The 144,179-nt window shown below is 42.1% G+C and overlaps 9 protein-coding genes across 9 annotated transcripts in view; 1 reads left to right on the forward strand and 8 right to left on the reverse strand.

Moving 5' to 3' along the window:
• Positions 1-6,528: 6,528 nt before the first annotated feature.
• LOC306743164 (acylamino-acid-releasing enzyme) lies at positions 6,529-17,864 on the reverse strand (the record flags this gene model as incomplete). Its single annotated transcript, XM_079225655.1, has 21 exons — positions 6,529-6,827; positions 7,011-7,117; positions 8,697-8,799; positions 8,928-9,121; positions 9,357-9,445; positions 9,700-9,780; positions 9,866-9,949; positions 10,091-10,223; positions 10,516-10,616; positions 11,566-11,617; positions 11,934-12,028; positions 12,479-12,539; positions 12,626-12,747; positions 12,841-12,878; positions 13,137-13,228; positions 13,327-13,461; positions 13,678-13,787; positions 13,990-14,065; positions 14,155-14,230; positions 16,640-16,775; positions 17,744-17,864. The coding sequence occupies 21 exons, from the start codon at positions 17,862-17,864 to the stop codon at positions 6,728-6,730; spliced, it is 2,106 nt and encodes a 701-aa protein (XP_079081781.1). The 3' UTR covers positions 6,529-6,727.
• Positions 17,865-18,763: 899 nt separating this feature from the next.
• On the reverse strand, positions 18,764-28,670 carry ifrd2 (interferon-related developmental regulator 2; the record flags this gene model as incomplete). Its single annotated transcript, XM_079225573.1, has 12 exons — positions 18,764-20,426; positions 20,604-20,696; positions 22,028-22,156; positions 22,310-22,444; positions 22,574-22,682; positions 22,825-23,003; positions 23,323-23,376; positions 24,022-24,179; positions 24,296-24,420; positions 24,583-24,667; positions 24,836-24,952; positions 28,628-28,670. 12 exons carry the CDS (start codon positions 28,668-28,670, stop codon positions 20,346-20,348), a joined length of 1,308 nt encoding a protein of 435 aa, XP_079081699.1. The 3' UTR covers positions 18,764-20,345.
• A 3,422-nt stretch (positions 28,671-32,092) lies between these two features.
• amt (aminomethyltransferase) lies at positions 32,093-37,358 on the reverse strand (the record flags this gene model as incomplete). Its single annotated transcript, XM_079226763.1, has 9 exons — positions 32,093-32,365; positions 33,145-33,300; positions 33,492-33,672; positions 34,302-34,447; positions 34,765-34,843; positions 34,997-35,128; positions 35,645-35,725; positions 35,932-36,099; positions 37,236-37,358. The coding sequence occupies 9 exons, from the start codon at positions 37,356-37,358 to the stop codon at positions 32,190-32,192; spliced, it is 1,242 nt and encodes a 413-aa protein (XP_079082889.1). The 3' UTR covers positions 32,093-32,189.
• A 2,506-nt stretch (positions 37,359-39,864) lies between these two features.
• On the forward strand, positions 39,865-41,138 carry LOC306743344 (uncharacterized protein; the record flags this gene model as incomplete). Its single annotated transcript, XM_079225848.1, has 3 exons — positions 39,865-40,000; positions 40,461-40,679; positions 40,769-41,138. 3 exons carry the CDS (start codon positions 39,865-39,867, stop codon positions 40,903-40,905), a joined length of 492 nt encoding a protein of 163 aa, XP_079081974.1. The 3' UTR covers positions 40,906-41,138.
• Positions 41,139-41,326: 188 nt separating this feature from the next.
• Positions 41,327-43,730, reverse strand: hyal3 (hyaluronidase 3; the record flags this gene model as incomplete). Its single annotated transcript, XM_079225849.1, has 6 exons — positions 41,327-41,629; positions 41,717-41,806; positions 41,931-42,057; positions 42,212-42,359; positions 42,540-42,975; positions 43,485-43,730. The coding sequence occupies 6 exons, from the start codon at positions 43,728-43,730 to the stop codon at positions 41,327-41,329; spliced, it is 1,350 nt and encodes a 449-aa protein (XP_079081975.1).
• Positions 43,731-43,957: 227 nt separating this feature from the next.
• On the reverse strand, positions 43,958-45,604 carry naa80 (N-alpha-acetyltransferase 80, NatH catalytic subunit; the record flags this gene model as incomplete). The annotated part of the gene is made up of 1 exon (XM_079225850.1): positions 43,958-45,604. One exon carries the CDS (start codon positions 45,602-45,604, stop codon positions 44,789-44,791), a length of 816 nt encoding a protein of 271 aa, XP_079081976.1. The 3' UTR covers positions 43,958-44,788.
• A 4,098-nt stretch (positions 45,605-49,702) lies between these two features.
• prkar2aa (protein kinase, cAMP-dependent, regulatory, type II, alpha A) lies at positions 49,703-89,217 on the reverse strand. Its single transcript, XM_079226308.1, has 11 exons — positions 89,090-89,217; positions 87,911-88,191; positions 61,412-61,447; positions 57,951-58,087; positions 56,509-56,615; positions 54,111-54,252; positions 53,485-53,586; positions 52,916-52,990; positions 52,727-52,792; positions 52,172-52,310; positions 49,703-51,031 (listed from the first exon to the last, which is right to left on the reverse strand). The coding sequence occupies exons 2-11, from the start codon at positions 88,152-88,154 to the stop codon at positions 50,907-50,909; spliced, it is 1,173 nt and encodes a 390-aa protein (XP_079082434.1). The 5' UTR covers positions 88,155-88,191; positions 89,090-89,217; the 3' UTR covers positions 49,703-50,906.
• A 9,244-nt stretch (positions 89,218-98,461) lies between these two features.
• mgll (monoglyceride lipase) lies at positions 98,462-126,439 on the reverse strand (the record flags this gene model as incomplete). The annotated part of the gene is made up of 7 exons (XM_079225777.1): positions 126,297-126,439; positions 113,596-113,702; positions 109,153-109,289; positions 101,658-101,768; positions 101,150-101,239; positions 99,386-99,601; positions 98,462-98,593 (listed from the first exon to the last, which is right to left on the reverse strand). The coding sequence occupies exons 1-7, from the start codon at positions 126,422-126,424 to the stop codon at positions 98,462-98,464; spliced, it is 921 nt and encodes a 306-aa protein (XP_079081903.1). The 5' UTR covers positions 126,425-126,439.
• Positions 126,440-130,715: 4,276 nt separating this feature from the next.
• slc26a6.2 (solute carrier family 26 member 6, tandem duplicate 2) overlaps positions 130,716-144,179 on the reverse strand; it is a gene marked incomplete at its 5' end in the record, with an annotated part of 16,161 nt that continues 2,697 nt past the window's right edge. The window contains 15 exons of the mRNA XM_079225767.1: positions 130,716-130,778; positions 134,230-134,357; positions 135,075-135,129; positions 135,532-135,678; positions 135,897-136,010; positions 139,236-139,328; positions 139,808-139,877; positions 140,055-140,161; positions 140,936-141,031; positions 141,471-141,548; positions 142,908-143,021; positions 143,110-143,257; positions 143,352-143,434; positions 143,546-143,698; positions 144,067-144,179. The exon at positions 144,067-144,179 is cut by the window's right edge and continues 52 nt beyond it. Of these exons, the coding sequence (XP_079081893.1) occupies positions 130,755-130,778; positions 134,230-134,357; positions 135,075-135,129; positions 135,532-135,678; positions 135,897-136,010; positions 139,236-139,328; positions 139,808-139,877; positions 140,055-140,161; positions 140,936-141,031; positions 141,471-141,548; positions 142,908-143,021; positions 143,110-143,257; positions 143,352-143,434; positions 143,546-143,698; positions 144,067-144,179 (1,523 nt within the window). The 3' untranslated portion in view covers positions 130,716-130,754. The remainder of the gene's footprint in view (positions 130,779-134,229; positions 134,358-135,074; positions 135,130-135,531; positions 135,679-135,896; positions 136,011-139,235; positions 139,329-139,807; positions 139,878-140,054; positions 140,162-140,935; positions 141,032-141,470; positions 141,549-142,907; positions 143,022-143,109; positions 143,258-143,351; positions 143,435-143,545; positions 143,699-144,066) is intronic.

Here is a 144,179-nt window from a genome sequence, read left to right on the forward strand (position 1 = left end):
AATGAAATGTGTATTTAGCCCTTGAAACTTTTATTAATGTGTAGATTTAGTTATTACATCACAAATATCATATACACCAAACCTAACATCAATGAAGTTGGCTTAAATTTGACTGATTCTGATTCCCGTTTTGCTCATTGACTCCTTTAATTATCGTCTCCTGTTTACAATTCTTGGCCTATTATTTGCTTTTTAAGATTATGTGGTTCCTTTACTTACTCAAAGATTGTCCTTCATGAGTTTCACACAAAGTGTCCAAAAAAACAACTAAAGACAAAATAAATGGAGCCAGAGGCCAAACAAGGTTGGCGTTTAGTGTTAATCCTTTAAACTACAAAAACATTAGATTATGTGATTCCCATCATGCAATAGCGAGCCTCTCCCTGGTATACGCCCATGTTTAAAAAAAACTCAGTTTGTAAAATAAGCTTCCCGTTATTAATGTGATGCCCAAGATGATTATTGTAGACATAATAGTTTTCTCAGACTTTAGTCGGCTCCCTCCAGAGCCATAAGCAAGTAAACAGATCCATTTGTGTACATTCAGGGGCAACTACTGATAACTCACTGAACTATTATGAACCTCTCACATCATCTATGAACTCACCCAGCAAATATCAGCAAATGCAGGTGAAACAAACACGGCTCTACATCTGATTCTCAACAAACAGGTAATTTACACATCGAGTAACCACAACAAATAACAGCAGCACCAACGATCAGTTCAAGAGATTTAACTGATATCAACTGGACGAGGGCTTTGCAGCTGTCCCGTCCTTCTTTGGGTGTATGTTGTTCAAAAGAGCGCCACGCTAAAAGCCTAATCTACAACCGGGAGCCAAGAAATCTCCTCCTCATATTGTCCTGCATGGCACTTGTACAAAAGTAGCTTAGGACGCAGCATGGGAATATGGAGATAGATAAACATGACAAAAGGGATGATGGAGGTGAGCCAAACGTGTGTGTGTCTTTCCATGGTCTGCATGGAGTGCTGTTCACTGAGATTGTACAGCAATAGGAGCCTATGGTGATTAATACATTAGCTGCTCAACATGGTTGAAGAAGGTTTCATTTTAAGGTTACGATTAAGGACTCATCACTGCAAAAACGCTGCAATCTCCTCAGTTTCTTTTGTCTATTATGAGCAAGGTTTCAATTTAATGTCAAGCATATCAGCAAAGGAAAAGGAGAATGAATGTTGTATTGTGCGAAGTTGACTTCATGTTTAGAAATCGTGATGGAAATACGGCATTGATGTTTGTTTTACGCATTCATTTGAGAAACATCACTGTCTCCTTCTTGCCCGATTACATATATGTGATGTTTTTGTCTGCAACTATTTTTCATCTCAAATTATGTATTTGCCAACATCTGTTTCCATTTCATTTTGTCCCATTTTGCTTTTATTGATAAAACAACTTTTCCACATCAGGCAAACATAAAACCGTTTTGTTCATTTGTTTTTAAGTGAAAATATGCGTAAAATAAAATAAAAATCTGAAAACAATGGACTAATTCTGGCACTGCAGTCTTTATCCCATCCTGTTTCTAATAGAAACACATTTGTTTAAAGAAAAGATCACATTTAAAATGTATGGAATAAGTTGATTTATTTCTCTTGGAAATGGGTAAAACTGGTGACCCCAACAACAACAACAACAACAACAACGGGCTGAAAAGGTGTCTCTCCAGAACCTGAAAGCAAACACAAATCAGACCCCAAAACTTTTAGAGCACCCTCATAACCACCAGCGCACCCGCCTCCCAATAGCTCAACCTGTTATACAACAAACCCAAAGCCATCTTTGTCCCAACCAGCTGCTTGTAAAATCATTTGAATCCGAGAGACAACCCCGTGGTTCTCACTTATGATTCATCAGCATTTGACAAAGTAAACGGCAAAGGAAGATTTACCACAAGATAGCTGAAGTGAGAGAAAGAGACAGAAGTCCGAGAAGGAACGGGTGGGAGATAAATAATGAGAAGTTGAAAAAAGTGAAAGGTCGCAAACACACGAAGCGCTGACTTAACGGAGCCCCCCCCCCCCCTTAAGACCTGTGTTTACAGGCTTGTGAATGAACCCTGTGTACACACACACAAATGCTGCTTTGTGGTTAAAAAACAGGGACACAAAGAAAATAACGAGGATGGAGGGCATTCAGAGGAGGAGTGGAGAACGTAACTAACTAAGGGCCACCTTTTAAAAGAATCATAGGAAGTCAGACTGTAGGGAGTCATTTTGACTAGCGCCTCTTTTCAAAAACCCACACTCATGAACGCGTATTGTGTTGGCACACACCCTGTGTCCACAGGTGAAGGTCATGGCTCAGAGGAGTGGACGAGAAGAGGGGAAGATCCCATTTTACGAAGCAGATGTTGGAACTTCTAATTCTTCAGACTCAGATAAATCTATTCTGTTTACAGTTGCAAAAAAAAATCTATCTCTATCAAATCTATTGCTGTACGGTGTTTTAAAATTGACAAATCTAACAAATAAAAAGTACATGTTATCAACCTGCTGTGTTCAGTGCAGTCATTGTAAATGCTTTTAGCATATTTAAGAAATATGCTTATTTGCTTTCTTGATTAAATAAATTAAATAAGACCTTGTGATTGTACAACAAATATGCCAGTTAGCTTAGCACAAAGACTGGAAACAGGGGTAAACGGCTAGCCTGCCTCAGTTCAAAAGTAACAGAATCGGCCTCCCAGCTCCTCCAAAGCCTTTCTAGACCGATCAATACAGACACAGGTATCTTAAAAAAAGTCAGACCAGCGCATCCTACAAAGTAGTAGCTAATCAACATCAGGACAGTTTCCATTTGTATGGAGAAAAAAAATGTAAAGACCTAGTCCCTTCCCTCTGGCAGGCTGCGGTCCATCAGGACCAAGACCTCACGCCACACAAACAGTTTCTTCCCGTCGGCAGTCGGGCTCATCAACAGAGCCCGGGTCCCCCACTGACCCTGTCACCCCCAGGAGTATTTCCTACCGGCCACTCCCGTGCAAATCCCTTCATACTTCACATTTAAATACACATGTCACTTTAACATATACTTTCACATACACCTACAGTACTTGTTTATAGTACTGTTATCCGTTTGGCTGTGCACTTTATTTTTATATTGTAAATGCAATATGTTCCTATTTCTTGCGCTGTGTCGATTGTTGTGGTTTGTCTAATGTATGCACCACCCGCCAAGACAAATTCTTTGTACAGTGCCCTCCATAATTATTGCCACCCTTAGTAAATATGAGCAAACCAGGCTGTGGAAAAAAATCTTTGCTGTGTATCCTCTTGGTCTTTCACTCAAAATATTGACACAAATCGTACCTTTTCCTTGAAGTAAAAAAATTGTACAATACACAGTTATTGGCACCCCTTCATTTAATATTCTCTGCAGCCTCCCTTTGCCAAGATAACAGCTCTGAGTCTTCTGCTATATGCGTGATGAGGTTGGTGAACACATGGCACTGGATCTGAGACCATTCCTCCATGCAGAATCTCTCCAGATCCTTCAGATTCCGAGGTCGACGCTTGTTGACTCTTCTTTTCAGCTCATCCCACAGATGTTCTGGGGTTTAGTCCTTGGGACTGTGATGGCCATGGCAAAACCTTTATTCTGTGGTCAGTGAACCATTTCTGTGTAGATTTTGAGGTGTGCTTCGGATCATTGTCCTGCTGGAAGGTCCAACCACGGCCCATTTTAAACTTCCTGGCAGAGGCGGTTAGGTTTTCATTTAATATCTGCTGGTATTTGATGGAGTCCATGATACCATGTATCCTAACAAGATGTCCAGGGCCTTTGGAAGAAAAACAGCCCCACAACATCAAAGATCCACCAGCATACTTCACAGTGGGTATGAGGTACTGTTCTGTATGGCTATCTTTCTGTCTACGCCAAACCCACCCATTGAAAGTCCCAGTAACGTTTGGCAAACTGTAGGCGCTTTAATTTGTTGTTGATTGATTTTCCAACTTGTGGTGATGTAGGTGGCGTCTGATGGTCGTTTTAGAGACTTTCTTACCCCAAGACTCAACTAACCCTTTGCAATTCTCCAGCTGTGATCCTTGGAGATTCTTTTGCCAGTGGATCCATCCTCCTCACAGTGAGTGGGGTCAATGTACACACACGTCCTCTTCCAGGCTGTTTCTTAACATCTCTTGTCGCTTTAAACTTCTTAATTATTGCCTTGACAGTGGAAATGGGTATTTTCAACTGTTAAGAGATTTTCTTATATCCATTTTCTGATTTGTGCATCTCAACAACTTTTCTTCGCAGATACTCACTGTTTTCTTGGGTCTTTCCCATATTGATGAATGACAAAGGGGAATTTGGCCTGTGTCACCTCATATTTATACCCCAGTCGAACAGGAAGTCATGGTTGACCACGTAAGAGTTCCTAATCAAACCGGTGAACTTCAAAATGTAAAATAGGACTGGAAATATACTTCAGTTAGATTTTAATCATGAGATTTTATCGGGGTGCCAATATTTGTGGCACACATGTTTAAGAGAAAAATATGTATTTATTGTCCAATTGTTTCTTTCAAAGATTTTACTCGAATGAAAAGGTATGCTTTCTGTCAATATTTTGAGTGAAAGACCAAGAGGATAAACAGCAAAGAATTTGTTTCACAGCCTGTTTTGCTCATATTTACTAAGGGTGCCAATAATTCTGGAGGGCACTGTATGTGAAACATACCTGGCAAATATATGGTTCTGATTCTGACATTGCCATTAGATTTTCCAATCAAATTCATATTGCTCAAAGATTGAACACCTTCCAGTTGCATGTTCCATACGCTTCCCTCTCAAGCACCATCCTCAGGCCAAAAGCAAGCACCAGAACAATCCACGTCCAGAAGACTCTTGTCCCCCGGCGTCAGAAAACACACTTGCACTCTTTCCTCCCTTTGTCCGTCCGCCTCCTACATACACCCGGCATGAGCATGAGTCTTTCCCCTGTCTTCAGCCTGCAACAATGCTTCATCTCTGTGCCCCGGCCCACACACCAGAATACCACAGCATGGCGCCGTGAACTTCTCCCTCTCTCTGGCTCGCTCATTGTTTGGAACACCCAGTCGCCTCTGTCCCACTCCTCTTTTCTTTCTCTGTCGCTTCCTCATCAACGGTCTCTCTCTCTCTCTCTCTCTCTCAATCTCCATCCTTTTATCCCTCCATCTCCTAAATTGGTGACCTCACCCAACACCCACATTAGAGTGACTTCATCGGGCAGCAGCTGCAGTCAAGGCCGCAGAGCAAAGTGTTGGCGGATGGGGACAATTAATACCGCCGGTGTGTCTGGGACGCCGGGGTGAGACTGCTGAGGGGGAACTTCCGGAAAATGTCAACCACCTCAGGCTCTCATCTTGGGCACTCGGCATCTGTGAATTTCATTTGTCGCCAGCATCAACTGAAGAAATGCCCACTTGTATCGTCTGAGAAGTGAGACTGTTCGCGGCACTATCAAGTGTCAAGATGGCCGCCAAAGATAACATTTTGTCCGTATTCTTTTCACAAGAAAAGCGGGCCAAGGTTTGTTTGTGAAAATAAAGCTTTGAGATCTGGAGTTTGCATGGAGGTGATTGGAAGAGAATAAAAAGCAGTCAAAACAAAAAAAGTGCCAAATGGAGGAAAAAACAAGTGTGTGGCTCTTTTGCTCGACAGATATTTACATCAGTCTCAACAGTTGATCTCTGCAACAAGAAATCCAGAGAGACAGGAAGAGATTGCTCTGTCAAATCTTGTCTGTGTTTAACTTGTCTAAAGGGTTACAGTAGATTATTTGTTTAGGCAGTCCTGGGAGGAAGGTGGTAGGCTCCAGATGAGGTTTTGAGGGTTTGGGTGTTTTACAGCTCTGCAGTGGTTCTGTGTGGTTCTGCGGCTTCAGATGTCAAATTCTTAGATGTGACTGTGTGCGTTACAAGCAAGACTTTGAGCTTAGGTTTTTTTTCTTTACTTTTCTTGGACAACTCAAGAGCGAGTGATGATAGGGCCACCAGGCCAGTAACTGATTGGTCACCAAGAGGATCTCTCTTGAATGAAACAGAGATACACTCATTTTAATGTGTTTAAATGTATCTTATGCTGACTGATTCACCCATATGCATTACATTTTGTTAAAGAGATCCAAAACATCCTTATACAAATCACAAAGCTGTATGATAAAAGGAAAATTATGAATGGAAAGAAAAACTGCCAGATAGAGACTGCCATCTGCTGGACATTGTGCAGATCACATGTATCGTATAATATCTTTGCCAGCCTGCTTTGTTTATATATTTGCAGAAAGATATTGTAAGACTGCAGACTTGACTCAATCTCAACCGGTTTAAAATGTAAGTAGGAATCTTGGGATGTGAGGGAAGAGTAATATCAAATGTATTTTATCATTGTGGGGAAAAAATTAAATGAATGCATTTGACGGTGATACTTAACATGACTATGCATTGACACAGGTGTATAAGATATTTGTTTTATTAAATGCTTTGATTTGGAAACATTTTTACAAAATTGAGTACATTGTCACATATAAATAGATGGACAGTTTGTGGCTGTCAAAAAGGCAGAGGTGTGTTCAAGATTGACAACTGCTGTGATAGTGAACTAATTTATCCTCTTTCATGAGCAACAGAACTCCTTCAGCAAAGCTTCATCACAGTGTGTGCGTGTGTGTGCGTGTGTGTGCGTGTGTGTGCGTGCATGTGTGTGTGTCTGTGTGTTTAGAGATGCTGGTGCAGCCACAGCACTGTGTTGAGGAAGCAGTCGGCCTGTGTGTCCACTCTGGACAGAGAATGTCCGTCTTCTGGAAACCACAACAATCTGGATGGACAAACAGAAAAATGCTAAAATATTCAGTTGTAATCATCACAATCTTTGTCTTGGTGAGGTTGAGGGGGGGAGATGACAAGAGTGCCAGCCTTGGGCTGAGTTAAAATCTCAGTTACTTTGATCCGATTGTCCAGGTGTGTTTATTGGGTGCATTTCATGTATGCTCTGTTGTACCTGACAGGTGAAGCTCTGCTCTTCAGGGCTTTATAGAGCTCCAGGCCCTGGTGAGGAGACACTCGCCGGTCTCGGGCCCCCAGCATCAGTAACACTGGAGCCTTGATCTACAAACACACACACAGATGAAAACTCTTATGAAACCAAGTGTGTGTCGGCCCATGACGATGTCCTGTGTCTAGGAAAATAATGGCTGGATTTTCATGTCAATTTGCTATGAATTTACTTAGTCCTCTGAGTCAAAATATCCACTTCTATAAAATAAATATAGTAATCTAATGGACAGTTTGCCATGGAACGGAGAACACGTTTTCTATTTTATGACCTCTTCTTTATTCGGCAAAGCAAACTACATTTTTTTGAGCCACAACTGATAATGCTGTAAGAATACCAAAACTATGACATCCACTTGCAAAGTTTGGGGTCTAATGAGAATGTAATTGTCTCGCAGCGGCGAGTGAAGATGTATCTCTTATTATCGAGGCAGAATGGAAACTAGAAAAGATCTCCTCCAGGTTTTTGACTGAATGAATGCAAACTACAATCGTCTAAAACGTCTAAACCACAAGCGTATCGGATGTATTTTTAACTTGCATGTCTCACGCAACAGTTTTGATCTGTGCAGCTGTCTGCACCGGCTTCGTGTCTCAGCTGTGTTTCAAAGGCGTAACCGCGATCTGAAGCGTTTTAAGTTTCAATTTATTTTTCTAAAACGTGCACGCCAATACAATACCCATTAACAAGGCAATTAATAAATACATTCATCTACATTTTGCAACCAAGGGCAGAGCAATGTGTGCTGCGCTCCGTCCACAGACCAGTTTGTGACGCCAAAGACTCTTTGCAGCTGGGAAGCAAGACGCAGGAACTTCTTGGTATTGGAGTATTGTTGCTGTGTTTATTCATGGACAGACTGTAACCTACGCTGTATATTACCTGCCACTAAACAACTTCACTGCGAACCTTTCATTCTTCTCCAACTGCCAACAGCTGTCTGCCTTGAGTGAGCGCAGTCACCATCCCTCCCTCCCAGGGAGGCAATAACATTGTTGAAAACATTTCAAAAAGAATAACAAGAGGTTCCTTTAGCATACAGTCATAAATTAACGCAAAAAAATATTAGGCTGATGGGTCCAGATGATGCAACATTAGCTGTGGACAGATATACACAAGAAAATACAAAGGCACACATACGCTCGAACACATAATCACTCCGCTCGGCTTCTGCCAATCGGCTTGTAGCTCCGTCACTGCGAGCTAAACGCTCAACAAAGTCACGACTGTTTGCTTTCCTGGCTCCTCAATGGTGGAATGAGCTCCCCATTGACATCAGGACAGCAGAAAGTCTCTACATCTTCCGCTGCAAACTGAAAACACATCTTTTTCGACTATACCTTGAATAAAGAAAGTAGGACGGTAGTAGCAATTAAATGGCACTTACTGATAGCACTTTGTAGTTTTGCTTTCTTGAAGAAACTGTACTTCCTTGATTCTTGTTGTTCTGAGTTTGTACTCATGGTTGAATGCACTTATTGTAAGTCGCTTTGGATAAAAGCGTCACCTAAATGTAATGTAATCTCCTCCAAGGTGTACGACTGGTGAAAATAATAACCTTTATTTAAGAGTATGTCGGTTATCAGTACATTATGATTAAAATACTGTATTAAAAGTTGGTGCGTGTCTGACCTGTGCAGCATGTGTGATGGGTGACTTCTCCAACATGGCAGCCAGGGCTTCAGCAGTGGGTATCTGGTCATACGAGTACTGAAAGCCCACACTGGTGTAACGCCTGAAGACACAGAGAGAGGATGAGAACATTCAAGTGCTCTGGATGTGTTGCAGTGGAGCTACAGCTCACATGTGTGTGTGTGTGTGTGTGTGTGTGTGTGTGTGTGTGTGTGTGTGTGTGTGTCTCACCAGTCTACTATGTCACTGGTGCCCAATAAAGTAGCAGCATTAATGACAGGGTTCCTGGCCGCGCACACTCGGTAGAACTCCGGGTACTGACCAACCAGATGACAAGACAGGAAACCCCCGTGAGAACCACCAATCACAGCCAAGCGATGTGGGTCAAGGGCGATGTCTCTCTGCAGCGCAGTACGCACTGCGGTCTGGGTAAAGACAAATTAGTTTCAGTTCCAGGGTGAGAATGACCGTTTCATGGATATGGAAAAAAAAAAGGTTTGTCAGCCTTCTACCTGCCAGCAATCTGTCCTTTTACCACCAGGATCCTTCTCTCCAGTTCCAGTTCTCGATATTTAGAATTCTCAAATATTTCACAGTTTCTTCCTACTAACATGTTTGTTTTGCCTACCTCACTCTATCCATGAATGTGTTAGCCATTACCTGAACATCTTTTACGTCCTGGCTTCCAATATGACCGATCAAGGATAAAATGCTGTCCTGGCCGAACCCCGTGGATCCCCGGTAGTTCACTAAAGAGAGACGGAAAGAGGGAGAGAGAGGGAAGACATCTTTATCAAATAGACATGGAAGAGCCTTTGATCATGTGGATTGAGGAGAATTTCTATTTAAATTTTTAAGTAAAACTAGATTTTCTTTTTATCTTTGTAAAAACTGTTTTTACACTGATTTGGTATATGTCACACAAAGAAGATACAGGACACTTTTACAGTAAACTAAAGTCTCCATCTCCATTTCAAGTGTGCGTGCATGCGTGTGATCTCACCCATGAGCACAGCAAAGCCGAGTTTAGCCAGTCCAGCTGTGGTGCAGTTCCACTCTGCTGGGAACTGGGAATGAGGGCCACCTGGAGGCGCAAACATCAAAATAAAACCACAATATAAATCAAGCAATACATTTCAACACGTCAACACAGATAAGTAGACACAGACCATGGATGAAGACGACCAGAGGTGTCTTGGCTTCATTGGGGGAACGAGACGGTTTAACCAAGACAGCCCCGAAGTCCAAACCAGCTGAGGAGAGAGAGTCACCATAGTGGGTTTCATATTGACAGAATGATTGATCTTCATCATTTTGACCCCCTGTGTGTGTGTGTGTGTGTGTGTGTGTGTGTGTGTGTGTGTGTGTGTGTGTGTGTGTCTCATCATGCTCACAGTAGTGTGTGTTGTCCTCCTCTGGTGGAGGTGTAACATCTAGGACTGTCCAGTGGAAATTAAAGGTCATGACGGGCTGCTGCAGAGTTTGCCAAGCCACAGCCCCCCCTGCTGACGGCAGGAAACCCACCCTCTGCAAACACACAAACACACACACAAACACACACACACAAAATCACATGTGGTTCATTCAAAATAAAAATACAAACGAATACATTTTCATCTGAATGATCTTCTTTAACAATGCAGTAAACTGAATTTTAGCATAACGCTTGTTGCTGTGTCTCTCATTCCTCGGGGGTATGTATGTGTGTGTGTGTGTGTGTGTGTGTGTGTGTGTGTGTGTGTGTGTGTGTGTGTGTGTGTGTGTGTGTGTGTGTGTGTGTGTCTGTCTGTCTGTCTGTCTGACTGTCTGTTTGTCTGACCAGAGTGGGCGGTGTGTTGGGGCTGGAGCAGCAGACGACCATCAAGTCCTTCTGGACTGTCAGCAGCTTCCAGCTGCCATAAGATGGAAGATCAGAAAACCCTGCAGAGGAGAAAACAACAAAGACAGTAAAGACAGAAAAGAAGTGAGGAAGGAAAGCCAGAACATAGTCAAGGAACAATAGACGGAACACAACACAGAGATGAAGATCTGGTAAAAGGTTTTAAAAGGGATTTTGAAATGATGTACCCATATTAAATTGTACATGCATTTATTGATGATATTATGTCCAGCAGTATATCCAAGTCACACATGTAGACGGTATGCAGGAGATGCATTTGAACAGTTAAATTGTCTTAATTGTAAGTCTACTTTGCTAGTAACATTATGCTCAGGCTATAAAACCTACATCTGATTCCAGTAAAAGCAGTTTATCCTTACTACTGTGATGAAATGCAGTAATCTACAAATCAAACATGTCTTTCATTTTTTCGTCATCTTTGGCGCTCAGGAGCTCCTGTGGGGTTTCTGCAACTTTTGACTATTATTTTTGAAATTCCCCGATAGGATTGCAGTGGCAACATTAAACCTGTTGATTTTGTCGTACCTTCCTGTTTTCTCTTGTAATCCTGATGATGAGGATGAGAAGGTGGAGGAGGAGGGACAGGGGGATCAGGAAGTAGAGAAGGAGGAGGAGAAGGAGGAAGAGGAGGTGGAGGTGGAGGAGGAGGAGGAAAGTGAGAGTCAAAACATGGGGGAGGAGCTGGAAGTGAAGGAAAAAGAAAAGGGGAAGGTGGAGGTGGAAGAAGAGGGGAGATGGGAATATGAGGAAGACCAGATGAAAGAGTAGAGAGAGGAGCAGCAGGAGGAGGAAAAGGAAGAAAGGTGGGAAATAGCAGAGGAAGGGGAGGCCAACAGGGGGAAGGAGGAGGTGAAAGCAGAGGAGAGAGATAAGATAGAGGAAAAGGGGGAGGAGGAGGTGGGAAAAGAAGAGAGGGAGATGAGGACAGGAGAGAGGGAGGGGGAGGTGGAGGAGAGGATGGAGTCTTACTATCAGAGAGGGAGGTAACTTTCTTTGATCTTCTGTCGACCATAAAGAGATCCTAAGAGAGAGAGGGAGAGTAAAGGATTCATGTAAAGTGTGTACACAAGGTCATGATGAACACAATAATAAGAAAACATGTTCACAAAACAAGGAGACTGATAGCACTCTCATGTCTGAGTTGATGAGCTGAGCTCAGCATTAAGACTCAAGAGGAAAACAGAAGCCTCGCTCGCTCAAAGAACCTCTGAACCTCACTTATCTACACACCCTGGGATTTTAACATTTTTACTTGTGTACCGATGACACAAATGAGGCAAAGTGTGTTAATTAGCGATCAGAGACAAACTATCCCTTAGATACGTGTTTTTTTTTACCTTCCAGTTTCTCCGGGCGCTGCTGAACACCACTCTCTGACCGTCTGCAGACCAGCAATCGAGCGGCAGAGCTTCATACACTCCTGCAAACTCCCCTGAAACCAAGTGACGTGGATACAATTCATGTTTTACCTTCGATTTTATATACATCTTATATAAATGCTGCTCCTCCACCGAGCACTCTCACACGCCCCATATCAGCTCTTTGATCCTGCTTTGTTCAGGGCTTCATACATTTTACTGCATTTTCGTTGGACGTGCCAAATTTTGTTCATTCATGACCAACTTCATCGAGCAAACATAGACAGTAACTGCAAAACTGGACATTTAGCAGGTACTCATCAAATTGAACATCTACATTTAGCATGATACCATTTGCTGAGCACAGCTGAAGTTGATAATACATATCCAACAGTGACTGAGACATTTCACATTACACATACATGTCAATCTCACGGAGACACCAGAGGAAAAGTCAGAGGAAACAAAAAAAGAAACAAAACATAAAACACATTGCATCGCTAGTGTAACAGTACGTAACCCACCAGTCTGTGGTGTGTTGACAACATCCAACAGGGTGGACGTCCTCCTGCTCCTCAGGTCCAACTGTGAAGGATTAACAGTCACTGTTAACAAAACCAAAACTCTCTCTCACACACACACACACACACACACACACACACACAGTGTACCTGCTGCAGACTGAGGCACTGGTTGTGAGGTCCGAACACTCGACCCTGCAGGTAGATCAGCGTGGAGCCGTCTGGACTGAGTCTGGGACACGACACTGACAGGTTGTCCCCAGACAGACACTCTGGTTTGGAGGGAGGAGGAGTCAGTAATCAAAAGGAGCAGAGTGTGTGTGAGTGTGATGAATTAACAAAGACACAAAGACGAATGTGCTCACCACAGTTTCCATCCAGGTCGAGCTTGAATAATGCTGACCTGAAACAGAATATTAAGTCAGAGACAAAAATTGATACCGTAATGTACTGCTCTACAAAATCTTCAGTCCTACGACGACCAAATAAATTAAATGTCTGACATCGTTACTGCTTTTTACTGTTCAATCGCTGCTGTTCTCCATTCTCCTTTTCAGATTTGATTCAGCACATCTCACGCGCGAGAAAATGACACCAACATACTGTCATAATAACAACGATAATTAACTGATCTTTGTATGTTGCAAAGCATCAATCTGACCTGCGGTTTGAGCAGAACCGCAGTCCGAGTCTGAAAGGTTCGTGGTACCAACCGACAAGAAACACAGACTGACTGCTGGGAGCCCACAGAGCCTGGAGGACAACACACACACACACACACACACACACACACGCTTTAACATAAAGATCCTGTGGTGTCAGGAGAAGTAGCTGAACGCCTCTGTCCTCACCTGTCCAGGTGAGACGTTGCGCGGGACGCCCTGCAGGACGCTGACAGAGCCGCTCTGCAGATTCACCATGCAAATCACCGGGACGCTCTTATTGGTCAGAGACTCGCCCCAGTCTTCGCAGTACACACTCCTGTCCTGTTTGGGCACAATCACACACATAGACAAATAAGTGTCACGCACACACTACCTTGTTCCTGTGTAGTTAATGACATCAATGTCATTTTTGTTATTTTTTGGGCTGAATAATTTATTATATAAATGTTATATCCTTCTGATGTATTTAAAATGTGCATGTTATTAATTTTGATACACAAAAAGAGCACGTCTATCTGGTGCATGTGTGTGTAATACCTTCCTGCATGCAGATTCCCCATCATGCTTTTCTATTGATGTGTTCATCTTCTCAGCTACATACAGCAGCTTGTTCTCACACTCCGACCATGACAGACAGCCAAACTGGGCTGAAAGCACACACACACACACACACACAAATAGGTTTTAACATAAACACGTGATTACAAAATAATACAAGTGTACAAGTGCCCACTTGGTAAACAGAAGTGGAAAACAGTTTGACAGTTATGCTCAGCTATATTTTTGAGTGATGATGCATCAGATTTATTTCTCGTTGGGGAAACAAGAACCATGAAACGTCCGTCTCACCGTCATCGTACACTCTGCCGTGTTTGTTGAGAGCAGTCAGGTTGAGGCATTTCCTGAGGCCGTGGTGGTCCCATATCTGAACGGCAACAAGCAAAAAACCACAGCGGTCTGTCAGAATGCTGCAGCAGAGATCTCACAGAGGACACTGAGGTCTGCTTCTCTCACCTCGAGGAGCTGGTGGCCACTTGTTTCCCTGACAACGGCCCTCAGGCCTTGAATGGGCGAGAGTCCACTCAGCACCCTGACGAGCGGAGGAGAAATAAAAGCTTGAAGCCAAACTCAACACCAGGATGAGAAGAAATGTTTCATTGTACTCTCTGCTTAAATTCTTAAAAATAATAATAATAAAAAACCTTAGATTCTTAAAAAAATAATAATACGAATAAAAAACCTTTATTTAATTGTTTTATTAATGCCACAGTGGGGATATTATTATCTGCATTTTACCCATCCTTAGTAATTAAGGAGCAGTGTGCTGCTGTGAAGCACTGGGGCTTCAGTATCTTGCTCAAGGACGCTTCAACATGAAACTATGGGGAGAACAGGGATGAACCGCTACCTTGTGGTTTCAGGACGACCACTCTCCCCATGAACATGAGAACTTTACATAATTCCAAAGTACAAAGTACTAAGTACACGGGCATACAACCTCATTAATAAATACATGGCGAAATGCCTGTACTTTCATGGAAATGTTTATGTTACGCCGTTAACAGGTTACGCTTGCGTCTCAAAACAGAAAATAGATCTAAACTCAACATTAATTGAGAGCGGCCGTATCAAATCTACAATATAAATATGTGTAGAGCACACAGCGAACAGCGGACACACACAGAGAGAGAGAGAGAGAGAGAGAGAGAGAGAAAGAGAATAAGTTGCGTGCTTTTCACAATGGGATTTACTGCTTTAAGCTATCAGTATTTTAAGCAATCAGCGATCACTGCCTAACAGTTCATGTATTTGCAGGTCAAGACAAACAGCCTGCGCAGCTCCATAAATGACGTTTCTGACTTTGCATATCGAGGCTCTGGAAATATTCTTCCGAAAGCCTGAAAAACACTGCAGTGACAAAGCCTGCACACTTTGTGGTTGTCATTAAAACTAAATATTAGTTATTTTTTGAACGGATATAACTTTATTTTCATTTTTCTAACAAAGTGATAACACTTTTTGTTTTCCTACCATCATTGTCGTGGAAATTATTGTTAATAATTATTGTGAGGGATAATTAACATTGATATGTGATCACTTCACATATATTATTATTATTAAAAGGTGATCTGTGCAACTTTGTATCAAACAAGTAGCCCTTCGTATTATTTTGTACCCTTGAAGTAGCTCTTGGTTTAAAAAAGGTTGGTGACCCCTGCATTAAGGTCTCGGAAGGTATAAGACTGTTGGTAGTTGTAAAAATAATAATGAAGAATAATCAAGGAAACCTTGCAAATGAATGCAAAAACCACATGATGGAAATGCTACTTCTAGGGAGACAACATTGACGGTACGATAGTCTTTTTGTGTTCAGTTAGAGTTCTATTTAAAATTTAATGCAATTTGTGCATTCAGTTAATACAAAAATATTTACTGTAACATTTTGGTCTACGTGTCTTATTTTATCGTATTGTTATATAATAATAATTCATTCAACGGGACCGACCCGGCAACCAGACCCAGCAGAGTCGGCAGCCGAACCCGGGCCGACATATTTCTTCTGGTGTGCCGGCTTCGGGCCGATGCTGGCCTCGGTTAGTTTCGATTATGGCCCAATGCCGGAACCGTGCCAGTGTATTCGGCCCGATTCCATGCCGAGTCGCAGCCGATTCGGCAACCGGGCGCGGGCCGACAGTGTTTCTTCCAGCATTCCGAGCCCATGCCGGTTCTGGGCCAGGTCGTTTTGACTTCCTGGGTGAAATCCTTAAACTATGCATCTGGGCATCTCACCAGATGCCCAGATGAAAATAGTTTTTCTTTGTATTTGATTATTGTTTATTCAAGTGTAAAAATATTGTACATGGATTTATATAAATGTAAAAATAGATGTAAGCAAATTGTTCTGTTACTATGACATAAATCTATTTAATTTAGGGTTAAGAAACCCACATTACTTATAAAAGATTATAAAAGATCAAACTTAAAACAGAAGAAAATAACAAAGACAAAGATTACACGCACGTTATTATGGGGCAGTGGTTCTGAACTGCTTAAGCTAATATTAGATAAATAAAAAGGTCGGGAATGAAGCGAACTATCACAAATAGTAAACTCATGCAAGTAAAGTGTGTTGTGAAGCAGTATTGAGGAGTGTGAGTACTGCACTATGCTGCATAAAAAATTCCCTTCAAAATAAAAGACCCGTCACTCACTGAAAACGGGTCTGACACAATTGCTCTACGAGGTGCGCCACGATTTAAAAACTTGTTGTGGCAAGCTGCCACAAAAATTAGTTGAGTTATTGAGAGGTGCCACAGGAAGTGCCTATATGAGGTGCCGGTGCCACGATTTGAGCTTACTCCTACTGCAATAACAAGATCTTTGTGAAATCTCAATGGATTTTAGGGTTCAAATTTACAAAACATGAACTTTCTGTTGAACGTGAGGATTATTCAACTCTTTCACAGTATTTTGTGAGTGTGAGTGTGTGTGTACTTACTCTCCAGACACCGGTACACAGGGTCCTGGTGGGAGGACGGTCCTGATGCTCTTGTGGTCGTTGCCGTCTGTGATCAGAGTCCACTGCTGCAAGTAGCGAAGTCTGGAGCCTCGGACCAGGTCGCTCTGACTCCACTCTGAATGTGAACACGGTGACAAGTTCTCCAAGTTGGGTTATTGTTCAACTTAAAAATGTCTTCCCAGAGACACATCTTCATTGCATCTCTGTAATAACTAGAGGATGCTCGTAAAAAGTATTTTCAGGCCCATCTCCAGTCAACCCTTTCTGTTAAAAATGTTGGAACTTTCTGTTGCCTTATTGCCATTAGTAGTAGTAGCATTATATTAATGTAAATAGGATATTTAAACAGCCATACTTGTATAATTTTGCTTGAATTAGTGGAAATTGGTCATGTTGAACCCCCAATCTAATGTACTATGCAATATCCTATCAGGTACAACTGTCAGGTTGATGGGTGTTCAGCACAGGGAAAAAGATGGGTTTACTCTATAAACCTTTTTAAGCCCTTAAGACAGGATCAGCTTGATATCTATGGCTCATGGTCTATCTTCTCGACCTGACTGGTTAAGGCTCAAAGAAGTGTGGAATCATCACAAGGCCTCGTCTGCCAACCAGCAGGTTTGACAGGGTTGGATGAGTATTTAAAGTAAACAGTGAAATAGATTCTTTCAGCTATAGCCATAGCCTACTGCACATACACACATCTTTCTTTATATATATATATATATATATATATATATATATATATATATATATATATATCTATATATATATATATATAGATATATATATATATATCTATATATATAGATATATATATGTATATATTCTATTTTTATAAATATTTGAGTTGTATGTTTTTAGAGCTCACAGGAGAGCAAAATCAAAAATGTTCTGTTGATGAAAAAAATTGACTTATTTATATTCATACTTTTCATCATGATGTTGTAATGTTACACCCCTCTGTATGTTGTTTTTTGTCTTTCACACTTGTTTGGGCGCTATTGCCGTGTGGCACCATGCCAATAAAGCTCCTATATATTGAACGTAAAGAGAGGGGGCGGGACAGAGAGAGGCGGTCACCTGCAGTCACGCTGTACGTCCGGAGCTCTGGGAGCTGCCCCTCCTCTCTCAAGTGGGCGGAAACTGGCACAGGGAGGCCGCTGACCTCTCCGTACACCGCGGTGACTCGCCCGGGGTCCATCTGTGTCCGTGCCGTGCGCGCGCGCACAGAGCTCCCGTTAAAAGAACCAACCCACCACACTTGCACGCTCAACACGTGCGACTCGGACAGAAGCGTCAAACCGTTAGCAGCTGCTCAGAGGGTTCAGATAGTCGCGTGGCTCGGTTTACTGCAGTTGCAGTTATTAATGTATTATTATTATACAACACTATCGCCTCTCCTGGACCTGATTCAACGATGGTTCCGCTGTCAGAGCCTCCATGTTGAAATCCCGAATGGACGATACCACTTTGGCTCCGTTTGGAGGGGTGTAGTAGAGAAAGCTGACCGCAAGGGGGCAGCGCACCATCACACAGATGGTCATTCTCAATTATTGTTGTAAATATTTATCTGTTACTGATTCATAGTGGATGAAGTGGTTTACAACAATAAGTCTTTGTGCATGACTTAAATCATACTTCCTGATAAAATGTGCATGTTTAAAGTAAACCCTGAGTAGTAAGGAAGACTCGTCTGTATGCTGGTCTAACTTTTTTGATAATAAAACATCTGTAATGCATTATAGACATACTTGTGAGTTATACATCTGCATGAGTACAGTATTATGATGCGCAGTATCATATGCATTGCTGGTCCCTCACTGCCTTTATGTTCAAGCATCATTGTGTATTATATTGTATACATTGTATAATTATACATTACACTGTACATGTATTATCACTGGTATAAAGCTTTATAATGTGATTCTAAGTTAATGTAAGTGGTCATTGTTTGCTTTCAGTGAAGTGAAAAACTCAATCATTAAATCTAAGACCAACAAACTAAAAAATTAATGTTCGCTTTACTAATGACAACTTTGAGAAACTTGTAATCACATTACAATGGATTATTATGCAAAAAATTACAAAAGACACAAGAAACATGCTTAAATAGTCTTTATTTCGTTTGATCCATCTTCTGTCCATGTGCCATAACAGCAGAACCACTGATGAGTCAAGTTTGGTGAAGCTGTAACATGAGGGCCTGATCCTGGACTTCATCCAGGGGGGTCAGACCCGGTTCAACAATAGGAACTGTGAAAGCTTATGAGAGGTTTTCACCAAGCTGCTAAAAGTTCCCAGGCAACTGTTTTAATGTAATAAAATCAAAAACAGCTGACCACCATTACAAACAAAACCAGCTCTGGTTAGTGGCCTGTATGCATTTACTGCTCATCAGAGGAAAGTTCATCCAATGATTCAAGTACACATCTTACCATAAATCTCTATGCAGTCCTTCTGCAATACATGCACATGGCATGAGCCAAAAATATACATGATAAAAACATAATACATTCTCATCATTGGTATCCCATTATTGTCTGTAAACAGTTCTTAGCGGTTTTAAAGTTTCTTAAAATTCACACAGTACTGATTTTATAATAAATTACAATTATCCACCAGAAATTGTTAGAAACTTATTTTTCCTAATAAAAAAAAAAGCAATAGAAATATGACACCATAACTTTTTTTTAAGTTAGGCATCTTTTGTTTGTGTTTTTAGAAATAAAATTCAATTAAAACACATACACACACACACACACACACACACAACACACATTATTTTAGGTCGCGTTGTTTGGAAAGTCAGTTTCTGGTTGGGCAGACGGAAGTAGCCGCTCTGGGTGTAAAGAGAGAGGATGGCTAAGAGGACAATGAGGCATATTTCGCCGACAGGAAAAGAGGATTTCCAGAATATTCATTGTGGCGTTTTTTGTCTTTTTTTGGTCACAGAAGTTGATGCTTGAACATTAAACTTCAGGGATTACTCAGGACTGATTATGTCCACGAAGAGCAGCTTTATGTGGAAACTGAAGTCAAGAACAAAAATTTAAAAAAAGACTTGCGTGACCCGTCAAGCCACCAGGCAGCAGTTTAGGCTGAGTATCAGAAATGAGTGCATCAGCACCATGGAGGGTTTTCAGTGACCGTAACATGGACGCTTCCTCAGATCTCAAATGCACCATAAAGCCTCAAACTCTTTTGAGTCCTACATAATACTTCCCTTTCCATATCTATAGATAAAACTATTAAAAGAACCTTTTTGATACCTGGAGATAAAATGTATTTTACTCCTGTGTAATGAAGTTGTTTCAATCCCACGCATTAAAAAAAGAAAATATTTAGTATTAAATAACAGTTGATATCAACTTTGAACCACTAACTAGGATTTAAAAAAGGTAAATATGCCGATTGAAGAAAAAAAAAATGGATGGGGAAAAAACAAACGTCTGCGAGGAGGAACAGTGAAGTTGCCTTCGACAGTAGGAGCGAAGAAAATAAATGTCGGCCATTTTGAATCTGGAGAATTAGTTTACAAGTGAAGAGAACGAGTGAAAAGCCCTGTTAAGAGTTTGTTGAGTCTTTATGTTTGACAGCTGAAGTGTTGAAGGCATCATTTTGCGTCCATCTCACTAGAGCCCAAGGAGTTCCTTGCATACCATCCATTCACGCCATCGTCCTCTCACATGACGTCAGCCCGTTTGTCCCGGACTTTGTTCCTCTGTTTAGTCCTGGCCTTGAAGGCAGCCGAGTTGAAAAGATGCTGTCAAAGAAAAAGATTAGAAGATGAGTGCCACAACATTTTACTTATTAAACTGTAAACAGTTGCCTTTCTGAATTTTGCAGCACATGCAGCTGAATAAGGATCGCAATACTAAAGAGACACACACACACACACACACACACACACACGATTCAAGCGCAGAAGAGATGAGGTTACCTTCTCAAATCTAGAGATCTTGTTGCCTTTGGTCGTAGCATCCAGGATGAGGGGAGGGCCGAGGCCGAAGATGTCTCTCAGGAGTGGGTTGAACTGCACCAAAGCAAAAACACTCAAATTAAAGACATGGGTTTGGAGACAATAATGTCCATAATAAGAAACTATCGATTTTGCTCAGTTTGTGTTCATGTGATGGCGAGACCTTCAACAGTAAAAAAAAAAAAAAATACAAAAAATAAAACAATTGTTGGGAAAAGAATTAGTGGATCAACTTGACAGCTTTGAAAATCTACTATTCTACTTTAACAGCCACTAAAATATGGAGAACTTAATTGAAAAAAACTGAAAAAAAAAAAATGCTGGGCGTCTCGTTGAGTGTTTGTGCATTAATGTTTAACATTTTTATAATAATCGAATAACGAGGCAGTGGGATGCACCCACACATATGTGGTGCATGTATGGGTGTGTTCATCAGCATTTATATTCTTATTATAACGCTATACGGAGGTAATGCAGAGCAATCACATGACACGGTTTGCACAGTTGCAAGTGACAGAACATGAGCAGACAGTGAACGAGGCGGCAGCAATCAAAGTCATACTTATCCCTACTGGGGCACTAACACGGCATTACTCCTGTGAGAACACACCAAACTACAGGGCTCCAGACTGCGACCAACTGGTCGCATTTTGCGCCTAAAATTAGACACAGTGCGACTAAATTTTTCATCTACTCACGCCTGCGCGACCAGTAAATTTCCTTTTTTTTGTTGTTGTTGTTATTAAATATTGGGGGGGCGAATGACCACTGTGATAGGCTAATGTGTGAAAAGAGGCGGGTCTTGGGGGTTATCGCGTGAATCCAAAGATTTCACATAGCGGTGTCTCCTGTAAACAATGGCGAAGCGGACTATCACAATTCCTGGCCTGAACAAAGACATCTCCTGACAGATTATGGTGCAGAGGAGCTGGACCTCCTGCTGGACCACTTCTCCCCCATCCTAACAAGGTTGTGGCTCAATCAGGCTCAACGTACAAGGAGGCCTAATTACAAGGGCTGGCCAACACAGGCACCTTATCCCCCACCAAGGGGCGATCTTTTGTAGGAAGTGTTAATGCACAAGTTATGTCTACAACTTGTTCTGTTGTCAGTAGAGCATAAATATTCATTTTGTATTTTTAAGCTGTATAACTGGTGTATGTTATTAAAACTATTGCACAAGTTTATAAGATTGTAGTTTATGCATTTATTGTCAAAGTATTTATCAGTAATACAGTGAAAATGATAGAAAAACTTTGCAAGTCGATTTATAGTGTGCGCCCCTAAATTTTCTGCTTGCGCCACTGTGCTCTTAGTAAAAAAAGTTAGTCTGGAGCCCTGAACTATTTATTTTGGAGTACACTAAAGCCGCAGTGTTTCCTTACCTGTAGATGGTGTCTGACTCCGGACTCCAGGATCTCTTTGAAGGCATCGTAGATTCTCCTCCTCATCCAGCTGTCGATGTAAACGCTCTCGACTCCAAACTGGATCTTCTCCTCGGTGAAGTCATCGTTCTGCAGGAGAAGAAAGGAAAACATCCCAATGTCAAAGCGAGGGCGCAACGTGAAAATGTATTTAAAAAATAGATGCATGTTCAGGAACAAATTTATTGATACAGAAGTAAAATCATTCATTACAAATATCATCAATGCAGCTGTGACACTAACCTCGATGTAATGAAGCACATCTCTGAAGACGGAGCGCTGTTTCCGCCGGTCGTTCTTGGCTCGATGCTTGTTGCCGTCTGTGGCTAAACTCTTCAGACATTCACACATACTTTCACTGTCCTCCACCGCAAATTCCTACACACAAGTGACATAATTGTAGCAAACAAATATGACAATAAAACCCCCAAAAAATAAAAACAGAAATGGGTTTAATGGTAAAAGAAGTAAACAATGGTACTCAATTGTCTGTGTGTGTGTGTGTACCTCATCGACCTCTCGTCTGAGCTCCACCAATAGGGCGATTGTCTCTCCCACTGCTATCCTGTAGTCGACATCACTGCTCTCCAGACACGCCTGCAGTTTGGGGAGGTGACTGCAGGGAGGGCAAGAGAGGGAGAGAATCACTGCTGGATTCGTCAAAATGTCCCGAACGTGAAACGTAACAGAACTAAAGTGAAGGATGACTTTACTCTTTAGTCCACACGGATGCATTCATTTTAATTTGTTCCACTCACAGGTCCAGCAGCACGGTCAGCCTCGACGCAGGGCAGAGGGTGACCAGCAGCGACCAGGCCTGCAGGGCGGCGTTGTGCAGGGCTGGACTGCCGGGTTTGGGTGTTGGCAGCGTTCCCTCTCTGTTGGGGTAGGAAGACATGAACACACTCTCCAGTAGCGCCAGCGACTTGATCAAGTCCTGGAGAGGAGGGGGAGCAGAGAGGGAGAAAATATAATGAGGGATGAGAAGACTAACTGTTGACGTATAGCAACACTATTGATAAATATGACTATTGTCTTATCCCAGCTAATAGAGCCGACACAAATTTGATAAGATTTTATCTGGAATTTTTCAGAAGGCTTTTGTTGCCTGATATGTTATATTTTATACATTAAGTAGGCAACAGGTTAACAGAAACCCTGTGAACCACTAGCGGGTCAAACTATTTCCCTGTAGCCCCCCAGCAAGAATAATGAGATCATGATGGATTCAGACTTTGAGAGCAAGTTGTTCTCACCTCGCCTTCTTCAGAGGTGGAGACGTAACAGCACATCCCCAAAGATCTGGCACACTGATGGAGAAAAAATACAATTATAGTCATGTATTTAAACAAGGACAGAAAGTGAGAAGAGGGAATTCCCCTGATGCAAAGTTTGCGACATCAGAACATGTATGACCATTGCAATCGAGTTGCTACCACAATCCTAATGCAATTTGTTTCTTAAATAACCAAGTCAACCCTAAATTTGTTACGGTTTGTTGATGTTTTCTGTTTAGGGAAAACTCCAAAGTGGTAAATAACCTTGTTTAGACAACTATTGAGATTAAAAAAAGAAAAATCACTGTGAAATTGTGCATATCACTCAGTCCTGTTGGCCTATATGTGTTGCTCCAGAGTTCCCAACCCTGAGAGTCCAAAATGCCAGCTGTTAATGTCACAATGTGGGAGTGGTCCTCAAAGGCCCCATAAACACCATCTAGAACAGAGCCGTTGATAAGGGCGGTATCAACTGCAGTGTCGTGGACAGTCCACCTTACAACGGAATTTCTGAACTATGAATCACTTGACTTTTGTACAACAATGGAAGTGAGCATGAGGTCAGCTGGGTGGAAGAAATGCATTTCAGAAGTTGCACTAAATCAACCAGGAGCTCAACCAGATGTTTTTGATTTTCTTGTTGCCGTTATTGTCACAGTGCCTAATGTGATTACTCACACTCTGGCGGGCTACTACGCTGGCAGTGTTGTCAATTAGAATTGCGGTGAGGATGGGGCGAAGCATCGTGAAGCCCTCCTGCGCCTCGTCTCCGCCCCCCAGCTGGATGCAGAGCAGGGTGAAGACTGTGGCTGCCGCTGCCTGCTCCTCTGCGCTGCCTGGAGGCGAAAAGAAGGCTTTTTTCATTCCTTTAACTGCAGTTGTTTTTGACGGCGTTTCTGTGGATTTCAAGAGGATGAAATGATTCATGCACCAGCAGGTTACTCTGTCGTACCCTTTTTAAGGCTCCTTTCCAGGCAGTCGGTGATGGTGAGGCGTCTCTCTGTCAGGAAGTCGTACAGCACTCGGGAGGAGAAGGCCTGCCGTAACGACGTGAGACCTGCGAGACGCGTCTTGCTGCTGAGGGACACCGAACACGGAGAGGAGACCATGGTCTGTGTTAATATCTCACGATCTGGTGTTGCACATGACTTTGCATGTCTTTCTGTTCATTCCTGACTATTCCCATTGCATACCATTTATAATGACTGGGTGAAAGCAAAAAAACAAACATGAACTCACCTCTTATCCATCAGGTTGTCTATACACTGCTTTAGTTTGTCTTCTGTTTCGTCCTGGGCCGTCTGCTCATCTACTGGCTCCCCTCCTGTGTTGGGCAAGTCGACACACAGGAACTGTATTCAGTTTTAATGCATCAGTTTAGGGTCATGTGAGTTTTACACATACAAATGTCCTTTGGTGAATGTATGCAGTACCTTTGGCCATCATCCAAAATAAATAAGCATGTATGTATTATCTGCATTTATGTACAAACCTAAGCCCTCTTCCAGCACAGAAGTGCACTCGCTGGCACTGCTGCCATGGCTGAGAATATCAGACGTCAGTTCCTCGTCGCTGGCACCGGACTCTCCCTTCACCCCATTTCTAGTACCTAGGTACAGAACAAAAGACAGATGGGAAATAGTGAGGCGAGAGAATAATACGAGAGAAGGGGACACTCGGGAAAGGACAAAAAGGCAGAAACACCTGACACTGGAATGCCATCATTTAGGAGACAGTCTTCTTCTATGAAGCATGGAACCACCTACAGAGACACTAAAAGGTGTCGATACAAGACCGATTCTCACAACTTCAGAATCGACTCCACCAACTTACTGTATATAAATAACAACGATGCTATATTTAAACTGTAATAAGACTTGTATCTTGGGAAGCTACACCTCTGCAGTTTGCACGATAAGACAAAAAAAACACACCCTGTTACACAAGGATGATTTAAGTATATTTTATTTCTCGTGTCATTTTTTATATCTGCTCTCCAAAATGCCTCGTCATGATTTACTATCAATCTCATATCACACAGGGGCTGATTATCTCCATGTTAATAATCAGGGCATAATGACATAAGGCGGTAATTTGTGTTTTATTGTTCCCACACAGCTCGACCCTGTGTCTAAGTAGACGGGGTGTGTCAGTTCTTTACACTGAGTCCGAGCCAGGCAGGCTAGGCTAAGCTAACCCTGAGGTTACTGCTGGCGCAGGACTTTCTACTGTGGGTGGGATTACTGGAGACCAGAGTGACCATTCACTCATTCAGTGTGTACAATCCAGAATGGTCAGACTGCAACTGTGTGTCCATGTTCAGGTCAACCAGGACAGTCAAGTTCACTTTTAGTGTTGCAGCAATGCCGCATGGAAGTTGTAGTGACTTTATCTGTGAAAAACATAATCAGACTACCTACAATAGGAGCAGACTCAATGCCCAAATATAACATAAATGACAACTAGCAACATTTTGTGTGATTTCATTCAGCTAAGTCCACCTGTGCTCACCTGTCTACAGGGAAGAACTAAAAAGCAGCTAAATGAGTAAATGGAAGACAGACTATTTTTGAGCACATGTGTCAACTAAGAAAACCAAATTATAAAGCTGTTGTCCGACTTGCTATTCTGGTTTTTTCTTTTAATTGTCAAAGTGAAGCATCAAGGGTGGAAGCTATTTTCAGCCACATGCTAAATGCAGCTGAATGTGAGTATTTGACAACAATGGCAATCACACAATTATCATTTAAAAAAGGCACTTCTGCATTCTCCTGAAATTGCTATTACGAGGGAAACAGTGACAGAAGCAGTAAAATGTAGTACACCTGTTTGAACAACGTAGCTTTAACCCCTTCACATTTTGTTTGCTGCTATTTTTTTAATATTTTACAAATTGGATCATCAACATCAGTAGCTGGGTAATTAAATCGGGCCTGCCCACACACACGGCACAGCCATGGCACAGCCATGATAAGTGTGAGCTCCCTGCCACGACTCACGTGTCGTCTCCACTTTGAGTGATTGCTACGAAAGCAGGAAGTGGCAAACAGCTCCGGCTGTCAGTGCCAGAGGAAGAGGATCTGCTGACAGACAAATAAGAAGACCGAGCCAAAGGGGTGTGTTGGAGTGCCCTGATTATGGCCTTGTAGTACAAGCTGGAAGACTAAATTAACCCGTGAACTCTCCACAAGGTGTTGCTTAACTACAACTTCATAAATGTAACATCAGATTATGTCTTTAATGTCTCTTAATCAACGAAACATCACTTGTACACGTGTTGAAAACAAATAAACACATGCACACACAGGGCAGCTGTAAGGCAATGTGCGATGGGAAAGCCACAAAGAATAATGACGACACAATTACAAAAGAGACCCAACTCCTCAGTTTCTCGTGCAGTGAGGTCATTTGAAAACAGTGTCAAGAATGTTACACTGGCGTGATAGACACTTTATACACGAGAGAGAGAGAGAGAGAGAGAGAGAGAGAGAGAGAGAGAGAGAGAGAGAGAGAGAGAATAAAGGCACTCCAGGAAGCAATGACTGCATGACTCCAAACTTTTGGTGTCAGCCCATGTGAGAAAAAATGGTTTGGGTGATCAGAAAGATCTCAACCACAATGGCGCGATGCGTGCACACTCGGACTCAGGCAAAGTATACGGTGATGATGCAAGACTGGGGGAAAAGTCAGCCAGTAATAAGTGAACAGTTTGATGAGAAGATCGATGTAGGTAAATTTCCTTTACAGCCGTTTGTGTTTTAAACAGCCATCAAAAGCGTTATGGTGGGGGGCGTTAACTCGCCGTGTTTAGGCACGACGACTGAAGAAACTCAAACAATAAAGTGATTTTGCCAATATGCTGCAAAAAAAACAAAGAGGCTGTGGGAAAGTCAACCAGTCAGTTAATACAGCAAGCAACCTGGGCAGGTAATGTATGAGGGAGGAGTTTACACTTTTCAGGTGCAGCTGGAAAAATAGCACGGTGGGTTTAGCGTGAGAGAGGCTGCTGGGTTTCACTGCATGCACTGTGGTGAGGGTCAAGAGCTTTGGAGCAAGCCTTACGTCAGACACAAAGCCAGGGTCAGGGGGTCGAGCGTCAGGAGTTACCTTTCAGCGAGGCTTTAGTCGACAGCTGCAGCTGAAGAACCTCTTGACGAAGAGAGCCTGGAGATGACGTATGGACGGAGTGATGAATTGGCGGGTGGGTAAAGGGTGTACAGATTGGAGCAAGAACGGAGGACGGATGTATGAATGAATGAGTGAATTAATGAACGAATGAGTGAATGGAAAGATAGGTGAAATCCATGAATGACCATGATGGGAGTAGAAAAACATCAGAAGTGAGCACCGCTTTCCTAGAACTTTGTATTACAAAATACTGTTGCATAACAAACAATACTGTAAGCTCAGAAGCTTTGAATTAAAATTATAAAACATTGATGAGCAGTGTTTTTATTTTTCTGGGGCGTCTCTATTTTTAATCTGGAGCACTATTAGCCGAAATCTATATCTCTCAAAACCCCTGTATGTGCAGTGTGCGTGTATTTCGAGGCTGGCACGTGTGCGCCTGCCGGAGACGTCACTCCATACAACGTGAGGGGGCTGCAACCGTTCGCCTTATACATCCACAGCTGTAACGCCCTTACAGACACACGCGCGTGTCCGCAACACGACTGTACAACGCACGAAAAACCTGCAACTGGGACTTCCGAGCTGCACGTAAACGCATCATGTGTAAATTAATGCACTGAAAAACCCGTCGGTTGTTGTTGCACATGTTGCTCCTTCTCCAACACAAGTTTCTCCAAAGTTACGTTACTTCTTCCAAAGTGGCACATGGTTGCTAAAAATAAACGTATGGTCAATCTTAACCCTTCAAGTGTAGCTTTAGCCTTTAGTCGCGAGTAGAAATCACCGGTTGCCCGAAAACGAATCACCCTTTCAGCCATTCTTCTTCACTTAGGCTAGGTTATATAAACTCAGTAAAGTGAGTGGCCACAAACACAACAGCAGCGCTTTAGCGGCCTCAGTGTTAACCACATGGCTTTGTTGTAACATGGCAGTCTGAAAAACAGTGTACATCAAACAGCTGAAGTTATGAGGAGCCACACGCTGGGACGGTATCGCGGTTTTAATCCCGCCACGTGGGAAAGACAAGAGACCCCAAACTACTAACGTGCCGCTAACGTCCACAGTGTACATTCACCAACTGCCACGTTCAGCCGTTAGGTTAACTACATGGCTGCTGGTTTCTCGCCAGAGACCGGGTTACTGTTGCTCTTACCCGGCTTGCTGGAGCCACGCTTCCCTTTTTTCTTCCGTGGCATGTCGAGCAGCGCGTTGATCCACAGTTCACAACAAGGCTAGCCGACGGTTAGCTCGAGAAAGTTAGCCCGCTTCCAGTCAAGCCGTGGCGGCGGCGGAGGGGTCCGGGTCTGCTCTCCGTGGTTCGTCTGGCCAGCCGGGTAAAAGCTCACCAAGTTACCCTCTCTCACACGTTGTATTGACCCTCCGGCTAACGTCCTTCACGAGCTCCAAACACCGAGCACGTTTGGCAACTCCCCGTTTTTCCCGGACAAGAGACTTTTTGGCGGAAAAAAAGTAAACTCTATTCAACGGTTTCCCTACTGTATTACCTGTGATTGTCCCCCGGTAGTCTGTATCTAATACCCGATTGCGAGGGTGAGTAATTTCCAAAATGTTTGGAACGGGGTTTCGAGCGTGCTGTCGTCAAGCCCACCATCTTCCTCTCGGTAACTACTGGTCCAACCAGCAGCCGGGGTTGCCAGTTTGGGTTTGCTGGCATCCCCCGTTTCCGGTGTCGAAAACAACCCATAGACGTGATGCACGAAGCTCTGGTTTCTGTTCAGTGATTAATCTTAGTCGAAAGTTTGAGTGAATTAAATCGGAATTATAGGTAAAAAGTAAATATCCTACTGAGACCCAGCCCATTCATGTGTGTCCTCTGTGGTGGACACTTTGGGTTTGCATCTCTCCTTTTACTCATTTGAATTACCCTATTAACTCGTGCTGTACTCTAAAGAACACATCCTGGGATTTCCATTGATACCACATGGTAGGGGTGGGATGATGGGAACTTCCTCTTTCTTTCGACACAAGATCAGCCAGAACATTTTATGGAAAGTCAAAGGGAAAGTCACATATTGCTAAATTATTTTATTTTTTACTATGATATATATATATATATATATATATATATATTATTGTTTATTAACATGTCATGAATGATATATTTAGTTCTGAAGCATTTAAGTTATTCGTTTATTTAAATAAGTAATTTTATGAATGTCAATTATAGTGGACACCAGGACAAAATAAGACTCAGAGACAGACAGGGAAGAGCAGGAACAATGTTGTCCTCTGTGGGCTAGGAGTAGCACTTAGGCCGATGTTTTATTCCAATGATGCACTACGACCTGACTGCATTTAATCCAAATAGATTTGTCTAAGTTTAATTATTATTCCTGTTATTAGCTTTCATTTAATGGCGTTATTTTCCATCATAATAGTTTCACACCTGTGCTACCTGGGCTTCTATACTGTCAAGATGACTCTACAACCCGTGCAGACTGGAGTCCAATTCAGTACTTTTTCAAGTACATTGACAACAAAGTATTTGAAGAATAAACAGCATTCATTCAAAGATGAATACTTATTTTGTTTTATAATCAAGTTGAAGGTATAATTGGTTTAATATCACTCTATAGCCATAATTTGTTAGTTTTCTTATCTTCTATTTGTGGCTGTCTTTTCACACGGAAATTGTCCTGTGGTCCACTACAGTGGACATGCTGTAAAATTAAAATAATTTAAAAAGTCTAAATTGTAAGATGTTTTTTTTAAACTCTAGGTAGGAAATCACAAAAAAGCTGAATTTGGAAGACACTATTTTCCTTCAGTTCCCAGGAGGAAATCACACATAACTCTTGAAATGTTAAAGAACAATAATAATTAATTCACTGAAATGAAACAACACTTGAAGATAGATTTCGTAAATATAATTACATTCACTTTTTTGTAAAGCAGCTTTCATACAAGAAACGCAGTTTAAAGTGCATTTAAATAAAGGGAGATAGACGTAGAATTAATATAAACAAAAAAGTAAATCAATTTAGTGGCGGTCATTTGAGATTTATTGAACCTAAGCTCTACAATTTGGGAGCAAGACATCTGAGGCCAGAAGCAAACACAGACCAACCCAATGTCCCATTGCACATAAATTCACAACAGGTCTCAATTACACCAAAATAAGCAGGTTTTGATTTTTTGCCTTTGTCTGAACATCTTCCCTCGGGTGTAGCCTCACTACAGGTCTTATCAGAGTGTGGTACAGCTAGAAAACGGCTCTGGAAAAAAACAGTGTGGTGCAGTGGGGGCCCGCCACAGCCTTTCCTACCAAATCGACCCCCCACTGACAACAATAATACAAAATCAGAACACTGACATTAAGTCTGAATTCATAGTGTTTTGGGGGTTCATTGCTCTACCCAAACCCATATACGCCACAGTTTGATCTTTGGGAAAGTCACAATTGTGAGACAAATGAGACACTTGGTGCCCTAATCCTGTTCCATATCCCCGGGCCAATGTTGTGTTGGGCTGACTGACCACAGTAATATGAAGAAGTATCATACACACACACATTATATATATATATATATATATATATATATATATATATATATATATATATATATATATATATGCAAAATGTTTACATAAAAATTCAATTAAATATGAAAATTAACATTGACGGAAAAAGTGCACCTTAAAGACAGATGACAAAAACAAAGGTATTAATCAGTAGTAGTATTTTTATATTAAGTATGTTATAAGTTTTGACAAAACAAAACATTCAGAGTTCCACAGAAAGTCTAACGACAATGAAATTTCATTTCAATAAGTGCCAGACGGAACACACATAATCACAATTCACATTATTTTCAAGTTAGGATATCATTGTGCCACATGTGGCGTAAACTTCTATTTTAGGTTCATCACATTAGGAAAAAAGCAAAGGTTTTATTTGATAGAAAGGTTTATGACCAAATCAACAGACAGATTGGCAAATTTCAGATAAGAGTTTTGTGTTGGAAAGTTGGCTCTGTGGGATTTGAAGGCCTTTGCAAAATGCAGATATGCAGTGATTTGACATCAGAAGAACCATTTGGAATCTCTTAGTTTTGGTCCAGCGGTAACAAAGTAAACAACGTCATGGTTCATTAGCAAAACCTATTTACTACAACAGAAAGTTAATTAAATCATTATGTCCAATGGATCCACGCAGCCTCAGTGGTTCTGTTCTTACTTGAATCAGTCAACCTGCTGTCCGCTTATAAAACATTAAAAGAAAAAAAAAATGAAATTGGTCTACGAATCGTGTTAACAGAGCATCTAAGCCCATAACATCATACATACATTCTCAGACTCGACAATACTGCTTGTAATTAAAATGTGAAAGCACACAGGTAGCATACTAGCTGTTCATAGTGTCCTGCAGTCTTTTTATTACATATGAGGTCCTGTTGTCCTCAAACCACCATTCAGTTTACGCTTTGCTGCTTTAGTGCCTAAAAGGAAAACTACTATGCATTTAATGTGCCACACAATAAAGGTGTCTGATCACATCCGACCGGCACGCATACTGTATCGTACAATAGTTTAGCATTTTTGGATTATTTCCTCTCAGAGGACTTGTCAATGAAGACGTTCAGTCTTCACGCTGGTGTTGCTGGAGGTAAACGGAAGGGGGCAGCATGGGTAAATCTGGGACAGAGGTATGTAGTGTGTGGGTGCGTGTGCATGTGTGTGTGTGTGTGTCCCTCTTATCCAAAATAGTAGTTGGTGGGGACGAAGGGCATCTTGCTGACGGAGGCGGGCACTGCTTTTTTCCTGACCTCGACCTGGATGGCTGTTCCGTTTTTAGCGAATGCCGCATCCACGTAACCCATGGCAACATTCTTTTTCAGGCAGGGAGATGGGCAGCCGCTGGTCACTTCACCTGAATAAAACAGCAGAGAAAAGGTCATATGTTTGGAAAGGTTCTGTCTGAATCCCTTTCTGGCCCCATCCTAATATAATATAAAAGACAGCGAGCCAGAGTAGAAACTTTTGGTAGAAAGTTGGTCCTCCTCTCTGGTTCAGATTTACTTCCTGAGCAGCACGCGGACTTGTTACTCCGCTCAATCTTTGGCTGCTTACATACACATTACATTCTTTCACTCGTAATTCATTTCACCACTATATTTTTTCCTTTCTCTATATTAAAATATATATATATATATATATATATATATATATATATATATATATATATATATATATATATATATATATATATATATATATATATATATATATATATATATATATATCACAATTTTGCTTATGTATGCAAAATAAGGCAAAACTCAGGCAGCTTCGTCGGGCTAAAGAGGAGGCCTACAGAGGTGGGGAAAGGATTCTGTACAACCAGACCAGAAACACACTTGATAGTCAATACATTGACATAGCACGTTTTGTATGATGTCAAACTAAACTGAATATTTCCAATTCACTTTGAAATATTAAAGAGACTGTGTGGAGTTTAAAATTGCAAAATGTGGCTCTTTTTTTGTGTCAGTGATAACTTAAGGTTTTAACTAAACCTGTTCATTTTATTTCACGTCTACTACTAGCATTTACTTTAATCCACTGGTGTTGCACCACTCTTTAATTAATGAAATACAGGGATGGCCCAGCTCCGTCGTGTAAACCACTTCTCCGTGTTTGTGTTCTGACCTATGACCTTTCCATCCGGGCTGAGTATGGGTGTGTGTTGCCTGACGGGGGGGCCGGTAGACACCAGGCCGACTCTCTTCCTGGCCGTCTTGGCTTTGATCTGAGGTACAATGACGTCAGCGCCGGGGAAATCCTTGGTCTGACGCCGACGCTTTCCTGCGCGTAAGCAGACAAAGCAACAGAGTGAGTACACAGAAGGGACATCTCATCTAACTGTCTGCATGACAAAAGAGTCCAGATAAAGCTGAAAAGATTGACGTGTTTTAAAAATCACTGGTTCCACCACAGCCTTCTGAAAAAAAAGAAGAAAGAATGCAAATATTTTGTAATGAAATCAGAAGCCTTACCTATGGTCCAGACGAGGGTGCCCTCCACAGGTGTGGTGGTCTCATCAATGTCATTTCCATAGAGACAAAGCCCCGCCTCCAGCCGTAGACTGTCCCTGGCGCCCAAACCGGCCAGCTTCACCTCCCCGTTAGCCAGCAGCTTCTCTGTCAGCTCTACCACTCTGGACTGGGGGACGGAGATCTGGAACACAGAGACACAGACAGATTGGAGAGACAGGGAAGGCCTTTTATCATTAAAGATATATTTATATTAAACAGATGATAAGTACAAGTAATTACATCAAATACACAGAGTGAGTCAAATGAGTCTCAGCACTGAGGGAAAGATGAGTTATGTGAAAGGCAAAACATGTGACAAAGAGAAACAAACTCCCACATTCCCTCTGTTAGACATGGAGAGACCCACCCACATCCATCCTGATATCGACAGAGGCCCTGCAGAGTGGGCCAGTGGAGAGAGAGAGTGGAAAAAAAAAAGATGAATTCATGAAGTAAAGCATTAATCTGGAACCTGCTGCAGGTTCAAGGCTCTTCACTCGTCATAACCGGCCACAAGTTATCAACAACTGCTTTAATTTGGAATCGTGTTTCCTTTAGGGTTTAGGAATTGTTCTTGTCCAGATTTACCTGTGGTTTGCATTTATTCAATCAAACATTGTCACTCAGTGGTCGTTTGCACAGAAACAACTGGTGGAGACCTGCAATCACTGAGTGTACTTTTTATAGCTAAGGCCACTGTAAGACAAATATAGATTTTAAGAATAAGTATAGGAAGGAAGCAAAGAGAAAGAGAGAGTGGGAGATGCTGACCTCCACCCCGTCTTCTCCGGTATATCCACAGCGAGTGACCCTGCAGCCAGGAATACCAAACACAGTGGCCAAGGTGGAGGTCATGAAGGTCAGCTTGGTGAGGTCCTCCTTTAGCCCCTCCTGGAGCACCTGAGCCATGGATGGACCTACAACACACAACTAATAAGCTATCTACATATACTACGGCATGGAGAAAGTCCTAAACAGACAAGGTCAAATATCCAGAAAAATGTTATAGCAATTAATTAAAGATTCATTTGGGGCAAATACAGCAACTGAGATAATGAAACAAACATCATCGAGAAAGTTAGCTCTCCTGAATATGATAAAATAACACAACTGTTTGATGGCTGGTTAGTTATTGATAACAAAGATGAAGAATACTACCGGCTCGGCACCAATGTGGCCCTTCCTTGTTTTATAGGTTGGAGGAAAGGAATGAAGTAAGGAAGAATGGTTTTACCTTGTAAAGCGATCAGCGCCTCATCAAGGAACTCCAGATCCACATCCAAACCCGCAGCTTTGAACTCTGCCAGTCTGGCCTGTAGGCACAACGCGTACGCACGTTAAAGACACGTTCTATCAGTCTAGCGCGCACACACACACACACACACACACACACACACACACACACACACACACACACACACACACACACACACACACACACACACACACACACAGTCTGCTTTTACCTTCATATGCGCCGAGTCCTTGTCGGCGCAGCCAGCGTTGGAGACGACGTAGAGGTAGCCCTGGTCCGTCTTTGTCACAATGAGGTCATCAATAATCCCTCCTTTCTCTGTGGTGAAGAGGGACAGCGTACCCTGGGTGGGGAGTGGGAATGTGTTAGCTATGCAAGAAACAGCCACTGTACAGTGTCAGGGGGTCGGAAACCCTTTATAATGAGTCACCTCTGGCCAGATCCTCCATTAATTGATTCAACATCAACAATAGCCCTTTCACTGCTTTTGTTGTATAGTTAGTCACTGTATACTTATATACACTGCACATACTTTGCATGTGTGCACTTTATTTGTTTCATTTAATTGTTTAATGTCCTAAATTAATACGCTCTGCTGTATATATTGAGTATTTTCATTCCTGATATTTTGTGTTTTCTATGTAATTTGTTTGCTACTGTGACAAACTAGTTTCCCCTTGGGGATGATTAAAGTATACATCTATCCATATATCTATCCATATACCTATCTCCAAATGCATTGCTAGTGTATACGTACATACAGTTACCCATATAAGAACTTAAAAGGTTGTGTCTGTATCAGTGGACCAAAAAAATATCTGTTATTGTCGGTTGAACGTGAAACAATCCTTCATCTCACTTGGTTGTCCTTGAGTTCTGCAATATCTGCAACTACGAGAGACTCCATGAACTTCACCCTGTCTTTGCCGTGGACTTTGATCTAGCAGAGAAAAGAAGAAAAAAAGAGCAAATGTTTAAAACACAGCAATGGGATCTTTTCTTTTTCTGGTGGGTTGCTTCCTGGATCAAAAACAAATCTAATTGACAAAGTGCTGTATTTTACCATGACGATGTGTAATGACGTGTTTGTATTTGTATACATGTATGTATCCGTTAACCTGGGTTCGGGAGTGTTGCTGATCTCACCTGCAGCATGTGGCTGACGTCAAAAATGGAGCAGTGCTCTCTGGTGTGCATGTGCGAGGCGATGTGACTGTCTCTGTACTGGACCGGCATGCTCCAGCCGGCAAAGTCCACCATCTTCCCCCCCTGATCCCTGTGGAAGTCAAACAGCGGAGTCCTCTTCGAGGCGGCCTGGGGACAATTAAACGCTATTACCGAGTGAACCGAAAAAATAGAAGCGTGTGGAATGCAGTGCATACATTTTGATGTACTACTTATAATAAATACTAAATGCAATAAATAATGCAGTTAGTATTTAGTTGGCTGTGTTGTATTTTTCAATGTGATAACAATCCAACCACTGGAAGAGTGTGTCAATTGATATTTAACTAAACTGTTCAAGTCCAAAGTCAACTGTTAATTTGAATGAACAAATGAGAAGTGGTTGTTCTGGTTGGTTGTAATGCATGCTCACACACACACACACACACACACACACACACGCACACACGCACACACACACACACGCACACACACACACGCACACCTACCTACAATTAATGAACTATAGGTTACGGCTCGCCTCACGGTTAAGAGTAGGACTTTAGTCTTTTTACCCCCTTTTGCTTTGTGCAACACTCAAAGATAGAAATATGCTGACTGAGGATTTAGAAAAAAGATATACAATAAATAACTTTTATATTTCATTCATAACCTCCTCAGTGAGTGCAGTCTGAAGGAAATTCATTAGCATTACTGAATGAATGAGTGTGGGTCAGGTCACACATTTAGTAAGCAGAGACAGCGCGGTGCAGTCAGTCACTCGTGGTTTTAATAAAAGAAACCATGGTGTGCATCCCAGTGAAGTGGAGCAGACAGAGGGAGGGAGTCTGCTGGGACAGATGTACATTACATGCATGAACTGACTGCTGCTGTGACACACTGATGTCATGATAGTAATGCATTAACGAAAAAAGGAAGCCTTAAAATGTGACAGCTGTCCATCATCGCCTCCACAAACATCACTGTCATAAAAACAACTTTGATTTCACATCCTCCATTTCAAATATGATACATGGAATACATAAAAAGCATGCCATAAAGCATTCTCTTGATTCATATTCATAAACCTACTATTGCCCAACCTTTATAAGATCAGACTAAGCAGGCAGCAGCACCACAATGTCCAAAACGGGTCCTATTTGATTTCATCCTCGTCCAGTCAGAAAACAGGCGCTTAAAGCTGCTTTATCCAAAGAGATGCGCGAGCAACTTGTTCAAAGTTGGAGCGCGTGTTGCCGTGCAGCGACCCGTCGCGGTGCACTTACGTCTCCGCTTGAAGCCTGCCTCTTCCCCGCACATCCCGCACCGGCCGCCCGCAGCAAACCGTCCCTGGAAGCCCGCAGCCCGAGCCCCGATCCCCCGACGCCGAGCAGAAACCGAGCCCACATCGCGCCTCCTGAGTCCCCGCTGAAGTCTCACAGTCTGACGGGTCGCACTTTGCGCTTGTTGCACGGAACTCTTCGGACTCCACACTTTGGGATTCCTGCTGCTCGTGTTCTGGCAAAAACACGTGAAGCGGGGGGGGGGGCGACTGGAGGAAGGAGCAAAGACTTGTGGGATATGTAGTTGATTAGTCCCTGCAGGAGTTCAAAGTTGCCTCATCTTATCAAACAACTAAGATAATAAATAATTAATGATTGGTTTTAGGCATAATTCCCCTTTGTCATAACATAATGCATTTTGACCACGGATAACATTATATACAAGAGCCTTAGCAGTGGTTCTCAAATGGGGGTACTAGTGCCCCAAGGGATATTTGAGATTTTTTTAAATACATATTTAACATTATTATAAATTAAAAAAAACTTTAAAAATAGTTATTTAAACTGAATTGTATATATTCTATATTAAATCAGACACTGCTGGCACATTGCTGTGTATTACATCTGTTTTTTCAAGCAAAAATGCTTTTCACTGGTTAGGGGGTACTTGGCTGAAAAAAGCTTGAGAACCACTGAGCTATAGTACAGTAGCATAGTATCGTATTTTTTTATGAAACCTGGATTCTCTAAAAAAAGTGGATCCCATAATTGTGACACTTTTTATGGGTTGTTAATTGAAAACACTTTTCAAAGGTGTTGCTTTGTGTGTTAGTTTGTTAAAGCTATAGACAGCCACAACGATACTCATGTGGCTTGTGAGGGCCAAACGTGGTTGACCTCAGCCAAAACAATTGACTAGGTTTGCATATGGGGCCCAAAGATATAGTCTGGACCACATATGCAGATTCAGCAACAGGGTCCTCACACAAGCATGTTACTTTTGTATTGTTTTTTTTAGAGGCCTCTCCATGTTGTTCTGTGCATACTTTACACCCTTTAATGTACGTCAGCAGCATTCATGTTTAATATTAAAGCAGGTATATCATAATTCTCCATTCTGCTCATTCTACATATTTCAATTGCTATTTTCTTATTTAGATGCTATGGAAATCAAAATTGTATCTCATCTGTCATCATCTGTTGAGTTTTGGGTCTGATAAAGTGTGTGTGTGTGTGTGTGTGTGTGTGTGTGTTTGTTTATCTCTTTGTACCCCAGCATGCCCTCCATCCAGATCACTGACTCATCCTTTGGCCAGAGAAACTAAAATTACCCCCATTCCTGCTGCTATTTTAGGCCTGGAGGGCCAGCCGGGTTGGGCGTGTGTGTGAGCATGTTTGGAGGGCTGAGAAGACTCTCTCTCTCCACATGTCTCTAGCTCGCTCTACCTCTTTAGCAGGGCAGCTAAATCAGAACATGGACACAACCAAAGTACTTACGAGGAGGGGGTGGCACTCGGGCGTCCTACAGTTGCTCAGTGACGCGCACATACACACACACACACATACTCATGAGGTTCCCTTTTGCCTTCATACATCAAGGACTTTACTGGAAACGCTTCGTTTGAGTTCATTTGGATTAATTTTGTCACTGTGTGGCTCCTGGATAACCTGTGTGGATTTTCAATGTATCTTATTGCTGCTCCCGTGGGTGCAGACACATATTCTGGTCAACGAGTGTCTGAGTGTGAGGAGACTGGGTGAACAAGAAGACTGGCAGATTGACAGGAATAAAGAAGCAGAAATAATAAAACCCACAGCTCTTATTTTGTGGAGACAGACGGTAAGTGGGAGGAGTATACTCTAGACCTAATCCCCCAAAACGTATCTGGTTTGGCAGTGTCTTGAGCACAGTGAGGTGAAGCAGGTAGTCAGGCGGTTAATCATCCACTCATTTATTCATTCACACGTTGTCCTTTGGTCCTTGAGTCAAATTCCAGCAATATTGTGCCTTCATGGGTTTGATCACCAGCTCCATTAATAGGTCGGATAAATCAACTATTCAAATGTTTGTATTGTTTTGTCTTCAAATAGAAACCAAGTTAATCTGCTCCGTTTCCCTCTCACGTGATACGTCCGTCCATGCCGACCCACTGCTCTATTTTTATTTTAACAAGAGAATAACCTTTAATTCTCTCTGTCTTTTCTCTTCCACTTTCAGAACCAACCCATCATATTCTTATGAAGTAAATGCCAGCAAAGAGCATCTGTGAAGCTGCTGCATGTATTTAGTATTTAGACACAAAGGCAACAAATAGCACTAACATATAAATAATGTTATTTTGTATGGCTGACATTCCAATACCAAACTATTCCAACAAAGTCAAAAGCCAGTGAAGTTATTCAGAGCCCAATTCCCTCATGCACCATCTTAGTGGATGTTTTGCTTTCTTTTTTTAAGGTGTTGCCTCTCATGGCCTTTGGAAGCTAATACTGTGGAAAGCTGCATGGCACACTTTAGGGAGACTAAATAGCCCCCAGATATATTCCCTGGAAAGAAGTTGTTGACTAGCGGAGTGACATCTTGAACCTTCTGGCAGTCGAACCATCTGTGCATCCCTCAAGAGGAGGCGACATGTCCAGGCCTCCGTCCTCCCAGACTACCCCTCCGTTCTACCGGGTCAGTGACCGAGACCTCACCGAGATCGAGCTCCATTCTGTGGATTCTATCAACGATCTCCACCGAACACACCCCGAACTCAGCCACAAAGGTAAACACAACTATGGACACAGACACAAAAGGTTCAAATGCAGCCACAAAGGTACACACACACACACATTCTGAACTCAACCACAAAAGCTACACACAAGCCTCAAAGGCAGGTACACACACAAACTGAAGACACACTCCGAACGCAGCACCCTGAACACGGCCACAAAAGGTACACATACAAACTGAAAACAGCCATAAAGGTACCTTTACACACACACTCCAAACAAAGAACCCTGAACACGGCCACAAAAGGTACACACACAAACTGAAGACATCCACAAAGGTACACACACACACACACTCCAAACAAAGAACCCTGAACACGGCCACAAAAGGTTCACACACCAAACGCAGCCACACCGGTCCCTAAAAAGACCGCAGAGAAGGTCAACACACACTTCGAACCAGCTACAAAAGTACAAACCCACTGACATTGATCTATTTGTCGATGATTTCAGGGACGAGGCCTCCTCGGCCTGCTTACTCCCCCTCCTCCAATGGGAATCTCTACACAAGTGACATGACAACTGTCAATCAAAGAGGCCGTACGGTCGGCAGCCAATGGCAGAGTCGTCTACAGAATATGTTCACTCCCAGTTCATCACATGCCTATGCCATGGGCTGTGCTGTCATCACTCTGCTTCTGCTAACAGTGTTACTCATCTTCTACTTTTTGGGTGAGATACCGTATTCATGCATTTTCATTTTTTCCCCTTGATATTTCTTGAATATTTTGTATCGTGACAATTTGGCTTTTTGCCTCCAGTCCAGCAGGGCGGCGCAGTCCGGACGCTGACTGAGGCAGTGAAGGAGAAAGAGGCTGCAGCCACACAGCTGTCACTGCTGATCCAGGAACTGCAGGCACTGAGACACAACCTGACAGCCATGAGAGGAGGGACATAATATGATTGTCATGAATGATATCTGCGTTTCAAACTGGGAACTGATAAAACCATTTCAGGTTTCTGAAAAACATTTGCACTCTCTCCTGCTCCGGTAACGGTATGAAAAGGAGCATATCTCATAACAAGACATTAAATGATACACGTTTAAAGTATTTAGTTGATGATTCAGCATTGATGATTTGAAGTGTTGCCATTGTGTCACACAAAGCTGTTTCTAGTCTGTGCGCTCAGAAAGAAACATGTGTAATAACACAGTAAAAATAATTAAAATCCAATTCCCATGCATGATGATTTTTTTGTGTGATTTTTTTTTTTAAGTATGCAAATTAAACACCATTCACAAATTAAAAAAATGTTTAATTGATTTTTCCATTACAACTTTCCATTAGTGACCTCCCACCTTGATAGAAACATTGAGGTCATGTGCTCTCTTGTCTGTTTTCGTCCTCCTCTTGACATTCTTGCCCGGTCCAGCCCGGGTAGCACTGACACATGAAGTGGGTGTGAACATGTTTGCCGTTGAAGGAGCCAGCGATTTCATTGAAGTCAGAGGTCGTGGCTGGACTTGAGGCGACCATGTGACTAGAGCTGGGGCGTCGTCTGGCGCAGCGGCCATTGCCGTGGCAAAGGCGGAGGCTGCAGCGCTTCGTGTCGGACCTCAGTGATTGGATGAAGGGACCCAGGACAGTGTGTACGTAGTCCCTGAGGAGGCCACACTGATGCTGGGTGGTGGGAGAAGTCGAGAGGGTCACACACGCACACGCACACAAACACACACACACAAATAGCATTCTTCAAACAATACAGACCTTGGATTTGGCAAATTTCAGCTCTCCCCACAGTACCACGCCAGCGGCTCCAAGCGCCGCACTCTCCCCCAATGTGTGCACCAGGTCTGTCTATACACACACACACACACAACACACACACACACACACACACACACACACACACACACACACACACATTGGTATGTATGTGTGCATGAGTGTGCATGATTTTATGAGTTGCAACAAATCCAACCTTGTTAAGAAAAGTGAGAGAGTGTGTGAACGCTAGCCGGGCATAGGGAAGGACTGGCATGGCATGTCTGGTGTTGTTGCCATGGTGCCAAAGGGATGCCACCCTCAAAGCCTCCAGCAGTCTGTGTCTGAGTGAGGAATGAATGAAGAACGTCCATCAGTAACTCCTTGAACTCCCGCGCGCAGAGCTTTTGGTTAACGGACATTTTCATGGAGGCTGAGGCTGTTTCTAAGCGGTTTGATGCGGGCGAACATTTCTTCATGTTTTCCAGTTTCCTGTACCTGACCATCAGCGCAGCATCCGTGGATCCTGCCAGCCTTGGCGGTAGGTAGACGCTGGGAAAGAGAGCAGTGGACTGACGCCAGAGCCAGGACAGGCGGCCATTTTGGTCCTTGGTCCCCCGCTGGCAGCGTCCGGTGTAGCTTTTATCTGACCACACAAGTGACATAAGAGAAGACACAGATTCAGTTTTTATCAGCAGTTATAAAACACTTTCACTTTATGTTCAGGAATTGAAGAAGAAAAAAAGTATAATATGGAACACCTTTTGATCAAAACTTAAAAGAGATATACAGATGCAATGGAGGTGCTGCTCAGTGTTTGTCCTACCTGTCTTTCTCTTCTGCTTATTAAAGCATTCAGGAAAACCATAAAACCCCCAGAATCCCTTGGGGTGAACGCTGACCGCCAAATGCAGCGTCTCCTCCATGAACTTTCGAGCACTCTCCTCAAACTTTTGCCTCGCCATCGCCACCGTGGCCCTCTCTGACAAATCCGGCCTCTCCCGTCTCACCAGCAGCTTGGACTGCCTTCGGTACTCCATCTTGGTTCCAAAGTTTCTCTCCCACAATGGCCGCCACTCTTCCCAGTCGATAACGGCTACACCGGTGAAGTTTGGCTGCAGCAAACCGGACATCTGTGCCCTTGTGAGAGAGAGGTGGGCAGAGAGGTCGCTGAGCTGCGGTATCCCCCCGTTTACCTTCCTGCCGTCTCGTGAGAGGTAGGGATATTTCCCCAGGCGGTCCCGGTAGAAGATGGTCATTTTCTGTTTTAAAAGGGAACATATGCTAATTTTCCGGTTTGTACTTTCTACTAGAACATGTTTATATGCTATAGGTTTTGTTTGTTTTCCTTCAAACTGTCTGTCTGAATATACCTAATATCTCCCTGTCTGAAACGCTCCATTTTAGCGCCTGTTTCTTTAAAGCTCCCTGATTGGCTAGTGAGAAAAATATGGTGCACCTTTGCAAAGGTAGTTCTCAAGCCTTGGGTGGAGGTACTCAGATGGTCCGGTCTTATTTTATGAGTCTGTGTGTGCCGAGGGGAGCCAAATCCAAATAGCTTGTGGAATCACATGTTTTCTGACCTAAGCAGCCCACAAAAAACAGACTGGGTCGTGATATTTCACAGTTTGTATAAACTCCCAAAAAAAATGGATACCCAAATGTAGGTACGCAAGCACTGATAATTTGTTTTCATGATATGTCTCCTTTAATCATTTTTTTTTTAAATGACAAAACTCTGCAGCACTAGCTTGCTGTTGTTTTGGTTCACCTGCCCCTGGAAGAGCTGCTGTCGGTTCTCCACGATATCAAAGCGGCCCAGGTCCAGATGGACGTTGAAGCGCTTGTGGCACCGGGCCGTGGGCATGTTCCACACCACAACGAAGGGCCGGCCCCGCAGGATGGGAGGGGCGTGGGGGAGGACGACTCCATGGGTAGAGGGTGGCGACAGAGCGGTGCAGGAGAGGGGAGGGAGGAAGAGGAGGAGGAAGGGGAGAAAGAGGTGAGACAGAACCATGGCTGCTCACCCACTCACGTGTCCTGTCCCTCCTGACAGGGGAGAAAGGGGGAGGGAGATTCATTGATGAGGAACATCTTGGTCTAATGAACGCATGACTGTTTTCATGGAAAATCAAATACACCATTTTAAGAGTTTATTGTAATATTAAAATCCCGACAGGCAATAATATGGAAAAGCAAAGACAAATTAATATGTTTTCAAAAAAATCTCTTTATTTCACAGAATTTTTCATGATTTAAAAGCTTTTTAAGGTCAGTTTATGTCACATAAAACAGGTCTTTAGAACTGTCCCGGGCACTTAAACAAGGCACATTCAAAACAAACATTGCAGTGTCATAATGTATTAGCAGCAGATGTAGCAGAGCTGCTCAAAGGGCAAAACTAATGTTTGGTTGTTTAGATGAGCCAAAGTATGTTTGCTTTTTTCTTTCTAAATGACCTTTACTGAGCTTTCACAGTAACCCTGTACTGTCCCAATCCCAGCTCTTTCAAAAGATTTCCTCCAGACACAACAGTTCAATTCAGTAGTTATGAATTATTTAAACTACATCTACTCCTCTCCTCACCAATAAAATCCAGTATCTACCAATATGAAAATATTGTTCATATTCAAATTGTTACCGTTTCCTTCCTCACCCAAAAAATGTATTCTCAGTGCATGTGACCTTGAGGCTTTAGGTTTACTCGTCTCATCTCACGGTCTCAGTGCTGGCCCACATTTATATTTGACTCACTGCTGCATTGTGGGTACAGCGGCCCAGGACGAACACAGTCGCTCCACAGCAAGAACAATCATTTCAGTTTAACGTAAACTCGTTATTTGGAAGTGAAAACAAGGGTTGAGTGGATCCAAACTGCAACCAAGGTTCAGGTTGTTGTAGTTTTTGTGTTTCTTTGGTTTAATAAAACATTTCTGTATCGCACTCGTCTGTGTGTCTGAGAGACCATTGATGGTACATGTGCTGAATGTGTTTGTACGAGTGTTCCTGTCGGGATGAGCCACACACATGTAATGTGAGGGGATGAGTTCCCAACTGTATCCGGCCGAGTCTTCGTCAAATGTCTTTGTGCATCCAATAGATGGGGACTCCTCTGGCATCTCTGTAGGGAGTTTCAGTCAGAGTCTGAACTACAAGCTGACCTGCAGACTGAGGAGGAGGGGGTGGAGCAGAAGGGATGGAAGGAGGAGGAGGAGGAAGAGGAGGCATGGAAGGAGGTGGTGGAGGAGGAGGCGGGATGGAAGGAGGTGGTGGTGGTGGAGGAGTATGTAAACCAGAAGGTGGAGGTGACCCCACAACACAAGCACCCCCTTGTGGTACCTGAACATTAATCCTGGTCCGTGTTTGTGTGTTCATCTCTTCTTCACTCTGAATTCGGGAGAACCTCAAAAGCATCTCCATGGGAACAAACGCCGCCATGGCGCCCGCGTTCTGCACCGGCACCGACAGGGCGTAGCCGAGGTGGGAGTAGAAGTGCTGCTTATCGTGGGTCGTCAGGCACAGGCGCGTGAACCCTCCACTCCGGGCGTAGCGCTCGGCCTCCTCCATCAGGGTCCGGCCGTAGCCCTTCCCTCGCTCCGCGTCGGACACCACCACCGACTCCACGAACAGGCTGCCGCCGTGACCCACGACCCGGGACAGCCGGGCGTGGCCGAGCAGCCGCTCCGTCTCTCCGTGGTCCCGCAGGAGAACCAGGCAGACGGGGAAGTCGGGACAGGACTTCTGGAGGGAGTGGACCCGGGCGGCCCGGCTCCTCCGCCACTCGGAGTTGACCAGGTCCGCGCAGGGAGCCAGCAGGTCCGGACGGCGGTGGATCGGGACCGCGCGGATCTTCTCTGGTCGTTTCAAGTCTTGAACTTCTCCATCCGTCATCGGGAGCTCACGGGCACATCGGTCTGACGTCGAGACGGGACGCGACTCGCCATCGGTCGACGCTGGTGACCTGTGGCGATCAGGGTGGAACTAAAGTCAGTCTTCATTCAACTCCTACGGCCGAGTGTAAAATCTAGAGGTTAGAATTAGTTCTGAACATGCGGCTCCTCCACTCTGTGGTTAGTCTGATCACAGTCTGATCACAGTCTGAGCCAGGAAGAGGTCGGATTGAGCAAAGATGTGCTTTCCTGCCAGTGAAAAACACGACATGGACGCTCAAGTCATTGTTTCTGTAATAGATCCGACAGATGAACCAGACTTTCATCGTCTTGACAGCAACACCCGTGCATCACCCGTGTAATCGTCTTTAGCTCAGCTGTAAGAGGAGACACACGCATGAGGATAAAAAATAGTGTTGATCTCCCCCTATGCTCCCTGTTCCGTCCTCTGTCTCTGCTAGTGGAAGCTGCTGGAGGGGTCGTGTTCAGGAGTGAAGTCTCCTTAGATTACAGAGGAGCCGTCAGTCATCAAACCCACCATCCAACTGAGCTCTAAAGGAGAGCTGCGACTATTCATTTCATTACCGAATAATCTGACGATTCATTTAATAAATGACATTTTTAAATTGCTTGTTTTGTTCAAACCAAGAGTTCAAAACCCAAAAGGTATGCAGTCTAACATTGTTTCAGACTAAGAACCAATAGATTATTGGCCTATCCTTTAATCAACTTCATTATAAATCATCATTATAATCACTTGTGGCAAAACGTTGTTGCCATCTACCAACCATGAGTTACAGAGGACTGCTGCCAACACTGAGAAAGGGAAGTTGAGCTGAGTGTGTGTGTGTGTGTGTGTGTGTGTGTGTGTGTGTGTGTGTGTGTGTGTGTGTGTGTGTGTGTGTGTGTGTGTGTGCTTATTCATTAATGTCCACCTACAGCTTCCCTCTGCTGTTAGCCATAGTTGTCAAGATAAAGTCACACTTCTCATCTAAACATAAACTTTTTTCTCACCCTGCATGTTTCAATTGTGCGCCTGTGAACACGTCGTGCGTGTTCAAATTCAGCCTCAGCAGAATGAATTGATGATGGCTCACATTGATGATCACAGATCTGTTGCTTAGAGCTTTTAGTCCAATCAGCCCTCATGTAGTACGGACTGTAGTCATCCATCCTCTGACTCCTACTGTAACTGGCTGCAGCTTTGCTGTCCACATCTGTAATTGCATCAGGAGGATGCCGACAGGTCGAGACCATGGTGCCTGATTTAGGAATACAACTTGGAATCTTCTGTATTTTAGTTTTCTGCAGTAACTCTATGATCAACACCTGTTGCATCACTGTAGCTTTGACTGATGCAAGTGGGTAGAACTGTGGACGGAAAGCTGATATTGAGTAGAAAGAAAAGGATGAGAATGAAACTGTTCTTATACACGAGTGGTGAACGTAAAATACTGCATCCTCGCCTCTTCTTATACGTATTTGAGATGTGTATTGAGCCGCTTCTCATCAGTCTGAATGGGGAAGTAGTCTTTTAGCTCAACACATCTTTCTACACGGTTTCTTGAGAAAGCTGATCTGGAAGGCAGTGAGGACATCCACAAAGTGTACTGGTTTCTGCCGCTTTTGTTTGCAAATTATTCAGGCTAATCCGTGTCCTTATATTGTCATGTCCGTGTCGCTTATATTCTTCATTTTAGTACATGAAAAGGAAAAATCCTTTGAGGAGTTTCTCTATTTCCAGTTTGTAAATCCTCAAAGAAAGAAAACAATACAAATCTAAAAAAGTTGCCTGGGATTCCTTTTTTTAGTAATGCAGAAATAAAAACTGAGTAAAAACCCATCAACAATTGAAAAATACTGACTCACCGGGAGAGAAAAGCTGAAGCCAAACGCCTGGGAAACAGCTCCGAACGCGTTACTGCCGACTACTGCGATTGCACATTCTCGCAACATTTACCAAAAAAAGGATGTTGAAAAGATGCAACAGGAAACTGCCAGATGAGATAACTGAGGAGTCTTTATCACAGCAGACATGTCACAGTGGAGAGAGCCCAGGTGTTACTAATAACATTACCAACGGCTCGGTTGCGTTCCAACGTCGCTCTAAGCCAGCAGCTAAATGGAACTCAGCCATTTTTAATTCATTATTAATTTTAGGACACCTGTGCTCTTCCTACTGTGACATGTCAGCGTGGCTACAGACAAGTTGAGCTTCCACTTAAGGACTCCTGAGAGAGTAATGTTTTTTCCAATATAACTTGTTGTGTGTCCTCTCCAGGTAGCCAGTAGCACCACGCTGACCTGCTGCAGAATCGTGGAGGGTAATGTTTTATTCCACATTGTTGTTATATTCCAATAATATCTATCCTATGTTTCAAGACACTGCCCCCCTTCAGAATAACTCTAATCTATATTACTACACTCAGATATGAATGTTTTTTTGTTAAACAAATGAGGAAGCCCCGCAATAAAGCAGGGCATCAAAAAATTAGATAATACTCATAGTGTTCCTCTCCACGGAAATCTTTAGTAAAAGGCGAAAGATTTATGCGCTCTGAAGAGAAACTAGAGTGATACTGAAGGGGCGAGCGAGTGCCGGACCCCTTTCCTCGTCACACCTCCCTCTGTTACGTTTCACAAATAATAGTTTAGCTGTAAATAACAATAAAGTCGTGCAGGAAAATAAGACAACGTGTTTATATTGTCTAGTAACCGTATCGCAACGTTTCGAGTGAAATATAAGTGTAAATAGTTAAGCATAAAACGGAGACTGGCGCGCTATGCATTGTGGGAACATGGCGAACACGCCCCTACATTTGGAACATGTCTTTAGTTCAAGAATACATGTTTTTAATGGATGAAATTGTAATTTGGTGACGTTTGAACGAATTAGGGATGTGAAGCGTTTAGTTACACCTCAAGGTTTGCGCTACTTTCCCTCCACTTTTCGCTAAAACTGTGAACCAAAGATTAAATGTACCAAGAGAGTAATCGCCCTGGAGACACTTTAGTCCACTTCCATGTAAGGAAATACCACAACGTGACGGTGGAAGTCAGTGCTGCGTGCTAGCTAGCTCATTAGCTTACTGTTAGCCGCACAAGCAGGTACATTTGTTAGAGATCAGGAGGAACTGCGAGTTTACTGTTCACCAGCGGTGAACTCTCCATTCGTGTTCGTTTCTCGCCACACAGTAACGTTACCTACATCTTTAGTCTCGCAGGCTCGTCGTCGGCGCTCCTCCGCCAATGCAGTGATCGTGTTTGACTAACATCTGACCTGTGGTCGGTTTTAACTTCTTGCACCGCCAGACAACAGCAGATATCCGTCAGTGGTGTCTGCTCCACGGTCAGTTTCTAAAAGCGAGTGAACGCCGCCTTCTCACAGGAGGAAAACGATACAGGTCCTCTTACTGGTCTAACAGGTCATGTACGCCACCTCGCGGATGGGAGTGCGATTACTAATATTACTATAAAATAAACCACAATCATCATATTTTGACGTTAGGCATTACACACTAATTATCAGACTTCTGTTGAAGCTTGAACATACCACTATTTAACAAAGTGATTCATCTCTGAAGCGGGTTTATGACATACATACAAACACTTGATCTTATACTTAATTTAATATCTATTGCACTGTTGTTGATTGTCTCGCCTAATGTAATGCACCTTCCGCCAAGAAAAATATCCTTGTTCGTGTAAACATACCTGGCGAATAAATGGTTCTGACATCGACAGTAATTACTGCTGGAGCGGCTGGTCAGGCCGGTAGCTGCAAAATCTAGTAAAAGTGGCCTCGAGAAAGTTTGAAAAATTACGAGGAAATTCACAAACACAATAAAACCACATTAAAAGAGCACAACGGTTATCTTAAATAAACCCTCACCAACAGTCACACAGGATATTAGCTTTATGGCACAAACGGCTTTGACAGTCAATAAATAATGAATTGTGTGCTTAACACTATTTACTGCAAGGCTGTTGAGTTGCAAGGGATATTCTGTTATGTTGACCATTTACAGGCTGAATCCTCAAATAACAGTTACCACATTCAAGTTTCAGAAGAAATTCGACAAAGAGGCAAGACTTTTAACAAAATGTTTGTTTATTTACTTTTTTCAGTTTTTTTATCCAGGACAACTCATTCAAGGATAATCAAGGAGAAATAAGGACTAATGTTTTTTTATTAGAATTTTTTTTTGTGTTTTTACATTTTGTCAGAGATGGTGAATTTGAAAATAATTGGTCAAAGTAAAACAAAAAAATAATAAATGAATATATAACAACAATACATTAATAATTAATTCAATACAATGAAGTGTGGCATCAACGATAGAATAACAATGGCCCAGAAAACGTAGGGTTTTTATTGTTTTCACTGCTTCTTCTGTGGTACTGTAATAATCACCAGCACTAACTTAACTCAATCAACAACAGTAGAGGAAGAAATGGAGTGCGCTCACAAAGTTCTGCACCCCGGCCTCCCAAAGAGGAAACACTTTTTTATTTAAATAATATTTTATCAAAGCTTCTGTTTTCATTTTTTTTTCAACTTCATAAAACATTTCTAAAACGTATTTGTCTTCGTTAAACTTTTCTCTCTTTTTTTGCATTTTGATTATTTTCCTTTTCAGAGATTTTAAAAGTTTTTTGTCTCCATTTTACCACAATGTGTCCGTTTTTGCAAGTGTGGTTGCCTATATGTTTTTGAGCATATGTGTATCTGTACCTGTGTGTGTTAATGTGTCCTTTGATGAGGCTTGTTGGAACAACTTTAAGTTGTGTGTAAGCTCATGTGAATACAAAGCCTGCACAGATGAAGATGGGTGTGTATCTTATGTCCTTTCACTGAGTTACCTGCAGCGAAGACATTCCTTCTGAGAGGTTAAAGCTGGCTCAAGCAATGAGGTGTGTGGCATTTAGCTTGCTCTCTGTGTGTGTGTGTGTGTGTGTGTGTGTGTGTGTGTGTGTGTGTGTGTGTGTGTGTGTGCGCGTGCTTGCTTATTAATGAGTGTGTTGAACTAGTATGTGCATGAGGATGAGCAGACTAAGTGAAGTGGGCGTCTCTCAGTGCCTACATAGGTGTTAATGTACGTACGTGTGTGCGTGCTCATACTGTGTGGATTTTATGTACTTGCAGGTGAGCCAAGAACAATTCCTCATTTGTTTGTACACTCCATGTAAAGCTTATTATGAGTCTGTATGCCCACTGAATGATATGAGAGAGGACATATGTCGGTGTGTGTGTCTGTGTGTCTGTGTGTGTAATAGAAGGCACAGAGGGTGGTGTGGGAGGCTCAGTCTCTCAGGTCCATGCTGGAGCCGAACAGGGCCACCAGCTGCTCCTCATAGTGGGTGATGTTCCTCTTCATGATCTCCTTGCAGGAACCCAGGAGGCGCTCAAATGCCTGAATGTCTATTACTGCGCAGAGAGAGAAAGAGAGAAGAGAGCGTCAGGTGTGTCTGTGTGGAGTCATCTTAGTTGCCAAAACACAGCCTAGTCCTTACAGAGCATCCACTGGACAGCACACCAAAAAAATACATCTAAACCCTGGTGTCTTTCGAGGTCAAATCCTCAAACATTAACTTAAGCAGATGGTTTAAATCTGTGCTTTGACATGTGTCAGATACAGGTAGAGACACATTGCTGGTCCCATCTTAAATGTCCTCACAGGAGCTCAGAGAACCCTTGAAGTCTTGCTCATCTTCTACATCTGTAACAGAACAGGCAGAACGATAGGAGTACAACAGACGGTATACATTATATCTGAACAACTGTTGGATGGGAGGCTGTTATACTGTTAGTACAGTAAACAGAAGCTACGCTGAACAGGACAGACAGGACGGTGAGTGTACTGACAGGAAGAGCGTGGGGAGAAAATGGGGGCGCAAATAAAGGGAGACTGACACATAGAAAACCTGTGTGAATAGACAAATAAAGCGGTGCAATTAGCATGAAGAATATGTATTCTTTGTATTTTATGCCTAGGTTTATTGTTATGCACCCTTTCACTGATTCAAATTCCTCGTATGTTCAACGTACCTGACAAACACTTCTGATTCAGAGATTCTGATTTCACAAGGGAGGGAATAGAACTGACAGAGAAACTCAGCTTAACAAATCCTGTGTTCATTTTTCAAAAGTGAAGAGCTGCTCATCCACTGGAGAGCCTGAAGTAGTGCATCTACTTTAAAGGGCTGGACAATTACTGAACAGCCTTTAATCAACAAAAAAATACAAGGTGTTGACGAGCCAAACAACAACTGGGAATTCATCAAAAACTAAAATGCCACTTGATATCTCATGACAAACTGCTTGTAACAGTGCAATTAGCAGGACAGACATTGTTGGGACGTTGAGTGGTTTACATTTATGCTTATTAAATGAAAATGTCATTTGATTATAATCCCATAAAGTGATTTTTAGATGAAGTTCCCTCGTATTAATGGAAATCTAACATTGAAACAAAGCTTCTTTAAAACACACATCTGACTCCACCATCATTAGCAAGGATGCTGACAAATGTGTTAAACGAGTGTGTCGGAGTGTATTTCGTCTTACCCACACACTTGACACTGCCCACTGCGTAGGCTGAGGCGGCCCGGGGCTTGTTAGTGACCAAGGCCAGCTCCCCAAAGTACTGACCCCTGCTACAGCGCGTTATCTCCACCTCCGCATTGTCTGCATGGTCCGCCTTCGTCTGCAGGGAAGAGAGGAGAGGATTAACGGTTAGGAACCACTGAGCACCTCTTTTTCTTTTTCTCCCCCCACCTCCCAACCAGCGTCTGAGCAGACCCTTCTCATTCCCGCTGTTGTCAGGCAAAACCAGGAAGCACTTTTGTACTCGGGTGGTCTCTACTGGGGAGTGTGGGGTGTCAGAATGCTCTGCACGGAAATCTTTGTAGAATATTTATCAGCCTAAGAGTGGCTGAATCTTTTCTTCCTTTTGTACTTTTTTCCCCCAACCAATTATTTACAGCTGAAGCAATGCTGCTGCCAATATGTACAGTAGAACGGGTAGAGGGACATGTATTCGACAGGAAGGTTTGAGGGATACACGGTGAAATAAATTCACCCTGTGGTGAAATAGAGAAATGAAGGTGAGGAGCAGCTTACTTTACTCTTCATCATGATCTTGACCTCCCCAGATTCTACTATATAGAAGCAATCAGCCTTGTCTCCCTGAGGAGAAAGAAAGAAGGGTATAAATACATGTAAAGGTAGTTATGTACTGTATTTGTATGTTGAAATCTTTAACATTTTATTGCTGTATAAAACCACATCAGTTTTTTTCCAGTGTCATACCTGTGTGATGATGCGCTCACCCTCTGGGAACTGCTTCGATCCTAAAACATCCACAATCTTCATCCTCTCGTTTGCCTGCAGCAAATAAATACGCGGGAAGACAGGAAGGTTGAGGGGAGAAAAATAATACGATAAATGTAAGACGCAGAGAGAAGTGTTTCATTGACTATGCAGGCAGAGAACAGCCATGTAAACTCCTCTTCAGACTTCCCTCCCTCAATGTCTTTCTCGTCTTTTTTTTTTTTTTAAAGGGTCTCTGCCCGTTCATCAAGCACAGTGTTGTAGAAGGTTCATGTGTGCCTAAGAAAGAACATTTTACAGCCGTCATCTGAACTAAACATACAGAATGTTACTGAGTGTAGAACAGAGCTTCTTCCTTCATAAACTGGCTGGTATTTCGCCGTTAGCTAGATGTCTGGCTTCACATGTGATGCGATTGAATAAACAAATACTGTGTAGTGGGACTCTGAAAAAGAGCCTGTGACGGAGAGGGGAAGGGGGGAGGGACCAAAACAACTGGAGCCAGTGAGAGGATTTCTTTCCAACGAGCTCACAACCACTAAACTCACCTCCAGGGATTTGAGTAAGGGCACGGACTCAATGAAAGTCTCGTACACCCTCCTCTTCTTTGCGTTGTTCTTCACAATGAGTCTACGAAACGTGGCACGGTCCTAGGGAGAACAAACACGAGTAAACAAACACCTCCTAAAAGATAGATCCTCTCCGACTGTGGGAGGACTCCTGGTCGTCCTGTGCTCGGCCACCAGGAGGCGCTGCAGCAGCACGAACCATCGGAGCAGAATCGGACTCCATTCAGATAACAGGACTCCATTCTTAAGGCGTCTGAGCAGCTCAATGAGCTGTAGTTGGTAACTGTACCCAACTTGCTTACAATGCAACCCTAAAGAGAACACTCCCGGGAGAAACTATTCAAAACAGAGATTTTTAGAGTCACAAAAAGGTCAGAGATGGAAATGCCACTGAATTTATCTGGTTAGCAAATTGGATAATTTATGATTTACAAATAATAATAATAACAACAACAATAAAAAAATCCAGGTATTTAGACAGTCTACTCAGACAGAAATGTGTGTTTTACATTGGGGCATTCTGACAGTATTTTACAGTCATCAAGTGTCACATTGCATCTCGATCTACAAATGCTGTCCACATGTGCGTTGGTCTGCGTTCTTACCAGTCCCCATAGCGCCCCCTCCTCGGTGGCGACGATGGTGGCGGCGCGTGGCGTGTTGTACATGAGTGCCAGTTCCCCGAAGCTGCCCTTATTGTTATACTGACCCACCGTGGCTCCCATTACCATTATGTCATAAATCCCCCTGGAGACAGAGAGGCAGAGAGTTAGGGACAAACAATGAGACAAACAAAAAAAACAGCAAATGGGGGAATCCAAAAGAGACAAAAATCCAAAAGGGAACACGGAAAAAACTAGAACTAGAATGAATTAGATTCATGCGATTGAGCCAAAAGAGGTGATCAGTGTTTTGTTTATCGACCTACTGACTGGTTTAAATAGACATCTAATTACAGCTTATCTGTGGCCTCTGGGCAGGACCCTGTGTTAGTTTGGCAGACAGGGTGAGCAAATCGTTGACTGTGTTTTTGTCGGTGCACTCGTGTGTAATTGTGTGCATGTTTCTATTACAGTGGATTCATACGTTTGCAAATTGTGACAACAGGTGTGGCTGAGAGCAGTAAACACTGTTGGACATCTGCATTTACAGCATCAAAATGTGTTTGTCATCATGGTCGTGTACGTTTCTGATCGATGGTAATACTCCAGCAGAGCGGCTCGCTCCCTCTCTCTGTGTACGAGGATTAAACCTGGGGAAGGTAATTTGCAGCGTTGTTGCTCAGAGGGATTAACCAGTCATTTTGTAAGATAGCCTGTCCTCCCAGTTGCTGCGTAGAGGGGCTAAAACCCTCGTCGCTGGTGTATTAGTATTAACTTAGTTTGACTGGATTACCATGACAATGGCGACAATGACCACTTGTGATGTCGGCTACCTGAGCACGGTTAAGACACCGCATAAAATCCTTTATTGAAAAGGGACGAAGTCGGTGTGACAGCTGTGAATATTAATACATGATGCACAACAAGTATGAGTGAGTGATTTCCAGTTTCAGAACATGATTGTTCGGGTTCGTGAAGGGTGATTCTGACCACAAGGCAGCACACAGGACAGCTAGATGACTGGAGGGGACAGATACACTTTCAATCTCCTTTTCAGCCTCATAAAATCGTTAGCAGGTATAATTTTTGAGTTGGCCGACAGCAGACAGCCCTGTTTAAGTTGATTGCAATGGTTACGATACGTTAAGAGAAATGCTGAGGAGGTGTACAAGTATGATTAAATTCCATAATACAAAAAGGAAAACATTTAAAACAATGTGTTACTCTGTCCTGTTTTCTTTCCTGCTTTTCTTTCTCGTCTCTGTGTGTGTCCATGCTCACACCACACCCTGCTGGTGACATTAGCTACCACCTACGCTTTTTACAGGCCAGGGAAAATCCCTGGATAGTATATGACCAGGCAGGCGCGCTGCTCCTAAAGGTCATCGGACAGCTCGTGTACAGGGAGCAAGCTGCGAGAACGTGTGTGCAGATTGAATGATAGCACACAACAAGTGGAACTAAACCACTGTGCTGAACTGATATGCGCCATGCCAGGAATAAAAAAGGAGGCCAGGGTGGGATAAACAATGACTAGCCAAAACAGAGATTAAAAATGGCCGTCTTGAGGTCCTTTTCTAGGGGGAAAAAGCTAATTGGGTGAGTAAAGTAATGTACGTGGCTGTAGCTGGTGAACAAAGACATGTTAATTCCTCTCAGTGAAGTTTCAGGGATCATTAGTGAGGCTTATCAAAAGTTGCCTCCATTATCTAAATACTATAAATTTAACATTCAAATCTACAATGTTTTCATTTCTTTCTTTTTACAAACAAGGACAGTATAACAAGGAGACCAATACTAAATGATCCTGCAACTAAACATTGTATTCCAGCCCGGGCTACCAAACCTGTCCTGTAAAAGGACTGCGTACACAGCAACAGTTTACATTAGCAACACGGCAGGGAAAGTACACACCGCCTTCATAGGTACTGTATACATGGGCGCACCATCATGATCATAAACGGTGGAGCTTTGACAAAGCAAACTGTAAAGACCAGCAGAATGTTGCAGATATTTAAGTGGTCCACGCAATCATTTAATGCATTCAAATACAAATTAAAATGTTTTAGAAACATATACTTTTAAAATTGTTCCTTTTTAATACTGTCAGATTCAAAAGTATGGTATTTTTTTAGGCTACAATTGATGGTGTCTGTTATTTTTACTTCTGTGTATAATTTATACAGGGTTTTACATAATACGAGCGGTTACATTTTGCCTAGTCTTTCAGTGTAACAAATAAATAGATACGTGTCAAACACACAAAACGCGCAGGCATCATCCTCTCCTTCGTCTGCCGTTTTTGCAGTAACTGTCGAGCCTTTCTGTCATCCAAGCTTGCGAAGACAAATGGGCAGCGCTTGAATGATCAAATTGACCCAGCACGAGTGTCGACTCATACCTCTCTATGACGTAGAAGTTGTCCCCATCGTCGCCCTGGTCAATGACGTGCTCGAGGGGCTGAACCCGTAACTCAAACATGGCGTCCAGCACCTCCGAGAATTGCTCCTGGATGGGGGTAAAGGGGAAGGACATCAAACACAAATGACACGAGGAAAGAAGGAGCAACAGTTGAAGTGTGTGTCTGGAGTTCAACTAGCAGCTCAAAATGGCCTCCAGCTCATGCGAGTGCTGCTCCCAAGCGAGATGAAAGTTAAATTATCCCCGAAGGGAAAGTACACAAGAGAAAGAAGATTGGACAACTTCTTCATGTTGTGCACATGTTTTACCAGGATATGCAATGTCAGTAAAATATTGTTGTCACTGGGGTTTAAATGCATCATAATGACATAGATTTATCAGAGCAGATGCCAAGTGCTACATGGTTCACAATGGAAACGGAAATAGGTTTAAAATTAATTTAAGCCAAAACAAACGTGGACAAATCAGACATATGATTTTTGGAATTGCTTTTTGCAAAACAGGCCAGACAATCCATGACAAAATATAGTAGCGTTTAAGCCCAGTGGTTTTGTAACAGACCAAAAAACGAGCACACAATAAGAATATAGTAATATAGTAACATGGGCTTCTATGACTTTAGATTTCCAGGCAATAAGACGAGCAGAGTGGAGATTGTACTGGGCCATGTACTTCTTTGTCCCTTTTCTCGACTGTTCATTTGGTAAACTGTGTTTTTGTAACGATTTATCATCTCACCTGCCCTGAGAGCAGATGATTTCAAGTGGGGATCCTGAGGAGAGTAATGTGATGTTGTACCCTGAGTGACCAGGAGGGAAACCCCTGCACTTTGTAAGTAGATCCAATGCAACGCGTCTGCTATTAATACTGCTTTTATTAAACATGGACGCTTTCCTTGCAGCCAAAGTGCCAAAATATATGAAGCACCTACTGTATAATGTAGTCTATTAAATCAGTGCCCAAAAGGAAACTTAAAAGTATATATTGTAGGATGGAGCCAGGCATTGCATTTAATCAATCTATCCATCTACACATACACACATTGTATATATCACAACAGGGTTACCGCACTCCATTGTATAGTATACATTATCAAATAGGTATATATATTTCTCTGGTCACTCAGCAAAAGTTTAATAAATGTGTTGATGTGACTTTTATATTTAAGGATCTTTATTGAGGTGACTAATTAAAAAGGGGGAAACCTGAATAAATGAGTGGAAACCTTAAAAAAAAAAAAAAATGCAGATTCTGTCATACATGACACAAGCCGTCACTGAAGCTGTGAGCTAATAATGCGTTAGCGTGATTACATGTTTCTTTGTGTGTGTGTGTGTGTGTGTGTGTGTGTGTGTGTGTGTGTGTGTGTGTGTGTGTGTGTGTGTGTGTGTGTGTGTGTGTGTGTGTGAGTCAGTGAGTTACCTGTTCTAGTGTTTTAAACAGTAGGATGTCTCGGCAGGACTCTTGCAGTCTGCAGCGCTGTAAATCTGTTTTTGGGTGAACCACCCTGGGCTCCGTGTCCTCGTCCTCGTCGTCTGGGTTGAATGCCTCCGCACACACTGGAGGGAGAACATGTGAACACACTTTACACATTGCACTGACATGTCCTGTTTGATTACACTGAAACTAGACTGAGCAAACATACACTACCACTATATTTGTGGTTAGGGAAACAAGTAGTACACCGTGCCGTGACTTGTGTCATTAAAGCAGTGACCCACACTTATTGTGATTCTCCACTGATCTAAATACAATGTCTGCAAATTCCACGCAGATGTCCATCATTCTCGCAAAACGACTTTAAAGCATGGAGATGCAGTTTGAAATGTCAGTCATATCATATTTTGATGGAAGGTGGACAGATTGCACGGGCGGACACGGACACACACGAAGATATTGTATCACACGAAATGAGGCGTTGGCCTCCAGGAGAAGGGGGGAGAGAACATCATTACTGCAGGACACAGAGGGAGCCCAAAAGTAAGGGAAATGACACCCACAGCGACATGCTTCATCACAATGGCTGACAAACACTGACAAGGTCATTTCAAATTGTCACTATGTATCCTTGCATCTCCCAACTGTGCAGTGACACACTCCACTTCTCGCATGACATTGAGCACAAAACACCTGGAAGTCTGTGCGAGTGTTTGTTAACCGTGAGAGTAACGTCTTATCTCCCAGCATTCATACCAGTCATGTTTGGAGCAGTGTGGCCTCTGGAGCTACAACACGCCAACTCCTTTAGTTCTGCTTGATCGAGCAGGTAAATACAATGGAGCAAATAAAAAGCTGTTCAAATTTGAGCCTCCGTGCTCCACAGACCAGAATGTGATGCAGTTAATTAAGCGTGAGAACATTATCTGAACCAAGGACAAGATACGCCCCCAAAACACAAGGCTCTTATGAGGACGCAGATGTTAGCATAAATAATCAGCTTTGTGTGTTCTTCGTGAATGTCATTAAAATATGATAAGGCGGAGAGTGCCATCATGCTTAGCTTAAGTTGCAGGAATCCAATGTTTTGTGTTTTGTTTCCGCCAAGCTGCCAACACCTCCATCTATCCCTGGCAGGACGACAGGACACCAAAACACCTGCCAATATATGCACTTCTTGTGAGTCTGCGTGTGTTTTGTTTACACGTTCACTTGTAGCAGGGCAGTGTGATTGAATCAAAGTCAAAATATTCAATCAAGTCGTCATTTGCACCCTGTTTTGTTTTTTTAGGCCAAAGAAAATAAACTGTAGTTGTGACTGTGGCCATACATTTCTTATGTGAGAAAACCCTGATTCCCAAAAACGTTGATGCCGTCCGCCTGCCTGAATTTAGAGTGCGTGTCTCTGTGTGATTTGGGATGAGGATTGTAAAAACGGATCACTTTCTGAAGCCACATCACAAGTTTAGCTGAACACAACATTCAGATAACTATTTAAAAGACCTGGACATATTTTAGCCACCATCCAGTGTAATGTTGACAACATCGTAAGCCGTAGAGACGTCAATGACAGGTCAGGATCTCACATTTTCCACTGGGACGCAACTCTATGAATTTGAATGACCTCCAGCCTGCCTTCCAGTTGTTTTTTCTACAACTCTTTAGAGTTATTCTGTGGATACACATTTCTCTACCCTGAATGACCAAGGAAAGGTATATTGCTGAATATATTTGGGATCACTGGGTAAGGAATAACTGAACTTTAAAATAAAATTGATGCGATATTAGAGATAAACCTTCTATGATGAAATATCAGGTTCAAATAGAAATAAGCAGATTTAATGATCGTAATGAATCAAGTAAACAACTGCACTTTGGAAGACCTACATACATGCTGGTTGGGTTTAGAGTTCACTCTGCCTCTGATAGATAGATAACACTGAAAATGTTTCTCTAGTTCCACTCTACTGTACATTTAGTAACCAGAAAAACAGAAACACCTGGATAATGTAATTTAATACAATAACTAGCGCTACATTAACCATTATCCCGCTTTATAGAGAAGCTTAACAACCAGCAGAGGTGTAACCTCTCAACTGGCTGTGGTGCTTTACAGGTGTGTACTCACCAAGAGTGATGCTGGCCGTGATGAACGGCGAAACAGGTCTGATCCTTTCAAACAGAGAGGGCAATGAAACCGTGCTTATCAGCAGAGTGTCAAGTTGCTCTTTAAAACCTCAGTTTGAAAGTAAAGAAACGCCTTAAAACGTAATGTGATCCAGTATCGTACCACTACAGACTTGTTGAATAAACACTTCTCAGACAGTGCCAAAGCAAATTACAATGATCCGATTTACAAAACTTGTTGTCTTGGATTGCATTACAATGTGCGAGGACCTCTTTGTTTCCGTGCATCATTGTGACATCCAGTCCTGCGCATTTTACGGAAAAAAACAACCCAAGTTAAATTCTCTTGTCTTCATGACAAAAGGAATAGTTAAATGTGTTGCCACAAGAAAACACCAAACACCTGCAAAACCTACTTTGTCCGACTTGCAAACTGAAAAAGGACCTTTGAAGTAACATCTCTGGGAATCATGATGAGCCCCACATTTACGCTGTATCTTTGTTGTAGTTGTCATGAAAAGGATCAGTATGTCTTACAACATTACCAATACAAAGAAGGTGTACTTGTACCACACAACATTTCTGCCAACAAAGACACTTCAAACCACTTTGTTAACCATATCGTAAAAACAAGGATCTCTATACAAACCGTACAACAAAGTTGATAACGTGTAAATATTAACACCACGTACTCCTTTATGACACCACGGTATAGATAGTAGGGTCAACAGGGACAGCAGGACAGAAGTAAAGATAAACATCAGCAGACACACCCAGCGCCTAATCAAAGTGCAGTGCTCTGTGACGACTGACGACATTCAATTACTCATGTGTAAACACCAGACGGGTACGGAGAAGCGTGAGAAAACAAAAAACCCCGTACACACAAGACAACAGATGCCGAAAGAGAAACGGAGAGAACGCGGTCACACGGGATCCCAAACACTGTGTTTTATATCCAGGACATTTGCGAATACACTCATTATCAAAAACATCAACAACTGAGACGCACAAATCAGTGAGTCTGCCGCTCGGCCTCAACATGCATGACACGCACAATAACGCAGACACTGAGCCACCTTGGCAGTGATGTATGCAGAGTTGTCCCTGGTGTGGATTACACTTAGGGGACATGACGTCAAACATATGCATATACACAGACATGCTGGCGCTGGCACACGCACACACACACACACACACACACACACACACACACACACACACACACACACACACACACACACACACACACACACACACACACACACACACACACACACACACACACACACACACACACACACACACACACACCTTACCTGACACTCTCCTGCTGAATCTGCTGGGTGGTGGAGCTATGAAGAGAAAGAGAGAAACAAAAAGGTGAAATTAACATAATTGTTTTTACATAATGACATTTAATACGATTTTGTGATTGCTTTGAAATCCGCATTGCTATTATCTACGCTTAACAGCCGGTGTTCATAACAATAATTGTAGCGAAGAAGATTTTTCTATTTATTTTTTTAAAAGGAAAAAAGGGTGTCAGAGTGACAGCCAGCATTGCAGAGAGAAACGATACAGACAGTCAAACAAGATATATGCAACACGAGGTGAGGAGATAAAAAGTAGCACATGCTAAAAGATGTAGGCAGATGTGAAGAAAAACTAAAAACGGAGACAGAGTGCAATCACTGGGCGAGAAAACATGAGTCAAGAGAGAAATTGAGAAAGAAAAAGAGTATTTTCAGGAATTGCATATTTGCATATTTTCTTCACACACACACACAAATGCTGCTGTGAGCAGCGGCTCCAGCCTCCAGCGTGACACTCTGACAAATGGCAGCATCATGTTTTTCATTACTGCAAAGTGAAAAACTAATAAAACTAAATCATGATCAAACTCAGCAATAATCTCACAATGATTGCCTGAAGCCAGACAGATATGACCAGATTAACAAATAACTTAATAATAGAGCCCTCATAGCTATTGGGTAGATGAGTGAAATATTGATAATAAATCATGTATTAGGAGAAAGAAACGATGAAAAGGGTATTGGCAGTTATGTTGGTATCTGTTACACCATGTCCTAAACGCGCCCATTAAATACAATAAATTAGTCTTTTTGAACCAGCAATATTTCTTTCCAAAAATATGTAGGTGCTAAATCATAATTTTTTTAAATATTTAATCCTAGCGACTGTGTTTATTACAAATGGTGAAAGAGATTCACGGTTTGGTTATGTTTTGACGAGACAAGCGAACCTCAAGCTGTTGCAATGCACATGTTTGGATGCTCAGATGCTGTTGGGACATTCCTGAGCCTCCAGGATGGCGCATCTGATGTCTCTCTGCTCTAAAATGACGCGCTCAAGGACTCCAAACAGCAGGTACGGTACCTGCCCTACAGAAGTGTTTCCTTAAGCAGGAAGCTGTTGAGGAGCTGACCCCAATCTCTGACCCCCTGTAGATCTCTGTATTACTAATATATTTGCCCTGCTATATGCTCTTTCAGACCTTGCATCTAGGTCAGACCCTGTAATTGTAAAATTAAATGTCTTCCTGACAAAAGACCATAGCCAATCACACGCTTTAGCAACAATACACAAACATTGTGCCAATTCATGTTGATTCACATTAGCACTCAGGTATTATTTAATCTAATCTATTTAAATTTACCCTAGAGAACGCCACGTGCCTATTACATTAATCCAGAGCATCACATACACAAATGTGACATCTACATATGATATTAGCCGAGGAAGAACAGCATATAGCCTACATTTATCATCCTGTTGAGAGTGACGGTCTGTGGAAATATGTAGCATCCATTCCATACAGGTATCAGGATATTAAGGTGATCAGCCTAAACTAAATATACTCCTAACAATAACAATTAAAAAAATACCACTAACCAATGCAAACAAATGTTTTTGGGGTTTCTATTTTTTAGTTTAGTGTGTACCAGTCATATGGGGTTAAAAAGTATAGTTCCTTTTATCCATTTTCTGCTTCTTATCCAGACAAATGCCATCGCTGGTTTTGGACTCACTTTGTTTTGGCAGGCTCTGCCCAACTGAGTTTGATGAGTAAAGGCCTCTTGGGCAGGGGATGGAAGATCGTGGGGCGAGGGGAGTCTCGCCCATCTTGGCTGATTTAAAAAGGGCAGTTTGCTAGTAAATGACCAACGGTGGTAGGCATGTAAAAGCACACATTATACACAAGTTTAATCTTAATTCAAATTAATAGAATACAATGGCTTTAATGTCTATGTCAGCAATCATGTCACATACCGACAATTGGTTTTCTCAAAAAAAGAAAAGGTGGAGCTCTCATTCCGTGATAAAGCATCCATGTATAATTTTGCTTGAAAGGCAATGACATAACCTTTTTTGAACAAATGTTCCTTACAACATCAAACCAAACACAGGAAGAAAAAAAAAACCATCCTGTGCAAGGCGGAGGATGCTTCCTGGAAATGTCTAAACAGAAGTTGTAATCAACTTTAATTTCTGATCACGATTTCAGTGCTGTGCACTTGACAGTATTCATCAGAGTAGAGGCAGTCTGGAAGGACACTGCTGGATATGAATATGCATCAGGGATAGCGCAGTCAACGCAGTGTTTGTCTGCATTCGGTGTTTAAGTATTCCGGCCTTGGGCAGCGCTTAGGTGCGTCTATAAAAAGTATCCTGATTTTCTGAAGTTGAACAGGGCTGATGTACGCGCAAAGGGAGTGAGGTCAGGGTCTTAACACCTGCTTTCTAACGCTGGGCTGTTACTAGCCGGCACGGTCAGAGCTAGTCCAAAATCGCGTGCGCACACGCACACTATCTCATTACCATCCTGTCAGAGCCCATTAGATCTAGACTGCGAAGACGGGAGCCTGGGGGAAACTCACACATAGACACAACTTTCCCCTGGTCACCTGGGGAGTTTAACGCTCCGCTCCCCGTGGAGATCACGCTTTGAATTACTCAACACAGATCAAGCAACAGGACGATCTCGACTACAGCTGCAAGGGATTTTGTTTTACTGTTCTTTTAAAAAGGACTTACTCAAGGCCAGCGCACCTTCGGACTATTAACTGATCACAGCAAAGAACAACTATGTGTGACCATTAAACAAGCTGTTAAATGGCTCTGAACATAACAGCAGCATGTAATTTCTTGGTTTCTCACAAGACTGGATAGTTGGTGTTATTGAACGTCAGTTGAAACAGGGGGATGCATTGTAATTCTTTTAGCACTGGAGATCGGACGGTTGATATAAGTGTGTGTGTGGTGTTCTAGTGTCGCCAGCGGATATCAGGGCCAAGACTTCCTTTTCTGTGTGTAGAGATTATGAAATAAACCTTTTCTACTGAGTGAGTGAGCCAGTTTTGAATTAACAAAAGTTTAGAACTCTGCACATTATAAAATAGATGAATCAAATGAACACCCAAGTTACATTCTATGAAAAGTAGTCAGAAAAAGGGATATAATCCTTTTTTTTTTTTTTAATGAATCCTTTAGTTGGCTCAACTGTCTCTAATCACAAAGGCTCTGCTCTCCTATAAGTCTTTCAGAACAGTCCATTTATCAGCATCATGCAAATATGCATCTGTGAGGCAAGTCTCAGGACAGAACTTATAGACCTCTAATGTTAACAACTCAATTGATTTTTAAAGGATCGAAAGCCATCTCAAAACCATGTTTGGTTGCCTGCCAACGAGACTGGCAGACGAATCTACGAGCCACAGCCAAAATAGAGTGGCAACTGAGTCAATTCTTTGACTATTTTTCTCCCTTTATCTCTTGCTTTTACTTTAACCTCATCCAAGTACTTGCAGCGTATAGTCCACACCGTGGCAGTGCAACCAAGAAATGCCTCTACCTGTTACAACCACAAGGCAACCTTTTCCAACAGCAAGTTCCCATCACGAGCCGCTAAAACACAACACACGTATAAATGTTATTCTGCATCAGTGTGATTCTTCATGTGCATGTAGAAGATCACAGCTTCTTCTTCCTATTAACGTTTCAACGTGTCAACCCTGAAGCAGTACACAAGCAGAAGTAACGCACTCCAATGAGATCAACACTATTCTCAGTTTCTGTAGCACCCCTCCCCTCTGTCATTTATTGTATAGCTCGCCCCCTCAGTTGTCTCAAAAGGAACAGACCTTCCTCCCCCGTATTGCTCCCAAAGTTTCACGACTCCTCTCCCTGCCTCCATCTTCTCTTTTGCGTCTTCTTTAGAGTCTGGTTTCTTACTTTAGCTCCTTAACCTCCAGATATACATTGGCCCTTTGAAGATGGTTGTTAGGGGTTGCTAAAGAGGACCAATACAAAATGAGAGACTGTGGTATATGGCCTCTGCTCAATACATTTTTATGCACAATTAGCTCATCGTCATCATCATCATCTCAAGCACTTCCTAAACTGAACAGGCAGCCAGGGGGAGAATGAAGAGGTTTTAGTTTCACTTTTGTTAATTTGCAGGAATGTAGCACAACGTGAAAGTGACAGCAGTGCTCTAAAATAATTGTGATAAATAAATCATGATGTAAATATTGATCTACACAATCGTGATAACCATTTTGGCCGTTATCTTGCAGCCCTAAGTGAGGCTTCTTTCCAAATAGCAATCAAGTCAGCTATTTTTATACAGCTCTCCTCCTGTGTGTCATCTCATACTCTCTGCTCATGCCAGCCCAGCCGAGTGGTGCCAAAATATGAAACACCAGACTATTGTGTCTGATAAAAAATAATAGATTTACGGCGAGGCAAATGAGTCAGCTAGAGCCTCCGCTACCAAATCACAGCTTTGGACCCGACCCTGACCTTTTCCCTGGCACATATATAGAAGTAGAGTATGGACAGAACAAATAAAAGAAAGAGGAGCCAGGCTAGTTTCAACCACACACTAAATGTATTGCGTTTAACTTGATTTGACTTGAAAAAAAAAGAAGAAAAAAAAGCTAATGAATAAAGTTTACCGGAAATTTCAGTAATTGGTCTTAAAAAAATAATCCAGTAATAATATCCTTTAACATCACTGAACCTTCCACTCATTAGTCATCAGCTATCTATTCCCTGGTGCTCATTCTTCTCCATGACTCCCATTCTAAATTAAACCGCTCTTCCTCCGCTGAAAATTCACAGTATACATTCTTTCCCATGAACATTGATTCTTTTGACCTTAATGTATCCATTCCAACATCTTTCAGTTTCTGCTTCTCCTCCTGTGAGTTGCATTTTTGCTAGCAGGGGGAGAAAGTGACTAAAGCCAGTCAAGTATTGGTGGATGCACTACAATGCAAACAGTGTAGTTAGCAATGAAACAGATCCAAGTACGAGTGATCTGGTAGTTCAGAACTGGGAAGAAAATATGGGGCCTGTGGCGACCGAGGGGTGACGGCACCGAGCATGAACTCCACCGACCCGGTTTGCGGCTGGGCGTGGACTAGGGCTGCAACAACGAATCGATGAGCAAAAGTGTTGGCAACAAATTTCATTATCGATTCGTTGTGTCGCACGATTATTACGGCAGTCATAAAGTCGCGGAGAAAAGAAAAAAAAAGAGCGGCGCAGAGCCGCCAGCGTGTCTGACATTGGAGTGAGAGACTGAGAAACGCTGAAGTCGTGATCTCAGCAAAAATAGAACATTTTGGATGTGACGTGTCGAGTCTTGGCCAACCAGCGTTAAGCGTCTACAGCGGCTTCATTTCCCTCAAACTTGTTTTTAATGGAAGCTAGTCAGCTTGCTATCACGTTAGCTAACGTGTTTGGGTTGTGTATTGTCGTTAAAAACCGTAACGTGGTGAAACATGCCGTAACCCCCCGGTCTGGTTCAGTTCACGCTGTCACTCGTTAACGTTAAATCGGCACACCGGTGGATCTGGCTGCAGGTTGTTTTTTTACTCAAAGTAGACTGAATCAAATCACGTCGTTGGGCTTAGTCAACAACGTCATTTCGTGGTCGTAAGAGGCCCAGAATGAAATAGTTTAAGGAAGAGGACTCTATATGCAGCGCAGCTTGATGCAGAGCTGGGCCTGGAGGTTTCGGTCCAGACAGACGTGAGAGGAGCAGTACAGCTTCCTACTGTCCCAGTGTTTCATACATATTGATAAAGCAGGGTATGCTAAAGCAGCCTCTACTCCAAGGAGATCAATTACAGTAAAAAGGCAGATGTAAAGCATACATGTGTATGTTTTTAGTGTTAGTCCATTTTAATCTAATTTGTTTAATTAACAGCTCGGGGATGTTCAAGGAGCAACCTGTTTGTGCTTTCTGAACATGTTTTGCACTGTGAATTTGCACTGTCACTTCTGTTTTTGAACAAAGGATTGGAAAGGAATGTTTTTTTGCTTTTTTTATCCGATTAATCAGAAAAATAATCAACCGATTAATCGATTATTAAAATAATAGTTAGTTGCAGCCCTAGCGTGGACTTTGCTGCGTGTGGGCCTTTGCTGCGTGTCATTCCCCGTCTCTGTGATCACTGATAATTAACTAATCTCTCTAAAGCAGAACATGTATTTGTTACACATCTATGATATTATATAAAAATAAATGTATCCCTTATATTTAGAAAATGGCTAGCATTTACTAGAGTATACATAACCAGTGTAAAATGTGTGATAACTGGAATGAAACATGCAACAACACCGGGGCACTTTAAAGAGGTTTCCACAGGTGTTATCATGATTTCTATGAATGATCGTTTCATTCTCTCCTAATTCCACTAATTTGTTTTCTTCAACACAATCCCCTTTCCCTCTAAAACTAACTACCTGCAACATAACCACCGACCAGGAGGACACATTCCCAACTGCCTAAAATGATTTGCTATGATCCACGTCAAACTCATGAACAGGGTCAGATCGCTGCAGGCACCGCAGCAAAGAGTCACAGAGACCAACAAAAATGCAGAATTGAAGAACACACAGACCCAAACAAAGCAGGAGGCCCTGATTTGTTATGTGGTGTGTGAAATTTGTTTAAAATAATGGTCTAATAGACCGTAGTTAATCCGTATCATTTAATACTCTTTATATTGTTTAGTACACTACATTACAGTCGAAGTATACAGTGGTTGTGGGGGGCTATTCTTAACTTGGTTCCACATTTTACAAATGTGAAACTAGTGAATCACTTCAATCACATTATCTCCACGTTTGTGTCTAAATAAATACAAAATCAAGAAAAGTGAATAAACGTCATCGAGTGGTTTTTCGGAGGTCGTTTTATACCAAATGCAGAAATAAACTGTCTTGATCCGTGTGTCAGTCCCAGAGCCGATTTGAAAACCAATCATGGATTTCATCCATCAGTCACATTAAAAACAGTTTTGTCTTTCAAAGCAAGTGGACATAATAATAAAAAAAAAGTGTGTAAGCCTGCACATGCTTTTGTTTGTGCAATGTGTGAAGCGCTCTCCTTCAGTCATGTGAACGGGAGAGGGGGAGTTGGGTAGTAGTCATGGTGGCTGTATCAAGTGTACGCCTGAAGTTGCCTTGGAAACCTAACACAAAGAAGATCTCATTGCCATAACAACGCTACCCCCTTCACCCCTTCTCCTCCCCCTCCTCGGCCGCCATCCAGCCCCTTCTCCGCTACCCAGCTCGTAACAAGTGGCTGATCATCCCCCCCTCACGTTCTCTTTCTAGCTGTACACCCACTCACTTGCCATAACAGCATTAACAGATGGAGAGAAAAGAGAACTGGTAGGGAGAGAGAGACAAACGGAGGGGAAGAAGCAAAAAGACAGATGAGAAGGGGTGACAGGGGACAGGAAAACTAGAGATGTTGTATGTGTAAAGAAGCAGATAAACAACCAGACACAGGGTGATAGGAGGACTATAGCATGTGCTCCATAACTGGTGATTCAGAAAAGAAATGCAGAGAAGCAAACACAAACAAAGAGAGAAAATCATTGAGTGAGCGAGAGAGAGAACCCCCCCACCAAGTGAATAAGTGAATTAGTAAAAAAAAAAAAAAAAAAAAAAAACGGAGGAACAATTCATCTGTCCCTGCCTGGTGTTTTCCATTGATTTCTCTTACAGCCAGCCTCAGTGTGTGAGTGTCTGTCTGCTCGGCCTGTCAATACAGCAGCCAGTTAGCTGGAGGGGAGACCACAGCCTGAATGTGGCCACTTCAAATGTCAATATCTTTAAATGTCTGCCACCTTTACAACAACATGGCCACGGAGTGGTAAAACGGATGAGATGGTTGGGCACACACACACACACACACACACACACACACACACACGAGAGAGATATCCGGCGACACGTTTAGTCAGTATTAAATGAACCCTAACTTAACCCTCCCGTTGTCTTGGGGTCAAAATGACCCGTGTACGAGTGTATATGTATGTGTGTTGATGGGTCATTTTGACCCCAAGACAACGAGAGGGTTAAAGTGCGGAAGCAACGGCAGACATTCAAGTGGGTGCAACAGAGGCAAACAGGCGATATAAACTAAGTTTGGACAGGTCTGTTATTTGTCAGCCCACCTGTTGCTGCTCACACCTCCTGATTTCCCTCTATGCACTCTGCTTCCCTGAATAGAAACAGTGAAATGCAGGATAATGTTTGGCTTAAAAAGGCCACTTTGGCAGAGAGTCAACCACCATTTGGAACCTTTCATCTATTCGGCAGAATGAAGTCGGCACAATGAAAGTGACAGGGTTGGATCAAGTTTGGGGATGGGTGTGCGTAAAATGCTGAAAATAGCCGCGTATACTTGGATGGTGCCCGACTATACATTTGTCAATGCTTAACTTTCCACACACACACACTTTATTTCAGGCTGCGAATACCATAAAACACACACCTGTGAGGAGTGGAGGCACGGTGACATTTCTGTCAACTAAATGGCCTATTTGTGCCCATTTTGATGATCAGAAGACAGCCGACAGGTTCTCATGTATTGTTCTTTCGTCTCACCTTGATTCACAGACAGTCCAGGGCACGGTGACAACTAAGATTCACAGAAATTGTAAAAACATGTGTGCAAAGCTATTAAGCACAATCTGCAAAAAAAAGTATTTTTCCCGTTTGTCCGGGTGGCAAAACTATGATTCATAGCAAAAACTATTAAAAAGTTTGCCCTTCGGAATAGTGCTGAATAAGACTGTCTTCATTTAATATTATTAAACTAAATGTATACTTTGGGAGTTTTGGGCCTGCTGCTGAAATGCATGCAATTTACAGACATTCTTTGAATGCGTATTTTGGCATGTAATTTGCAACATTTTAATGACTAAATGACTATTGAAGGTCCTCCCTTCCTCCATCTATAACTCTTTCCTTCCCTATTTCCCCAACATTTCCCTTCCTCAACAGCAGCCCTCGTCATGTGTTTCTCCTCTTGTATCCACCCACTCTGTCGCTCCATCACTTTTCCTCTCAAGGCCTGATTGATAACACTGGGGTCATATGAAGCAGGGAGCTTCCCTCACGTGTTGCCTCTCCTACAGAGCGGTGAGCTTCAGACGTCATCCTCTGCTAGGGCACACGGGCACACACACACTACGAGATACTGGTGTGTAACTCAAACATGCGCACACAGGAGGTGGAAGACAATTGGAGAGTTTCATAACAGACTCAATGAAAGTACATAATCAGCTCCAGTCTCCTACTGCACACACCCAAGCAGAAATCCCTTCAGAATCCTGCCTCAACAAAAATACACAAGTGCAACTCGTTCATACAGGTACAGGATTCCGTGGCACATTAAACAGCGGCTGACTGGAATAAACATTGGGGCATAACGCCCTTGGCCAGAATGGTTGTCGCATTTTTAGGTGACCAAAACGGTAACAATTGTAAGTGTAACTTCACCCTAAGGTCTTAGCCTAAATCCACACACTGCATTATTTTTAAAAGATGGGGAAAAAAAAATCTTCATTAAGATTGTTTTATTACACGACGTAGATTAGTCTCAAAAATCGGTCTCAGATTTGGCTTTGAAAGATTAGGGCTGATTTAAAAACAGTAGATGGCGCTTTGAGCCCTTGTCAACCATGAGATGCTGATTTTTTTTTTTTTTGGAAGGAAATGGCAACATTAACACCCGCATTGATGCATTTTATCACATTACGGTCGCATCATTAAGAAAATGTGGACAATCTCAGAATGGACAACGCCGTGGCAGAAACCTGTCAATGTAGTCACGCCTTAAAGCCTACCCTGCTTTATCGCCTCCGTTATTCTAATTGGGACCATAATACTTGCATTGCAAATAGTTGTTTGATGCTATATCAATGCTGTAGAAAACCTTTAATAATTGCCAGCAAACTGGTCAATACCTCACCTTCTCCTTACTTGGAGCCACTGATCATCATGATCTGTTGTCAATATATCCTTCATCTTTCCCAAAAAATATCTCTTTTTTCTTCTGCCCCGTTTCATCTTTCGACGAGCAGAAAGGAACAAACATAAATCCTAGTCTGCATGTCCTCCTCCGCAGAGGATATATATGTAGTCTGTTTCTATATGCCAATGCATGCTGAAGTGCTGACCTAAGCAGCATCAACCCCAGGCTCTACAGCTTGCACCACAAAAAGACTTAAGAGGAAATCTAATCACATAGTGGCCGCACTACATTAGTTATATACGTTTGCACACAATGGCACAATTACACATGCAGGCCGCAAACATGCAGTATTTGTAGAGAGACGCATAATAAAAAGCAGAGACACAGGCAGCTCAGATTTTAAATGTATTTCTCTAACTGAATTTGGGAGTGGAAATATTATTATTAAACTGATGGGGACATAGTTTACTGAATAATACATCTTTTGGAATGATAATCTAGGAGCAAAGTTAGTGTTAGAGAATGCGTCGCATGTGGCTCAACATTTTCGTCACATGGAGCAGACAGTCGATAATAAACCTGGTGAAAACTCCTGTGTCATTCAAGGTATAATATGCAGTGCAATGCAGGTATCAGGTCTGCTGACGTATCAGGTCTGCTGGCTGTCATGCGTCATACCGTAGTCAAATTATTAGTGTCAAACAGCATGTCAATTATTGCCTCCAGCAAATTGGAGCCTTACCAAAGGGATTGAGCACACACTCCAGATACTGAATGTTGAAACTGTGTAATGGATAACGCAAATGGGATCATGTTTTGCGTCGGAATTGTCATTTATTATAATCACAGGGAGTTGATGTAGGTTATCAGGACTGGTTGTTTCATGCCCCTGGCTGTTTCTCTCATATGAGAGTCAGCTGGGAAACTAGACGACAGATCATTGGAGTAAGATTGTAAAAAAAAAAAAGGTAAAATGGGTGGCGGTCAAATATTGGTCACAGAGAGCTTGTGACATTTTTCTTACTGGTTCAAATCATAAAAACAAGCACGAAACATTATAGTAGCTACCTTTGAGACGGCTTAGAGCAAGCCCATAAGTACAGTTGAGCTTCTCGATGGACTGAGGCTGTACCGAGAGTTGGTTGACAACTTCTTATCAAATGTTGTAAAGTGACCAGCTTTGCATCAGGTCCGCAATAACAAAGTCTAATTTTCAAAATACAGAAGGTTGTTTTTCCCAGAAATAATTAACCAGAGCTGCTCTGACAGTTGACAGCATTAAAGAAACAACGTTTCAGGGGCACGAAAGCAAAAATGAAGACGAATCCCTGTGAAAAGCAGGGCGCTGTGACAGGTGTAGTACCGACCGGGTAAAGGTAGTGTTGGACTGCACTACGCGTGAACTCTTTGTGAATAAATTAACCATGCGTCTTTGGGCAGAATTTAGTGGGCGGCATAGTCTTGAGACAAAACCACATGGTGTAGCTAGACACGTCAGGCAGTATGATCTTTACTGAGGCTTTTTGACAGTGCAGACTACAAACTTGTGCCCCAGAAAAACTGTTTTTGTACACCTTTGATAGAAAAAGAACAGTATCTCTCACATACTGACAACCATTTCCGTTTTATAGACAGCTAACAGGATGAACTGGTCGTGTCAAGTACAGATGCACATGTAATTAGTTTATACCTTACACTACCTCTCCTGTATGATCACTTGAATGAATAGGAGTGTCGATCTCTCACTCCCTTGCAGTGACACACACATGTGACTGAACCTGTAAGCAGAAGCAAAGTGTGATATATGGAGCATAAACACGAGGAGAATAGACACAGGAGTGGAATTGGCAAGCTCCCTGGGCCAATCTACTGTTTCTCAGCTCTGTGATTTATGATTGTGAGAACTTGTTTGGATGTTGAATTTATTACACAGAAGTTACACACAAACAGAGATATGAGGTTCCAAGATATCAGCGACACTGGGGATATCTGTACTTCACATATATCCTCTTTCTGTAGCTCTTGCAGCAGCTTTCTTTTTTTTTCCCCCTCCCTCTTCATTTGTCCCTGTCCTCTTTTTCGTATGTTTGCGCTCTTGTTTTCTGTAAACAATTGTGCATCTTTCTGTTCTCTGGTCGAGGCTGTCTCATTCTTTCTCGTCATTGTTGCCAAGAAAGCATTTACTCATGTCATTTCTCGCAGTCTATACCGTCCTCTACTTATGCCATCAAGCATTCAACAATTATTCTCACGCTCTGCACCGTTTCTGTCCCCATTTCCCACCATGTGACTCCCTTCTCACTCTTTACCTTTCCCATTATCTAACTCTGTCCTTTTCCCTCCCACAAAACTATCTGTTGTTCTCTCTCTCCCTTTCCTAGCATCTCCCCCTCCCCTTCCCTCCCCTACCCCTGTCTGTAGCACTCTCCAGAAGACTTGGGTCCTTAAAAGGAAGTAGGCCTGTCCTGCTTGTTGCTGCGCTGATGTTAACCCTTTCCCAGCATCAACAAGTTTGCTGATTTAACCCCTTTAAGTCTGATCTGGGCTGATATGCTTTCCTGCATATAACTGTGGCCGTGGTAACGCTCATCTTTTCAATAAGCCTATTGTGATCAGATGCCAGATTGGCCCTCAGCTGAGTCGGCATACGTGTTTGACACGTCAATGCAACCTGCCTGATCGACTGGATATATTTCATGTAACCTGAACACACTTAAAAAAGGTATTTCTCTCTGGAATAGGGTGAACGGCGTAAAAGGTTTAGAAAAAAACACCGGTATGAATTTGGACTATACAGTTTATAGCCATCAGCATGTGGTCTGGCTGATCAGATGTGTAGAGGAGTAAATGCATCCTGGCATGATCGGATGAAAAACGTTGCATTAAAAAAAATCAAGTGCAACCACAGCATACGATCCAGCAGGTCACAAGCACAGGCTTTGACGATGGTCTTTGAATGGGCAGTTTTGTTTTGGCGGGTAAGATAACCATAACAGTGAGCTGTAAACAGCATTAACAGTGTTGATTCTCAGTGGAATCTGCAGCACTTGCAACCATTGTACATAAGAGTCTTTTCTTTCTTTTTCTATGTGAAAAATAGCTTCAAGGATCTTTACACGAGGGCAAGGAAACTCAATCAGTACTTTTAGTGTCTATAATCAACTGATGAATTTAAAGAGCACTTCAACAAAGCCTCTGCAATTTGTGTTTGCTTGTGTCTATGGTGCAACATATTTCTTAAAGCTTGGGTTGGTAATCTTGAGAAACTCGTAAAAGAACGCTAGATGAAAAAAAAAATGTGTCCAATCAAAAACCCAGTCCAGTATTGCCAAACTCTTATCCGAGGAAAGGAGTTAGCAGCACTAGCTCCCTTCAGGACTCTCTGCAAAGCCACCCAAAATTATAATTGACACAAAGAACAAAACATGGCTAGTGTTAGTATTTACAGCTGTCAAGCTAGCAGTTTGAATTAGACTCTGGAGTGCACTCGGGCAAGTAGGCTTATTGCAGTTCTTCCAACAGCCGTATTAGTTTATGTTTTCTTATTTAATTTATTGATTGGTCGGGATATAGAGATAATTTTAACAAATATGATATAAATTGTTTCTGGAGATTACCATCTCTAGCATTAACAGACCACTTTAGTACATGGCTAAGTAACACACCCAAAACAAATTTGACTAAGCAGTATACATACCATAAGTAACTCAATAGATAGTCAGCTTCCCTAAATAAATTACGCTTACTTTGATTACGCCCTTTGCGAATAACAATCTGATTAAGGTGTTGACATGCAGCATTCAAACATACATTTTACAGATTGTACAGACCTAGCATAGCGTAACATAGCAGTCTAGCAGCTCCCATGTTATGCTTTGGTAGCAGCAATAATGGCAGTCCACACGCATATGCCATTTAGTAGAGGCTTTTCCAAAGTATCTGAGAGCCTTATAGTGCTCATTTAGTATCTGTGGAAATCCCCCCGTGACCTGGATGGTGTTAATACTATATACTTTAAGTTACATAAGCCACTAGTCGTTGCAGTGAAAGAAGCAGAAGTGACTCTTTTACAAATACCACAAGGGTGATATTCTTCAATTACTGGACACATAAAAAAAGACAGGAGATGGAGACAAGCTACGCCACATGGAAGCAGGACTAAACAGCTTTCAATGTCAACCTAATTCACTAGCGGTTACTTACCCCGTTAATTCCTGACCTGCCCGTTCCACTTTCTTACAGGACATGCTGCTCTGGGAGTAAACCAAGTAAGGTCACAGCTCATTTAACGACTGCAGGTCTTACTGTCGTTTCATTACTGACTATTTCTAGACTACAGAGTTTCATCTTCTCCTGATAAAAACAGGCGCATGACAAAATACTGCAGCAACGTGGACTTTTCGGTGAGCTTGATGTTCACGTTGGATGCCGGGCTAAAAAATATAAAACTCAAAACAACATATGAAATGACTTTCAAACCTTAACATGTGTAATTACAACTTGTGTAAATTATGAACATTTACAGGACTGACTAACGTAAAGGACTGTAGATTGTTTATGGGTTGATTTTCCAAGACTTTGTTTCTCAGAGTGGAGCAGGAAAAAAGTTTCTTTCTCTCGCCGACAGCCCCCCCAACACAAATTCTTGGAAGAGGCACATTTGTGAGGAGAACTAACAGGCACTGGTCATAACTCATTATTGCTTACATCAAAGCTGTGCACAGTGTAATGTGAACTTGCACCACTGCGAAGGAATATGCACTAAAACTTACATTCTAAAGATGAAGGTATGAACTGAAAATATATTAAATCTGGTAACACATTACTGTACTGTGTATAGCATGCACCCTTGATGGTGTTCCCTCTGATTCTGTTCAAATTCCACTATGTTACCAATGACCACCTGTATGATTATAAACCTGCAGAACTTGAGGAATGTTACCGGGGAAAGGAATCCTTTTTCTGACCTTATCTGCCACTGAGCTTGTGATCCGAGCTACTGCAGGTATTCTGCAACATTTACAGTCTCAGACACAACAAATAATGCATAGTCTCCAACCCCAGGAGCTTCTTTCATTAAAACATATTGCCTCTTGCCATTAGGAGAACCCACAAGAGATGGGCCTATAATTATTTTGGGGCCCTGACACCCTGGAGACATTACATGGAGCAGTATTATCCCAGTAGCCAGGGATGTGGCAAATCCTCTGTATGGTAAAGTTGAAAGACATTCATAATAACATAAACTCAGGCAACATCTGGTCTTAAGTGTTGAGTCCTGACGTGACAAGCACGGCAAAAACTTTTCATATCCGGAGGAGGATAATGCCCAATTCATTCGTTTTGGATCCCAGGGTGAATAAGTTTACAAATGCGCGGGCTAGAAACTGAATGGCATTAACACACAAGCAAAGAACAATAACTGGCCTCTAGAAGTCCTGTCTGGTGATAAAACATCAAACTGCAGAATAACATTAGCGGCCAGCCCGCGGGTAGGAGAGTGCAACATGCTCTCGTCAAACCGCTGGGGTGTAACATAAACAAGGCCGATCTGGTCTCCCAATACGTGACCATTTACAGTCACAAAAGAACTCCAAACCTCCACATTCTAAAGCCTGTGTTTAGAGTTGGGTCCTTAAATGCAATACCATTTCACTTGGGCCTTGTGGATACTGCTTGGAAACTAAGAATGGACACTTGTATGCTTACTTTAAATGGGACCGTTTCTGCGACCATAACAGAAGTGTGTATGTTGTGTTAATAAGGTTTCAAGTAATGCACGGTAGTAGGAGAGGAAAGGCGGTTTATATAATGAACAACTATAAATATACAACCTAAACCGCACGGACAAAATAAAAAGTTGCAACTTGTGCTGTTCCTCTTCTTGTTTTCGTTTTTCTCTCTCTCCCTCAATGAAAACTTAATTCCTCACTGATAACCAGTTAACAGTGCAGTTGCCCTTTAATAAGATGAATAATAGAGGGCTACACAAACACCATCAGAACTGCAATACAAATACCATAATATGAAAATCTGTCATATCAAGGCTATGCAAATATACTGATAAAAGCGGTGGGCTGTGAACTACTAGTAACCTCCCAATTGTCTTTATCTGCATCATGATTAAGCGAGGCCGCTGCCTATCATGGTCACTTTCGGCAGCAAATGGCTGAGAGCAGTTTCAAGGCCAGTGGTTTCTATGGTGACCATGGCTGTGGCCGTCTAGGACCTTGTTGATGTAAAACCTACAATCTCTGCAGTATTAAAATGACCCCAAAACAAATCTTTCTTTAAAAAAGCTAGATTTTTTTTAGCCTATTGACTGGCTGGTTAATAGCGAAATTCGTGTCTAGCCCAATCACAGTCCACATTATACAACATTAAATAAAGTGGCCCTCACCATTTGTACTAGGTTTAGTGCTATGTAACAAAGAAAAAAAAAAGTTTAAACAATGGTGCAGATTTTTTTTAATCTATCCTATTTTCACATCGACTGTTCAGTTGACGAATCAGGTCTGAGGCAAGGCGTGAATCAACCACCGTGTCGGTTCGGGGCTGTCTGCTCCCAACAGCCAATTAGGCAGAAAACCAACCATCATCCCTTTTCTATGACTCGTACTAGCCGGAGGCTGGGGAACTCTTTGGTATTCACCTGTGACTTGCTTGGTCTCTGATTACTCTCATCCTGGGAGGTCAAACAACACATTAAATCAACACTACCCATACACCATATTATGCGACACATTACACACACACACAGACACTTTATGCCATCACTAAAGTGCTGAATTGGATTTGATCAATCACATTGCCTCTTCACACAGAAATCCAATGCAGTGTCAGGTTTTGGCTGTCTGGATAATACTCAGTGCCTGCAGGTTTGCAAAATCTCCTAACCAACCTATCCACCTGAGACCCGTCTCTCACCTCTCTGTCTGCATAGCTGTCTTTGACCCTTTGAAGAAAACAGGTGGGTTACAAGGCAGGTTGCAAATTCTTCAAGGAATCAACAGCCACCTTTCACACATGACAAGCATTTTTTTTTTTATACTGCTGAACAACATCTGAGCGAGAATCTGTCTGCCAAGGTGTTGGAAAGGGTAGACAACACCCCCCCCACACCCAAGTCAAAGATGAACTGCATTTGGCTGGTATTTAACATTGGCGCTCACCTACTAGTTACTATCTTATTTAATCTCTTCTCATTCATGTTTTCCTTCTTTCTCTACACTTCTCCCCCTCGTTAATCCTCTTTCTTCTACCGTGCCAAAGACGGTTCTGCTAAACCAGCCTTATAACCCCCTCTCCAATGGGGAATGTCTAATGGCATTGGGCCCTGTCTTTAGACTAACACATGCAGAGCAAGGGAGACAGGAGGTCAGAGAGAACGACAAGGTAGGTTCAGCGGAAACAGGACAAGAGAGTGATGTCTGATGTATGACAACATAAAGACAAATAGGTGAAAAAAGATTTGGTCGTCAATGCTCTGGAAGGGTGGAGATCTAAATGCGTCTGAAAGGCAGAAATTTGAAGAAGAAAAAAGATGAAGCTAACATTAATGTGTAAGAGTGTGACAGAGAAAAAGTAAAAAATCATGACATTCTGTCACTGACCACGGTAAAGACCGATGCAACAGACCACACAATGGATGACAAATTGGACATGTTACTGTTTTTTTTAAACAAAAAAAAGAAATGCTAGGTAACCGACTAGTCCCAGCACCTTAGTCAATTGTCTTATCTCAAATTGCTAGCTTGGGAAATGCTGACAAACAAGAACTGTGGGTGGTAACTATCTACTCTCGCCACAATGTTGAGTAACCAACCATTGTTTAATTTTAAAAGATCTGGTGGCCTGATATCGCAGGATAGGGCTGACTGATGTTTGAAGCCAATCACTGACTATATTTACATTGCCTTCAATGATTCTAAATTCACCTATTTGTAAGAGTGTATATTATTCCCATTGATATTCATTCTCATCATGAGCATAGCCTGATGAATGAGGCTGTGGATCATTTCCACATTACAACTTCTCAGTTCCATTTTTCTACTATGGCTTACCCTTCATGTGAATATGCAAGACACTACTCAAAAATCCCTTAAAAAAAATATAACATATGTCCATGAGTATATTCAACTGTTAAATCGTTATCAAAGATGGTTGCCCTGGGGAAAGACACAGTATTTGAAAAATGGCTCTACTGAAAGCATTTTTGTAGAGAAATATAAAAGGAAAATAGTGCTTGTAAAAGGACAAAACAATGGAAGATATGTAGAATGATGAGTTTTTGCCAGGGAACATCTTTGGCATGCATTGTCAAATAGTTATATTGCCGGTGTTGTGAAACCACCACCACCACAGAATCAGAGTTAAGACAATGATTCTGAATATATTCTTACTTGGGCTAACGTATTGAAAACACAACTGTAATGACTTTTAAATGACGCTATTTCTCTAACAGGATGGTGTAAAGGAAAAGGCATTAGTTTGCTTCTTTTCCTGAGGATTCTAAACTCTCTTCAGAATCTCGGTTCCAGCGCTCAGAGCCGAATGTGGAGGCAGTCACAACATTGATCGCTGGAGGACTGATTCCCATATTCTCATCCTGTAATTTGACCACTCAGCCCAGCCCACCCTCGTCCTCCTCCTCCGTCATATTCTATTTAGTGTTTCTTGTCTTTTTCGTTCTCTCTAGATCGCTCTCCCTGACTTTGTTCCAAGCCGATGCCCTTCTCTCTTCTTCCCCTCTGTACTCTCACTTCTCTCCTGGGAGAAACATCAATATTTGGGCATACGGCCAGTATCAGCATTAAATCAGCCCAAGGTTAGTTTTTGAGACAACATCATTGTAGAATAATCATAACCTATCTCACTTTATGCAGTAAACAAATAATCAACAAAATACAAATACCTTTATAATTGCAAAAAATGTATCTTGTAAATTCTACTTGGTCATAATCAATATACCAATATACAGTTTTAAAATACTGGATTATAAGATTAAACCCACCCGCTCACTTTCATAGAACATCTCCGACTGAGACCCTCCATGCACCCTCCTATGTCCCTCATCCCCCACCCAGAAATGGCAACGTTCTTTCATTCCCTCTCTCTGTACGAGAGGAACAGGGGTCAGTTTGGGTCCACGGCCATAGAGTGTTTCTCTTTAAACATCCCTAATGTGTACAAGGCCTTGATGAAGGTCTTGACTCTTTACCGCCTTAAATCTCAGAGTTGCAGATCTCCATCTGAATGTCGCATATTGTCTTTACAATAAAGGGTTCTCCTCAAATCATTAACACTCTAATTGTAGTTACACTCCCATTTTAGTAATGTTTTATCTTTCAATACTGTCTGAGGTGAGAGGTAAATGTGTAATAGCTTGTAGATTCACTATACCAACATAAAGGAGAAAGGAAGTGTAACAAATCATCTCAATTTGGAGTAGGAGGTTAACAGATTTACATAAATGTTTGGGTTTTATTCATTTACTGAAACTGTTTTGTGGCAGTGGTCAGACAACATCATGGAACTAGAGGGACGGTGTGTGTGTGTGTGTGTGTGTGTGTGTGTGTGTGTGTGTGTGTGTGTGTGTGTGTGTGTGTGTGTGTGTGTGTGTTGGAGCAAGAGGGGCATGTGAACTCCAAAAAGGAGCAGCCGACCCCCCTCCATTTCCTCATTTTTCTGCAGTGCCACTAAAGATAGCTTGAGGGCAGAGAATGAGGAAGTACCAAAGTTCAAACAATCAGTAAATTCGAGCCAGCCAGATTGTGCTACAGCCTGCTCTGCCACTGCCTCGTCTGTCTTTTCTCCTCACATGTTGATTTCAAAATTTGAAATGGACAAAAACTAACAAATGGATGGATCATAGATCCATCCATTTGTTAGTTTTTGTCCATTTCAAATTTGTGTTTTCACGTAATTTTCTTCCTTCCGTTTTTGTCGCTGTTCTCTTGCAAAGGAAAACCAGCTTTACCCTATTGCATTCTAATAGGATCCCAAAAGACAAACAAACAAATACGTTGCTCTGTTTATGTCCTTTTGTCAACCACAAAAATGTCCAAGTGGATGCACAGACACGTCTCCTTACATACACACAGATTAGATAAAAAAGGCGGCTACAGCATGACGCAGGCTTTCAATTACTATTCACGTCAATGTCACAAGATCACGCGAGAATCTCGATAATCGCACAAAAATCCATCTCGTCAGGCTTCAAGGAATGTGTTTGTGTCCAGTAAGCCGAAGCACAGACCAATCTGTGTCCTTTGAGCAGCTAGCTACGGGTGTAATTAAGGTGTGGTGCGAGACTACACACATAAGCAACAGTTTGCTCAAAACAACAATGAAGAGAACGAATGGAATTGAACACTTTTCTCATTAGAAAAGATGTTTTCACTCTTCTTACGACTCCCTTCAGTAAATGTGTGATTGACAGATGGTTCATTCAATCCCCTGCCACAGATTTTTCAGCTTCCACTGATGACTTCTCGGATGGTTCTGTGTAACAAACCATCTGGCGGGTCAGGTTAGACTTTCAATACCTCGTATGCACACAATTTAAAAATGTGTCTTTATGGCATATGAATTGACAAATGCATTTCCTAAACTGCTATGTTGCACTGTTTCAAGTTGTTTTATCATTATCTCCAGTATCTCAGGTGCACAATATGTCTCTCGCTCCTTACTTCAATAAACTGATATAGAGAGAAAGGGATACAAAGATTTGATTACACATAAATATAAGTTATAGATAAAGAAAAATAGGGCGGTGAGAAACAGGTACATAGACATGTAGAGAGATATGGCAGAGAGATTCAAATAAAGAGCCTCTAACAGATAAGATAGTCAAAAGAGGATAACAGCAGGCAGTTTGGCAGGAAGGTAGACAAACAAGCAGACTGTCTTTCAGAGGAATGATCATGATTCATGTACTTTCCCTCTGTTTAACAGATAACCAGTTCAATTAACAGACATACAGGTAAGGCAGAGATAAAGAAAGCCAAGATTTGAAAAGACAAGACAGGAGGACAGACAGGTACAGTATTAAAAACAGCCAGAAAGCCAGACTGAGTAGCATGAGCCGTCTGGGGGCTTTTCCACTTAACGCCGTCAGTCAGCCAGTACGGCAGGACTCTGCAGGGATGCTAGGCTGCATTAGATTTGCCTGCAGGCTAAAAGCACACTGGACACACACACTGCAGCCTGCCAATCGGGTCACCTGTTGCACAACACTGAACTGAGACCAGCCACACACAGCCCCCACACACCCACACACACTTTTTTTTTTAAATTGCCTATTTCACAGCAGCCATTTTGACATAATTGCAGGGTAAACACAGGTGTAATTGATAAAACTGATAATGGTCACGTTCTATTTAGTGCCACCGCCATTGCAGTGAGCCAGCAGGCACAATACCAGGTGCCCCAGCCCACCTTAATGGAACAGGGACATAATTTTTTTTTTCCCCCAATTACACCTGTGTTTACCCTGCAATTACATGTCAAAATGGCTGCTGTGAAAAGCAAACATGCTCGCATAAGGTTTACTGACGATCTTTATCCGCCACTATTCAGTAAAATATCCGATCAGGACATCTGCATTTTTGCTTTGCTAGACGCCGATCTAATGTTACATCGTAAACAATGTATTTAAAATGACGGGGCGATGGCAGTACGTTCAGGCTGTGTTCAGTGAAAAGGAGTAATGGGTGAAATTACATTAAAAGGGAGGGACATTGAGAGGAAGCCAGGGTGACAGAAACAAAGTAAGAGTAACAATGAGGAGGAGAGGACAGAGTGAGGGAGGAGCCAGAAAGAGGCTGAATTTAACCACGATGTGCGTGATCATGCCTTGAGAAACATTGACCTCAGGGTTTAACATCAACCAATCATGCAAGTAACGTATTTGTCTGCTCCACTCAAACACGTTGTGGTCGTCACTGGCGTTAAGACTGAGGGTATGTGGGTAACGATTTTAGCTCAGGTCAAACTTACTTCAATTTACTTACTTCCAGACCACCCGCTTAGAAAGTTGTCCATATATTATGGCCACGTTCAAGGTTATAGGTATAAGCTTTGGTTGTATTCACCAAGCAATAATTGTAGACCTTCAGTTCAAAACAAAAACCAACCATCTGGGAAAATGTGCTTACTAAAGGAAACACTTTACCATCTTCTGTTGATGTTATGTGTCTTCCCAAGACCTCTGCTTTCAAAATACCAGTGCTCACATAATAAACACAACACACACACACACACACACACACCTAGGTCATATTTTGAAAATACTAACATGTGTTTTTCAGGAAGAAGAACTAACACTCCTCCAAACAGATTGCCGCATTTTAGAGGTAAAAAACTGCATTGTTCAGGAAGAATAAGAGATAAGCCTAAAGTATATTAGTTGACACGTCATCTAGCTACAAAGCTGTGTTATATTCTGTTGATAGGCTGAAAGTCTTTAAAAAAAAGAAAAAAGAAATCATGCTCTCTTCTCCCTAAATCATTTTTTCATATCATCTGCTTTATCCCTTATGTCTTTCTTATAAAAACACCTTTAATTCATTTCTATTATCATGCCTGGGACTCATCAGTTCCTCTTTGTATCTTTTAATAAAAAGCCCCACTTACTTCAGTCACGGAGGCATCCATTTATCTCCTTCCGTTTCTCTTAATGAACAAGCCCTGCCAGAATGAAACTAGACAGGCCAACGCAAAAGAAAAAAAAAAGCACAAGACGTCCTTTGTGTTGCACCTTTTTTTTGGATAAAGCATGTACTTTCTTTCATCTACCGCTGCCTTTGTAACTCCAGTAAATGCTGGGTAAAATGAAAGATCACACATTTTAGCTGGATTCACAAGGTAAATTAGTATCTAGAGCACCCAGTTTTAGTGCAACTACATTTATTCTCAATTCATATTTTTTTTTTTTTTTTACAGAAGCTCAACCTCAACACATAAAAGGGTTACTTGAAAATCTTTAGCCAAACGTCACAAGATATGATGGTGGTATAAGGGTTTCTATCCAAAACAATATCCCCCTTGTTAAGCAGCTTAGGCCTGTGTAGTGATCCTGTTTTGGATCCTGGATTAAGGCAGCACGAGTTTACAAAGCATGTAAAATAGGAAGTCATGTTTTAGGAGTATACTTTACTATCCATGAGAGTGCATTACCAGCTATCTAACTCATTTACATTGTAGTTGTAGAACAAAGATCTTCCTGCTGCGCAAATTAAAAAGGTAAAGAGCATACTGGTGAATCATCGTAACCGTAAGTATAGTCGAATAAAAGAAAACAAAAAGAGCGTCAAGATAATTTACAACAGATACAGATCTGTTCCGTGTTACAGAACTGACATTTCACCTCAAAGCTAGACTTTTTTTTAAACAAAATAATGTCTTCCTAATCATAGGTCCAATAAAACCTATTCTCCCATGCAGAGAGCCGTTCTATGCCTTCTCAGCTGAATATTCTTTTTTTACAATGGCCATATTCCTTAATCAAGAGGTCAAAACTAAATGAGTCACTGGCCTACTTTTAGTGGGTCACACACCGCCTGATAAAATCAGCATTATGTTTTCATGAGCTGCGCTCTAAAAGTGAGAAAGTTGCTTTTTCAGTGTGGAGAGTGTGCTCAATATTGGCCCTATATATATATATATATATATATATAAATAACACTTTACTATATAAAGTTTAATATTTAAAATAAAATGTAATGTCCAAGTTGACACAAACCAGGGCAGTCGTGAATACATAATCAGAGTCTTAAAGCACAGGTCACCAGAACACCCCATACAACTGTAGTTATGATATGCTTGCATAGAAGTACACCCTTTGTATTCTAGCACTAGTGATCCTAATACTGTCAATGTATTGACTTATTGTATGTAGTTTGTTCAGTGTTGCAAGGGTTGGATCCAATACAATCAGATTGGATGTGTGTGACCTGTGGAAATAACTAAAATCCCTCCCTCTTTTGCTATCCCGAGTTTACAGAGTTTTTTTTTCTTCACGAGACCAAACTGTCTTAGAGCATGTGCTGTTGAACTAAAACAGCAGCACTATAGTTCATACCTATGGGCTACAACAGTGGTCAGGCAAGAGCACATGCTGTCTTTCATTATACAGGCCTGTGTTGTTCCCATCAGAAATGAATGGCCCCTGGGGGCCGTGTACACAAGCCTGGCTAGATAATCTACTGTCATGGATGTCATGCGTGTGACCCACAGCATCCAGGCAAAAGCTTCCCCCTCGAGCTCAACAATGTCAACTTCCTGTTCATCCACCTTGGATGAAATTTAACAACTGATCGCTAATCAAAATGTACTAAGAAGAATTGCTTCATGGCGTCACCAGACTGGAATTTGAACGGGCGTGAAATCAAGTCATAGCACATCTGTTCACACACACGTACACATTCACACAAACACACGTACACATGCACTTAGCCACACATTGACACAACATGTGCACACACACACACACACACACGCGCTGTTCCCTCAGCTGAGGTCACAGCTGTTAGACAGCGGCCAAACCCCACTTGTGTGAGCATAGAAACAGAAACTGTAATCCCCCTTTTAGCCCGAGCCAGCTTGTACCAATCTCCAAGGTTGGCCAATGGGGCATGATAAATATGGTTAACCTATAAATGCAACAGACTAAGACTAGAACTAAAGATATATGAAGACATAAAACACTACCCAAGTCGTGGGAAATAAGTCAGAAGGATTCCTTTTTTACTTCCCCCAGCAACTGGATGTGACACTCCACCAGTGCTTTAGTATCTGCCAATGATACTGGCAGGAGAGAAACCCCGCGAGCCATCATCATACCTTGGAAGCATTTAGATTTACACACACATAAGCCTTTAAGGCCAATTCATACTTTCCGCGTCTCCGTGTCTGCTGGGTTCCGCTTTGGTCTGCGTGACGTCCTGATCTGGCCATGTCCGCATAGAGTCTGCGCAAACCTTATGTGGACGTCCGCGTGCAGTCGAACATTTATGACCATGTACCCTTTCACGCACAGCGAGCACACCAAGAGCGAGCTAGCTGTTTTGTTTTACAGTCCGGTCCAGTTGGTGGCATATGTACCTCTGGTTGGTTTGCCAAACAGAAAAATTATAAGAAAGTGGATGCTTGTTTTGAAGAGAGGTACCGCTACAAACTGGAATGGAGTGTGACTCGAGAAATATGCATGCGTAGAAGGCCAGCACAACGCTGACCCTCATATGTAGAATGAATGCGCGTCTGCAGCCGTCGGCGGAATGTCGTAAGTATGTCCAAGGCTTAAACTGTTGTAAAATGATGTCATTATCTACTTGCACATCAAAAAATTGTAGAAGATACCCTCGTGATAGGTTCACAGATCATCGCAGCTGATCGTGACAAAGCATCACAACAAATGAACTCATTGAGAAAACAGAACCCCCATTCACAAGGTAACAGCTCCTGGCTCCACAGCACACTGATGTGATCTAGGCCACGCTGCTCTCAGCAGCACAGAGGAGAGCTGAGCTATGGAGCAGCTTACATCTTCTGCCAGTCTGACAAACACAGGGGAGTGATGCGAAGGAGACATGGCATCACTTCTACTAAAGGTATCATACTGTGTGGTACCTTGATAGTTAGAGCTGCAAAGCAAGGGTTGTACAGTTCATGAACTCTTACATTTAAATGTGTACATTGCTGTTGAGAAACAACATGCATATTTTATAGTGCATCCAACTAATTTCAACTCTGATTGTGAAGTGGTAAATAAAAAGCTGTTGACCAACAGTCATTGTAAAATTGAGACAATAAAAATCTCTGATAACTATTATTATATGTGGGTTGCCTCTTGTTATATTGCAATGCTTGCTGGAATGCAATACAATACCTTTCCAATTCAACTTAAGTGTAAAGACAAGTGTGGAAAACTTTCAGTAAGGTCTGTGTCGTCCAGGAATAATTGTAATGTGAGAATTTGCAATGCAGAGGTGTTATATTTTTACATTTCCTGCAATGATTTACAGGGAAGGCAATATACAATTAAATGAGACCTTTTTTAAGGCTTTGAAACTTGGTGGTTCAAATAAACAACAGACATAATGTACTATTTTAGATCCGACCAGCCAGATAGATAATGAGAATGGAGGAAACCTAAATTTGATGAGTGGCAGATGAGGGCTCCTGCTGAACTATCTGCTCAGTGAGAGTTTCTAGGTGCACACACACACACACACACACACACACACACACACACACACACACACACACACACACACACACACACACACACACACACACACACACACACACACACACACACACACACACTTCAGGAGGAGATGAGCTAGATTCTGACTACATCAGTGACAAGGCCTCATGTCTCACCTTTACCATCTCTCTTTCACTCTCCAATCCCCTCACAGTCACTTTCATACTATCGTATTTCACTTTCATTGCAGACAACGTTCAACGCAACAGGTGACAATCCCAACAACAAAAGTCCACTTACGCTCAAAGTCAGAATCGTCATCGTCATCATCATCTTCTCCGTTGGACTCCGTCTGCATCGGCTCCCCATCAAACATGACTCCTTTTCCCGTCTTTCCACCGGCACCATCCTGGCTTCTGGTGTCCCGCAAACGGGTGAAGTACTGTACTGCAAAATCCACCAGGTCTGACGGCCTTTGTCGCAGCACCTCCACAGTGTAGCCCTGCAGCAGTTCTGTCAACCCCACCGGTATCTCAATACTCATGGCTGTGTGTGGCACGGTGGCGACGTGTACAATCTATCTACAGAAGGAGGGGAAATGAGTAAGAATTAGTTTTGGTTGTTTTGAGTCACATTTGTGTTCGAGGACTGGGCTGTGATGTGGCTGAGGATTGCTTCATGAATGAACAGCATACTTTGCCTTTTGTGACCGAGCAATGTGTGCCCTGTGTGGCCTGTGAATGTAAAGTGGGTAATGACAGCTCTGCATGGCAACTGGAATGTACTGACACAGCCTGTGCAACTGCAGGGGAAAAAACCCATCAAGTTTGACAACTTAACAGATACTATACACTACCATTATTGGTAGTGTAATGACGTACATGAAGCGTTACTGTGACATTGTCACTGAGCGGCCACTTTATCTAGGGTTGAGCCCAGGAACACATAGTTCCCACAGCTGCACCGGACAGATATGAGCCGAGCATTTGCCACAAGGGGGGACAGATAACCAGCGGCATTCGCTGGCTTTCAGTAACGTCACCGTACCTACTGAAACTGAGGCGTAAACTATGGGTTGGTGGCCGGCTGGAACCAGCTAGCAAAGCAGCTAATTAGCTAATATTCATGACAACCGGTTTACTGCGCTGTTCCGTCCGCAGATGTACCGAACTAGACTTAACGCTACCTATCCAACTTGGCCAACAAGTAATGGCTGCAGCCGACGTGGAGGTAGCTGCTGTTCAAGCGCAGTCTCACTCTCAACCCCATCAAGCATTAGCTCTCTTGCTAGCTAGTGTGCCACCTTCAAGGGAGCCGTAACCGTTAGCTGTCGTTGTGGCGCACTGTCCGCGAGGAGCTAAGCCACAGATAAGAGGCTGGCCGGATAACCGCTGCCATGCAAGCGCAGCAAGTTGGACCGAACCGGTAAGCCGGTTTCGGTAAGCTAACTGACTTAACGTTACCCACTGTGTCACTTACGTGAGATTCGGTCTCCCCGGCTAAACTAGCCAATCCCCTCCTCCTTCTTCTTGGTGTCTTCCTTGTTTCCCCTTGTTTCGTCTCTTCTTTTTAGCCAGTCTCGTTGCCAGTGTAGCGACCGTTTCCCTCCACGGAAGACACTCGTCCAACGGCAAAAAAAAAAAAAAAAAAAAAAAAGAGCCAGCAATTGTACGTCGGCGTTGCCCCGGCTCACGTCTTAGAGGGCTATTTTAGCTCGGCGGCCAGCTGCAGAGCGACGCTGGCTGAGTCGAGAGGAGAAACGCGCTCGACTTCGCCGCCGCAGCCTCTTACGACGTCCACGCACTCGGGGAGGGTGGGACTTGGTGCGGCAGCAGGGAGAGCGGGCTAGCTGACGGGCTAACCGGCTGGGTTAGCTAACTACTCGTTAGCAACCGCCCGTTTTCCTTTTTGGCGACCGCCTTAAAGACACCACTCACTCGGAGTAACAAGTCAGCTGCTGAAGACAGGTGACAAATCCTCAGCTCAGCGGTTACTGCGTAGCGCCTCGCCGCCGTTAAGCACAACCCCGGAGTACCGTGCGAAAACAAGCTTATGACGTTATTCCAGCGGTATATTACAACAAGAGAAGCCTGAAAAGAAAAATTAACTAAACGCACTTTCCTCCCTCAAGGGTGAGGCGCTCCGCAGCTCGTCTTCACGCACGAATAAACCGCTGCCTCGAGCAAGCGTGAGGAGGCGTGGTTACTGAGTGGGCCGAAAGCGTTTGACATTGATTGACAGGAAGCACGACCAATGAGAAGAGACGTTTAAGAATACCCCAGCCAATTGGATGTAATCATCTAACTGTAGGCGGGATTAGGGGAAGAACCATAGTTCTACACTTAGAATTGGACCACACCCACAAAGATGGCTTGACAATTTAGTAGACTTCTATTTAAATATTAGATCATAAAAAATATAACAAATTCCAGCCAACATATATGGGTCTGTAAAGGCTGTGAGAAGATGTGTTTTACTGTTTTATGTATTTTACAAGAAAACAGTCCTTTATAACTGACATATCTAAATATCTAAAATGCTCGACTTGGTTGCACTTTAACCTGAGGAACCCATCAATTCAACAAAAATGTTGCTTATTAAGTGTGTTTCACTTAATAATAGAAACGTATAGAACCAACACCTTTATACAGCTGCAAGTCTGCAACAGAATATCTTTTTTGAAAGGTCTAAAATCCTCTATAGTGTGAAAAGTCCAAAAACCTCACAGATTCTCTTCTGTCCCAGTTACCTTCCTTGTCCCTATCTCTCACTAATTCCGTTGTTTAATCTATCATCATTTTCCTCCGTCCAAACTCCCAAGGTTTTTCATAGGTCTGTTTGTATGTGTTCATATCTTCTGAATATATACAATCTTCATGTAACCCTCTAAATTGCATTTCATCTAAGTAAATCACTCAATCCAGGTTTTTATTTGTATTTTTGTATACAGCGCTTCAGTGCATTACTAATGATGATTCTTGTTTCCCCTTCCATCTTCTGCTCTTGTTTGGTCTACGGTCAATGTTACCCTGCAGAACTGAGACAGTCGAAGTGGATCAGGGTCACTAACGGTGACTCTACAGGTACCTATTCTGAGAGGTTTATAAGCACCACCACCGTCCATGTAGCATCTCCTCTCTGCCATTTTCATTCCTTAGCTGTCACAGAGGTAAAGCCGTTGCCATGGCCACAGCAAGCCTGGATTTAATTCCTCGAACCAGTTTCTGATTGGCTTAGGTCTTTGTTTTCAACAAACACAGAGGAGACACAGATCTCCAGTCTCCCTCTGCTGGGAGAATAAACTTAGGCAATAACACATTCTTAAAAGATGTATTGTTTAAATATTTGTTCACAGAGTTTGCAACCAGTTCCAAACTATACTTTTTTGTGTGCAAAAAAAACAGATAAAACTCTGCAAAATAGTTCACATCATCAATACTACATGTCTCAGTCCACGGAGATGATGGAGGTTGTATTACACTGCTGAAATAAATGAGCTTGTGAACCTTGCTGTTTCCCCCTAATTGCCTCTCTATGTGAATGAGACTCATGCCTCTGTATCCCCCATTGGGACATTTTTCCGTTGAAGAATGTCCCACTATTCTCACAGGAACATGAACAAGTGGCAGTACAATATACTGAAAGTGACGTATGAATATTCACAATTACAGTCGAGACTTTGGCCTTGGCTTTCCTAGAAGTACCATCCTATGGGAGTTGCTGCTAATGTGGTTCCAGCTAACTCCAAAAATATCTCAAGGAGAGCTGCTAGCCTGCATTTTCAAAGTGAGGCGGGAGGAGAGAAAATGGGGCAGAGAAAAAAGCAAGGGAGGCTGAGAGAGAGTGAAAAGAATAGCATGCCTGTTTGTGGATATTTGTATATCCTGTCCTCTCCAAACATCACCGCCATGGTGTGCTGACGTACAGCCAGTTTCCTCTGAAGTCGTTTTCAAGTGTTTCATGAGAATGTTTGAGGGGGAGGAGGATGAGAGAAGAGAAATTTACCAAGAGGGATGATGAGTGGGCTACTGTACCATATATGTACTGTGATGTGGGTCTCCTGGCTCGTGAACCAATGGGTTAGGACTACTGTCCAATTCCTGGAGATAATAACCGAAGGTTTTGACTGTTTTAACTGAGAATCCGCGATGGAGGAAAACACCACAAAAGATGCAGTAGAGCATGGGTTTGATATACATGTGTTATAAAAATTAAGGCTATTGCAGTAAGGTTTTAAGGTCAGGGAAATTCATTACCTGACATCGAAAAGTCAGAGTGCCAAAACCAAATAAAATATGAAATAGAAATTATTGTATTTTAAATCTTCAGCCAAATCCTTGGTTCATTCATGCCTTGCCTGCAGTGCACTGATCTGGAAACACAGATCTCTACATTCATAAGACTGAGGCTGTCGTCAATGAGTTGTGTGATGCAATACCACCACCTAATGGCTGATGTGTGCTTTTAATAACAACCAAGTCAACTGCTTGTACTATTTGAACCACATGAGTAGAGTTGTCCGCATCATTCTTGAGTTTGCACAAAAAACGGCCATTGAATGTGTCACATTAAACTTCACTCTGCAGCATGCAGCATGAACATTAGCTTTTCAAACTTTATGCTAGTTGCAGTGCGGTAAATCCTTGACTAGATAGTCTGCATGTAACGATTGGTCCCTAAAGGTATGCCAGTAATAATAGTTTCCTCGATGAATACTTGAGATATTTTTCTTGGATTTAGAGTGAAAACACAATAACACAAAACAAAGAAGAAAAACAGTTTCTCCCACCTGATGCTCTTTCCTTCTTATAAAGTGATTCAAACCAAATATGATTTAATAATAAACAGAACAGTGATTCAGAAGTTCTTTGATTATTACATACTATATAAAAAAAGTCAGATCTCATTACCATTGTTGTCCTTGTTGTAGAGCTGTGTGTGTGTGTGTGCGTGCGTGCGTGCGTGCGTGCGTGTGTGCGTGCGCGTGTGTGTGCGTGCGTGGTGGAGAATGGCATTAGCGGCATGAAAAACCTTGATATGCAAAATTATTCAGTTGTTCAGAAAGAATGCTCCAATGTTAAGTGGTCTGCAATGTGATGTTGATGCTCATGCTTTATGTCAATATATTGATCTTATTCAAGTTTGATTTACGTTGTTTCCCATAATATAATGAAAATATTTTCTCATCACATTTAGTCTTTATGTTTTTAAGGGATGAAGAACATTGCTCATCCTGACAACAATTCACACTTCATTGTTCACATTTTCTTTAGATTGTGTCTTAGTGTCCCGCTACAGCCTCCTCACAGGCAATTCAAATATAGATCTTTACCAATAACTATGGCCAGAAGTATTTGTTCAGAAATATTATGACACCCGACACAAGTGCAAAGTAACTGCACAGTACAAGTATCAAACCGTGTTAAGTTTTTCTCCAGTTCTGCCAAAGATACAGGCGCCAACTGTGAATTATTTAGTGCTTTAGTACAGCACAATTTGCGTTGGTATTTTACAAATCATTGTGTTATTGTCATGTAATGGACAGAAATTCCTGTTTTCAGTTGGAAACCAATGGGGTAAATAATGGACGAGTTCAAAATGTTACACATTCATCATTACAGCATCCCGTGGAGGGCAAACGCCTCCTCTGTAATGTAAAGTATTGTGTTTCTTCAAAGTGTGGATGTCTTTAGGCTGATTAAAACAAAACAGGTTAAAAGAGCTGGGAGCTATTTATGAGCTGTATCTCAGCCTGTACTGACAGATTCAGAAACAGATTGGACAGAAATTCAGACAGACATACCGGTAAATAGAAAGAGAGAGAGACAGGAGGAAGATAAGCAGACAGACACAATTACTGAAACAGAAACAGATGTGACAACCAAAAACCGTCAATAGCAGAGACACTCATTTGCTCTGTGCAGTTTATCTATGAAAACTCAGTCATGAACTCACACACATGCACACGTGCCCTCGGATACACAATCGTCATCGTAATAAGGCACAAACATCACCAGACAATCCAAAAATAGACGTACAATACGTATTCTCATAAAAATCTTTTAATTGTGTTGAATGCTGAAACATGCTGCTGTTGGAAGAAAACCTGATACCGGCAATTTAGTCCTCAAACACATTTTGCCCAAATTGTCTTTGATCTAAGATGTAACACAAGATGTTATGAATGCAGAGAGCTACATTAAGTTTCTCACTCATGTACATTCCATTTGAATTTTTTTTAGAGGAGATACCTTCGGATTACAGAGAAAGTTAAATTCCTGAAAAGCAAAGTACAATATTTTCCCAAACCTGTAGCAATTACACCCTGTTAATAAGCTCTTGTTACGAAACATTTATAAATCAGTTTCAACATTTATAGTTGTGTGACAAACAGCACAAAGACTTCAACGACCGACTTCAACACACAGTAGTAAAATACTCTCTATGCAAAATCATATTAGAAACATTGTCATACATTATTTTGGATTGCTGTACATACATACAACCTTGAACCAGTTTCCATCTCAAAAAGTGTTATGGAGCTTCACGTAACTGAGCATCAACAGTAAAAATGACAGAATATGACTGGTTAATGGTATAAAAAGTGCCTTGTCATGATGCGTAATCAATATATAGTAGCCTATACATAAAATGAATTCCTATAAATACTCTAAACAAGATAAATAAAGAATTTGTAGAATACATCTGGGGCTTTGTTTGTGTTCTTCCATCTAGTGTTGTTAGCAATACTATTCTATTGTACAGTGTATTACAATTATGTGCAGTAATCAAGCAGTCTGGCCACTAGAAATAAATCAAATCAATCAGCATTGTTGATCAAATCAGCAAGATTTGAATGAGGGGTTGTTCCAAAATGGAATATCAATCATTTAAAAATGGCATCTGCATTTTCAATGAAAGGTTTTTAAAGACATCTGTATATGTTGACACAGCATTTTTTCCAATGCACTTTAATCTCATACAATTAGAGAAAGACTGGCCTGTGCCCCTCAGTCCTCCATTGAATATTACAGCTCTTTTCTTAGAAACAGTCATAAAGTCGATATAAAAAAACAAAAAAAACACAGACACCATTCACAAAACCTGCTGGCCAACTGAATTCCGCTTTGTCAGAAAAGCTGCAGCCAAATTAGATTGCCCCTTAATTAACATAGAACTAACAGTCGATTGGATTATTACATATTAACAGAGCAACGCTTCTGTACATGGCTATCTCTCAGTATGGCAAACCTGCCTACAATTCATGCTTGTACAAGTCCACACGCCAGTAGAAAAGGGTATTGGCCTGGACAGTGTGAGTCTCTGCACAATGTGAGGGTGGTGTCATGCATTCTACACCTTTAAGGAACGAATAGGAATAAATTGAAAAGTAGCGGATTCCTCTTTAATTTCACTTATAATGCTTTGTCCACCAATCAAGACAGGGGATAGATGGGAGGGGGAGGGGCAAAAATGCAAATAGTGTATTTTCAGTATGACAGCAGACGAGCCTGATTTGAATTCAGTGAGTGTGTGCAGCTCTTGTTATTCAATGCGAGCTGATGACTGTAATTGTTTGCTCTCTTATCTCCACGCTCACACAAAAGGGGATCCTCGGAGCAGCGAAATGGACAACCAGCTCTGAAAGCCCAGTGACGTCTGCTTCACATCCTGCACCATTAACAAATACACACTTTTCAGTGGGGTTGGGGGGAGTGCTGCCATGGTTACTGACAGCTTCTCTCTCTTCTCCTCTCACTCCATCTGCATCTTTCTTCACCCCCATAGCCAACGATAGCAGTAATATGCACTTGTATAGTCTGACAGGTGGAGTTTTTCTAATTTACTGGACGCGTCTGAATCCATTGTGCAGCCGGGGTGTTATTACCAGTGTGAATACAACGGGGACCGGCTGCAGCTCAATCAGGAGTAGATTGTGTTTGAAGTGATGTGATACGAGGTTGAGGTTAACAGTCTGACTCCCACTGGGACCGACAAAGACATTACATCTCAATCTGTCTGCACCCAGGGCAGTGTAACCTGATAGGTATAGGTCTGATGCACTTACATTCTGAACTCCGGCTATTTGTTTGCTTTTGCTCTTTTTGATATTTCTTATTAAATGCATTTTACCCAACATTTTGGTTTGTACAATATACATCTGCCATGTGCTCATTGTTCGTGCAGATCTCAATTGTTTAATCTCTTGTTTCCCAATGCAACACCGGAGTTTCAACATCAGAAAACAGTTTGCAAATATCCGAGACATCCATTCAGGTTGCGATATTCAGCTGACATTGGGTGAAGGCAGGGTACACCCTGGACCGCTCACCAGACTATCGCAGGCAATAAAGACACTCCCTGCAGTCTCTGCATGAGTCCCTTTGAACTCTTTGGACGGAGGGAGGAAGCTGGAGAACCCAGAGGAAACCCGACGCTGACACGGGGAGAACACGCAAACTCCACACAGAAGGGCGGTCCAGCCTGAGACAATAAAGTAAAACATAATAATAACAGGGCACATCAGAGCTGGAAAGTGTCAACATGGCATGCAGCCTCGGATTTCTGAAGTAATTTAGCGAGTTTGATGCAGCATTGACCAAACGATTGACCTCAAGGGACAGTGTGGGTGGCTGACTGAAGAAGATGTTTGAATAAGCAATAGAACAAGGGACTCTGTGATGGACAGAACAAAGAGCGCTGGTCACCACAGCAACTTAAAAAAAAAAACTGGGTGCCACAGAGGTAGGAAGTGAGAAAGGGAGAGACAGAGTGAGGAAATAGTAAAAAGAAAAAGGCCAAGCAGGCATGAAGCCAAAAATGCATCTCTTGTAGTCTTGTAATGATCACCGTGGTTACTACACATGTAATATGGAAGGAAAAAAAATTCTACCTTCCTGCCGGCCTGCTACCGTGGTTACATCTGAGTAATGGTCACCGTGGATACCATGCCATGCCCCTCTACACTCCCTCCATGAGTCCCTTTGAACTCTGTGTGATGCAGAAAAAAACCCTCCTAAAAATCCCGGGTGACACAGTTGAGTCTCTTTCCAAGAACGCCCCATAGATGTACACGCATGACGAAGTCAACACACACAGACACTTGTATGTCTGAACAGAGTGTTTGATGTTCGGGTGGACGAATATGTGCAACTTTAAAACTCTTGACTCGTGCTGCTGAAACTTTCTCGTGCTTGAGGAAAAGGTGTAAACATCTTTGCAAGCGTAGCAATGCCGGCTAATTACAGTTCACCTGACAATATAAAATGTTGGGCTCAGTGTGTGTCTGTCTATTTATAATTAACGGCTGCCAAAAATATAGGCTACTGTGACATTATTGCTAGGGTTTCCTTGAAAAACTATTTGAAGCCAGGGCTGACTTTAAGTACTGCAACTCGTTGAGAAGTGACAGGTTTATACTTAAATATTAGCTTGACCATGGCTTTAGTCACTCAAACTGTCGATTTAAAGGAAACCTACAGCACACTATTCCTGTTATTAGCTAGCAGACATGAAGTCCATCTTTTTATTTTAATTATCAAATAAATATGTTTTGTTCAACATTAGGGTATAAAAGCTGCTTCAAACCCTTTTCATATACAAATACTAAAATCAGTCTATAAAGGACCCATCATATGTACGGATTTGTATTGTAATAAAAGTAAATTACCTCATGCTGCTAAATCATTTAAAATGGATAAATATTCATGTGAAAACATACATTTATGGAGACATACATATAGTATGTATAGATTGCTCTGGTGCAATCTTCAATAGTGTATTTGAAGCCAGAACATCAATTTTGTCTCACCAGAGACATAACTATCTCCACCACGCCGTCAGCACTAAAGAAAGGTCTCGCTCAACACATTATCATTCTGGTAAAGGAAAACAATAATGCTGTGGCATGTTTGGATTTCTTTAAAAAAGAAAAGGCCCACAATAATTTTGGGTGGCACTAAGCTATGGATGCAGCGAGGAGGATTCAGTCAACGGATACCTATACCTACAGTCCAGGCATCCGGGGGTCCGACTAAATTCTCAGTCTTTCCTCGTCTGGTATCTATTCTAAAAAACATCCTATCCCCCAAAAAAATTATGACTACGCCATTGTTCTGAGGGTTGGATTCCCACTATCAACTCATGCAAAAAAATAAATGCATACATCCATGTTACTTAAAGGTGATTTTGATAAAAGTGTCTATCAAATGGCAGATGCTGTTGAACAGAGGAGATCGACTCTTTTGTCCTCAGTCACGGAGCATTGGGTCCCTTTTGTTTCCCAGCTGGGTCCTAGTCTGCAGTCTGAACTTAATGAAGTTAAAGCTGCAGAGAATGAACCTAAAAGTGAAATCAAGTGTGACCTTAAAGGTCAAAGGTCACAGAGGGGAGGGGGTTTTCAGATTTCACTAGTTAATCTACATCCTTTTCATGTCCATGTGAGGCTCACTGAAATAACTACATTTCCATGGAAAGTCATTGTGTCCATCGGTAAATGGAGGTGGTGTGGAAGTCACGTAATATATCAGTGCCAAGCATCTGTCAGGCCAAAGAATAGGGACATTTGGAAGTCAGGGGAGGATTTGTTCTACATACATTCTGACCACATCATCCAATTTAAATCAGAGTAACTTGGTTTGATGTTGATCAATTTAGTTTTGTACAGTTTGTGCCCAGAGGATGAAGTCAGTACGCTTTTTATACAGAGAAAAATAAAGTAAATAGGCCCAAATGTATTACCCAGATCAGAGAGTTTAGTAGTAGTATTGTTTTGCCTGACTGGAAAGTGATCAGGCCTCTTGAACGTGGCAGTTCCCTTGGAGCGCTAACCGGTTTGTCAAAGTCAGAAGCCTAGGAGCCTTGCGGCTCGGGCGATGTCAGCGCGGGGAGGCGCTCTGTGATCCAGCTGGTCACATCCTTCAGCACGGACTCGGCCATCTCCGGGATCTCGTGGTGAAGGCAGTGGTAGCCTCCCTCGAAGACCTGAACAGGAGCGAGGGATGTTCAAAACGGGTTTATGATTTTCAGTCAGGAGTCAAAGTGATGTGATAAACCAATTTCCTGATACTAATTGTTCAGGCTTGTAATACGGCAATTATTTATTTGATAAGAAACATGATGAAGCCGTCTCTGCACCTCACGAACACCACCTGATTCATTCGAACATCAACAAACCTCTCTTCTCTCTTTTCTCACCTCTCAGCTTTATTTTTTGTCCGTTATTTACTAACTATGTGAGAAAAAATGTGTGAGCTTCCTTCTTCACAAGACACATACTTCTGCAAATGAGGAAAAAATAGGTCAAAAAGCTTCTAGTGTGTCTGTCAGTGAACGCACCCTGATACAGTCAGCCAGGTGTGTGAGTAAAAGTTTTAGCTGAAAGGGTTCATTCAATAATGCACTTTTTCATTTTTACTTACATATCCAAACATATAATGCCAGCTCAACTTAGTTTAGGAATCAACCTTTATCCCAAAAGCTGAATGTACTCAACTTAGTTTTCATGTATCAAAGTTGTACTTTCAGTCATAAAAACATGACCGTTTGTGTCTACTGTACAACCTCCTATACAGCCAATACAAGTGTTATTTTTAAAATGTCAAAAGGCAGTTGGGTGATACATTATTATTCCAAAATTAAGCTACTGGATACAAGTTTGTGTCGATGGGATTATTTCATGTTCTTTGACTGTATTATACCAGGCAGTCCCACTGAAAAAAATGTAATCTTCAAAGTCATTTCCATAAAATGTTCTGTAAACTGCCCACTCCTCACCTTCAATTTCTTGTCTGAGCTTGGAGCGTTCTCGTACATCATCTTGGAGCCTCTGATGTCGCAGAGCTTGTCTTCGTCGCCGTGCAGGAGCAGGAAGGGCCAGCTGATGGACGGGATCTCCTTCTCGATGCGCGCCGTCGCCCCCATCAGCTGCATGCCGAACGACACCCGCATGCCACCGTGGAAGTTCAGCTCATCAGCGGCATACGACTCCACCTGGCAGGATAGAGAGACAAGAAAGCTTTGTATTAAGCATCTATGTTTAACAAGCACTATACACTGTGTGGTTTAATCCAAATATGGAAGAAAGTCAGGAGAATAAGTGTCTCCAGGGGAGAAAACAGGACAATGAAAATAAGAAGTCTTCTGGGAAAAACCCTGAATGTTGGCAAATTGGAGTGAGTATTATAAATAAATGGATGGGGGGCTTTTATGGCATGGAAAATAAGAGTCGGAGAAAGAAAGAGACACAGAACCTAGATGTGACGCGCTGCATGTGACACGCACGCACACACACACACACACACACACACACACACACACACACACACACTTCTATTCATCTGGTACGTAAATACAGCTGATGTCCCACTCTAACAGAAGCAGCTTCTCACAGGCCACATGCGCTGCTTCTTTGAATAATGAATGATTGTAAACTGAGATGTGACAAAACACGACCAGTTCAGCAGCTCAGAGTAGTCGGTGACGCTCAGAAACACCGACTGCAAGGGGAAAGAGATCCTTCTACACTGAGAAGCATCACATCACAAATAGGAATACGCTGCATCATACAAGTGTTCTTTTAACTGTTTTGCTGGACTGACACACACTTTATCTAACTGGGGAAGTGAATATGTATATATATATATCCTTATGTATGCATATTAAAGCTTGTAACCGGATATACAAGGAAGAATGTAAAAACTGTTACTGGTGTGAATATAATCATAGGAGGATATGGCCTAAGTTTGTCTCTTCGGGAGTAACATTACGGATGTCAACAATGTCATTTTGACGAGTCGTAATTACATTTGGAATGTGTATTCAAGATGTCTATAACTCATTCTGATGAGTCAAAACAACAGTCAGAGATATCTGTAATCCGCAGTGATTTGCCTGAAAGCGACACTCGACTCGTCACGCCCCCAACTGCCTTTGCAGATATCTGTAGTTCTGTTTGGACTACTCTAAATAATAGCTGCAGATATCTCCAACGTCCTTTTGACGGGATTGTTGTGCATGCCGCTGCTCATGCAAGCTTCCCATTGGACATTGGCCCGACATAAGCATTCAAACAGTGTTAGACAAAGCAATGGCAGTTGCTGTTGTGGATACGTGTTTTTGACTCCTCTGTGGTTCAATGAAAATACACACACAACCAAATGCAGTAGACACAAGCAATGTTATCACCTTGTCCTGGAGGTGACACAGGACATGCACCTGTTTTTATAATTACAAATAACAATGCAACCCGCTCAAGGTATTACACACACATACACACAGACACACACACACACACACACACACACAGCAAGATAAGGCTGACTTTGGAAAGACTTCAAATGATGTATTGTAGGTTGGCCTTTCCTCCTGGGATGGAGTTGGTGCGTGACATCACACATGGACATATAAAACACACACACGCAAATGTTCCTCCCTTGAGACCGGGTTAAACTATTTTCCGCGACGCCCTTCCCTGATACTTCAATTGCAGATAACAACACAGCTCTCCCACCCAGACGCACACCAACATGCGTCTCTCACCTGCTTCGTGTCCCGTGAGATCCATTTGGAATCAATGGAGCCCAGAGTGAGGCTCGGCACCATGTAGTTAAGGACCTTCGCCAGAAAAACCTGCAAAAACGGCGAAAAAAAACAACACATAGAGCATTCCAGTTTATTTTTCACACATCAACACCTCCCTGATGGATGTTTCTCTCTCTCTCTATTGTTGTTTTTCTCGCCATCTGACTAGTGTTACAAAGACATACAGTGATGGACATTTTGAGCGTGCACTGTGCACCTCTCTTCTCCTCCTGCATATTGTGTCTGTCTTTGGCTTCAAGTGATTCTCGCCTTTGAAACGCACATATAAAATTAAGTATCATAGTAATCCCACACAGCAGTGCTCAGTGGAGTAAGAAGAAGGACTCTTGGGTAAAAACTGAGTACTTGACTGAAGAGAGAGCGACTCAATTATGAAGGAAAGAGCAGAGGAAACGAGAGAGCAACGGTGAAGCGCATAGAAAAGTGGACGAGCATTTGTGTGTACCTTGAACGGCGTGGCCGACTCTGGGTTCATCTGGACCATCGGAGCTATCAGAACCACTCCGGCAAAGTCGCTGGGCCTCTCACAGGCCGTCAGGATGGAGATCGCACCGCCCTGAGTAGGAAAAAGCACAGAATGCATATTTTGATGAATTAACTGGGAATTAAATTGATTTTCTTAATATATATGTTGTCATAATGTTTATTTTTTATTTTGTATCTATTGAAAACTTGTTTTTCAGTCAATTGAATGCTTCTTTTTGTGTTAAAGGTGTGATGATCTCCAATGCATCATAGAAACATAGTTAAGCTATAGTCTTACAGTATTACAGACACTTGGATGGAGCAGCTTGAAAGGAATGAAATGGAAGAATAGGTTTGACTTTCTAGATCTTCAAAGGTAAAAGCAGCCGACGACGAGGAATAAAGCACTCCAGTCAGACAAACTGATGATGGAGAATTACCAACAGAAGAAATCCTAAAAAATGAACCACGGGCAAGAGGCAGTGTTTTTCAAGATAAAAATTTAAATAAGTAACTAGAAGTTAGAAATAGACGAAAGAGCGCGTTTCAATGAGGGGAAGGCGATACGAGCTCCCTCTTCGGGCCGTAACATGAGGGAGTGTCTTAGCAAAGTAGGCGAAAGGTCCTGATGCGGTGAGCAGTGGGAAAACTCATCGAGTCGAGACGAACATAAAACAATCCGTCTTTTGTTCAGACATTTCCACCCTGCACACAACGTGCACTCTGACGCTTGCGGCGAGCAGCAGCCCGAGGCCACACCTTGGCTCCCATGCTGACATTTTACATTGTGATGTAAATCCTGTGATGTAAGGGCCATGGTAATTAACAGCTCTGTGGCGGCCGAGATTCAAATCAATTGGTCGTGGTTCACTTTGTCGGGGGTTTCTCTTCAATATGCAACAAGTGCAAGTGTGCGCGAGGGTGCACACAGACAGACACACACATGAGTACAGTGATTCTGCATGGGTGAATCTGTCTCTTTCTCGCTCACTCTCTCTCTCTTTCTGGAGACTAATTGGCTTCAACTTTGTTTATGCAAGCATTCTTTGTCACTTGTATGAATATTCATCAGGCTGGGTCCAATGACAGGCTCACTTCACGAAACAGGCACCAAAAGACAAAACATTTCCCACCAGAAAATCTCACTTTCACACAAGCGCACACTCACTCACTGCATATACCTGCACAGACAACACACATGTTAAAAGGCTGGCTAGCTCCATACTTTTTTCTTCTACTTTATACACACACACACACACACACACACACACACACACACACACACACACACACACACTGAAATATCCATGTGTAAATACCACATACTGTACATGTTGTCCGGTTGGCTCCAACGATAGAGAGAGATACGTTTGAATAGGGACGATAAGAGAGGGAGACTGAGGATTGGGACAGAGAAGCCCTTTAAGAAGCAGATTAGAGGCTTTCTTACACTTTCTCTCTGAACTTTGGTAGAGAGGATGAATACTTGTATTGTTGGTCTGTCTGCTGACAGTGGGTGGACTAGAACTGACAAAGATTGCATTACCTCACATTGCAGTATAACATTTAGAAGTGAAGAAGCCTGTTTGTAAAACATCAGTTTTGCTCCATAAAAAGTGCAGTGATTTGGATTTGACTCAAGATCAAGATCAAACTATTCAGTAAAAAGTACACAGTGATAAACAGGGCAAAGGGACAAAGTGAAAGAATGGTGTAAGAGGAAAAACTGAACGAGAGATGGAGGGCTTGACAAGCTGAAGAAAAAAGACTGTAAAAGGCCATGAACAGTGACCAACCATTACATAAAACTCTGGCACTAAGGAAGCAGGAGAACGGAGCTTCAGCCAGAAATACTAATGGAGAAGAAGAAAAATGGGAAACAGTGAGAATGAGCCAGAGCTGAAAGCATTTGTCAGAATTCCCAAAGAGCTGATACAACACCAACAAACTGCTCCAACAAATAAGATGCTGAAAAAAACTGTGAAATAGTCATTCTGGTCGATCAGACACAGATTTAAAAGAATGGTAATAACTTTGTCAGTTTGAATCAGTTCACATTTTTAGTCCCTTGTCCATGTTCAGATGTTTGGTGAGAACTGGGATTCTTCTCTGAGAAATTAATTAATTAACACATTTTCAATGAGCTTGCAAACCTTTAAATTAATACACTGATTATTACTTCAGGAGATGTAGAATGTTTTTTTATATAAAAAAGCACTGCATGTGTCCCTCCCTTTTAAATTACACAAAATTATCTTTAGCAGTTAAATTCATGCCTCAAAACGTCCACAATGGTGTGACAACGTCTTGTAGGCAATGTCCTGCGAACAATACCACAAGGCAGTTACTTGGTCATCATATTTCCTATGTTCTGATCTGATCATGGCGCTAAAGGAGTACAATGAATATGTGTACAAAATGTATCCCAACCTATTTTGTGGATGTCGAGATATTTCACCACATTCAAGAAAACTCTGACCTGCTGAGAATGAATGCAGATGAAAAGTATCTCTGCTACTACAGATTTCTGCACAGAATTTCATGCTAATCCATCAAATAGCCGTTGAGACATTTCCCTCTGGACCAAAAGAGGTGGGCTGACCAACGGGCCGACACCCGCCAGCTGTAAGTCTGGCTAAACATAACAAAATGCTCAAGAAACTTGAATCTTTCACCATTTATGACGATATGCATTTGTTTCAATTTCCATCAGGAATCTAGCTTATGACTGCTCAGTGTTTTTAAATATAATAACAACTCCCAGCAGTGCAGGTGATTTATGGGTATTGGGAGATCTTTCTTCACTGAATCTACACTGCTGGGCTCTGCTAACTGCTCCGCGCTCCCCTCAGGATGTTATCTTTGGAGCGGCGTCTCTGTCCATGCTGTAGAATCCACAGGGTGTTCCCATGGTCTTGAAGTCTTTGCGTCACCCTGGTTCGGTTAAACAAAGATTCATACAAGCAGAGGAGCAGAGGAACACGCTATTAGAAACAGGATGAGGAGCCACACTACTGGGAAGCTGGGAAATGAGGCCTGGAAAAACATAGCAACACAATATAGGATTTGGGCTGGGTTTCCCAAAGTTGAGGTCTGGATTTTATTTGTTTCCAAGTAAAGGAAAACAATACAGAAACGCTATGAAAAAGAAAGGGCAGGAAGCATAACACATGAAATAACAGATTAAAAAAAGACAAAGAAAGGAAATGAGAAATTAAATTTAAGGCAAAACAATTTTGGAGAATAGAGAAGACAGGAAATGAAAGCGGGTGGTGATGGTACAGGTGGACTGGCTTACATGACAGCACAGAAAGAACATCTGAGGAAATGACGGAGATGGAGGTATGGACAGAAGGAAGGAAAGAACAGTGTGAAGAGAGGGAAGAGGGGATGAGAAAAATAAGAAAGGAAGGAGGTTCTACCATGACTTTGGCAGCTCTGCCTTAATATTTACAGACTTTGATGTCTAAACACACTCTAAGCCTCCATCTGGGATCCCACGGTTTAATTTACACAACTATTTGCGTCTGGGTTCCTACGACCTCAGATTGTTTTGAATGCAGGGTCAGCCTTTGTATAAATACAGTACTGCTGCTTGGCAAAGCACAAGTCATAAAAGGTTTGTAAAAATAGACTCAGGAATCAAATGAGTGTTGTTTAAAACTTCTGAAAAGCCCAACTGATGGCGTTGAATACGACCTTGTTATAAGGAGAAGCTGTCATCTTGAAAAGAAGACCATAAAAATCATAGCATAAACTATATTTGAATAGTAAAAAAAAGAAGTTGAACGTTGGATTGTCTGAATCCACAACAAAGACTTTTCTATCATGAAAAAAGATGCTGTGCCTCATGAAACAACGTAGTCAATCCGTTAACCCCCCAATGGGTTTCTCATGCTCTAATAGCCATTAATTCAACAGTCATTAATGGAATGGAATCGATTTCTCACTTCATAAGCCATTAGGTCTGCAACTATAAGTGCTAGCAAGTCATTATTAAAGGGTTCTTCCACTCCAATGTTAAAGTTTAACAACAGTCCTTCCCAGAAAACCTTGGCTTTGAAAACTGCTTCTTACAGAGATTGTTTTTATGCGAAAATCATTTGGTGATTGGTAGAGTTGGCATGCATTCTACCAGACTGAACATTGTTTGTGGGGGTTTTGAGAAAACAGGAATATCTTAATCTTTCTTGTTATTGCAAGAGCATGAATTCCTGCGGGGAATGACGAGCTATTAAGAAACTAATCTCATTCCAGATGCTGTGCAGCTCTTTTCCCAACAGGTATGTGATGGAACAGCCCATGGAGAGGGTCTTCCAGATAAATCTAGCAGCTGTATAAAGACAAAGCTAGTGTTATGCTAAGGGAAGAGGCATTGTTCCTCAAACCCAATGACTTATTACTGATCTAAAGCATTTATAAAGTACTTATAAAGACACATAACATAGAAACCTTTATAAATGTTCCCTTAATAGACAGAGTTACTGAACCGGGTTGACTTGAAGTTAAAAGTTCAATGTCTCGAACATTTATTTGTTATTTTCCAACAATATAGATTTTTTTTCCTCAGAGCTTGTCACAACCTTTGATGAATCGAACAAGCCCACTGAATCACTGCCGAGCTGTGAGATAACAAGGCTCCATGCGTCTCATTACAGAATGGATTTGCATTTATACTCCGTGTTCCCTGCGTGAAAAGAGTCCGCCAGCTGTGAGCCTAAAGACTAAAACTATACTGCATTTGTGTTGGGCCTGAAATGTTTCTGACTTACAAAGGTAGCTGTGACGACTCTCTGTTCAAAGAGGCTCTTGTTTCAGATTCTGTGTCAGGGAAGTCGACATCTTCCTTATGCAACATGAGCTATAACTCTCCAGAAAAAGCTGCATGCATGAAAACATTAGAATCCGAGCGGCTTGCTCATCTGACACAAAGGAGTGCAAATTGACCGGACCTACAAACACTGACAGCGATCATTTATTATATCACTCATCAATAGCGTTTGTGTTCTGTTAGCTGCAGTGAGAGTTAGTGGGTCACTGAGCAAAACAGTGAGAGGCTGTGTTGTTGACGGCAGCTCTGCCAGAAACTGAATAAACTGAATGGTTAAAAATAGTTATTTGGCCGACCTTGATGCATTTTGTGTCCAGGCATGATGTAATTTTTCTCAATGAGAATTCTGGTTTGCTCCTGTCGCTGTAGATTTCATACAGCCGCGTTTAAATGTGTTCTTTTGCTGCTGTCCACATTGAATTTAACACAATTGTAACTCTCTAAATTCAACTCAATTGGGAAGTTAATAATATCAAAATATCAAACTTGCTTTTTGTATTTGCAATTTTTTTGTGCATGTTCTATGATAAAACAGTATGCACACTACAATTACTACCTACACTAATAACTAGTAATTATTTGGGCTGTGGGAAAGGTTTTCATGCAAAAGTTCAACATTTTGGGTAATAATACGCTGCCTGCTTTTTGGTAGAGTTCGATGAGAAGATTGTCACCACTATCATGTCTGCAAATGAAATATTTATACGACTACAGCCAGCAGCCTGTCAGCTTAGCTTAGCACAAAGACTGGAAACGGGAGTAAACAGCTCGCCCTCAGCAGTGTGAAGGTGACACAATCTGCCCACCACCACTTCTAAGTCTCTGTAATCAACATCTGCGTTCGATTTTGTTGTTGTTGGACAGAGCTAGGCTCGCTGTTTCCAGTCTTCATGCTAAGCTAAAGCAACCAGCTGCTGGCTGCAGATTAGATATGACAGTACTGCTTATGTAACTCAGAGAGCGAATATGTGCTGCGCCCAAAATGTAAGACGAAACTAAATATTCAATCAATCCATGGAAAAATATAATTGATACTAAATAATCCTTACAGAGGAAATGTTTTCATAGATAGCAACTATTTGGACACATACTGCTGTGTTGACCATATTTCAATACTTATTGGAGCATGGAATTGATGCTAAAGGTGAAAACCGCCACCGACACACTGCATTACATGGACACCATCTAGAATCCTGGATTCCTGTTTTTTGTACGTTGACAAATACACCCACATTGCCCTTGAGCCGGTCACTGAACCTGTAATTGCAGCTGCTGCTGGCTGAGAACAATCTGTGTCACTGTGTGAAAGTTAAGGCAACATAGCAAACCATCCCTGAACTGTTTCCCTGCAGGTGGGAGGTGGAGTTACATCATCACATAACAGACGTAATGTATCTGGTGGTCAGACCGAGGCATACCAAATAAAGTATCAATAAAAGCATGGTGTTAAAGTATTTCACTGAAATGAAAGTGCCCGTAATATTAAAACACCTTGTTATTCTGTCAGATTGCATGCAGAATACCATGCTGTCTGTTTTTTTTATGGCTGACTATTTTGGGACCTAAGACCACATCATACTGATAGAAGAGCGCGTTCCTTTTCTCTTTATTTCAAAGTCACATTTTCACTGATCTCAGTGTTTTTCTTTCCCGCGCATGAACAGGGCTTGCCTGTCAATTTCACGCAGCTGTCCCTCTGCGCACACTGTAAGAGCTCCGAAACAATATTATGTAATTTCACAAAAAACAAAACGGAGCGACGAACTTCGACGACGGTGAGACCTTCACAATCCTCAGAGCTCCATACATCCCTCCATCCATTATCAGCCGCTTATCCGGGGTCGGGTCGCGGTGGCAGCAGGTTCAGCAGGCCGACCCAGGCTTCCCTCTCACCCGCAACACTTTCCAGCTCATTCTGGGGGATCCCGAGGCGTTCCAAGGCCAGCCGGAAGATATAATCCCTCCAGCGTGTCCTCGGTCTTCCCCGTTCTCCTACCAGTTGGGCGTGCCTGGAAAACCTCTAACGGGAGGCGTCCAGGAGGCATCCTGACTAGATGCCCGAACCACCTCAGCTGACTCCTTTCGACACGAAGGAGCAGCGGCTCGACTCTAAGCTCCCCCCTGATGTCCGAGCTCCTTACCCTATCCCTAAGGGTGAGCCCGGCCACCCTGCGGAGGAAGCTCATTTCGGCCGCTTGTATCCAAGACCTCGTTCTTTTGGTCACGACCCAGAGTTTGTGACCATAGGTGAGGGTTGGAACATAGACCGACCAGTAAATGGAGAGCTTTGCCTTCCGGCTCAGCTCCCTCTTCACCAAGACGGACCGGTGCAGCTCCTGTTTTACTGCTGCAGCCACATTGATCCGCCTGTCGATCTCCCGCTCCACCTTACCCTCACTCGTGAACAAGACCCCGAGATACTTGAACTCCTTCGCTTGGGGTAGGCAGTTTGTCCACACCTGGAGGGAGCAATTCACCGGTTTCCGGCAGAGCACCATGGTCTCAGATTTGGAGGTGCTAACTCTCATCCCTCAGAGCTGTTACTTGAAATACAATTATGTAAACAAAATACAGCGAAAGCCGCAGAAAGACCCACAGCCTGATCTGTAATGAACAGCATACAGCGACACGGAGAGTGTCCTACCATGGAGTGGCCCACGATGAAGATGGGTAGGTCTGGGTGGCGGGACTTCATCAGGTCAACGTGCTGCAGGGAGTCTCTGACGAAAACCTGGAAGTCTTTGACGTTCATCCGGTCTCCTTCACTCTGACCATGGCCGACTGTGTGGGAAATAAGAGGAAATTGGATGAAACAATGAACCAGGAATATAAGAGAAGGACTGCATTTCAACTAAGTTTGAACCCCAGCTATTTCCCATATTTGGCTGTCTTACATGAAACACTGATATGTTTCTAGCGGCAGCAACACCTTTTTTTTTTTAAATGTAAAAATGATTTGCATCTACATTTATCAACATTCTGCTTCTAAATTCATTATTCAATGATCCAGGTTGTGAGCAGAAGGTCAAGTCGTGTAAATATATCTTCCCTTAAACATAAATATATCTTCCCTGACTCTATTTCTACCCGACAAACTGGGATTTTCAGCCTCACTTGTAAATGAAAGGAAATGACGACTTGAATGTGTTTGTTACTGAAAGATAATAGACTCTCTCCATCCCCATGACTGCATGGTTCATGATAGATTAAAAGGAGAAATAACAGATCGTGAGGAGAATCATGAGGAGGAACCTTTCTCAGGATCCTTCTATGGTAATTTTCTCAATGAGACCTAGCGATACACCATTGTGTGTTATCTGTTTTTCATAAAACTGCAATGTCGTATCAGAGCTGTACGATCAGCTGCAGCAACACAATCACATACAGATTTCAGATAAAATGTTTTGTCTGTCCGGTTGGCCTCATGTATCCTCGCTCTTCAAAGCAGAAATAAGAGCATTGGAAGAGCCGTCATGATGGCGGACGAGAACGATGTCGACGAGAGGACGAGGACAGTGGGGAGAGAAAATGTGACTGACAGATGGTGAGGAGGAAATTGATATGAATATGTATGTCTATAATATGTATGTCTATGCATACATAGATTGCGTGTCATCTACCCCGAGCTTTCCGCAGCAGTGGTTTGAGAGGTGATGTGGGTTGCCATGGCAACCAAAATCAACGATACCATCACTGAGCTACCTAAACATTCACAACATGTGCAGTTCACACCTTCATGCTGTCGCGCTGCAATCCTAAGTGTGTGTGTGTATTTATAAACACTGTGTGTGTCGGCGCCGCATATGTACGAAGATGTCTTCGCGCTACATGTTTCTTTTTTCTCCCTCGTCAATACTGAAGTGATCATCACAGCGTGCAGATCAATGTCCAATCAACCACAGCTGCAACCACAGCTGCGACGAAGCCCAGCTGACTCCAGATCGATGCGCGCTGCATCCGCTCCCACATGAGATCAATGACCTCACCCTCTGCCGGAGCCACATCTTTTGTTGTTGCTCTCTAACATACAGATATTCACACATGAGCACACTCAGACAACTCAGACACGCACACGCACACACACACACACACACACACACACACACACACACACACACACACACTGTGACGTCCACTGATGCTACACTGGAAGTGTCACAACAATTGTTTGTTTTTTCAGATTTTCTTGGTCATAAATTATTAATCACAGAGTTGATTATAATACAAAGACAGTCCACTCATCTTAAGGTCTAGCAGAATGTGTAGCAACATTATTGTCAATATTGGTAGATCTGTTGATTAGATTTTTTTTGTCTGTAAAATATCACAAAGTTGTCATTTTAGCCCAAGGTGACTTCAATAATTATATAAAATAGACATATGCCTTCTATTTAGCAGTATGGTTTCTAACTCACTGTAATGTAGTCGTAAGCAGATATAAGTGTTTATTAATGTTTTGTCAATAACTATAACTCTATCCTGTTACTCACGAGTAGAGTTCAAACAGATAATTAATCATAATAGACTAAAACACCCTTGTAACAATTCGATGGAATGTGATTGCATGCCAACAAAAGTAGTTTTTTATCGATGGGATGCTTAAAAAACTAAGCAAATTTTAGTGCTGGCTGAATATACTTGTACAAATGAGGATGGACCTTTTATGGCCTGTGCAATGTCATGTATTTTACCTTTTTTTATGTCTAAAATAAACTCAATCAAACAAAAAACAAAAAATGTCTCCAGATAATGGCCTCTTTAGGTAGCTACTTTAATCCAGGCGGAAGAAAGAAAACAAATCGTTGCACGGACTGATGGATGCAGAAAACTTTGTAAGTGCTGATCTAATTAACTGTCACAATTCCATTATTGTCCAACGACGCAATGGGAGGGCAAGCATGATTTGGTGCATCACCAAACAAACAATCCATTATGAATATTTCCTCGCTGCTTCCACATGAAGCGTCAGTGCCGGGGTGGTACGAGTCAAGTGATATGCATCCATCATCACATTCCATATTCTACAAAAAAAGCCCAAATGTTTAATGCGTGTCAGCCATCAGTTTGGTGTATTTTGCTGTTACATGCCCTATTTGGAGGTTGTCATCTGGTAAATAGCTGCAGTGTGTGACAGATGGAACAATCCTCCAGTCTGTGCCCGCTGCGAGGGGAAAAAAGGACCTACAAGTCCTATAATTAGAAAGAATTACATGAGAGCGAGAGAGAGAGAGAGAGAGAGAGGGTTGGAATTGTGAAAAAGGAAGAAGAAGTGAAAGATCTCAACTGCTGAACTCTATAAGGGGCTGCCCCGAGGCGGTGTGTGTGTGTGTGTGTGAGCGCACACGCGTGGTGTGAGATAGATAGATGGAAAACGAGTGTCTACAGGGACTTGTTCCAGTTCAGTATTTTCCATTTAACAGTGTGACATTTTACTCCGAGCCACTGAACAAACTGCTCCTGTGCGAGCCGCCTCAGTCATCCTCATCCCTCTTTTTCTTATCATCTCTGCCAGCTCTGTATTGTGATGTCTGCCTCTGCAAATATTTCTGCATTTACAGCCGGGACTTTACGTCTTTGGATTCTCACCCTCCATCTCTCTGTCTCTCCCGTTAGTCTGTGGGTGAGTTTACTGAACACACATGCTGCTCTTTTCACACATTCCTGCTGTATCTAAGACCGGTAACACCACACAGCCTTGTCTATAAGAGCACCTGGTTGGAGGAATGCATCAGAGAGGAGATTGGCATTACGTAATGAATGTTTCCTATCAAGCTAAACACTTTTATGCATTTGTATGTATTTTTGTGTTTTCTATTAAATCCTTCTTTCGGAACCCATTTCACATTTTCTTTTCAAAGTGAACATTTTAGTTTGGGAAAGGATTTGTTAGATATACTCATAGAAAAGCATGCCTTGTGCAACCTGAGTCTCTGGAAAAGAAAAGAAGTACATGTTTCCACATAACAAGTCAACAGCCACGGTGATGGCTCAGGGAGACTGTGCTCAGCCACGGGAATCCTTTGCAATGAACGCTACCGTCAGCATGCTGATGATCATGCTGATGTTCAGCAGGTGGGTTGCAATGTTCACCTTGTCCACTGACTTAGGTGAACATGTTGGCATTCGTTATCTAATTAAACATAAAGTGCAGCTGAGGCTGAATGTTTTTTAGATAAGAAGCAAAGTATCTTTGGTATGAAGGTGATGATGACGCTCGATGAAAAGTCATTACAGTTCATCCTGAGGGAGACATGAACGTCTTCACCAAATATCATGTGTCTGAGGTTGTATGGACATTTCACTCAAAACTCAGAAATATCAACCTCATGATATTTAAAAGTCATTGAGATTCATTACCTGGGGATCATGCATGTGTGCAACAGATTTCCATCCAATATTAGTGGACCTCCATACAGACATGCTGCTAGTGTGGCTAAACAGATTTCAACCAAAACATTCATCATAAAAGCATAATCAGCTGTCGTGATTAGAATCCTTTAGTCGTGTTTTGTAATATTAACTGTTACAACTTGACATTTCCAGTTCCCCACTATGGCTATGCCTTTCCTCTCGTTAAGCTTTTATCCACTTTTTTGTATAATAGATTATCGTGGTGTTGTTTTTCATTGAGATCTTTGTGTTGCCTGAACAAGATGCTAAACAGAGACCTGTTCACGGTAATTTAATCTGACCTTGAGAAGAAGCCTAAACACCAGTTTTACCGTGTGACTGTTGTCTGGGCTCAGAACCAGTTTGTCCAGTGCCGAGGGGTCGGCCTTGACATCGTTTCATCCACACTTCAAACCACACCAGCGTGTGAAGTTTTCCTCGACAGCGCATTAAAAGCAACATGCATCGCGTCAGAAACGTAGAACAATGTACCAACGAGCTTAATTAATTTTCCCTAACAGGCTTCGTTCACTCAACAATTCACCAGGGCCGGAATCAGGCACAGAGAGGGGGTGGGGTTGGGGTTTGAACCTATGCATAAGCTCTTCTGTGTTTGAACTACTGATGAACACAAGGGCAACCGTGAGTGCAGGTGTGAGCGTACCAATGTCATGCAATGTGCGTGTTCGTGACTCACCGTGGTCGTGCGCGAACACCAGCAGGGACAGTTCCTTCAGCTTCTGTGCGATCTCATCATACGGCCCACAGTGCTCCCCGGCCCCGTGGACGATAAACACCAGAGCCCTGAGGAGAGGAGGACAAAGAGTTGAGTCACGTGTTCACAGAGACAAACAAACCATATGTTTGCGTTTCCTTCCTTGATTCGTCCAACTGTTAGAGTTGAGGTAAGACTTGAATATTTCTATCCAACACAGAGGGCTTTAATAAAAGGCTGGAAGGGGAAGGAGTGCGGTGAGAGGGATCAAAGAGCAAATGTAGACGGAAGGAAGGAAGACATACGAACAATCTGACGCAATGATAACCCTCACTGACGGGCCGTTTTACGTGTGAATGTTTTCTCAGGTGAAATTATCAATTGATCTCTGAACATCGTTGCGTTAACTACGTGTACGAGAGACAGAGGTGAAAGAGAATGTTTTCTGAGATAGCAGCTATCATCCATCTGCCCGTGTATTTGCCATTAACACACCCCTTCCTTCCTGACTCAAAACAAACACCGGAGGAATCCAGTAAAACACAAAAAAACAAACAGCTGAGACGTTCCTGGCCCCTTTTCTTGGAAACTAAAGTTTGGTTTTCTGAGAGGATCTATTTCAACGTTCAGTAAAATTGAGCCTGTGTGGAAATGTTTCTGCAGAACTGCAACTTCAGTGGCAAGTGAAGTGTGTCATTTGAGTGTGTAAAACAAGATGTATAATGTGTTCCCTCAATTAGGCTGCATGGAAATAAACACTTCAGATAAAATATCCGAGAGGTTTCCAGCTGGTTTGAGGCAGAAACGTGTAGTTTATGAGGAAATTATATTTCCAACAGTAAATTGCACTGAAATTTAATTTGAGAATATTTTTTGGGGGGGTTGTGTTTTCTGATGTATCTGTTTTGTTTGTCCCAACCCTGCTCATGGAGACATATCGTTTTTGTATATTGCACGTTGGCAGATGTTTCAATTAAAATTCAATTAACAGTCACTTTACCTCCGAGGCAAACTTGTTTTGCCTTGTCAAAACAAAACAAAGCTGGCTTTCAAAGAGGTTTTGGGAGTTTCAGCGGTATCAAGAAACGGACGTGGATCATTTAAGATTTTTTTATAATAATGTACCAAATAACAAAAGGACGTGAAAGGTGTAGCTCATAGTGATGAACCGACAAATAATTAATAGTGAGTAAAGCAGTTTACTGTTTTTATTGAGTCTCTCTACTCTGACAGAGTTGTTTTCAGCCGCAGCCGGCAGCTTTTCTCCGAGAAAAAGCTCTCAAGACGTATCGTACACGACCTGCTCAGCACCAAACAGCCGGCAGACACAAGAAGCGGGTGAACATAGTGGAGCATTTAACAGCTAAAGAGACAGAAATGTCCCCTCATGAGAGAGTAAAAGCAGAGCTACGGGATGAATGGTGGACACAAACGGCACTTCAAGTGAATGACAATGTTTCTCTGTATCTGCTGGATGTGTAAATGAGCAACTGAACAAGGTCGCCATGCCAACCTAAACGGGGTTTCCAATTTGTTTCCAAAAAAAATTAAAAAATGTGTTATTGCAGGTTTAACATCATTTCATATTTTGAATGTGATATATTGTGTCCTCTCCAGGTTAGTCAATAACAGATATGGTTCCACAACTACATTGTTACATAATGTTTTCATCCCGTTACTAGACGAGGGATTTTAATTGTAAACATGATTGCTAGAAAGGAAAGACACAACTCACATGTTGTGACAGTACAAACTACAGTCTAGAGAGGTACAAACATACAAAAATACGAAATGTTGTAAATGACACTCAAAAAGTTATATGTATATTCTTATAAGAAAATGCTGGTTTAACTCCATGTTTTCTCAGAAAGAGAGACATTTTGCTAATTAATGCAGCAGCTGTGACACCAGGTTATTTTTAATTAATGTTATTTATGTTTTACTTCTATCAGTGCATATTAAGCAGCAGAGCAGCACTGCAACGCTGCAGTGTTCTTTCTCTGAACAGCAGCACAGCTGAGAAGCCTGTGAGAGCTTCAATCAGCAGCAGACAATTAGCCCAAATGTATTCAGAGACAGAGAAAAAGGGAAGCGAGTGAAGGGAGGGAGAAAGTGAGTGAGAGAGGGAGGCGGGTAGAAGAGGAGAATGAGAGTATCTGTTCATCAGGCTTCATTAGCAAATCGCTCTGATTTCACCCGCTGCTCTTTCCCTCCTTTTAGAAAAGCCATTGCCTCGGGCTCAGACTTCCTCTGCACTTGTTGGCTCGGAGCAAGTGTGTGCGTATGTACTGTATGTGTGTGTGAATGAGTGTCTTTGTATAGGCACAATGTTCTGTAACACACATGCCGCGGGGCAGCGGGGGATTAATGGGGCTAATCTGGGTTCTTTGTTATGGCGACTGTACAGTGAACAACACACTGCAATACCTCACTGCTGTGTCTGATTACCTCTCTCACTTCATTCCTCTCACTTTGTGCTGCATCTTTGCTTCCTCTCGTCACTTTTTCTTCCCGAGACGCCAGAAAGAGGAAATACCAAATTGAATAAAGGCCATACGACTAGTGACAGGCAACAGCCTGCATTGTTTCAAAGGATTTAAATTGCACAGCATTCAATCATATACAGGCATCTGCAGACAAGTGACATTACTCAGCCATCATCAGTATGTTGGCTCAGTCTATTTCCACTTTACATAGTATGGTCTGGTAAGGCTCAGGAAGCATTCGCTTGGGACAAGTGTTACTTCAATAGGTTGTGACGTTATACTCCTTCACTTAAACTCCATCAACCTGAAGCCTTCTTTCACCAGGGCGGAGGAATGCACAACACTCTGTTTTAAGTCTCCCAGAAAAGACCAGTCAACATGGCAGCTCCGAAAGAGGGAAATGTCTTTTAAATCCTACACAGAATATAGTTTCTGGGTAGATTTTAGGCTTAAAGTATAGGCCCTGTACTTTAAGGAGCTACTTTTATGCCGCTGAAGTTTTGTGAATATGGCCCTTGTTATTATGAGGCTAATGCAAACTTCCTTCTGAAGGCATCATCCGCTCTGCTGAGAGGGTGATTTTGCCGTCCCTCCAGAACTTGTTCGCTTCCAGGACTCTGAAGCGAGCTAGAAAGATCGTAGCTGACCCCTCTCACCCTGGTCACAACCTGTTTGAGTCCCTTCCCTCTGGTAGGAGGTTGAGGTCCATCAGGACCAAGACCTCACGCCACACCAACAGTTTTTTCCGTCGGCAGTCGGGCTCATCAACAGGGCCCGGGTCCCCCACTGACTGATTCTGTCACCCCCAGGACTATTTTTCGGACAATTTTTCAGACTATTTTTCTTTCTTTTCTTTGTTCTTACCGGTCACTCCACTGCACACTTCATTTTGAAACACTCAGGCCACTTAACAAACACTTTAACTTTAACTTAAACACACATGTCACTTTAACATACACTTACATTAACGTTATCTCATGTCTGAGCACTTTATCTTATACTTGATTTAAATATCATTGCACTGTTGCTGTCGTTGACTGTTGATTGTTGTTTGTCTCGTCTAATGTATGCACTTTTCGCCTAACAAAATTCCTTGTTTGTGTAAACATTCCTGGCAATAAACGGTTTCTGATTCTGATTCTGAAACTAGCATCGACCAATCACAAATAAGTGGGGGCCGGACAGGGAAATGTCCAATGACGAACAGATATTTTCGTACAACTGCTTCAAAGTATCTTTACCTGTTTATTATTGTACAGGGATGTTCTATATTAAGGTCTGCAACTATTGATTGTTTCAATTACCTTTTTAAACAAATGATTGTTCAGTCTATACAAATGCTCAATAGTAAAAAGGTTCTCATGGCCAATTGTGTTTTGTCCAACCAACAGTCCAAACCCAAACATAAAATAAACAAATGATCTAAAAACGTATTAGTTGTCCAATTAGGTTGACTAATTAATAGACCAATAGCTTCACCACTATATATTTAGCTCACACAATAATCTTCAGAAGTGAATGTTTTTGTAATTGTACGCATTACTAATAATCTGTCGGGCCATTCTCACCTGGATGATTATTCTTTAGACACAAATGTATTACTTTTAGTGTAGCTGAAATACTTTAATCTTCTAGTAACAAGAAAAGAGGCTTTTATTTTTCTTTCTCAGTATCTCTCTTCGCCCTCTCTTTCTCTCTCTCCCCTCTCTCTCTCTCTCTCGCTCTCTCTCTGTCCTTCTCCCTCATCTCTCATGGGAACTGGAGACCCACTTGTCTCCCACACCAGTTTCAGTTGCTGGAACAACATGGCGGATAACCAGCCTTATTAAAACACTCAAAGAGAGAGAGAGAGAGTTTAGTCCCCCCTCTGGCTCTACTCAGAGCTCCTCAAAACAACCGCAGACCCAAAACAAAGCCAAGGGCCTAATCCCCTTAATGCAACGCTGACTGGCTATTCCAAGATTATTTGGGAACTCACAAACCTTCCAACTTGTGCTCGAATGCCACATTCTGTACCTTTGACTGTGAGTTTTACACGAAAAGAGAAGACGCATTTTAGTCATGCGGCTCATGCTCACTGAGGCAAAATCCCTGCAAGGTTTCTCATGTCGCCCTGGTATGAAATGCTATGAATATCCATTATTTTCCACAACACAATCACTCTAAAATGAATGTACTTCAAATATCTAAATGTGTTATTTCTTCACAATTTGTGAATAGTTTTTTCTATAAGAAAAATCCGGTTGCGCTCACCGCTCATAAACCATAGCCCACCAATAAACATGCAGGACTGTTGAGTTCATTCTGCTCTATTGCTAAAAGGGGACCTACTAATTGTTAAGTCCTTAACCAGCGGTGAGAAGTTCACAAGTATACTCTAAGTATACTCCAATTAATTACGTTTGCTTCACTTGTTAGGAACATTGACTTTGTTCGACCTGGAAGGAGCGCAGCGGCATCAGGACTATGTTAACGTGTGCAGGAGGAACGATCGGCCTTTCTGACATTTTTACATGTGACAGGAGGAAAAACACAGGTGCAAGTAATAAAATGAACGAAGGCTGCATTCCATTTAGATGCTTCAGTTTCAGGGTCCTGGTATTGTGCATGATGGCTCACTGGGGCTTTCTCGAATAGAATGAAGAAGAATTGTTTTCTTAGAGTCAAAATGTCTGCTGGTAAAAGGCGTACACCATCCTGACTCGCTTGATTGGGCAGGGCACAGGTAGAATAACATAAAAGATGTTATATTTGATTTGTTTGAATTGGGGCAATTGTTCAACACCATGTGAATGTGTCTAATTCAATTTTGCTGATGTGCTCTTATACTGTACAAACAGACTGTCTAGTTCAATTAAAGCTTCCACCTGACCAGACTGGACAGGATCCAGAGGACGAGACAGAACGACCGAACATTGGCATGTTAATACGATTAATAGACTTAGACTGCTCGGAACTTAATGTGTGTGTGTGTGTGTGTGTGTGTGTGTGTGTGTGTGTGTGTGTGTGTGTGTGTGTGTGTGTGTGTGTATCCTTACTCTAATCTCAGTGTGAGTGTGGGACAACCACACATTTCTGAGCTTTCTTTGAAGCGCTGCCCAAAGGAAGTGACGTGGATGTGTACATCATGTATGTGGGTGGGTCACCACATCAGTGGTGTTAAGAGCAGATGTAAAGTTATAGGGGTGTGTTTGTAAAAATATTGAGGTAAAGATTAAAGAAAAAGAAAAAGAAGAGCGGATCAAAGACAGAACGAGAAGATAAACGTGAGGCAGACTGAAACAGGACATCAGCAGCAGCTTGTGAAAAAACAAACATAGAAACTTTTTAAGACTATAAACCTAAAGTAAAGAAACCGCACGACCAGCCTGCAAAATTTAAACTGAGTGAAGAGTATTCCAGGTACAGTGACTGTACTTCAAACAGATTATATTAAATTATAGACCAGGTCACAGCGGCATTTAAAATGACCACATTTTACAATCTGCCTCGCGCTAGCATGTCCCCAAGCCGGCTGGCATATTCACGGTTTTCTTGTCGGTTACAGTCGTTCACCAAGTAGCCCTGCAGGTAGCAGTTGCATTGCAACTACTCTGCTGAATTCAAGAACGTTCAATAGCTATTAGGACACCTTCAGACGTTGTGAGAGGCTGTGTAGTCCCAGGTGACAGTGGGACTTGATGCACTTGGAGAAAAACAAAATGGATATGACAGAAAGAACAATGTGACAAGTGGAAAATGACAGGGAGGCTGAGAGAGGAACGAAGTGTGACAGACCGGTATGGAAAGAAAAGTGTGTATACCCGAGTGTGTGTGTGTGTGTGTGTGTGTGTGTGTGTGTGTGTACTGTGCAGAAAAAGTAACAGCAGGAAGACACAGAGGAAATTGCTGTTTGATGGAGAGAAATGAAGGCCGACAGACAGCAGGCATCCACAGAAGGAAAGTTTACACCAGTGAACATTTTCCACTTTGCACAGTGCAGAATTGGGCTGAGAGCATATGGGAACCACAAAGGTCTCAGACGGGCTCGATCTCCGGAAGGCAGTAAAAAATAAAATGCTTGGATTGATACAGGGGCTTTTTTTTATATGGTGTTTTTGGCTTGAGAACATGACCTTTGAAGCTGGTGGCCAGTAAAAGTAAAGAATAAAACTTGCAGACCTTAAATCAGTAGAGCTCAGGGGCTTTTTTAAATTTGTGGCGCAAAAAAATACATTAACACTCAACAGTCGCGGTCATAACAGGCAATCATTTCCTTAATGTGGAAGGTTTGACAAGAAAGTAAATGTCAGAGAAAGTAAAGGGGGGAACTCCACATGCAGAGTAGGTCTTGATCTCTCCCTCACAGGGTTAAACCGCTGCTTTGTGGAGATTCGTATGAAGACAACCGCAAATAAACAAGAACTGAGTGTTCCTGAAAGTTGCACGTTGTGACAAGCTCGCCGCACACTCTCCTATGTAGAGAGACCAATTACAAACTATCTACATGCACAGATAGAAATAGAATTAAAAAAAAGAAAATTCTAAATGTACTTGTCTTATGAATTCACATTTTTCGAATGATGCACGAACACTGCCTCAATAAAATTCTAACATTACCACTGATGCAACCATTTTATCACTTCTGGTTCCTGCTGTAATACTACATTTTCATTTTTGCACTGCTCTTTTTATGGATTTGTACTTTTCTTTAATGCATCTTATCACAACAGTACTTCACATTTAATATACAAAATGTAATTTATGGAAATCCTCATAATTATAAAGAGTACTCTGATAATTATTTACACATTTGTACAATTCATGCCTCAGCTTATTTTAATGTTATGGCTGTTGCTTGTAATGTAACTGATGCAATAATTCTCACTTACTATTACAGTATTAATAAAATCATTAAGTCACTGAGAATAAGAACAACGGTGGGATGAAAAATTGACTTTTTTTCTGCTTCCTTTTCAAATAAAATCACAGTAAACGATCACAGCTGGTACTTACTCAATGAATTTTATGGGAACACAAGTGGCCCTAATATTTTATAGACTGCTTTGTACATGCCCCCATGCACACACACGAAGGGAACCATTAAAGAGCTTTTATCTTTTGTAAAGTATCCTCCACTGACAAGCGTAACAGGGGCAGCGAGCAGCAGGGAAATTAAATGGTCTGACAAACACAAAGAGGAATATCATCAGTGAAAACATCAATAACAGCTTGACCTATTTACACAAACTATGTGTGTGTGTGTGTGTGTGTTTGTGTGTGTGTGTGTCAGTTGTACGTTAGTAATGTGAAGAAAACAGGTGTGCAGTGGCTGGTATGCTGGATGGTCTCCATGAGAGCCCCAGTTGGATATCTACTGGAAGATCTGTCAATCATTGTTGATGCCCCTCCCCTCCACCTTTCACCTACTTCCTGGTTCTTGTAGTGAATAGGCCTTTCAGGACCTATTGACCTTTGACCCCCATCTCAAGCTCATCCCAACAAGAAAAATGTCAAAAGAGAATTGCATATATTTGGAGGTTTTATTGATGTATATTTCAGACTTCTCAATTATCTATGTGTCATATAATTCCTAGAGAACATGCAGCATGTTGGCAAAATGGTGGACTTAAAAAAAGCCAATACCAGAAAGGTTTGTCGTTTCTTCCTGAGAAAGTACGAGTGAAATATACGTAGATTATTTCCCTGTTTCATGCTCATACACCCATGTGACAACTTTAAGGCTTCATTTTGTATGTGAATTAACTTCTGATAGGTATTAATGCACATGTACAACATTTAAAAACATCACAATACATAACCAAAGAAAAAGTATTCCTACGAATAATTTCACAATTTAAGCAGTTAAGGCCAAACATGAAACTTTGGAAAGGAGATGAAAGGAGATGCAAGGAGATGAAAGGAGACACATTGCTTGAACTGCACAGCAAGGGAGTGTAATTACAAAAATCTATATCAGGACGGTGATGCTGAGGTTCTTCACACTCAATGTAGGTCAGAGGCTAAGGTCACATGCTGCCCTCTGTAGAAGTCATTACTGTCCTTCAGTCAATATTCATCCTAAAAAGACTTGTAAGTGCTAAGAGCAAAGAGTGATGTGTTTTTAATCCACCAGCAGCTGTTACTACAAAGCTTTCTCATTGAGCCATCTACTGGCTGTATGTCTCATGTCAAGCTGTATGTTAATCAAAAGACATATTTGCAAAGTGGCCAGCATCGCATGTTTGTAAGCTTTTTGGTCCACCAGCAGCAGATTTATTGATTCCCAAATGCATATGACAGTTAAACTATTAAAGCACAAAGACATGCTTTCTGAAATAGACCAGGGTGGCTGGCTGGCGTCCAGATGGATGCTAAAATCCTGAGAAGAGCAAACAAGTAAAAATAAAAACTAGCTCCCCTTATAATCTCTCCACATTTTGTTGCTCCAACCTTCGTAGCCGAAGAGAAACGTAACAATCAACCAAAGCCATCAAAACCCTCCAAGATTGTTCTCTATTTTTCTGCCATTATTATTATTATTATTATTATCAGATTATTTGATGATAAATAACAAAATGGAAATGTTTGTGAGTTGCAGGCCTGTTTTAGTTTGTTTTTGAGTTCTCACGAACCAGATGTATTTCTGCCTACAAAATGATATTATCAGAAGTCACATTTGTTAATGTTATCATGCAAAAATGTTAATTTAAAAAAAGAAATCATGCGTCACTATAAAACATTTGATCATGAGTTGGAGTCGTTTGGCTGCCGTTTTAATAAACTGTCAAACAGCAAATCTCTTATCTGCCGATTCCTTTGATTGTCAAAGCATATCACTGCAGCAGCTGCTACTGCGGCTAACAGTAAACTATGTATCCATCCTTCTGTGAAGAAGAGCATGTTCGAGATGTAGCTTTAAAAAAACATCCACGATGTATACTGAGAACTTCAAATTCTTATTTCCCTTTCATGCCGATGGTCATATACACTTCTTTTTCATATAATGCATTAAGCTTCTGGCTAAGCTGCATCCGCAGAGATTTCCTAAATTGGGCTCTGACACGCTGTGTCACGTTGTGTTCAATTACTGATCTGAGTGCTGCAGTGAGTGGGTCGCTGTGAGTCTGGAGGCTGCATCCATGCAGACCAAAGAGAACTGTTTTATTGTGAAACATCAGGAGGTGCGTATCAGAGCATTCCTTCTTCACGGCTGGAGTGTCTCCGATTGGTGACACTCCTTACTCAGCGGTTTTACTCTCTGTGTGTAACTTTGGTTTTGCATTCAGAGATTAGTGTTCAGGAGAGACTGATTTCCCTTTAGAACTACAAACTATTACACTCTGATAAACGCTGACGACAGCATATTCAGACCAATAAATCAGTTTAGGGTAATGGCCATGGTGGGACTTTACTGAACAGCTTCTGTTTTGTCATCTTGTAAAAAATGCAATAAGCCCACCACACACAGCTTCGAGGAGCTGCTAGCTCAGCTAAAATGATCTAATTAGTCTGGGCTTCAGTGAAGAATTGTCCTGTGAGAGTCTAGATGCAGCTTCTAAAGCTTTTTTTTTTTGGAGTACAGCGCACGTGAAACGACCACAAAATATCTGCTATTATCAGCTATGAAAAGCACACGCCGGTCGAGCGATAAACCCTTCATGACTGACACACAACCTCTCCTCCCGCTCCCTGTAACATGACCGCATGCATTGTTAGCATGGTCGCTAACTGGCCTGCATGAGAACGTTGTTACATAAGCCATCCAGAGCCTCGGCCTGGAAACGGTTACAACACAGATCTGCAGCTATTTTAAGCCTGCAGTGATTCAGCTTTTTACTTCCAAAATGAAAAACTGGATTTTCAGAGAGACAGTAAAGCTGTTGTGGTATGCCAATCAAATGTGATATTTGGTTTATTGACGCTTTTGGAAGCTGGAGTAGGAAACTTTTTCTTAGGATTGGTTATTAATTTCGAAGACTCTTTGTTGACAAGCTTGAAATGATGAGTAGGAAGATTTTCTGTTCACGGGGAAGTGTGGGAATTGGTTTTAGGACCCCAGTATGGCCTCAGTCCTCAGATGCATTGTGGGTGTCATGGTTCAGCGCCACACATTTCACTACTAGTTGTTTTCATCCTGTCTGCCTGTCTGTTTACTAACTGTCCTGTCATTTCAGATCCTGCTCCACGCCCCCTTCATCCTGTCAGTCACTCCCTCCTCTTCGGCCCTCATTCCGTTCACCTGGCCATCCCCGTCTCACCTGTAGCACATTCCCTCATTAGTCTTCACTACTTAGGTCCCCTCACTTGTCCCCTGCCAGATTGTCTTGTGTTTTAGAACCTAGCTCTCCAGCGGTCCCTGTGTGTAATCTGTAGTTTATCTGTTAAGTAAAGGATTCTTATTTTGCTACCTCTTTCTCGTGAGTCGTGCTTCTGGGTCCTAGTCCTCCTAACCGTTACAGTGGGCCCTAATAAGGTCAAATGTTTGTCCCACTGCCTGAGCAGAATCACGTACATTAACATTGTAACAAGAGCTGCCGGCGTGTACCTCATATATCAGGCAGAGAAGTTCACTCTAACCACAAAAACTAAACCCAACATTTGCTTCTCACATTCACAAATACCTACACACAGGTATAAAAGCATCCGCATGCACAACGACAGAATAAACACAGATAACGGCCGAATATAACCACACACACTGTTGTAAACTATGAGCCACGGTTTATGAAGCAATTATCCATTAGAGGCACAGGCACACGTGTCAGTTAATGAGTCACTGCTCTACTGAGACGTGTGAGCCTTGTGTGTGTGAGTGAGTGTGTGAGAGAGATCAGTAATGTCTTGACTCCAGATGTTTTGCGGGTGTCTCTGTCACATCCCTTTCCTTATGTGCTGCATGCACAGTGTGACATCTGTATTCTCCCTGGTGCCCGGGCCACGGCCGAGAGAGTTCACAGCAAAGGGGGCCTCCACCAGCAGACACTATCACCAAGTGTGTGGGTGTTTCAGACACCTGAATGCCCTATGAGTCAGCATCGCAGGCCTTTTGCAAATTACCTACAAAGCTGTTCATTAAGGTTGAGAATACCATTCGAATCAACAACGAGTAGAAACCCCGAAACGCAAGGGTTTGTATGAGGAGACATGTGTTGTCATTTGATAGCCAGCATTTTCCTCATGCATGGAAAGTTTCCTCGTGCTTGGAAAGCCCGTACTGTTGTTTATCTGTTCCCTTTTGTGCTGGAGTGATTTTGTGAGTCTAAGTGAGTTTTATATTTTTTTAAGCTGAAAGCTGTAACTTGCATTATGCTGTCCTTCCTACTATGGTAATGTGTAAAGAGGATCTCCAATCAGAGGACATGTTTGATTCATTAGCTAAATGTTTTAACTTGTTTAGTGGGTTAAACCAGTAGCACTGTTCCTCATTTTCTTAAAAAAAACGGGGTCATGACCCAGTATGAGTCACTAGTGCATCTGGCATTCACCACTATGAAGAGATTAACATAATTATAATATTGTGCTTTAACGAGCTTGGGTCACAGAACGAGACTCAACTGTCCAGATTTACAACAGGTTGATTTTATTTCATTTAACTGCATCTCACTAACGCCATGTTGTTGTCTCATTTTGACCAAGGGTTGTTTTGTGTTGCATATATCAGTAGTGAAGCAAGACTTTTCACTGGACCTACAATAAAGACGTGAGGATTGTATAAACATGGGCCTGGGCCAAATGCCTACATGCATATTTACTACTATTGAGTTACTGGATTACAGCTCATTGCAGCTTCTTCACAGCGAGTGTTTGACCAGTCACAGAGCTGATGATGACTCCTGGTTGTGTGTGGGTGAAGACGTAACCTCCATACAAAATAAATTACCATGGATGAGTAGAGAATATCCAACTTTGAAACAGCTGGTCCTGGACCACACACACACATACACACACACACACACACACACACACACACACACACACACACACACACACACACACACACACACCCACACACACACACTAAAGACTAACATGCAGGAAGTTGAAGTGCTCATGTGACTCCTGGACTGAAAGTGACCATGTGATCAGAAGCACTTTTCCTCACAACTCAGGATAATCATTTTTTTTCACACACTCCTTATCCCACACGCAGCCTATATAACACACGCACGGAGAGGACGATGCCGTAGTTTCCCTCCTGCTCCGTTGTCCACTGACCTTGGCGGGGCGGCGGGCTCCCAGTAGCGGCAGAACAGGTGCTGTCCGTCGGCGTTGACGATGTGCTGCAGGTCGGCGTAGGGAACTCCCTGCGGGCTGCGCCGCGGAGCAGCTCTCGGCTCGGGCATGGAGAGGTCTGCAAGAGAGAGCAGCGATGAGAAGACGTCGCTGCCGTACAGATAGCAGCTGAAGCCGGCGACGAGCAGGCAGGTGGCGGCGGTCACGGCGTTCATTGCTTATTGTGGTGCGTGTTTTCTCGACACGCATCCGAGTTGGCGGGTTACGATATCTTGGGTGTAATCCTGAGCAGCACACGCGCGCGCGCACTCACACGCGCGCACAAACGGGCAATGTTGTCAGAACGTCCGCAACGACCGGCGTTACGTCACGACCCCATATGCGCTGCTTTCACAGCCCCCCCCCCCCCCCCCCCCCCCCCTCTCTCAAACTCTCTCTCTCTCTCTTTTTTCTCTCCCTCTGCATTCTTGACCCCCTCTCTTTCTACCGTCTCTCTTTTCTCTGCCCCCCCCCCCTCTCTCTCTGACCATGATAGTAGTAATGCCACTTAAAAGTGCAGTGTTGCCAAATGTTGTAGCCAATGTGGACAAAGCAACAACTGGTTGGCACATACAACAACAACTACTGCATTACTATACTGCAATGAGAGAAAACCTTAAAAAATATTAGGATACATAACATAAGATGAGAGATTTAACAATGTATTGTTATTTAGGAACAACAACAATACCAGAAGATTTGAAAGAGATCCTTTTTAGGTTTAGATTATTTGTTTTTTTTTCATTTTCGCGAGCTATTTTTATGTCAATGTTTAAAAAAAAACACCTTCTCCCATTTTCGTGCATGCACACACCTTTCCGTTGCACACAAAAAACACTAGCATCACAAAACCAATAATTTTGAACTGAAAAACAGTCCATGAAAAGCTACACACACACACACACACACACACACACACACACACACACACACACACACACACACGAGGCTTGCCTGCCATCAGGTCCAGCTGGATATACTGGATCCACGTCATGTTGATGGCATGTGCCACCAATACAATGAAGAGGACAGTTGCTGCTCGGCACACCGCCCGAGGTATAAATAGAGGGAAGGTGTGAAGCCATTTCCTGAGGTGATCGGGTGTCGGGCTTTCAGGTTTAGTGACCTGGCAACCTGAAAGCTCGCTTAAATGTGTGATAGGTTGTAGCCAGTGACAATTGTTCGATACAAACACAAGTTAACTATTGCATGTTGCTGAGCAATATAGAAGGATTTCATCCACACGTCTTGCTTGAAAATGAGGCTACACTGTGTTATTTTTTATTTTTTGTAAAAAAAACGGCAACATTTCTGCCTTCTTCGTGGGTAAATCGTTTCAGCTGCATATGACAAGATCATATGGGACACACGACAAAGTGTGCATCACGCGTGGAAATAACCGTTCAGACTGAACGTGTAAGTAGACGTGTCCTGCTCTCATATACGTGTGCGCAAAACCCCCCTTTGTTTTCATCCCAGCTGCAACCATCCAATTCCCCATTCGTGCACATGGGAAGGACTCTGTAACTACTGGACAGTGGGGTGGTCAAATTCCCTGCATGCTTAAGGAAAAGCAAGCGTTTGGCATGCAAAGTGTCTCTAATCGACATCATAGCGAGACGCGATTCCTCTGGTTGGATGTCGATGTCAGTGAGCCAATAGTGGAACACGCGCTTCAACGCCAATATGGTCTGCGGGTGTTATTTAAAAAATAAAGATGAGTGGGGAGCGAAGATTGCGGCGTGTGTGAATATTACGGTTAAACTAAGAAGTTGCATTGTTCAAAACCAAAGCGTAAATGGTTATTGTGGTGATGCTGGAGATCAAATGCACCGGAGTGTGCATAATAAGGTCACAACGGAGTCCCGCAGACGCACCGTTAAGTCTCTATATGCAGAAATATCACAATCACGTGTCAACAAAATATCTAAGAGATGGAACCAACCTGTGCAGGAGCGTCTGCAGTGAAGTTTTAGCTTCTTCTCGGACTCTCTTCTCTCTCTCTCCCTCTAGGCTATGTCTCTCTCTCTCTCTCTCTCTCTCTCTCTCTCTCTCTCTCTCTCTCTCTCTCTCTCTCTCTCTCTCTCTGATACTCCGCTCGCGCCACCCTCCAAGAGAAGAATGCAGTCAGCGACGTTTGGGTTGAAACTAAAGAAGTATTCACACACACACACACACACACACACACACACACACACACACACACACACACACACACACACACACACACACACACACACACACACACACCTCTCTCTCTCTCTCTCTCTCTCTCTTTCTCTCTCTCATACGCGCACACTCACACACACACATTTTCCCCAGAGGCGGAGATACAGCTCTTCCTCTCGCCCTTCTCTGTTTCGCCTCATTTAAAAAAACTGGTCCCACATGTTGAACTACTAGGGCCACTGATATTAGCTGATTGTGCCTGATGAGAGAAAAAAGAAAGGTCGTTTTACATTGTTTTCCAAAACTACCCATGTTTTCGGATCCAGTCCAACTGTAGGTAGTTGGTGGACATTGTTTGCTGTAGAGTGATGCAGGGAAGAAACATTTTTGTAGGCCAACCCAGAAGTTGCACTGGGTTCCCTCTACAAAAAGTCAATGATATTTGAAAGAGAACACCACTTTTTGTTATGATCTTTGAAGCGTAAATGCAATCTTCAGAAGTAAAAAACCCCGGAGCTATAGCAAACCATAACACGGTCGCACAACATCACGTCGTTGCCACTAAGCTAAAGGTCAGGCACAGCAAACACCTGTTCAAAATAACCCATTGACTTTGAGGCGAGGGTGCAAACATGCTAACTGCTTTCTGCATGGCTTTCAGGAATCATTCCAAGCCTCATAGGATAATGGCTAGGTTTTGAAGCAAATGTTACATAGTGGTCCAAACAGTTAAATTACAAGTTACATGTCCGTCACCTGCCGCATTGGTGTGGTGGCCAAGGTCGGGTGCAGATTGTTGGCTGCAGACACCTGGGTGCTTTAACTTTTAAAAGTTTGCTTTTAAGTTGAAGCAAACTTGTGAGAGCGACATGAACTGACAATGCTAATGACCCAAAGACTCTAAAATGGCAAAGTAGAGTCGAGTTGGTGATACTTCTCTGTGGGGTTGTCATTTGATATGACATATGTTATGATTATATACTCATTTGTGCAGCTTTAATCCATGGCGGACAAGGCAAGGCATTGGAAATAATAGCCATTACTGTAAAACGGATTTGTTTCACTACGACTATATATGATCCCGAGTATTCGTGTTCCAATAAGCAATGACTTATTGGACCTGGTTTCAGTTAACAGGGGACTGATGTGGTGGACATTAATCTGCTTCCAGAAACAAATGAAGCAACCAGTAAACATCATGGAAGTGACCAGCTGAAATCCCTTTTTGAATCACATTTTTAGTTTCCTCATCCACGTGTGACTTTAAGCTTCCTGATCAAAACATGGTGAATCGTATCTATAAATGTGCAGTTTCATAAGCGACTCAGGCTCCAAAAAAAAATTTGATTGAAGATTGTGTTTGCTTATATGCTACAATATGAGAACATCTGCGGTGGTCATGGGTTTGGTTTCCGCTGTCCTCTCTGCTATTCTCTGTGCTTGGGCTACTTTAATGAGCGACTGCAACATCTGGCAGAAGAACTTGAAAATGTCTCAGAACAATTCCTTATACAGAATAAACAAATTCCCGGAACAAGTCTGTAGATAAACAAGGTGCAGACTGGAGTCTGAGTGCGAAGGAAGCAGCCGGTCACAGCGACACAGGAAAGGAGAACACCTTGCATCTATTTGTCCAGATCTTTTCAGAGGTATTTTGAGATTTCCTGTCGCTGCGTCACCAAATCAAAATGTCTTCATTGGAATATTCAAATCAAAATGGTCTGTGTTTGGAAAGGAAATAAACATTCACATTCAATTAGAAGCCTTTGACGAAGTAAAATGATATTGTTTTTCCTTGTTAGTACATTGAATTTTTTTTTTTTCAATTTTCATAAATAAACCATCCATCCAGGTATTTATTTTGGTCTAATAACTTCATTTATTTTAAACAGCATGCAAAAATACATTGCAGAAAAACATCAGTCTGCATTCATGTGCTCTAACTTCACATGTTTGTGTTGTTTTTTGGCTTTGAGTTGTACACTCCTCCAGCAAGGCACATCTTCGTATGACTCCGGGTGTGTACTCTGTTCTCATTCATATGCATTCTGGTTTGTTTTTTTTGTCGTCATGTCCTGTATTTGTTACAATGAGCGTGCGTCTGGAGGTTTGAATGTCTGTGTTTGTGACAGACGGCAGTCCCAGAAATCTGAAGCTCACTGGATACAAATCCTCAGACAGGCAGAGTGTCTGGCACTCCTTCACAATGTCCTCCATCATTCTTCTCAGGACTCACAAATGTGTCGCTGCGATCTCCTGTGAAACAGAAGTACAGGAGAGATCAAACAGAGCAGAGGCACCATGGTGAGAGAGAGAGAGAGAGAGAGAGAGAGAGAGAGAGAGAGAGAGAGAGAGAGAGAGAGAGAGAGAGAGACGGAGGATGGAGGAATTTCAAAATATGTTCCAGATTTTTCTTCTCTCTCCGGTGGCATGAAAGCCTCAGTGGCGTTTAATGAGGAGGAGCAGAACGGAGACTGTAAACATGCTGCCTCTAAACTTTTGCTCTGCATGCCTCAAACTCAGAAATAATGGTTCCGAGTCAAACTATTTTCACCGGATGTCTTTACTTTGCACCATGTGGATTCTTGCATTAACGTTACATATTGCATTTCTGATGGGCCATGAGGGGAGTGAATGTAAGGCCCTACTTGCTCTCTGATATGCTGAAATGCTTCTGTGAAAGTAGGTGAGCTGCAGATACACTACTGTCCAGATGGATTTCCAAACAAACCGCTTGCTTCTCTCATGTAAAACCATTTCCATGTGAAATATATTCGGGCTGCATATTAATGTGTATGCATGCAAGTAGTCATTAATTTGCAAATGCCAGCATGCATGTTACTGTGTGTCCTTGTTCTTTGCACAGCTCTCCTGACCAACCTCATCTCATGCTCACCATCCACCCGCTTACATGCTCTGTATTTTTGTATCCCTTTGTGTGTGTGCCAGTGAATGTGTTTGAGTGTGTGTGTGTGTGTGTGTGTGTGTGTGTGTGTGTGTGTGTGTGTGTGTGTGTGTGCGTGTGTGTGTATGTGCTCCCTAACTCTCCCATGAAAAGCGGTTGCTCCTGTAAACTGTATTTCATGGATCCGTGCCACGTCTTTGTTCTCTGTTAGATTTGTCTTATGGGGGCAGAAACAGAAAGTCACGCAGCCACTAACTAAACACTAAAACAGAACAGGCGGAAACGAAAAACACATGCGCAGAACAATATGCAAACATCCCTGCAGGCACAGGTGTGTAAATGAGATTAAGACAGACACACATGCACAAACATTGCCCACGTGTTAAGGAGATTTCTGGTGTGTGTGTGTGTGTGTGTGTGTGTGTGTGTGTGTGTGTGTGTGTGTGTGTGTGTGTGTGTGTGTGTGTGTGTGTGTCTGGAATCTGCAGTATTTATGATGCAAATAAGAAACACAAAATGCTGTTATTGCGTTGTTTGTGTCCAACTGTGAATAGAAAAAAAACACAAGGGATTTATATCAAATTTAAAACACAAACTAAATATAATATAATTTTGTACTGTAATTCTGTTTACCATTCCCACCCCCAACCATCTCACTGTGTGCAATCAATTTGCAGTCCAGGTCAAGCTGCAGAGTGAGGATCAATGAATCAATCCAGAATCAACATTTTAATCATTGTTCATTAAGATATGAGGAGCTTAACGCATCATTTACACACTACAGGCTGTTTTTCCCAGTTTCAGTGATGGGTGGATTAATTTGTCATGTTTACTTTTTTTTATTGATTAACTTGATTTCACCTATTCATCATGCGTAGCACAGTCTGACCTCACTCTTCGTCTAACAGTGAGAGAAAGGCTATTTCCTGTACCCTACGTTTTACATACTAATACATTTATTTGCAGTACTTATCGTTGGTTCAATTCCAATCAGTTGGAGTATTCGGTCTTGAGGAGGAAGGGCGTAGTGATATATCAGGCGACCACAATTCAGAATGCAAAACTCGTTTTCATTTGTTGCACAGACAATAATATGTAATCAAAGCCTGTCTGTATCATCAATACAATGAGCATCACTGCTGGAAAACCAATCGAATGATCACGACCGGAAACATGAATTCTCTAAGCTGCACTGAGCAATACTTGTATATTATTGTAAAAATAGATCAAACAATAATGTCTGATGGAAAAGGGGTCGCTCACACAGACAAACCCACAGAGAGTTATCAGCTGACTGCACTTCCCCTCGGCGCTAAAGAGAAGCTTCCTCTAAACTCGTTGTTTTGGTTTTACTGCCAACTTTACTTTGCTGCCGAGCTTGGCAACAGGCGATATTTTGATGATAAACAGATGAAATTAACAACAGACAAAATGTTTATTGAGAAAATTCATTCATTTTAGCATATTAAATAGCCTCATAATATATTTTTTTACCGCTGTGCAAATGTTGCGTTTGAAAGGCTCAGTGCCAACAAATAGATAGAAGCAGAATATTTTGTTTCGGAAATGAAGACTGAGACAGTTACAGAGAACAGGAGCACCGCGGCCCTGGCGTGTGTGTGTGTGTGTGTGTGTGTGTGTGTGTGTGTGTGTGTGTGTGTGTGTGTGTGTGTGTGTGTGTGTGAGAGAGAAAGAGAGAGGGGAAGAGAAGGAGGACTATTGTACACAATGTTTCTCTAAGTTAGTAATGATAAGCATTATTTCAATGTCAAGGTTATGAATGAAGCTTTGAACTCTTTGGTAGACGATACAGCTCGGAGCCACACGACACTAAATATTGACACAAACACGGAGTTTGGACCGACCAGCCTATTTTATGTTATAGACTGCTTCTTCATTTCACTTATTTTCACATTTACACGTGCGTGTCTCATAAGGCGGTCTGTGATTCAAGTTGATGAATAAAGAGACCAGATTATGTGTAATGAACTATTGTGTCCCTGAAAAACCCAGACACCAAAACAAAACACTATGTAACAGTCATTTGCAAATATATTAGTCACTGATTATGTTCTGGCACACCATCTAATGGCTTCGGGAAAAATTGGCCAGAGGCCAAAATTACTTGCTGGCCCCTGCTTTACTGTTTGGCATATTTTTTTTTCAGTCAGAGGTTTTCATTGACAAAGCTCTTAAAACCAACTGGACGCTTCCTGCTCAGCACCAGACATCAGACAGACACAGTGAGCAACTAGCTGGTGGAGATAGTGGAGCATTTAGCAGCTAAAGAGACAGGAGTTGTATGAGATCGACCGTATAAGATGATATCACATCAGCATTGTGTGTCCATCTCGCTACGCTGCCCCTGGAGGCCAAAACATAATGAATCCAGTTTTAAGAGGTTTTAACATGTAAAGTCAACTGTGAGTTTCAAGGAGCACGGCAGTAAGAAAAAACAAAATAGCCGAGTTTAAGGGTCCTTTCACACTGACCTCAAACTTTTCAGCTTGTTCCAAACCAAAAGGACAAGTAAAAATAGCCCTAGTGTGAAGCTATGCAACGTCAAACCCAAACTAACCGGATCAAATGTACACAATGTAACAAAAACAAGACCCTTGGTTAGACCTTGGTTCAGACTTTCACACCCTGAAATTCTGTTAGGCTTTAAATAACTCATTTCATACACCCGCCTCATTTACTAGTGCATAATGCTGCAGAACTTGCACACTTCAGCACTTTATTTTGTGATGTCTGTTTGTGATGTCTGTTTGAGTGCACATGTGTACGCACACAGTATATTACCGTATCTCGGCTCTGTGTTCTGGCCGACTGACAGTGCAGAACGGCGTCATGGACGGTGGAGAAGAGACAGGACTTTGTCACTTCGTCGTTAAAGAAACCTCCAGTCTGCAGGTTGTCCACGACACCAGCTAGAAAGAGAGAGAGAGAGAGAGAGAGAGGGAGAAAGATGAGGGGTAGTCCTCTTGTTAACGAAAGCCTGTTATAATTCCCGGCTGTGTAAATATTCGTTGCTAGCCCAAACACTCACAATGCTTTTGCCTTAAGCAAACCTGGAAGAGTAATTTCTGGAAAACCAGCTATTGACTGAACTACTTCTCAGAAATGTTACAAAACATTAACAAAAAGGCCCAAATAACCTCTTGTGTTGTTAAAAGAATTTAAATTGTGTGTGGCTAAGCGGGCTGGAACATGAATGTAAAAATACTTCATGTGTGAGTTACATATATGTATGACAAAGTAATCCTATAGTGGGATTTTGTTATTTTTCTGACGAACAGTCCGGGAATTAATAACGTCTAACAGAAGATCTCAAAGGTTGCTTCTGTTTAAGGTTTAGGTAAGTTATATTCAAGACTGTGTTAATGCCAGAATAAAGTTTACAAACTTTACAATAACTCAAATTGAAGAAAAAAATAAAACGTGTGTGTGAGTGCGTGTGTGTGATTAGATTCTGATGGGCTGGATGGCCCCTTGTATGGCACCTGTGCCATCAGTGTATGAATGTGTGTATGAATGAGCAGCTCTGAACGGTAGCTACTCTGGTGTTGGTCTTAACTTTTCTTATTCATTTCCTAAAAATAAATAAAACCGTTTTAATTATTTCCTAGTGATGTAGAGGGGCTTACTCAAGCAGCCAGCGAGAACCACCTTTATACAAACTTCCCCATAGTCCCTCTGGATCTGAAACAGACACAGAAGCACAGAGCAAAGGCCAGACTGGATCATTTCATTCGTCTGCCAATTCAATTTAAAGAAATTGAAAGCCGGAGGAACTAAATGAAAACAAAAGTGATATATGTATGGAGAAAAGTTCTTGCTGTTGCACGAAGAGATGAGAAAGGCAAAGTTACAAGAACTGGTTAAACAGGAAGAACCGTAGACAGCAAAAAAAAGAGGATCAGAATTCTTAATCGTAACCTGTTAATGTTGTCGAAATATTAATATTATATTTGTAGAACGACACACTTGCATATGCAAGTTACTGTTCAAGAAGTATAATTCCTAATATGTGCAAGTCACCGTGACTACATTGAATATTTCCCCTCTTCTCTTTGTATATGTGTAAATGTGTCATGTACGTACGCTGCGTAGCATCTTGACTCCCACAGTATCCAGGAAGTTGACTGGGCTGAGGTCGAGGACGATGGCTCTGGGGAGTGAGGGGTCGGGCTCAGCATCCATCTCAATGACGGCAATCTCCTTTTGCTCTTCCATCTCTGGCCCCGCCTCCTGTAAAGGACGAGACATGCCATTCAAATGTTAAAATGTTATCAGTCAAAGGTAATCGCATTACCAGGAAGTCAAATTAACATCATGGGGTCAGATATTTTTGAATATTTATTTTCTTACATTTCTGTTTAATTAATACAAACACTAGTATAATAAGACAGTTGCACACTCTGCTGGTGGTCTGCAAGCTTTCAAATATGTCATTTGGTCGTCCTCACCATGTCCACTGCATTCCTCTTGGCAGCATTCTTGGCATTTTTCTTCTCATGCCTCTTCCTTTTGGCCTCAAGCTTTTTCTTTGCTGATAGGAGTTTGGTAATGTCAATGCCAGACTAAAAGAAACAGCAAAAGACAACCACAGATGGTAATAGTGAAGTTCACATACATTTTCTAAAGCCAGTCAAGTCTCCTGCGGAAACCACTATGACTGCAATGCACCACTACACTATTGCAAAAATAAATTTCACAAATTCTTTAGAGCACACAAGTACTTACTTCAGAGAAATGAAAGAATAGATGTATTGTACTTCACAACAAACCACATTGAAGCAATGTGAACCTACCTACCCTCAGGGGATTACATGTCAAATGTTATTATACTATTAGCAATATGAGGAGATAAAGCTCATAACAGGAACACAAACGTTTATCTGTGCCAGTTAAGCCAGTTCAGTCAGTAAGTTGTCTAATTCCTCAAAACAAAAAACATCAACCAGGGCCCTGTTTCTCGTACCTGGCTTACTGAGTTAGCGGGCTAATTGTCAGGATAAGATGACGTAGGTCAGGCTTTCTCGGTTTCTCGAAGCAAGCTTAGATTAATCACCATAGCAACACATCCAAAAATGTAAACCTGCTCCCGGGCAGGCTTACTGAACTTCACTGGATAAGCTGGACACTCCCACGGACAAAAAAGGCAGCTTCTTCCTCATTGATGAAGGAGCGATATTAGTTATATTAGTTTTATAGGGAGAGAGTTCTTTCAGATCACCAGGATCCATCCTTTACATAATCATGACTTCCTGTACGCGGTGATATAGATTTTGGCGGCAAGAAATAATTTATTTACGAGAGCTTCTCGAGCCGCGGACATTGATCACCACAGGCGCAGCTGATCGCCGTCTCAGACACAGACTATCAGCCGCTGCATGCCGCTGTTCTTAAGTTTATTTAGCTCTTAAGAAACTTATGGATGTGTTGAAAGCACTCATAATTATATGACTGTGCTATTAGTACACCATGCATATCATTATTGTAGAATATGATTAAGGTGAACTCATGATGAGAATACAGAGAATCACACATAATTTATTTTCACTGCTTCAATTGATTGAATTTCTGATTATGAATAATACATACATACTGATCCGCCCATACACATATTCAAACTCATATACACATATATAGTACATGATTCATACGCGCATACAGTACATATATCCTCATAAGTATATACTTATTCGTAAATATAATCTGATTGATTTGGGTGATGAAGCACTTCAAATTAGCCGATACATTTTCCCAACACTGACGCATTTAACTTGTCTGATATATTTGGACGCTTATGTCTCGCAGCGGGGCAGGTGTTAAAGCTGCGTTCACGGCAACAATGTTGCAAAAACGTTGGAATATTCGCAACGCGTTTGCTGTGAATGACTACGGTACTGACTTCCTCATATGCCTTCATGATCATCTCCTGCTTCTCATCAGAAAAATAAAAAGAGGTTCCTCTGAGTTTATTTGGCATTGTACTGTTAAAACATCGTGGTGTCAGTGCTCCATTGTTATCCCTTCTGAAGAGGAGCAGGCGCGCGCATTTATCCAGATGACTGACGTCTGGCTAGAATTAACGAGACGTTTCAGCGCGGATCAGCCGTGAAGAAACCCAGATAGCCTGATGTCAATCATCTCGCTAATTTAAACTGGAGGTTAGGACATTTGCTTGACTTTGTTTAGCCAGGTACGAAGAATACCCCCCAGGGGAGAAGGTGCTGCTTGTCTAGACAACAGTATGAGACAAAGTCTTACTTGCTTGGTTCTTCCACTTGAGGGTGTTTGTATAAGGTAATATGAAATTAACTGTTAAAGTTTGTGTTCTTGCGTTCCACGACTAAAGAAAACAAGAGAATCACACGTTCTCAGACCTCAAGTTGTCTCCACGCATCACACATTTGTAGGCTCCAAATCTGTTTTGTTTTTTTCACTTAAATGCTGATAGGATTTAAGGGAGGTTTTCGTGAATTCAATATAATAGTATGCGTTTATCAATACATTTAGATCGTTGAGTGTCTAAGCCTTCTGTTTTGGATGGCAGTGTTTTTGTGATTTTAATTCCATGAATACAGTCTCCATGGAGAAGTGGATCAGACCATTCGTACCTTCCTACTAGTTTGTAGGACATTTGAACTCATCAAGACAATTATAATAATAGGATGATAGGAACTGATAATTCATGCAAAAGCAATGTGTGCGTTCCTTCTGAAAACCTGTCTTGCTGCATGACATCACTGGTTCATGCAATTACAGCATTAGTATCCTCTTACACAAGTGCAACCCATCAGCTTAATCGCTACCGGTGAGGACAAGCAGTAAGTGATCCCACATTTCCCCAGCAACTTTCACCATTTCTTGGAAAATAACCCTTCACATTTGAGTTGTCTGCATGCCACAGTGACCGGTCGAGTAGAAACTTCAGATAAAAAATGATTGTAATTCATCTGGTGGCAATTTCTCACCTCGTAAGCAGACGGGCAGCCTTTGCCAGTCAACAGCAGCTCTATGAAAGCGTATTTGTGCATCAAAGATAAGCAAGAAAAGAGCGACCCCATGGCTTTGACATGCTGACATTTTAATGAATGAGCCGCTCCATTATCTCCCTCCCTTATTCAAACTCTGCCTCTCACCCTCCCTGCATCTTTTGTCATCTTTTTTCTACCTTCCCTCAATCCGTCTTCCCATTTCCCCAAGAGACGTGACAGAGGAGGAGGAGGGAGACATGGGGGGTGAGGAAGGAGAGGGAGAGGAGTGTTCAAACAAAAGTTTATCGTAAGAAAGGAGAGGAGAAAATGGTGGTGACATTTAGAACAATGTCTGTCACGGTCGTGATGTGTGAATTGGTGAAATGGTGGGTCAGTTATTAGAGTGTCAGAAATAGAGAAGAGTTAATTGCACAGAAATTATGCCAAAAAAGATTGTTTTTTTCTTTTTCTCTTTATGTGTGTGTGTGTGTGTGTAGCTGTGGTGTGTTCATCTGTATTTTCACATAAATTGGGGCTTGTGTTTCCATTATGGTGTTCGCGTGTCTCAGACTGTTCTTTGGGAACGTCCACATTAATATATCAATATGCATTAATATTATTGTTTTTGCGTTGTGAGGACTCATTTTACTTTTAGACCTTTAGTGTGAGGACATTTCCTCAGTCTGCACTTCTTAAAAGAGCTGTTACGACTTAAGACCAGGTTTTATGGGTAGGATAAGGTTAAATATAGGTTCAGGGTGTGTGTGTGTGTGTGTGTGTGTGTGTGTGTGTGTGTGTGTGTGTGTGTGTGTGTGTCCTCACCTTCTCTCCAAGTGCTTCTTGGTACATCTCAGCATTGGCGAAGTACAGGGTGGCAGAGGAACGGAAGATCAAAATCCCTGGCACCTGCTTCACCTGAAACCATCCAATAGTTGTTTTACGACATTTCATGTAAAACCACAAATTTCACCCTCATGGGGGTGCTAGAGGAAATGTCACTAAAGTCATGAAGATTCATCATTTAGGAGCAATGGATATTTGTGTAAAAATGTTGTGCGAAGTATAATATAGTTTATATGCAGTTTTGAGGCCTAAAACAAGGTGTGTGTATGAAGGTGTGTATGAAGTGTTATGTGCTCGAGTTAAATGGGCTGCAAACAAATGACTAAGAGCTGTCAAACCAGAAAGGCAGTGTTGTGAAGTAATCACATATAACCCTTGGCTATTATGTCTGGGTCACAATAAAATGAGGTGTGCTTAATAACCTGCTCATTGAAAAGACATCACAGACGCTGTTTAGACATTAGTCACAATTGCTTTTATTATTCTTTATCTCGAGACCTGTACTCGCCCTGAACCCAGAGTTCAAGTTATTTAAATATAATGTGCCATACCTGATCGTAGTCCTCCAGTGGCCTGTAAATGTCAGTGTCTGGGACCTGCCCTAATATGGAGTATTGAGGTCTGGAATTCACACAAAACAAAGACCAGTATGAACCGTCTGAAACAATTTGTGTTTGGCTATGGTCTGCAACAGAAGGACCGAATTCCTTGTTTGGTGTGGTGATTGATGGTTTAATTTTCACGCTGAACATGTGTTTGTTTATTTGTGTATAATTGTGTGTGGCGATGCATTCCTACAGCTGTGTCCTGAAGATGACGGTGAGCATGGAGAAACCGATGGCAGCAGCCAGTCCCAGGTCAGGGTTCAACAGCAAGGTGAGGATGAAAGTGACCACCCAGATCACCTGGAGATACAGGGAGTGATGATGACGGGTATTGAACCAAGACAATAAGTCTAGCAACCCTTAAATGAAGCGCTCGTTAGAGAAGGCAAAAGTGTTGAAAGGAAATACAATTGAACTTTGCTATTGTTAGTTGCTGGAAATGTGAAGTTTGACTTGACTGTGGCACCATAGGGAAGGCCATTACTTAAATCCTCAAAGAGGCCTAATCAGTATTAGCATTTGTGCCTCAGGTGTATTTCATCATCTATTTGGACTTATACTGCGTTCACACGGTCGGCAGAATGGGAAAACATACAAGTTGGTTGTTGCCTGTTGCTAGCTTGATTGTTACGCTGGCCTAAATTAGCTATTTTTTTTTTATCATGTTACATATTTCTGCACAAGTGAAATATGACAGCAAACAGCGTTTAGCTCCTTTCCTGATTTAAATGTGTCTACCAGCAATAATGGTGGTTGCAGCCATTATGCCACTGGTTTGGACACTTCTGTGGTTCTTTTCAAGAGATATCAAAGCAGTCAGAAGTTCACGGTATCTTAAACTTAGATTTACTACAAAAGGGGGAATGAAAGTGTTTTGCTCTGAATGCTACCATGTAAATGTTAGCATGTTATAGCATGCTAATGCGTAGTACACAACCATGAACATGTAAGTACTCAGGATGCTATAGTTTTCTGTACTCATGTTTAAATTAATGTTTAATCTATATATTATTGATGAATCTATCTTCCCAAAACATGAATCATTTCCTCATCTATATATTTTAGGACTCTCACCATGTCTACTTTGTTGCTTCTCCAGAGTGCAGGGACATCCATGAATTGCTTCATCATGCCATGGAGGTTGACAAAGATGATGGCGGCCAGCACAGCCTGCAACGGGAGTCAAGGATAATATAGTTTATATGGAGAGCTGCTGCTTTGAGGCCTAAAACATGAAGGTAAGTTAGTTAGTTTGAGAAAAAAAAGTGTTATGTGCTCGAGTTAAATGGGCTGCAAACAAATGACTACGAGCTGTCAAACCTGAATGGCAGTGTTTACAGTCATAACATTCATATCATAGCTTTACTTTACAGTCTAATTACTTTCAATGTTTTAATAATTTGTTTGAAAAAAGTTGCCAGTTGCTTTAGTTCGAAGTAGTATCTGTTGGTGACCTTAGAGAAACACAATCTCAGCTCAAACTTTCACCCTGAGACTTGGACACATGTGTATATGCTCATGCCTGCGCACACACACGCACGCATGCACACGCGCACACGCACACACACACACACACACACACACACACACACACACACACACGCAGTACCTTCGGCAAGTCTTCAAAGAGAGCTCCAATCCAGAGTGTGATGAAAAGGATAACTATTGCTGATAGAGCACCAGCAACCTGCAGAGAAGAGAGAGGGAAGATAGAGGTATGAGGAATGAAAATCAGGAGAGAGAGAGAGAGAGAGCGATCAGAGGAGAGTTAAAGAAAAAGAAGAGGAAAAGATGAATGATGGAGTGATTATTAAAGAGATTTGGTACATGATTAAGACATCAGTTAAGGCCTCTCCTCTCCTCTCTTCTCCTCTCCTCTGTAATGGGCCTTAGCTGATTAATGGTGTTGTCAGACTAAACTGGTTTAGCCTCTCAGCAAATCTGTGTTTGTGTAGGTGAACTTTAACGATGCGAGCGAAAATCGATTGCCTAAGTGTTTTTTAATAATGCCACTTGAGAGTGACATTAATGATGACCGTTTTTTCCCTCCGTTTAACCTTTTGAGATGGCCCAGTTTAGTCGCTATGGGCAGAGTGAAGCGTTAGGGTGAAAATACTGATCTAAAAAAATAATCTCATGAAACGACTTGGCCAAGTTTAAACAAGGCATGAAAACCAAAAAGCATTTTTCTAAATGTTGCTGAAATGGTGTGCAGCCTTTTGGAATAAACATATCATTAAAACCAGTTGAAATGTAACGTTATGGTGGTGCATCAGTAGCAGGATGAGTACTGGGTAGTGGCTCATAAAAGCTCATAAAAGCAGCATAACATATTTTCGTGATGGGTGTGTTGATCAAAGCACTGCCAGTCTGGTATAGTACCACATAATATACAAAATCAGTATTAACATTCATACAGTTTTAATGTCTAATATGAGGAGCTAAAAGTCATCGGAAAGAAACTGCTTTTTATAAGGAAGTGGTGGGTTTAAAAAAAATTGCTTCATGTTTCTTCTTTTCTTTGTTAGTCCTGTGGTGATTTATGCAACAAAAACATCCGCATGTTAAAGTGTCCTTGAGAAAGACACTGAACCCCAAGCTGGTTTGGCTGGGCAGCGATTTGCATGAGAGCCCTGCCACTGTTGGTGGATTAATGTGTATGTGAATTGTTGAATAAGAGCCTGTTTGTCGGGTAAGGTAGGAAGGCGATACATATATTCACCATATAAGAGTAACCAAAAACAAACATATCACAATGTCTCATTTACCTCAAGTGGTTTATCCATGTAGATTGTTTTGGTTTGGTTATTTTTTTCTGTATTGATACTAGGAGGGGTAAGTGTGAAAATATAGGACTTATTTTGTAAAATTACCCTTTAAAAACCAAATATCCCATTCATTTCGTAAAATGTAATCGTTCCAAACTAAACCTTCTTTACCCACTGATTTCTAAAACCATACTAAATGCTCTCTGCACAGCGCTTAAGGCACCCCAACAATGCATGACTCAAGCCCAGTTCAGAGGATAATGTCCACTCATACCAACCTGAGTCTTCCCGCCCGTGCTCTCCTGAACCATGCTGCGGGACATGGAGCAGCTGATGGCGAAGCACTGGAAGAATCCTCCAACGGAGTTACTCAGACCCAGCGCGATCAGTTCCTGAAACGAGGAAACTCACACTATTTATACACAAGATATTACCTTTAAAAGAGCAGCTCATCCTGGATTGCATCCATCACCTCCTCACCTGGTTGCTGTCCACCTTGTATCCATATTTTAGGGCAAAGATGCGTCCCAGTGAGATGGCGATGCCGTAGCCAACCACCGACAGAGCGAAGGCATCCCCGATCACCTGACCAAACAGGGAGGCCGTTGGGAGAGCAGGCGGCTGGAGGCTGGTGGACATGGACAGAGTAGAATACAAACACTTTCCCTTTTCACATGTGTAAACACACATTCCTGTGTGTTTGGTGTGTGTGTGTTTCTCACCCGGAGGGAATCAGTCCCACCACATCGACTTCATATCTGTCCGCCAAGTTAACTTGCCAGGAGATGAGAGTAGCAATTACAATCTGGAGAAACAGATAATAAAAGATGTATTAGTAGGTGTAAGTGTTATGGTGTGTGGAGCTTTGTGAGGAACTAACTGTCGATTACCAGGGGATATACCACTGCATACTCACACCAAGCAGCTCCACGGGTATGGGAACAGGTAGTTTTTTACCCAAGTATGAGTTGAGCTCCTTCGCGAGGATGAGGCCGATTATAGCGACGATACTGACCACTAGAGTACCAATGTTTGTCTGAGGAATGAGATAGCATATCTCCAACACAGTCTGAAAGGAAACAAATAACATCATTGTCACTTTAAAATGCTTATAAGAGGACGCATGAGAGAAATAAGTAGTACAACATTTCATACAAGAATAGACAATGCTCATGTTATTATTGTCCATTGCGGAGAAGACTATTGGGAAATGTCTCAGTTGCGGAGATAAAAGCATGCTTACAAGAGGGATACAGATATATATTATACATTTTATAGCAACATGCTTGATGACAGTTTTTTCTCTCACTTGTAAAAAATCCCTTAGGACTGTCCAAAATCCCCAAATGCTTTGGAAATAATAATTACTTTCAGCATTAATCTTTAAACTAAATGAATAAAAATCATGCAGGTGTTGACGACTGTGCTGTTTCTTACATATATCAATGACAAGGGTCCACTGTATCTCACAGGTTTGATGCCAAAGGTGTATTTGAGCTGGGACACAATGACGTGGACGGCAGCTCCTGTGGTGTAGCCTCGGACCAGCG

Source organism: Taurulus bubalis, assembly GCF_910589615.1.
Source record: "Taurulus bubalis genome assembly, chromosome: 11".
NCBI lineage: Eukaryota > Metazoa > Chordata > Actinopteri > Perciformes > Cottidae > Taurulus > Taurulus bubalis.

Excerpts from the sequence above, each read along its gene's own strand:
- prkar2aa (XM_079226308.1), bottom strand. The coding sequence starts at position 88,154 with ATGAGTATTGAGATACCGGTGGGGTTGACAGAACTGCTGCAGGGCTAC. Across the intron at positions 58,088-61,411 it reads ATTCAGCAGGAGAGTGTCAG|TGTGTGCGGAGGCATTCAAC; the intron begins GTAAGGTGTGTG and ends TTCTCCCTCCAG. Across the intron at positions 53,587-54,110 it reads AGGGGGCGCTATGGGGACTG|GACCGTGCCACGTTTCGTAG; the intron begins GTAAGAACGCAG and ends TGTTCTCCCTAG.